The following is a 144,179-nucleotide window of genomic DNA, read 5'->3' as shown; positions in this document are numbered from 1 at the left end:
CAGAATCCAAGGCCATCAAATACAAGTGCAGTTTCATACCACTTTCAGCAGGGTGCAAGGCCACCAAATTCAGTGCAGTTTTATTCCACTTCAAGCAGGGTCCAAGGCCACCAAATTCAAATGCAGCTTCATACCATTTCATGCAGGGTGAAACCACCATAAAACCACACAAAACACCAAACTCACAGTTCAGTAGACATTCAGTGTGTTCAGTTGATTCACAGCTCAGTCATGACCTCTCCCTCCCCCATCATGCAGAGACTGAGCCACACCCACACTTCCGGGTTTTATAACCCCTCCCCCTCCCAACGGAAAAGGTGTGGCTTTCAGGGCGTGATTGACAGGAGAGAGATTCTCAACATTTTTTAAACACTAATAACACTTATTTTTCATTGATGGGAAGAATTCTCTGCACCTGCTCAGCGGCGGGGGGGACTGAGTAAGATGGCCAAAAATCACAGCCGTAAGTGTAGTTTTTTATCTAAAATCAATATACAGTGCAAACAGGAAGTAAGTGCATTTGCAGTAATGCCTTTTAACCAAGACAAAGCACCCAAGCCGCCATTTGCAGTAAGTAGTGCCTTTCATCCCTCTAGGGGCGCTGCACTGGCAGCAGCCTCTGCCTACAGCCTGTCTGTCATTTCTATCTTTTTTTAAATTTTCAGTTAGTCCAAAGTCTGTTTTGGGGGGGAACTTTTACTTTTCTATGTGGGAGAGTGGGGCAGGGTAAGGGGGAAACCGTCTCCCAGTCTCTTCCTGGCGGGGACGCGACTATTTCTCCGAGTCGCGTCCTCGCCCCCCCCCACCTCGCGGCCTACCAGCTGGATCGGAGCGGCCTTTCCTGCCGGGAACCAGGAACCGGACCGGGACTGCTACAGCGGCGGCGCAGCGCTGGAGTCACCGCGGAGCGGGCGATGCCTACCTGGGTCGCCGTTTGGAGCTCCGGAGTGCTGGGCCGTTGCTCCAACATTGTGGAGCTCTGGTGCGGAGAGCTTCCAACGCGGGCGGCGCTGAACAACATCGTGGAGTCCTGGGGCGCCTTGCAGAGGGCCTACAGCAGCAGTCTCCACCCGGCGCGGCCTGCGGACTTTGGAAGCTGCCGACTCCGGTAGGAGGGGGCCGACTCTGGTGTCCACGCCGCTGAGGACATCCCGCAGCCCCGACGTCGGACTTGTATCACCCCGGCGAGCGGTCCTGGATATCGGGCCGCCCGTAGCTGCAACTGCAGAGGGCTTGGGGAGGCCCTGACCACGAGGAACAGTGGAGGAAGAGACTGACTTTGGTGCCTTCCTACACAGCGGGAAACTTTGATTCTGTTGTGCGGGGATGTTTTATGTCAAATTCTATAGTGTGTTGTGTTCTTTATTTTTATTGTATGGCTGTATGGGAATTTCATTTCACTGTGCCATCTGGCACATGTGACAATTAAATGTATCTTGATCTTGATCTTGATCAACCTCAAGCGTTCTCCCGACGCCGGAGCACCATCACCCAGCGAGAACATCGGGCGCCGTGGCGGCAACTGTGGAGGCCTCAATAGGCCCGACTTTGGGTGGACAAGAGGATGGGGACTGGACTTTGTGCCTTCCCCCACAGTGGGAATCACTGTGGGGGGATGTTTTTGTGTTGAACTTCTTTTTGAATGCTATGTTGTATTTTTATTAGTGTGCTGCAAGGACATCAGAATTTCCCCTGAATAAGGGGATTAATAAAGTTTAATCTAATCTAAGCCAAAGCACCCAAGCCACCATTTGCAGTAAGGAGTTCCTTTCAACTTTAAATCAAAGCTCCCAAGCCATCATTTGCAGTAAGTTGTGCCTTTCAACTTCAAGCCAAAGCACCCAAGCCACCATTTGCAGTAAGTAGTGACTTTCAACTTCAAGCCAAAGCACCCAAGCCACCATTTGCAGTAAGTATTGCCTTTCAACTTCATGCCCCCATTTGCAGTAAGTAGTGCCATTCAACCTCAAGCCAAAGCACCCAAGCCACCATTTCAGTAAGAAGAGCCTTTCAACTTCAAGCCAAATTACCCACCACCATTTGCTGTAAGTAGTGCCTGACAACTTCAAGCCAAAGCACCCAAGCCACCATTTGCAGTAAGTAATGCCTTTCAACCTCAAGCCAAAGCAGCCAAGCCACCATTTGCAGTAAGTAGTGCCTTTCAACTTCAAACCAAAGCACCCAAGCCACCATTTGCAGTAAGTAATGCCTTTCAACTTCAAGCCAAAGCATCCAAGCCCCCATTTGCAGTAAGTAGTGCCTTTCAACTTCAAGCCAAAGCACCCAAGCCACCATTTGCAGTAAGTAGTGCCTTTCAAATTTATACCAAAGCTCCCAAGCCACCATTTGCAGTAAGTAGTGCCTTTCAACTTCAAGCCAAAGCACCCAAAACAACCATTTGCAGGCAGTGCCCTTTTACTTCAAAAAAACATATTTCATTTTCAAACCACATTAAGGGTACACACAGTTGTGTAGACATTTGTTCAGTGTCATTCAGAGCTCAGAGGGATGTGACCTTTGGCTTCATCCATCTTGCAGAGAATGAGTGAGGCACACCACTCCTGGTTTTATAGTCCCCCCCCCCTCCCTCCAGCAGGAGCAGCAGAGTGAATGGTGATTTTTTTTAAACTTCAAGCAAAACACCCAAGCCACCATTTGGAGTAAGTAGTGCCTTTCAACTTCAAGCCAAAGCTCCCAAGCCACCATTTGTGGTAAGTAGTGCCTTTCAACTTCAGGCCAAAACACCCAAGCCACCATTTGCAGTAAGTAGTGTATTTTGAACTTTAAACCAAAGCTCCCAAGCCACCATTTGCAGGAAATAGTGCATTTCAACTTCAAGCCAAAGCACCCAAGCCACCATTTGCAGTGAGTAGTGCCTTTCAACTTCATGCCACCATTTGCAGTAAGTATTGCCTTTCAACTTCAAGCCAAAGCATCCAAACAACCATTTGCATGCAGTGCCTTTTTACTTCAAACAAACGATATTTTCATTTTCAAACCACATTAAGGGTACTCACAGTTGTGTAGACATTTGTACAATGTTCTTCAGGGCTCAGAGAGACATGGCCCTTGGCTTCATCCATATTGCAGAGAGTGAGTGAGGCACACCACTTTCTGGTTTTATAGTCCCTCCCCCTCCCTCCAGCAGGGGCAGCAGAGAGAATGGTGATTTTTTAAAAAACATTAATATCTCTCTGATTTGTCATCGATGGGAAAAGTCCTCCGCACCCGTAAGGCGGAGGGGGGCTCTGGGGGAGGTGGCCAAAAATGACGGCCATAGGTGGCGGCGTTCTGTCGGAAATCGCAGCACAGTAGGCCAAACGCGGTCAAGATCAGAGATTTAGTAATATAGATTAAGGGTTAGGACACGCTAGAGGCAGGAAACATGTTCCCGATGTTGGGGGAGACCAGAACCAGGGACCACAGTTTAAGAATAAGGGGTAAGACATTTTGAACGGAGATGAGGAAACACTTTTTCACACAGAGAGTTGTGAGTCTGTGGAATTCTCTGCCTCAGAGGGCGGTGGAGGCCGGTTCTCTGGATACTTTCAAGAGAGAGCTTGATAGGCCTCTTAAAGATAGCGGAGTCAGGGGATATGGGGAGAAGGTAGGAATGAGGTACTGATTGTGGATGATCAGCTAGGATCACATTGAATGGCGGTGCTGTCACGAAGGGCCGAATGGCCTACTCCTGTACCTATGGTCTATTCCCTACAGCCATTCAGCTATTAAACACGACAGCCTCAAATAAGCTCTGAACCACAATAGACCCGAAAAGTCACCCATTCATTCTCTCCAGAGATGCTGCCTGTCCCGCTGAGTTACTCCAGCTTTTTGTGTCTATCTTTGGTTTAAACCAGCATCTGTGGTTTCTTCATACATATTAAGACTAAGCATGTTTGTGGAGAACTAGTCGTTGGTGATATTGGTTTCAATGCTGAGAACTCTCGCCGAGGTCTGTAACACCAGGCCGAGTAGACCAGCAAAGTACGACCATGCACCCTCTATTATTCCAAACCTTTACACCTCTATGCATTTTCATCTTCAGCTTCTATGGAAAAACTCCCAGGCTTTCTCCTTAACTAAACTCAATTGCCGGTGGCATCTTGCGATCACGCCTTCCTATAGTGAAACTTAAAAAAATATTGCCATAATCTAAATGATTGATTGAATTGAAAGCTACAACATGGAAACAGGCCCTTCGGCCCACCGAGTCCACTCTGACCATCCATCACCTCTTCACGTTAGTTCTATGTTACACCGCTCTCCACATTTGCATCCATTCCCTACACATTAGGGGCAATTATGCAGAGGAAAATTAATCTACAAACCCGCACGTCTTTGGGATATGGGAAGGAAATCGGAGCACCCAGAGAAAACCCACGCGGTCACTGGGAGAACATGCAAACTCCATACAGACAGCACCCGAGGTCAGGGTCGAACCCGGGTGTCTAGCGCAGAGAGGCAGGAAGTCTATCGCTGCATAGGCGTCTGCACAGTGTTCTTCCAACTCTTTTTCATGTGTTCTTTGCTCGACCTGGCCAACTTAATATAGTGGTCTCAAATGAGTTGAGTTGGGACAATGGGCAGAGTTGCTACCTTACAGCGCCAGAGACCCGGGTTCAATCCTGACTACGGGTGCTGTCTGTACGGAGTTTGTACCTTCTCCCCATGGCCTGCGTGGGGTAAATTGGCTTCTGTAAATTGTCCCACGTGTGTAGGTTAGTGCTAGTGTATGGGTGACATCTCGTCTGTGCCGACGTGGGGGACCGAAGGGCCAGTTTTCACGCTGTATCTCTAAATGGATCGGGTTATGGGAGACTCTAGGTGCTTGTAGATCAACCAGAATAGACTGTTCAATAAAGAATGGAAGGTTTGCAATCTCCTTAACTAAACGCCATTGCCGGCAGCAGCTACAGAGATGAATACCTGTCAGGTGTGATGTGTATGAAGCTAAAGGTCTTTAGACATCTGGTTGAAAGTACTAAACATTCTGTGGATGTCATCAAGCCACCCGCATGAAAGGTGTGACATTTAGGGATAAGGGGGAAATCTTTTAGGACCAAGATGAGAAAAACATTTTTCACACAGAGAGTGGTGAATGTCTGGAATTCTCTGCCACAGAAGGTAGTTGAGGCCAGTTGGATATATTTAAGAGGGAGTTAGATGTGGCCCTTGTGGCTAAATGGATCAGGGTGTATGGAGAGAAGGCCGGTACAGGATACTGAGTTGCATGATCAGCCATGATCATAATGAATGGCGGTGCAGGCTCGAAGGTCCGAATGGCCTACTCCTGCACCTAATTTCTATGTTTCTATGAGAATGCAGGGTGACTTAGACAGGTTGGGGGAGTGGGCAGATGCATGGCACATGAAGTTTAATACAGATAAATGTGAGGTTATCCACTTTGGTAGCAAAAACAGGAAGGCAGATTACTATCTAAATGGCGTCAAGTTGGGAAAAGGGGATCTGGCGGTCCTTGTACAGAACCAGGGTCCACAGTTTTAGAATAAAGGGGAGGTCGTTTAAGACAGATTTAAGAGACAGTTAGATAGAGCCCTAGGGGCTAGTGGAGTCAAGGGATATGGGGAGAAGGCAGGCACGGGTTATTGATAGGGGACGATCAGCCATGATCACAATGAATGGCGGTGCTGGCTCGAAGGGCCGAATTGCCTCCTCCTGCACCTATTTTCTATATCTATGTCTATGTCTACATCAGTCTATGAAAGTAAGCATGCAGGTACAGCAGAAAGAGAAGAAAGCGAATGGCATGTTGGCCTTTATAACAAGAGGAATCGAATATAGGAGCAAAGAGGTACTTCTGCAGTTGTACAGAGCCCTGGTGAGACCACACCTGGAGTATTGTGTGCAGTTTTGGTCCCCTAATTTGAGGAAGGATATCCTTGCTATTGAGGGAGTGCAGCATAGGTTTACAAGGTTAATTCCCGGGATGGCGGGACTGTCATATGCTGAGAGAATGGAGCAGCTGGGTTTGTACACACAAAAAATAATAGTCTATGTAATTCAGAGCTAATTTGAGGTTGTAGTGTTTAATAGCCGAATGACTGTAAGGAAGAGGCTGTTCCTGAACCTGGACGTTACAGTTTTCAGGTTCCTGTACCTTCTTCCTGATGGCAGGGGTGAAATGAGTGTGAGGCCAGGATGGTGTGGGTCTCTGATGAGGCAGCAATTCTGGTAAATCCCTTTGATGGTGGGGAGGTCTGAGCCGTTGATGGACTGGGCTGTGTTCACAACTTTCTGCAGTCTTCTTCACTACTGGGCACTCAAGTTGCCGAACCAGGCCATGATGCAACCAGTCAATATGTTCTCCACTGTACACCTGTAGAAGTTCAGGAGAATACTCTGACATTCCGAATCTCCATAATCTTCTCAGGAAGTAGAAGAGTTGATGTGCCTTCTTTATAATAGCATCAGTGTGCTGGGTCCAGGATAGATCTTCGGAAATATGCACGTCCAGGAATTAGAGGTTTTTGACTCTCTCCACCATTGTCCTGTCGATATAGACAGAATCGTGGGCCGGGCGTGTATCATGTGTATAGCAGGTATACCACTTACATAAAGGTTTTGCATAGTGCAAACTCTGTGCCAACCACTTTGAATTGATTTGCAAAAAGGATTGCAGGTCCTCTTCCTGGATTCCACAATAAGTTCTGAAGAATATTCAGCATGACGTGTAGCTGTTATATTGCCCGGAAACTAAACTGCAGGTCAGTATCTGCGCTCAAGGGAGTCACCTGCATCGATAACCTTTCCATCTATAATGACCTGGGCATCATGTCAATCCCTAAATGTCACACCTTTCATGCGGGTGGCTTGATGACATCCACAGAACATGTAATACTTCCAACCAGATGACTAAAGACATTTTGCTTCATACACATCACACCTGACAGGTATTCCTCTCTGTAGATGCCACCGGCAATGGCGTTTAGTTAAGGAGAGAGACTGGAGTTTTTCTATAAAAGCTGAAAATCTGTACAGATCTAATGTGCATTCCTAGGTATTTGCACTTACATTATTCGCCTTCGGCCAACTCTTGCGTCAAGGACCCGAATAGCCTCAAAATTAAAGGACATCCCAGCACCAGACCCTGAGGCACACCACTAGTCACGGGCCTTTATTCTGAAAAGCAACCTTCCACCATCACCCTCTGCTTCCTTCCATGGAGCTAATTTGCTATCCATTCAGCTGTCTCCCCTTGGATCCCACGAGATGTAATCTTCCAAAGCAGCCCATCGTGTGGCACCTTGTCGAATGCCTTACTGAAGTCCATGTACACAACATCTACAGATCTGCCTTCATCAACCTTTTTGCTCACGTCTTCAAATAAATCAATCAGATTTGCGAGACTCGACGTACCACGTACAAAACCATGCTGACTGTCTTTAATCAGCCCTTGCCCATCCAAATGCCAGTATATCGTATCCCTCAGAATATTCTTCAGTAATTTACCAACTACAGATGTTAAGCTCACCGGCCTATAGTTCCCAGCATTTTCCCTGCATCCCTTCTTGAAAAGTGGCACAACATTTTCCACCCTCCAATACGTCTGGCACCTCTCCTGTAATTAAGGACGACTCATAAATTTCAACCAGGGCTCCCGCAATTCTCTCTCTAGTTTCCTGCAATGTCCTCGGATATATCTGATCAGGCCCCGGAGATTTGTCTACCTTCAAACATGATAGTACCTTCAGTACATCCTCAGCGGTAACCTTGACTGCTCTCAATACAATACAATACAATACAATACAATATGGTTTTATTCGTCACATTGCACATAAAGTGCAAGTGAAATGAATTGGCCAGCAGCGGTACATTGATAAAGAACACACAAAACCACAATAAACATTTAACACAAACATCCACCACAGCATTCATCACTGTGGTGGAAGGCACAATATTTGGCCAGTCCTCCTCCATTTTCCCTCTGAACACAGCTGTCACATCCACCTTAACCAACAATGCAACTCCCCCTCCTCATCTCTCCTGAAGCTCCTCTACTCTCCTAAACTCATCTGCCTAACCCGTCAAGCCCCTTGCATTAAAATATGTGCAGTTTAAACCAACCCTCCTTGCTCGCTCGGTGGCTTTTTGCCTATTCTGTCCATTAACCTTTCCCACACCACCCTCCAAACCAACTTCTAGCCTCTCCTGTGCCTCTGTCCTGCACAAGATCCCACCCCCCTGCCAATCTAGTTTAGTTAATCCTTAACTAAACGCCATTGCCGGTGGCATCTAGAGAGGAATACCTGTCAGGTGCGATGTGTATGAAGCAAAATGTCTTTAGACATCTGGTTGAAAGTACTAAACGTTCTGTAGATGTTATCAAGCCACCCGCATGAAAGGCGTGACATTTAGGGATTGACATGATGCCCAGGTCATTATAGATAAAAGGTTATCGATGCAGGTAACTCTCTTCAGCACAAATACTGACCTGTAGTTTAGTTTGCGGGCAATATAACAGCTACACGTCATGCTGAATACACACACAGCTTCTTCATAATTTGCTATCAAATCCAGCTGAATATAGATGATAAATTCAGCTGCCATTTCATTGCAACTTTGAAATGGTTGGCACAGTTTTTGCACTATGCACCTGCTATCCACATGGTGTTCCTTTCAGACAACTAGTTTAGCCTAGTTTAGAGATGCAGCTCGGAAACAGGCCCTTCGCCCACCGTGCCCACGCCGACCAGCGACCACCTTGTACACTAGTGCCATCCTACACACTTGGGACAATTTACAATCTTTACCGAAGCCAGTTCACCTACAAACCTGTACGTCTTTAGAGCTTGGAAGGAAACCAGAGCACCCGGAGAAAACCCATACGGTCACGGGAAGAACGTACAAACTCCACACAGACAGCACCTGTAGTCTGGATTGAACGCGGGTCTCTGGCGCTGTGAGGGACCAGCTCTACCGCTGCACCACCGTGCCGCCACAAGTGAACACATACTCAGAAACGTATGCAAAGTGGTCATTTTATTTGCATTCGAAGACATTCATCACTCTGCAAGGACATATTTACATAGTTGTAGAACGCAAAGTTGCTGGGGCAACTCAGCAGGTCAGGCTGCACCTCTGGAGCTCACGGAAGGACGATGTTTCGTGTCGGGACGCTTCTTCACATTGATTGTAGTTGGGGGTGGGGGAAAAGGTGTTAAACGAGGTGTGAGCGGGTCAAAGCCTGACAAGTGAAAGTTGGATACAGGGATGGAGGGGAATGGTTTGATTTGGCAGAAGGCTGGACAAAGGCCAATGTGGATGAAATGGAAACAAAAAAATAACTAAAAGAGATAAAAGAAGGGGACAAAAGTATGTTGGTGAGAAGATTGAAAAAGCGATGAAATGTAGAGCCAAAGAGAGTGGCGTGGGTAACGGGGGGGGGTGACAATGGTGGGGGGGGGGGGTTGATAGTGGGAGAATGCATTTGTATAGGAGTCAGAAAAGGGGGGTAAAGAATGGGGTGGGTTATGAAACATAGAAAATAGGTGGAGGAAGCCATTCAGTAGGTGGAGGAGGCCATTCGGCCCTTTGAGCCAGCACCGGCATTCATTGTGATCATGGCTGATCGTCCCCAATCAATAACCCGTGCCTGCCTTCTCCCCATATCCCTTGATTCCACAAGCCCTTAGAGCTCTCTTAAATCCATCCAGTGACTTGACTTCCACTGCCCTCTGTGACAGGGAATTCCACAAATTCACAACTCTGGGTGAAAAATTTTTTTCTCACCGCAATCTTAAATGGCCTCCCCTTTATTCTAAGACTGTGACCCTGGTTCTGGACTCGCCCAACATTGTGAACATTTTTCCTGCATCTAGCTTGTCCAGTCCTTTTATAATTTTACTAGACCAAGTGCGGGGCGGGGGGGGGGGGAAGCATGCGGCATCACACACACTAACTACCCCCCCGCACACACGCTAACTACCCCCTTGATATTATATTAATATTATTAATTTGCTCATTTTACCCCATAATGGCCCTATCTACTGACGCATAGCCCCCAACTCGCAGGCGCTTTTAGAGAGGGAGGGGGGGGGGGTTGAGAGTGAGGGCAGAAAGAGAAGGGGCAGAGACAGAGAGAGAGGGGCAGAGACAGAGGGAAGGGCAAGGGAGAGGGAGAGGGGGTGGAGGGGAGGAGAGGGAGGGTGAGAAGGGAGGGGGAGAGGTGGTGGGAAGGGAGGGGAGGGGGAGAGGTGGGGGGAAGGGAGGGGGAGAGGTGGGGGGAAGGGAGGGGGAGAGGTGGGGGAATGGAGGGGAAGGGAGGGGGAGAGGGGGGGAGGGGACAGGGGAGGGGGTGAGAGGTGGGAGAAGAAGGGGGGGAGAAGGTGTGGTGGAGAAGGGGGGGCGAAGGGGGGAGTGGAGAAGGGGGGAGTGGAGATGGGGGGGTGGAGAAGGGGGGAGAGGGGAGGGAGAGAGTGGAGGGGGGAGGAGAGGGGGGCTTGTTACCAAACTGAACTCATTGTGGAATGAATCTATTAACGGAGCCACTCTGCTGCTGGATTCTAAGTTGTCCCTGCCTTCCCTCTGGAAGCCTCCTCATCCCCAGCTTATGCCGAGTTCCCAGAGCCCTGGTTAAACACGGGAGCTGCTCACGGTCAAGTCTGTGAAAGCGGCCCCATCAGAGACTGTGAGCAGCAGCAGGGTTCACTATAGGACCATTGCGCCTATTGTATCTGGTGGCTGCTCGTTCCCTCACCGCCCTTTACCTCGCCCGCCCGTCGCCTTAAAACAGGGCCAAGCGGGCGGGCGGGCGTGGTCCCGAGTCAGCCTGCGGGCCGCCAGCGAGGACGGCGAAAAGCAGCGGGGGGGACCAGCCGATCTGTGGCTTCGGCCAGCAGGACAGAGCCGGTCTGCGAGGGGGGGAGGTGGAGGAGAGCCGGGCGACAGCAGGCATTACGGTCGCATGGGGCATGCGATGAGGAGGTGGCCAGCGGCAGGCGAAAAAATGACTGAGTGGGGGCGGGGGTGAAGGATTTTATTAAAAATGTGTACATAAAAATGACTAAATTTAATGAGGAGTGGATTTGCGAATGTAAGTGTAAAATCGTTAGCTAAAGGGTAAAAATGTCAGCGTTTTTGCGTCTGGTTTTCACGGAGTAACGAATCAAAGGCAAAATCAAAATGACATACACCCACACACACACACACAGAGTTTTTAAAGTATATAGATAGATATGTTTCTATAAGATAACCCCTCATCCTTCTAAACTCCAGTGAATACAAGCCTCGTCTTTTCAATCTTTCCTCATATGACAGTCCCACCATCCCAAGGATCAATCTCGTGAACCTACGCTGCACTGCCTCAATCACAAGGATGTCCTTCCTCAAATTAGGAGACCAAAACTGTACGCAATACTCCAGATGTGGTCTTACCAGAGCCCTATACAACTGCAGAAGAACCTCTTTATTCCTTTACTGGAAATCCTCTTGTTATGAAGGACAACATTCCATAAGGTTTATGTAAAATGTATATAAAATTGGAGAATTCATTGTTCATACCACGAGGAGGTCCAGGACTGATAGGTCAGTATGGGTATGGGAAGGGGAGTTGAAATTGTTAGCAACCAGGAGTTCCAGCAAGTTTGACATGTTTATTTTTGTATTCCACATCGCCTATTAAATACACACATATTATTCTCTTAAATATTTTTCAGCACAGGTTTTGCAAATAATTCCACAGAGCATTCGTTCCAATATACAAGTAATACATTCCAATGCAGGCAAGATTTCTGATATATTCACAAGAAGACAAGAAGAACTGCTCCCCAAACACCACCCCACCCCCTTTCCTCCTATATCCCTCCCTCTGACTACATCTCACTCCTCTCCTCTCCCAATCTGAAGCCCATTTGTCTTTGTTTCATCTCTAGCCTTTGTCGATCCATCTGCCAATCAACCCACCCGCTCCTTCAACCTATATCCACCTATCACCTTTACACAAAAAGAGCTGGGGTAACTCAGGGGGTCGGGCAGCATCTCTGGAGGATATTGAGAGGTGACGTTTCGGATCTGACCCCTTCTTCAGACGACCCTTTCCACCAGAGATGTTATCTGACCCGCTGAGTTACTCCAGCACTTTGTCTATCTTTGGTATAATCCAGCATCTGCAGTTCCACCCACCGCTTGCCAGGCTTTGTCCTGCCCCCACCTCTTTTCCAGCTCCCCCCCCCACCCCCCCACCCTCTCTTCCCAACTTATTACAATAAGTCGCCTGTCCATTCCCTCCCTAGATACTGCCCGACCAGCTGACCGCTGAGTCCCGATACATTTCCAACCCCCACGGGCACGCCGTTAGGTCAACATATTTTCCTCATATATAACGGTAAATACAACAAAGATACAAAGATCATGCGTTTTACTGTCGCATTGGGCGTAGCTTCAAAATATCGTTTTAAAATATGCCAAATAAATATTGTGAAAGGGAACGGCAGAGTATTCCTGCAGCTAAGAGTTTTTTGTTACCAATGCACTGACAGTCTCTCTGTCCTCCCCAATCTGGGCTCATCCCACGTCTGGGTTTCACGCAGGTAAGGTACAGTTCTGGTGAGATTTTCTCTCTCTCCTTTCTCTGTCTGTTTGTCTGTTTGGTCTTAGACATGTCTCTTCTTTTTGCCCCGCTTCTTCTCCTGCACGGCTGGCGAGTGCTTGGTGTCACAGCAAGTGCCGCACAGCCAGTCCCAGTGGGAGAAGAAAGGGGCGAAGTGACAATTGGGTTTCTGGTGGTGGGCGTCGTGTGTGACCGTTCCTCCCCACAGCCCGAACGGGACGATGTTGTGCAGCGCCCAGGGGAAGTCGTAGCCGCTGTGGTCGTCCACCGAGATCCACACGTTGAAGACCATGAAGGTGAAGCCGGTTAGGTGGTGGCACTGTAGGATGAGCGGGTCGAGGGTGACCCAGAACCCCAGGCTGATCAGTTCCCAGGCGGACAGATACTGGGTGGACCAGGAGAAAGGGGCGTAGTACTCGTGGTGGATGGCGTGGAAAGTGGTGTAGAGCCATCTCACCTTGTGGTGCATCATGTGCCAGAAGTAGTATTGGAAGTCGAAGAGGATGGTGCAACCGAAGATGCCGACCAGGAACTCGGAGAGAAGCGGCGCCTCGTCTTGCAATGGGATGGGGGGGCGATAATACCACTGGCACACGGCGGCCGGGAAGACGAAGATAATGTGGTTGTACCCCGTGTGCCACAGGGTCTTGAGGATGTCCGCCCACGCTACGTGCTGCTCCGGGTGGATCTTGTACCTGTTGATGGCCGGGCATTTGGGCGCCAGCAAGTCCAGCGCCATGTAGAATGTGCACACCATGAAGTAGGTGGAGACGGAGATGAGCACGGGGAAGAGAGGCGAGCGGATGGTGTCCTGGTGGTGTCGGCGCAGGTAATCCCACATGGGCTGCAGTAAGGACTTGTCCCAGATCAACTGGGTGAAGTTGGCATCTTGGATCACCCGCACGTACGGGTCAAAGACTCGAGTGGCATCTATGGAAGACATCAGGGGCTGTCTTCTCTCTGCAGCGTTCCCCGGGCACAATCCTCTTAACGTCCTAAAAATGGGACGTGGAGGAGTTTTGGAGGAGTTGTTTTGACACTTTAAACGGTGGCTGGTTTGTCTCCCACCTTCTGCACTCGAGCCTTCGTGTCTTCCTGACAGATGGGCTTGAAGTTGGATCTGGAAGCGGAGGCTCGCTGGCAATCCTCTGGCTTTTATAGCGCTGTGTATGTATGTACCCAGTGCACTGTGCCAGAGTCTCCTCCTCTGGAAGACGCCCCAAAGCTCCGATTGGTCCTGAAAGGAGTCGAAAACCCCAAAGATCATACGGGGTGGGGAGTTAGTTTAATAAGCACAGTAAAAGTTGAACAAACAACTTGTGGGCCAACGCAAGTGTAACTCGAACGCAGAGCCTCAATGCTCACGAGTTTTTTTGGGGGGAACAACACCAAATTAACACTGACGAATATATGTTTAGCAGTGGAGAATATTGGAAAATTGTGCACAGTTCTTGTTTTGTACATATTTAAAAAAAAACCTGAATAAAGTTAATTTTGATTTAAAAAAAATACAATTGCCGGGGACAGTTCATGTAAGTGCAACCGATGCAGGTGGCCTGCCTGCCAGTTTCACACTCCACGTTTCCCGCAAGATCCCGCCTCGCCCTCTGCAGGGCCAACTGTTGCAAACAAGCCCTGTCGGGTCAGTTTCTGCGAAGTCTAACCTTTACTGGTCAGTTTCACCGAAGTCTAACCTTTACTGGTCAGTTTCACCGAAGTCTAAAAGCTACAACAAAAACAGCAAAAACGACTCGCTGCTCTTACAACAGGGCTGTTGGATCTAGGCTTCCTCTCCTTGCTCCGAACACGTTAACAGCACATGCATTGTCACGTAACTAAATAAAAAGTGGGCAGATTGAAGCCGAGCGGGAAGCCAACCAATTTCTGAAAATGAACTGAACTGGACTCGGAATTATTTTTTTTTAAAGTCTCCCAGCTTGCAAACTAGCTGCCACTTTTTATTACTGCTCTCCCCATAATCAGTTACACGGAGATCAATGCTCCTGTTAGGCAAAAGAAACAGAGTTGAAAAACCCCCAACACTCTGTAAAGTTAATGCGGGGTTAAGTTCTGTCACCTTTGCATTGCCAATCCATTGTGTGTCTATGGAGGGAGAGGACAATGTCTCTCACGTGGCAAGATGCGCCCTCTGGTGTTGAGTTGTGTTTCTCCAGCTGTAGACAATAACAAGGTGCTTTCCTCAAGTCAGGGGGGGGGGGGGGACCAGAGAAGGAGAAGAGCTTTTTTTAAAATATTAAAGTCACATCAAGCCAGCTTAAAAAAAAATCTCAGCTAGGGGAATCGAGAACCAGAGGACATTGGTTTAAGGTGAGGGGGGAAAGATTTAATAGGAACCTGAGGGGTAACTTTTTCACACAGAAAGTGGTGGGTGAATGGAACGAGTTGATGGAGGAGGTAGTTGAGCTGCCAAGGAGGTAGTTGAGGCAGGTACAATGGCAACGTTTAGGAAACATTTGGACAGGTACATGGATAGGACAGGTTTGGAGGGATATGGGTCAAATGCGGGCAGGTGGGACAAGTGTAGGCGGGACATGTTGGTCAGTGTGGGTAAGTGGGCCAAAGGGTCTGTTTCCACACTGTAATGCCCCTGTCCCACTTAGGAAACCTGAACGGAAACCTCTGGAGACTTTGCGCCCCACCCAAGGTTTCCGTGCGGTTCCCGGAGGTTGCAGGTGGTTGCCGGAGGTTGCAGGTAGTGGAAGCAGGTAGGGAGACTGACAAAAACCTCCGGGAACCTCCGGGAACCACACGGAAACCTTGGGTGGGGCGCAAAGTCTCCAGAGGTTTCTGTTCAGGTTTTCTAAGTGGGACAGGGGCATTAGACTATGACTATGACTTTGTAGTGTTGACATTTTTACACATCAATTTGTTTCTCATCTCTGCTTTAATAGCAACCAACACTGCAACTTTGCAAACAAAGCCAACTGTAGAATCATTGTCATCTAGTACGGAAACAGGCCCTTCGGCCCGATTACTCCATCCTGTGCAAACTATTCCCATTTGTCTGCATATGACCCATATCTCTCTAAACATTTCCTAGTCTTGAGCTTGTCCAAATGGCTTTTAAATGTTGTTATTGTCCTGTCAATTCCTCTGGCAGCTTGTTTCATACACAGTAGATACCAAACATTAGGCTCCCAGGATCCTATTAAATCTTTCCTCTCTCACTTTAAACCTATGTCTGCTCATTCTTGATTCACCAACCCAAGGCATTTACCCTACCTATCCCCCTCATGATTTTATATACCTCTATGAGATCACTCCAAGGAATAAGTTAACATATGATGAGCATTTGACGACACTTGGCCTATACTCTTTTAGAGTGAGGGAGGACCCCATTGAAACGTATAGAATAGTGAAAGGTTTGGATAGAGTGGATGTGAAGAGGATGCTTACACTAGTGGGAGAGTATAGGACCAGAGGTCATAGCCTCAGAATTAAATGATGTTCCTTTAGAAAGGAGATGAGGTAACATTTCTTTAGTCAGAGGGTGGCGAATCTGTGGAATTCTTTGCCACAGAAGGCTGTGGAGGCCAAGTCAATGGATATTTTTAAGATAGAGATAGATAGATTCCTGATTCATACGGGTGTCCATGGTTACGGTGAGAAGGCAGGAGAAAGGGGTTATGAGGGAGAGATAGATCAGCCATGATTGAATGGTGGAGTACACTTGATGGGCCGAATGGTCTAATTCTGATTCTATCACTTATGGCATGAGAAAAGTCCTAGTCTGCCCAACATCTCCCTGTAGCTCATGCCCTCGAGTTCTGGCAACTTCCTTATAAGTCATCTCTGCACTCTTTCCATTTGGCAGCACCTATCGTATAGCAGTGGCCAAAATTGAATATAATACTCCAAGTCTAACATTGGCAACAATGAAAGACCTAGGTTGAGTGGATGTGGAGAGGATGTTTCCAGTAGTAGGAAAGTATAGGACTAGAGGTCATAGCCTCAGAATAAAAGGATGTACCTTTAGAATGGAGGTGAGGAGAGATTTATTTAGCCAGATGGGGTGAGAAACTGTGGAGTTTATCAGTTATGGAGGCCAATTTTCTGGATATTTGTAAAGTGGCAAATGATAGGTTCTTGATTAGTAAGGGCATCAAAGGTTATGAGGAGTCGGCAGGAGCATGGGGTTGAGAGGGAAAAATAAATCAGCCATGATCAAAAGGCTGAGCAGACTCAATGGGCCGAATGGCCTAATTCTGCTCTTATGTCTAATATAGAAACATAGAAACATAGAAAATAGTTGCAGGAGGAGGCCATTCGGCCCTTCGAGCCAGCACCGCCATTCATTGTGATCATCGCTGATCGTCCCCAATCAATAACCCGTGCCTGCCTTCTCCCCATATCCCTTGATTCCACTAGCCCCTAGAGCTCTATCTAACTCTCTCTTCAATCCATCCAGTGACTTGGCCTCCACTGCCCTCTGTGGTAGGGAATTCCACAAATTCACAACACTCTGGGTGAAAAAGTTTTTTCTCACCTCAGTCTTAAATGGCCTCCCCTTCATTCTAATACTGTGGCCCCTGGTTCTGGACTCGCCCAACATTGGGAACATTTTTCCTGCATCTAGCTTGCCCAGTCCTTTTATAATTTTACTTCGGAGTCACGTGAGTGATTCCGTGAAGAACCCGCTCAGCACGCATGCGCGGCTTTACGTCCAGAGAGCAACAGCGGCACATCGGGAGTCAGGCGCTCCCGCCACGGAGGTGAAAGAATGGACTGTCAGGTAAGCTGACGTCGGGTTTTTCTTTCACAGGAAGCCTTCTGCTTTCAGGCAGAGAAGAAAGGCTCTAGAACAAACCTGTCCCCGCTCGACTCCACGGAGGAGCGTTCCATCTGGGATGGGGGGGGCAGCATCAAGGCGGTAGGACCGCTTACCCGGCGCTCCGCTATCCCGACACCGTGCCGAGCCCAGCCCGCTAGCGCCTGAGCAGCGGGCTGGAAGTTCCGCCACGGAAGAGGCGTCCGGCCGGTGGCTCCGACTTATCGGACGGGACGTCTTTCCACCTGCACGGGGGGAAAGACAGCCGCCTGAACAGACCTGCCCCCCGCTCGATTCCACGGAGGAGCGTTCCATCTCGCGGGGGCAGCAACAAGGCGGTAGGACCGCTTACCGGGCGGTCCGCTATACCCCGACACCGCGCCGAGCCCAGCCCGCTAGCGCCTGAGCAGTGGGCTGGATGTAAAGCCATGGAAGAGGCGTCCGGCCGGTGGCTCCGACTTATCGGACGGGGACGTCTCTCCACCCAGGCGGGGGAGAGACAGCCGCCTGAGCCGCATGGAGCGGCTCTTGGAGCAGGAGCTCCAGCGAGGTGTACCCCAGGAGGGGCGCTCTCGCAGAGGGGGGGTCAGGCACTCCCTCCACAATGCCTTGTGCACTGTCCATTGCTTCCTCCTTTCCAGAGGATAGCTTTGGTGACCAGGACTGGGCTGGTCAAGAACAGGGGCAATGGCTGAAGATCTCCGGAGTATGCAAGGGGTGCAGGAACAGGAAGAGCTGCTAGGTGTGGTGGACAGCTACGTGGAAACCCCACGTACAGGAGGCCGTTAAAAGCTTGACGTCAGCCATCACATCGTTTCTCCTCGTTCCATGGACAAATACGGAGATGACCACAACCTTCGTAAACAAGTCATAAGACCTGCCATAAATCCTACATTGCGGGGTTGTGCATACCCCAGCCACTGAGCCAGACCCACTGCTCTTTGGCAAAAACCTCACAAAGCATATGAAGGACATGCAAGAGGTTTTACAAAACTTTCGGCTCATGAGGGCAGGGCCGGGACGAGCAAACCAAAAAACAGTAATTCCTACGCAGCAGCACCCCATCGCGTCCATCAGTCAACGTCTACCATATGGGACTGATGAAAGCTCGGGGTCCGCATTCTATCACCGAAAGTCTTCTTTAGACCAGGGCCCAGAGCGGACCCCATGGAAAATGTGCCACCGCCCAACGTCACCGCCACGTCAGACGACGTGCAACACTCGTTGGACCGGCAGGAAACAGAAGAATACCCATAACCATGGAGGTAGGTGGGTCTGGTTCCTACCAGTATATAGAGTAATACTAACACATGGGAGTCTATCACGAGTGATCAGTACATACTCAATGGCATTAGTGAATACAAATACAATTCATACTAGAAAATTGCCACCAGGTCAACATTCACCCCAGAGGGTATTTTTTCCCCTCTCCGTTAAAGAAACAAGAGGGACAAGCTGAACTGGTGAGGATAATTACAAAGGGTATCATGGGAAAACCTGAACCCTTGCAATTCATATCAAATATATTCACTAAACCCAAAAAAGATGGTGGATGTCGCATCATCATTGACTTAACTTCACTAAATATGTTTGTTAAGTATATACATTTCAAAATGGAACCGGTTGTTACTGCCAAACAACTAAATTCCAAAGGATACTTCATGGCAAGCATTCATCTTAAAGATGTTTACTATTTAGTACCATTCACAAGGATCATCGCAGATACCTGAAATTTACCTGGATGGGGCAGCTATAGCAGTTTAAAGCGTTACCCAATGGGTTCACATCAGCCAAGAGTGTCACCAAGACACTAAAACCAGCTCTGGCAATATTCAGAAGACAAAAACATATTCTCATGGCATATCTTGATGATATCCTAAATGGTAGGCAAGACCATGAAATTGACTATGTTAGCTGTTCAGCTACCAAACAGTTATTCGAAACCCTGGGGTTGTCTTACATCCAGATATATCTAAGTTGAAGCCATCCACTATCATGGACTACTTGGGCTTCACAATTAATTCAGTCTACGTGACTGTAACATTGCCAAGAGACAAAATAGTTGAATTGGCACAATCATGCAACAATTTAATGGTCAACAAACTACCAACTACTCGACAAGTAACAGAGTAGTTGGAAAAATGGTTGCAGCATTTCCGGCTACATAATTCGGACCTTTGTACCAAAAACGACATACAGGTCATTATGATCGTTTCATGAAGTTACCCACTGAAGTAATATCAGAACTACAGTGGTGGGCAAAAAACGTTTGACATAGTTTCAGCCTATTATCATCACTAACCCTACGTCAGTTATCCAAACAGATGCCAGTGCTCAAGGCTGGGGAGCAACTGACTCTATATCCAGCACAAGTAGTAGATGGACTAACCCAGAATCATCGTTACCACTTACACTGGGCATTAATTATCTAGAGATGTTGGGTGACTTTTATGGTTTAAAAGCATATGCATAAATATGCATCACTTGCATGTACGGTTACAAATAGATAATACTACGGTGGTGGCCTACATTAACCATATGGGCGGCATAAAATCGGTATCATGCGACAAGTTGGTCAACACAATTTGGCAATGGTGTATCCAAAGACATATTTGGCTATCAGTAACTTACCTGCCAGGTAAGCTAAATACAGTGGCAGACACCAGGTCACGTAAATTTAATGACAACATCGAATGGATGTTAAAAACCCCCCAAAAAAATTCACAAAAGTTATCAAGCAATATGGCACGCCAGATATCAATTTATTTGCATCAAGGCTAAATCACCAGGTACCTATGTATGTCGCTTGGGAACCAGACCCTGAGGCAGCAGCGGTAGATGCGTTCGCGCTGGATTGGGGAAATTCTTCTTCTATGCATTTCCTCCCTTCTGCCTCATCAGTCAGGGACTACGCACAGTACAAATGGACTCTGCTTCAGGTATTTTGATAGTACCCGACTGGCCTACACAGCCATGGTTCCCAATACTCCATGACATGGTTGTTGAAACTCCGATGGTATTCCCCCGTGACCCAGAGTTATTAACAACCAGTGTCGGGCACAAGCCACCTGTGCCATGAAAAAATCAAACTCCTGGGTTGCAGATTCTGCACAAACCACTTCTGGGACTGGGATTATCATAACAAACCGTCGACACCATGTCAGCATCCCTCCGAACATCCACTAAAAAACAGCACTTGTCCAGCATCAAAAAATGGGAGAAGTACTGCTTGGATACAGGGACCACCTACTCAACCGCTACAGTTACCAACATACTGGAATTCCTGGCGAACCTTCACCACGATGAAGGACTCAGCTACAGAGCCATCAACACAGCTAGAAGTGCCCTGCCTGTCTATTTAAAACCAGCTCCAGGACAACAGGCCATGGGGTCCCACCAGCTGGTGGTCAAACTAATGAAGGGTATTTACAACTCTAACCCCCTAGACCAAGGTACACCCATATATGGGATGTCAGTGTGGTCCTGACATACCTCAGGGGATGGCCACCAGCCAGATCCCTCAACCTGGAACCATCTATGCTCGAAACACTCATGTTGATGGCACTTGTATCTGCACAGAGGGTCCAGTCACTACACCTATTGCGACTGGACACCATGCTCACAGCTCCAGACCAGATCTCCGCCGTTATCCAGGGAATGATCAAACAGAGCAGACAAGGAACACCTAATCCAGTCGTGGAATTCCGGGCTTACCCGCCAGCAACACGGTTATGTGCCATGACCCTATTATCCTACATAGACACAACCAAAATACTCGAGGGAGATGAAAAGCCTTGTGGGTCAGTCATAAAAAACCTTATGGTCGGGTGACGAGCCATTTCGAGATGGCTCAAGCAGGTGCTAAAAGCTGCTGGGATTAAAACTAACATGTACAAATTTCATTCCACCGGGGCAGCATCCACGTCGACGGCTAAAAGAATGGACGTGCCTATAAACCACATCCTGGCTACAGCAGGATGATCGGGGGAAAGACCGTTCAGAAATTTTATAATAAGCCGTTGGCAAAACCTGTTTTATTTGCAGGAAAGATTTTACAGACTGCAAATATTTAATTTAAGCCCAGGGGAGCAATTTAATTTCTTTGTTGTTATTGTTAAAAAATACCATTGTGTTTTTCTACAAACAGAATCATTGGTTGGTTACGATAACACACTTCCTCCCTCAAAGACTTCGGCAGTGATGTAGTAATAACTGTTACACGGTTTGAAATCACAGAGCTTTGAAATCTTCACGGAATCACTCACGTGACTCCGAAGTAAATTAGTAAGATTAAACAAGAACTTACCAGTTTGAAGTTTGATCTGTATTTTATGAGGAGTTACGATGAGGGATTACGTGCCCTCCGCTCCCACCCTCAATAATATGGGTCAAATTCATAAACTGATGTCTCCTTATCTTTACTCTGTTTACTTCAATAACTGTGTCTATCTGTGATTCCACACCGCTGCTTTGAAGTATGCCGCGCATGCGTGCTGAGCGGGTTCTTCACGGAATCCCTCATCGTAACTCCTCATAAAATACAGATCAAACTTCAAACTGGTAAGTTCTCGTTTAATCTTACTATTTTATATGTTTCTATAAGATCCCCCTCATCCTTCTAAACTCCAGTGAATACAAGCCTAATATTTTCAATCTTTCCTCGTATGACAGTCCCGCCATCCCAGGGATCAATCTCGTGAACCTACGCTGCACTGCCTCAATCACAAGGATTTCCTTGCTGAAATTAGGAGACCAAAACTGGACACAGTACTCCAGATGTGGTCTCACCAGAACCCTATACAACTGCAGAAGAACCTCTTTACTCCTATACTGAAATCCTCTTGTTATGAAGGCCAACATTCCATTAGCTTTCTTCACTGCCTGCTGTAACTGTAAACCAACTTTCAGTGACCGGTGTACAAGGACACCCAGGTCTTGCTGCACCCCCCCCCCTGCCCTTACCTAACCCAACCCCATTGAGATAATAATCTGCCCCCAGTTTTTTTGTTTTTTTTTTTCATTTTTTTTTTTTTATTTTTTTTTTTTTTTTTTTTTAATTTATTTATTAGAAGTAGACATATTATACAATGTAGTTACATATTATAGTAGAAAAAAAACTTTTCATATACATCAGTCATACATTATTAAAATTTTCCATTATCAATTACTTCTGCTTCTAGTATTTTTATTTTTTATAGAAAGCGAGAAAAAGAGAGGGTAGAAAGTTACAAATAAAAAAGAAAGCAAAAAAAAAAAAAAAAAAAACACAACAGAAAAACAAGGGAGGTGGAATGGGTTACCTGTCATACATCAATGGAGATAGGTTCGTAGGTTATAAAGTATAGAGTATAGTTTTTCATCTGTTCCTGAGTTCAAGTTTCTATCTGCCCCCTGTTTTTGCCGCCAAATCCTATGATGTTATGAATTCAACTTCTATACTCAATGCCCTGACTGATGAATGCCAGCATGCCAAAAGCCTTCCTCACCACTCTGTCTTTCTGTGACACCATTTACAGAGAACATTGTACTTATGCTGAAGGCAGACACAAAATGTTGGAGTAACTCAGCGGGACAGGCAGCGTCTCTGGAGAGAAGGAATGGGTGACGTTTCAGGTCGAGACCCTTCTTCAGACTGTTTCTTTCCTACACAATGTACTTATGCTTCTAGGTTCCTGTGTTCCACAACATTCCGGGGCCCTAGCATTCCCTGTGAAGATCTTCGGTCATACGATACGATACAAATACGATACGATACGATAGAACTTTATTTATCCCAGAAGAGAAATTAATTAATTTCATAAAAAACACAAAATACATGAAACATGAAAATAAAGTGACGAGTGGTAAGGCTTAGGGGATGTGCAAAGATTGAGAAGGTGGGTGGGGGGATCAGTCTCAGTCTCAGTCTACCCCATGACAGAAGGCGGAGGGGTTGTACAGTTTGATAGCCACAGGGAAGAAGGATCTCCTGTGGCGTTCTGTGCTGCATCTCGGTGGAACCAGTCTGTTGCTGAAGGTGCTCCTCAGGTTGACCAGTGTGTCATGGAGGGGGTGAGCTGTATTGTCCAGGATGCTCTGCAGTTTGAGGAGTATCATCCCCTCCAAGACCCCCTCACCATGAATCCAGGATGGAGCCAGCCTTCCTGATGAGTTTGTTGATCCTATTGGCGTCCGCGGCCTTTGCCCTTCTGCCCCACCACATGAAAACTTTTGCAGATGGCAGGAGGCGGAGTTATATCTGAAGTCCGGGGTGTAGATGGTAAACAGGAAGGGAGAGAGGACCGTCCCCTGTGGGGCCCCTGTGTTGGTCACCACCATGACCGAGACACGGTTCTGTAGCCTGACATATTGTGGTCGTCCAGTCAGGTAGTTGGTGATCCAGGACACCAGTGGAGCATCCACCCACATCTTCCTCAGTCTGCTCTCTAGTAGTGCAGGCCGGACCATGTTAAAATCACTGGAGAAGTCAAAAGACGTGACGTAAGTGATAGAATAGATTAGAATGCCTTTTATTGTCATTCAAACAAACAAAGGTTTGAATGAAATTTCATTCCCTGCAGTCATAACAGCAAAAAAAAAAAACACACACTTAACACAGTTTCACACAAACATCCATCACAGTGAATCTCCAAACACCTCCTCACGGTGATGGAAGGCAAAAGTCTTATCTCTTCCCTGTTCTTCTCCCGCGGTCAGGCAGTCAAACTGCTGCGTCAAGGTGATTGAGGCTCTTGATGTTAAAGCCCCCGGCGGGCGATGGTAAGTCCCGCGGCTGATTAAGCAGTACAGGGCGATGAAAAGCCCTGCGACGGGCCGATTCAAACCCCGCGATTCAGGGCGGGTGAAGTTGCCGTTGCAGGAGCTCCCGAAAATCGGTCTCCTACCAGGGACCTGCGAGCTCCCGATGTTAACGTCCACAGGGCTTGCGGCCGAAGCCTCCGAAGCTCCAAAGTCGGGTCGCAGCCACAGCACCACCACAGCCTCTGAAGTCAGTCAGCTGACGGTAAGTCCACAGGCTCTGCGACCAGAGCCATAAGATCGATTCTAGTTGGAATCCAGGGGCCAGCACCACGATGTTAGGCCCCTGCGAAATGGAGACACGACAAGGAAAAGGTCGCGTCTGCATTCAAGGAAGAGATTTAAAAGTTTCCTCCACCCCCCACATATACACAACTAAAATAAAACAAAAAACATACACCTAACAAGACAAAAAAGAAGACAAAAAGAAAAAAGACAAACGGACTGCAGGAGCAGAATTCGGCCATTCGACCCATCAAGTCTACTCTGCCATTCAATCATGGCTGATCTATCTTGGTTCTTGGTTCTTGGTTCTTGGGTCCTCCAAAATATTCCAACTGGAATTTAAACTGGAGGTGGTGAAGGGAGGGATTAAGCCAGAAAGGGCATAAAGAACACACAGACATTTAGACAGAACATAGAATTTAACATAAAACATCCCCACACAGCAGAATCAGAGTTCCCCACTGTGTGGGAAGGCACCAAAGTCAGTCTCTTCCTCCACTGTTCCTCGTGGTCAGTCTCTCCCTCCTAACCCCATTCTACCTTTGTTTGGACTTCCTAAATGGCAACATCTCACACTTAGTTGACTTAACTCCATTTGCCATTCATCCACCCACATTCCCAGCTGATCAAGACCCCACTGAAATTCTTGATAACCTGCAACTTTACTGTCACCTGCAAACTTACTCACCTCGGCCACAACACAAAGTGCTGAAATAATTCACCGGCTCAGGCAGCATCTGTGGAGGGAATGAATAGGTGATGATTTGAGTTGGGGCTCTACTTCGTAATGACTGTATTAAGGGTAAGAAATCTGGAAAAGAGCAATGGGGTATGGAACAAAGTATGGCGAGTGATAGGTGGATACAGGTGAGGGTGGGTTGACAGGCAGATGAGTGGAGTAATTGACAAAGGCTAAAGATGAAAAGAAGACAAAGAGATATTAGATAAGGAGGGAACCTCCAGTGTAAATTCCATTTGGAATATTTTGGAGGACCAAGAAACCAAGAACCAAGAACCAAGGGAAGAGCTGTGAAATGTAAAGCCAGAGGGAGGGATATAGGTTAAGGGGACAGGGAGGTGGGAAAGGTGGGGCAGGATAGAGAGAGAAATACGTTCACACTGGGCTAAGGGGAACATAGGAAAGAGAGATCGGGAGGGCATTGTTACAAAATCGAGCATTCAATGCTTATACCGTTGTGCTGTAAGTTCCCCCTTACTACAATCAGGCTGAAGGGACCCAACCCAAAAGGTTGCCTATCTATGGGGTGATTTCACGAAAGGTCACTGGAGCGTAGATCCTCACCCACGTGACCGCAAAATTTAACTGGGGTACAAGCGTCACTTCCGGCACATGTTAGTGATGCTGAAAACACGCACTTTCACACCCGTTAAAAACCGCGAAAACGGCCCGTCTGTGAGCTGTAAATTACTGTGCCAGTCGGGGTGACCGTGAGGCACAGCTACCTAACTTTACAGTCCAGAAGAAAGATAAAAACTAAGGTAAATTCAAGAGGGAGCTGAAGGTGCAAAAACAGCGGAAGTGGTTAGCGGACATTTGCCGTGGAGATATAAAGATCGAAAATATCGGGAATTATCGCGTTTGCTCGCTGCATTTCATCAAAAGTAAGGCATTATTGACGTTTTATCTTTATTCATTTGTTATATGAAAAGTTTTAAAAGTTAGAAATCTGTCAGTAAAATTGCAAAATCGCCCATGGTTCTCAGGTGGGTTTTAACATGCAAAATGAAAATGCTTCTGAAGCTCCATTTACCATTTAAATAATCGTAAACTATCAATGCGTTTTGAAATACATTTTACTCAGATGCAAGCTAAGGAATGGGATAATTGTCAGCTGTTAATTAGACAAAATCAGGACATTTTATTATTTGCCAAAATATATTTCTCAATGTTTCTTGTTTAAAGCCTGTACAATCACCCAAACTACTTATTTATTTATCATCTAATAACAGACAAGCCTGCGGCATGGAATGATGTCAACAATCCTGATTGGGCACCCACTGTGAGCATTGAGAAATATATTTTGGCAAACAATAAAATGTCCAAATTTTGTCCCAATAACAGCTGACAATTATCCCATTCCTTAGCTTGCATCTCCCCCAGCTTCATTTACATGTGGGATCAGGAGCGCACCCGGAACAAAAGTGTGGGTAAGAACGGCAACAGTGTCTTGGATTTCGTTGAAGCCGGGAAGGCGACGGAGACCTGGGGAAGAAGCCTCTGGAAGCTCCATTTTTAACGACGGGAAGGATTGGCATTTCCTATCTTATCAGGAGACTGCTTCTGTTGCTTGCCAAGAAAGCCTTCACAAGACTATTTAACTGCTGGAAAAGAGTGGAGGTGCAGCAACTGCAGAAAGACTGCTTGGATTATAAAGTACTGATACTTTGTGTGTTGTGCCACGCCCTAAAGATGGCGGCCCCTCAGAGTTATGCAGCTGTCGCACGGTCGGCAGTCTCGGAGACTGAGGGTCACGAGTTGATGGGGCGCACATATGGTATAAAAATGTACATGCAGAGCAACCTGCCCTTCAAAGCCTTTCTAGATGCGCTGGGTGAGACTGTTGGCAAGAAAGCCATAGTCTCGGGCGCGGTGGTCAGTGGGAAGGTTGTTGTTCTACTAAAGACTGAGCAGGCGGTGGCTCTGGCTCTGGAAAGGGGGGTAACAGCAGGCGGGAATTTCGAGGCGGTGGACCCATGGGGGGGTCCCGTTTTGCCGGTCATTCTGTCCAACGTTCCCACTTTTGTTCCGGTTGCGCTCCTGATCCCACATGTAAGGAAGCTGGGGGAGGTGCGGTCAGGGCTCACCAAACTGTTGTACAGGTTTGACGATCCTGAGATGCAACATATATATACGTTCAAGCGTTGCGTGTATATATAGTTGGCACAGGGGACGGACACGGAGGGGAGTTTTAAGGTGGAGGTGGATGATTTCTCCTATCGCGTGTTCTGGAACGCGGGCCAAGTGCGTTGTCACGCTTGCAAAAAGGTGGGGCATTTTCGCAGGAATTGTCCCTGGACCCGGGCTGTCAGTTCCACTACGATGGCCCGGGAAAGCACTACTGGCCCATCTGGGGCTGCTGGTTTTACCACGGTGGCCCGTGAAGGCATTACTCCCCTACCCCCAACCCCTATCCCCCCACCACCCCCATGTCCAGTACCTGTGGCGGTGGATGCCGGAGAAGTGCGTGGGGTGGATGGGGAGGTTTGGGAGCAACAGCGGGGGGAAAACGTCAAGAAAAAGAAGAAACATCTCCAGGCGGGTCCCCTAGAAGATGATCACCTCCAAGCGGGACTCCTGGCAACAGATAATTTTGTGCTTGCCTCAGAGATAGATGGTAGTGCGGAGGTAGAGGCTTCTGCAATGGAGCTCACCGTACCACCTCACGCCAGTGGTTGGAAGAGGAGGAGGCATGGGTCCTCCGATACAGAGAAGGGCCCTGAAGGTCAGGGGCAACCTGAAGGGGAGCCTTCCTCTCCTGTTGAGGTGGAGAACCCAGGGCATGCTTTCCATGAGGGGGAGGATGCCTCTGTAGGTCAGGGACCACCTGAGAGTGGTGATATATTACTCTTGGGGGCTGTTCCCCCAGAGAACGCGTCTGCTAGCTTAGTGGATGACCAGGGGCAGCCTGAAGGGGAGGATTTGGGTGATGGGATGGGTCCCCAACATGAGCTCCCTGTTGAGGCTGCAAGCCCAGTTGAGGGGTGTGATGCCCCACTGGTTGAGGGAGCAGGGGAGACTCCAGTAACATCGGGCCCCTGAGGGCCACAGTGAGGTGATTCACCTGGTGGAGGGGGACGGGGACTCTCTGGGTGACGGTGCAGGGGCGGGCACCCTGGGTGAGGAGGAGGGTAAGATCGTTCCGGATCGTGTCCTTCGGTCGGACTCCAGACAGGCCCGCTTACAGCAAGGCCCGGGGACTTGGTCCGACTTCACTGTTCCCAATCCGGTTACAGAGGGCGGTGGGAGCGTGCAGGAGACTGGCCAATTATCAGATAGCTTGCCGCAGTCAGAGGCACCGGTACCTGCCCCTGTCACTGATCCTGGGGGTGGGATGGTGACAGAGGAGGGACTGTGTGATGTGGCTGAAATGCCCACCTCACAGGGAGGGGTGAGCGAGGCGGCTGAGAGTAGTAACCTTCCACACTCGGGCTCGGACATTGAATGCGAGGAGGAGGGGTACGCGGAGTCCATCGACAGTGAGTTGACGGACTGCTCCACCCGCGGCCCTGTGTCTCGACTTGTCGAAGTCTGGGAACTTCGGAAGTTCTTAAAAGGCACTAGAGGGAGTAGGAACAAGGTGGATTTGGCTGTCGACCGTTGGTCGGATCTGAGTGCGCCTATGCAGTCCATTCATGCCATCCTTCAGAAGAAGGGGAATGAGGCGGGGCTAATAAGAAATGAGAGGCGCCAGTTCCAAGAGCTTTTTAAGGCCCTAAAGAGAGGGCAGAAGGTTAGGGGCGGCTCCAATCCTTCACCGGGGGCGGGTAAAAGATCTAGTGTACTTTCAAAATGAAGCTCACTATAGCCAGCCTGAATATCAATGGGGGCAGGGGGTCTCTCCGTAGGTTTCACCATCTCTCAGTGCTCAGGGACGGGAGGTATGCGGTGAGCTTCCTGCAGGAAACACACACTGTGGCTAGTGATGAACCCACCTGGCTCCTGGAGTGGGAAGGGGGGGTCTACATGAGTCATCTCAGCTCCAATTCGAGTGGAGTGGCCTTCCTGTTGGCCCCGTCTTTCCAGCCAGAGATCCTCGAAGTGCAGGACATTGTACCAGGCCGTTTGCTGTATCTGGCCGTGCGCTTGGATGGCGTGCCATTACACTTCATTAATGTGTACGCCCCCAAGATCGGCGTAATGCAGACGCGCTTAACAAGGGAAGTGACCACGTTGTTGAATACTATCGACCGTGGGGAGTGTGTTTTCCTTGGGGGAGATTTTAATTGTGCCCTCGAGGCAAGAGATCGCACTGGCATTCAGCGTGACCCGGGTGCAGTAAAGACTTTAAGGGAGATGGTGGACTCTTTTGAGCTGGTAGATGCTTGGCGGAATTTCCATCCCGACTCTAACGCCTTCTCGTACAGGTTTGAGGGTGGTGGTTCCCGTATTGATCATTTATACGTGTCCAAGGCCTATGTCTCCTGTGTTTCGGCGGCCTCCATGCAGCCGGCACCGTGCTCGGACCATTGCCTGGTGCGAGTGGATTTTATCCCAATGCGCACATGGGCTGGGTCTGCGTACTGGCATTTTAACAGCCAGCTGTTGGAGGATCGCCGATTCCAGGATTCATTCAGGCAGTTCTAGGCGAAGTGGAGAGAGAGGCAGGGGCATTTCCTTTCCCTAAGGCAGTGGTGGGACGTGGGGAAGGCCTACGTCCGTCTGTTTTGCCAGGACTACGCGAGGGGGTCGACTAAGAGGCGAGACTCTGAGATCGGACGGCTTGAGAGAGAGTTGCTCGACTCGGGGGCACGTCTGGATCAGACTGGTGGGGCTTTGTGTGAGTGGGAGGAGTACCAGGAGAAAAAGGGAGCACTGAGTGACTTGCAGCTTAGGAGGTCCCGGGGTGCGTATGTGAGGTCGCGAGTCCAGATGTTGCACGATCTGGACCGCGCCTCCCCCTTTTTCTTTTCTCTGGAGAAGGGGCGAGGAGCCCGCAGGCAGCTTGTTGAGCTGCTTGCGGATGATGGCTCCTCTGTCACAGATCCAGAGAGCATTGGTGCCTCGGTTGGGTCTTTCTACAAGACTCTGTTCCCGGCAGGCACATCGAGTGGGGAGGCACAAGAGGTCCTGTGGGAGGGCTTACCTGCTGTGTGCAATGATGTGGCTGAACACCTGGATGATCCCCTAACTCTGGAGGAGTTGACTGGTGCCCTGCACCAGCTCAAGGGGGGCAAGTCTCCAGGGCTAGATGGGCTGACTGTGGAGTACCTTAGAGCCTTCTGGGATGTCCTGGGGGGTGACTATATGAAGGTCCTGGGGGAGAGCCTGGCGACTGGGGAGATGCCCTTCTCGTGGCGCAAGGCAGTTGTTGTCCTGCTGCTCAAGAAGGGCGATCTCCGCCTTTTGAAGAACTGGTCTCTCTCCTCAGCACGGACTATAAAGTTTTTGCCCGGGCATTGGCGAATCGCCTGGGTCCCGTGCTGTCCCAGGTGATCCACCCTGACCAATCGTACACAGTCCCGGGCCGGTCCATCCAGGACAATGTTCATCTAGTCCGGGACCTGATCTATCTGACCCAGGGGGCTGGTCTGTCAGTCGCCTTTCTCTCCCTCGACCAGGAGAAGGCGTTCGACAGGGTGGAGCACGACTACCTTCTGGGGACTCTGCAGGCGTTCGGATTTGGACCACACTTTGTGGCCAGGGTTCGACTTTTATACACTGCTGCAGAATGCCTTGTTAAGGTCAACGGCTCTTTGTTGGCCCCCATTCCCTTTGAGAGGGGGGTTCGTCAGGGATGTCCCATGTCCGGCCAGCTGTACTCCATCTGTGCTGAGCCTTTCCTGTGCCTTCTCCGGAGGCGGTTGACAGGCCTGGCTTTACCGGGGCCGGGGTGGAGGTGGTCCTCTCGGCCTACGCCGATGATGTCATTCTGATGTTCACCGACCCTGTTGACCTGCGGAGGATGCGTGAGTGCCAGCAGGTTTTCTCGGCTGCTTCCTCCGCCAAGATCAACTGGGGGAAGTGTTCTGGTCTCTTGGTGGGTGGGTGGCAGGTGGACTCCCTGCCGGAGGAGATGGCAGGTTTTGCGTGGAATACCACGCACCTCCTCTATCTGGGGGTCTACCTGAGTCCCGATGAGGGGGGGTGGCCGGCGAACTGGCAGGAGCTGGAGGCGATGGTGATCGCCCGGCTGGGACGTTGGTCAGGCCTACTTGGTGTGCTCTCTTACCGGGGCAGGGCTGTAGTTATAAACCAGCTGGTGGCCTCTCTGCTGTGGTACCGGATGGCCACTATGGTCCCGTCCTCTTATTTTATAACCATGTTACAGAGGAGATTGGTCAACTTCTTCTGGGGTGAGAGGAACCACTGGGTCTCTGCTGGGGTTCCGAGTCTCCCGTTGGCGGAGGGTGGTCAGGCGCTGGTCTGTATTCGTACCCAGGTGGCAGCTCTCCGACTCAGGACCCTGCGGAGGTACATCTACTCGGACTACCCTCCTAAATGGCACGTGCTGGCGACTTATTTTTTCCGCCAGGGGCGCTGCCTTCAGGAGGGCTCACGGCTCCCAGTAGCGGGCATGAGTCGACGCGCTAGGCGGGATAGGCGGGAGTTGCCTGGCTTTTACCGTGACCTCCTGAAGGCCAGGAATTTGGTCACCTTCAGCCAGGGCCCTGCTCCTCAGGGGGAGGGGGGTGTCGTGGCTGTGATGGTGGGTGTTGAGGAGAGGCGTGTGCATGGAGCGATTCCGGACGAGCTCAGTCGGAATTGTTCGTAGGGCCCACGGCCCGGGTCCCTCCCCGAGAGCCGGCCCCATGCAACATGAGCCGCCTTTCCGAGATGCCCAGCGTACCGTTCTGTGACGCGGAGAGGCGCGTACTGTACAGGCTGCTCTTGCACACTCTCCACTTCCTCGCCCTCGTCTTCCGTCCAGACACACCCTGGCGGTCCGTGTTACCACCTGACGAGGGGAGCGGTCCCCAGTGGAGGTCTCTCTACAAGGGAGTCCTCCCCCTTTACATCGGGGACCCGGGGTGGAGAGTGTTGCACAAAGCCGTGGCCTGTAATAGGTACTTGAGCCGGTTCACGGACTCTTCCCCTGCTTGTCATTTCTGCGGTGAGGAAGAGACCGTGTTCCATGTGTACATAGAGTGTGAGAGGTTGCAGCCACTGTTCGAGTATCTGAAAGGGCTGCTCCTCAAGTTTTGGCTACATTTTAGTCAAACGCTATTAATTTATGGGCACCCGATACAGAGGGGGGATGGATGGGAGGGAGGAGTGGTCTCCCTGTCGGTCTGCTCCTGGGCCTGGCCAAGATGGCCGTTCGCGGGTCCAGGCAGCGGGCAGTCGATGGTCACACGGGGTTACGTCCGAGCTCGCGTGTCCCTAGAAAAGGAACACGCGGTGTCCATGGGGACTGTGGAGGTCTTCTGTGAACGCTGGTCACCACAGGAGGTTGAGTATATTATAGATAAAAATGTTAATATTTTAATTTGATAATTTTGTTTAAGTGTTTTTTAAATTGCTTGAGCTTTTTCCGGGTCTACGTCCGTGCCCGCCTGTCCCTGGAGAGGGAACATGCGGCATCCATGGGGACTTTGGAGGCCTTCCGTGAATGCTGGTCGCCGTTGGAGGTCGAGTGTTTTGTTGATAAAGTTGACGTTATATTAATTTGATGATCGTTTGTTTGTAAACTGTCAACATAGGCAGTCTTTGATTGTGTTAATACTCTATGGTTATTTTTATTTTTTGAATAAAAGTAGTTTCATAAATTTTTTTTTTTTAAAAGGCACACCGCTCGTTACAGCCCTCCAGACCAAAGAACAACATTCCACCACCACCTTCTGCTTCCTCCCACCAGGCGATTATGCATCCAATTAGTTAGCTTCCCATGACACAGGTAATTTAAACTTTCAATACATTCTATCATGCAAAACCTTGTCAAGGTTTGATGGCTCTGGAACCTGTACTCACTGGAGTTTAGACTTTACTTTAGAGATACAGCGTGGAAACAGACCCTTCGGCCCCTCGAGTCCATGCCGACTTGCAATCGCCCCTAGCATTAGCAAACCTAACAAACCCTGGCAATCGTACACGAGCACTACCTTACACGCTAATGACAATTTACAATTCACAGAAGCCAATTAACTTACAAACCTGCACGTCTTTGGAATGTGGGAGGAAGCCGGAGCACTGGAGAAAACCCATGTGGTCACAGGGAGAATGTGCAAACTTCAGACAGACAGCGCCCATAGTCAGGATCGAACCCGGGTCTCTACTGCTGTAAGGCAGCAACTCTATCACTGTAAGGCACAATGTTAGCCACCCACCTGTCTTATGGCACCTCACCCCGTGGCCAATGACGCATGTATCTCAAGCAGGGCTCCTGCAAATGTCTTTTCTAGGTTCTTGGTAAAACCTGATCAGCCCCCATAGATTTATCTACCTTAATATGTTTGAAGATATCAGCATCTCCTTTACTGCAATGTGGAATATCACCAAGATATCCTCATTAACATTCACCAGTGCAAACTCCTCCCATTCCTATGTTCCCCTTAGCCCAGTGTGCACGTATTTCCCTCTCTTTCCTGGCCCACCTTTCCCACCTTATGTCCCCTTAACCTATATCCCTCCCTCTGGCTTTACATTTCACACCTCCTTATCTAATATCTCTTTGCCTTCTTTTCAACTCTAGCCTTTGTCAATTACACCACTCATCTGCCTATCAACCCTCCCTCACCTGTATCCACCTATCACTTGCCACACTTCCATGAGTTCCATACCCATTGCACTTTTCCAGCTTTCTTCCCATTAATACAGTCATTACGAAGTAGAGTCCCAACTCAAATCATCACCTATTCATTCCCTCCACAGATGCTCCCAATGTTCCCGATGTTGGGGGAGGTCAGAACCAGGGGCCACAGTTTAAGAATAAGGAGTAAGCCATTTAGAACAGAGCCGAGGAAACACTTTTTCTCACAGAGAGTGGTGAGTCTGTGGAATTCTCTGCCTCAGAGGGCAGCGGAGGCAGGTTCTCTGGATGCTTTCAAGGGAGAGCAAGATGGGGCTCTTAAAAATAGCAGAGTCAGGGAATATGGGAAGGGCAGGAACGGGGTACTGATTGGGGATGATCAGCCATGATCACATTGAATGGCAGTGCTGGCTCGAAGGCCCGAATGGCCTAGTCCTGCACCTATTGTCTATTGTCTATTGTCTATTGTCTATTGTCTATTTCTCATGGCTCCACGCATAGATGTTTGCCTAGCGACTTTGTTTTCCTTAATATACTTATAGCATCTATGTTAATCTTCTATGCTAAAGCTAAGTCATGCTCCTTTTTGTCTCTCTGATTTTCTTCTTACATATGTTCCTGCATCCCCTATACTCATCCGGAGAGTCACCTGTTCCCAACTGCTTGTATCTGACCTCTGACTCCATTATTTTCTGAGCATAACCTCAATATCTCTTTTCATCTAGGGCTCTCTACTCCTGCCAGCCTTGCCCTTCATTCTAACAGGGAAAAGCAGACTTTGAACACTTGCTATCTCATTTTTAAAAGCCTTCCACTTCTCCAACATCTCTTTGCCCGCAAACAACCCACACTAATCAACTTTTACAAGTTCCAGTCTAATACTGTCAAAAATCACCTTGCCCCAATTTACAATTACAACTTGTGGACCAGTTCTATGTGGACCTCTTCCCTATGTGGACCTCTTCCCTGTGTATTTCATTGTGGACCTCTTCCCTATGTATTTCAAAAAATTCCTGAACACATTTAACAAATTCCACCCCATTTAAGGCCTTGGCACAATTACAGTTTTAGCCTATAATGGGAAAATTAAAATGTCTGAAGAAAGGTCCCGACCCGAAATGACATTTATCCATGTTCTCCAGAGATACTGCCTGGCCCACTGAGTCACTCCAGCACTTTGAACATTCAAACTGGGTTGGTATAATTTTGGGTTGGTGGGAAGAAATGGGAGCATCTGGAGGAAAACCCCAGAATCAAGGTGACAATCCCCCAAAGTCTACACCAGAAGTTGGGTTGCTGGACTTGTCAAGCAGCAACCCACTGCTGCCACCCACTGTTCATCATGGGGATCGCACAGCAGCCCAGTTTAAACAGACTCCAAACGACTCGCATACCAGACGTTTTGAACATGTTTTGGTCCACCTGAGGCCTCATCAGTCACTTCATTGCCTACAGAACTGCATTGAAAGCAAAGCTCTATCTAGCAAGAAAAGCATGTACTTAAGTTTCTTTCAAAGTGCTTCCATTGCTGCTTATGTTTAAGAAAGGACTGCAGATGCGGGAAAAATCAAAGGTAGACAAAAATGCTGGAGAAACTCAGCGGGTGAGGCAGCATCTAGGGAGCGAAGGAATAGGTGACATTTCGGGTCGAGACCTTTCTCCAGACCCGAAACGTCACCTATTCCTTCGCTTCATAGATGCTGCCTCACCCGCTGAGTTTCTCCAGCATTTTTTGTCTACCTTCCATTGCTGCTTATATTCAGTTCAGTTCAAAGATTTTTTCCCCACTAAGTAAAGATTTTTCAGTGGGAGAAAATTTCTTATGGAGAGAAAAGGAGACACAGATGCCGGAAACTTGCATAGAAGACAAAATGCTGGAGTAACTCAGCGGGTCAGGCAGCATCTCTGGAGGATATGGATATGGATAGGCGATGTTTTGTGTTGGAATCTTCCTTTGTGTTTATTTCTAATCCATTTATGGATGAGGGCATGACAAACAAAGTCAGTAATACCTCCCCTGTTCATCAATATTCCTACTTGCCCTACTATGAATGCCCTACGTCTATTTGACTTTCCCAAATACATCACCCTCGTTGGAATTAATTCCATCTACAAATGTTGTACCCAACTTTCCAGGTGATCCTTTGACAACCTACACTATCTTTGACAACCTGACCATACACTACCAATGTATGGGGGTACATTGAAAGGCAACTAGATTTAACTATATTACTGTGTTGGATAGAACTGAAGGTGCTGGTTTAAATCGAAGATAGACACAAAATGCTGGAGTAACTCAGCGGGACAGGCAGCATCTCTGGCGAGAAGGAATGGGTGACGTTTCGGGTCGAGACCTTTCTTCAGACTAATTGTGTACCCTGTTATTACAAAATAGACGTACAATCAATAAAAACCCGTAAATGGTACTAAAAGTCCTTTCTGCTGGAGAAACCTGTGTTAGATTATGAAAGATTGGAAGGAGTTCCATTCCAAAGGAAATTCGGTCGTTTCAGGACATATGACAATTAAACACTCTTGACTTGACTCTTAATGGGCCTGTCCCACTTAGGATATTTTTAGGCAACTGCGGCGACTGTCATAGTCGTAGTGGGTCACCGACAAACCGGCGACTGGAACCCCCCTTCGACATAAAATTTGAAATAGAATCATTTACTTTAACAATAACAAAAAAACGAAGTCAGCTCCGGCGACAACCTACGTCACCTGGCAACAACCTACGTTAACCTGGCGGCCACTATGACAGCACCTACGTCAGGAGAAGCCAAGCTACACTCATTGGCGTCAAACCCACTATCACCGACTGTCCTCGAAAAATTTTCAACGTTGAAAATCCAGCGGCGACCAGAAAGACACTATGACTCTTTGAGCGACTGAGGAGACTACTCACGACCATACAGGCGACAGCCTAGTCGCCTGTAGTCGCCTAAAAAATCGCCTAAGTGGGACAGGCCCATAACTCTAGAGCATGTTTGTTGCATTCAATTATAAAATGCCATTCTTGGGCACCAGAGGGAGCTATGACAACATAAATGACTATATTTTGAACTGAGCAAAGTATCTATAAGTTCGTAGAAGTATCTTCTTTCCACATCTTTCTTACAAAACATATCCTCCTCTTTATATGTCAAAGATTCCACGGCTGAATTGTGCAGTAGAATCGTGCAGGAGCAAAAGCTAATTGAGTCATTCAAGGATAAAGGAGGACAGTTATGCCTGTAGCCAAAGGATGTAAGTGAGGTACTAAATGGATACATAGAGGATAATGAGATCTGTGTGGAGAATAGTAGAATGCGAGGGCAGTTTGAGATTAAGGGGAGAAGTTGTTGGGTTTCTTGAAGGTGGACAAATCCCCAGGGTCTGATGGGATCTATCCCAGGTTATTAAATAGACAATAAACAATAGGTGCAGGAGTAGGCCATTCGGCCCTTTGAGCCAGCACCGCCATTCAATGTGATCATGGCTGATCATCCACAATCAGTACCCTGTTCCTGCCTTCTCCCCATATCTCTTGACTCCACTATCTTTAAGAGCTCTATCTAACTCTCTCTTGAAAGCATCCAGAGAACTGACCTCCACCTGAGGCAGAGAATTCCACAGACTCACAACTCTCTGTGTGAAAAAGTATTTCCTCATCTCTGTTCTAAAAGGTTTACGCCTTATTCTTAAACTGTGGCCCCCGGTTCTGGACTCCGCCAACATCGGGAGCATGTTTCCTGCCTCTAGCGTGTCCAAGCCCTTAATAATTTTATATGTTTCAATAAAATGCCCTCTCGTCCTTCTAAATTACAAGCCCAGCCGCTCCATTCTATCAACATAAGACAGTCCTGCCATCCTGGGAATTAACCTTGTGAACCTATTCTGCACTCCCTCAATAGCAAAAATGTCCTTCCTCAAATTTGGAGACAAAAACTGCACAAAATACTCAAGGTGTGGTCTCACTAGGGCCCTGTACAGCTGCAGAATGACCTCTTTGTTCCTATACTCAACTCCTCTTGTTATAAAGGCCAACATGCCATTCGCTTTCTTCACTGCCTGCTGTACCTGCATGCTTCGAGGCAAGACGGGATATAGCAGGTGTCTTGACAAAGATCTTCTTTGCCAGAGACAAGATCCCAGAAGACGGGACAGTGCCCAATATTGTTCCTTTGTCTAAGAAGGGGAGTAGAGATAATGCAGGAACATATAGGCCGGTGAGTATAGGTCATTGGTAAGGAAACCACCTCAGAGGATTCTTCAGGATATGATTAACTGCCACTTGGAAGATAATGGGACAATTTGGAACAATTAGCCTGGCTTTCTCTACAACAGATCATGTCTTACTAAATTGACTGAGATTTTTGAGGAGATTGATAGATTGAGCAGATTGATAAAGGTAAAGTAGTGAATGTTGTCTCTTTTGGATTTAGGTGAGGCATTTGATGAAGTCCCTCATGGTAGGCTGATCCAGAAGATTAAGATGCATGGGTTTCACCGTGACATGGTAGAATTGGGTCAGAATTGCCTTACTCATAGAAAACGAAGAGTTGTGGTGGAAGGATGTTCTCTAATTGGAAATGTGTGAATAGTGGAGTTCCTCGGGGAACTGTGCTGGAACCTCAGTTGTTTGTGATATATGGAAACAACTCAGATATAAATGTCGACGGTTTGGATAGTAAGTTTGCAGTAGACACAACATTTGGTGGAGTTGCATAGAGTGAAGAAGGCTGTCAAACGAAGCTGGATATAGAAAAGTTACAAATATGGGTGGAGAAATGACAGAGCGAGTTTAATCTGAGCAAATTGATGTGTTGTGCGTGGCCCCTTGGGCAAGAGTGACCATAATATGGTTGAGTTCTTCATTAGGATGGAGAGTGACAGTGTTAATTCAGAAACAAGGGTCCTGAAATTAAAGAAAGGTGACTTTGAGGGTATGAGACGTGAATTGGCCAAGATAGACCGTCAATTGATTCTTAAAGGGTTGACGGTGGTTATGCAATGGAAGGCATTTAAAGACTGCATGGATGAACTACAACAATTGTTCATCCCAGTTTGGCAAAATAATAAATCAGGGAAGGCAGTGCATCCGTGGATAACAAGGGAAATCAGGGATAGTATCAAAACAAAAGATGAAGCGTACAAATTAGCCAATAAAAGCAGCCTACCAGAGGACTGGGAGAAATTCAGAGTCCAGCAGAGGACAAAAGGCTTAATTAGGAAAGGGAAAATAGATTATGAAAGAAAACTGGCAGGGAACATAAAAACTGACTGCAAAAGTTTTTATAGATATGTGAAGAGGAAAAGATTAGTTAAAACAAATGTAGGTCAAATTGGCAAATTGATCATGGGGAGCAAGGACATGGCAGACCAATTGAATAAGTACTTTGGTTCTGTCTTCACTAAGGAAGACATAAATAATCTGCCGGAAATAGCAAGGGACCAGGGGTTAAATGAGATGGAGGAACTGAGTGAAATCCAGGTTAGCCGGGAAGTGGTGTTAGGTAAATTGAATGGATTAAAGGCCGATAAATCCCCAGGGCCAGATAAGTTGCATCCCAGAGTTTCTGCGGCTACTTCCCAGGAAGTAGCCGCAGAAATAGTGGATGGATTAGTGATAATTTTTCAAAACTCTTTAGATTCTGGAGTAGTTCCTGAGGACTGGAGGGTAGTTAATGTAACCCCACTTTTTAAAAAGGGAGGGAGTGAGAAAACAGGGAATTACAGACCAGTTAGTCTAATATCAGTGGTGGGGAAAATTCTGGAGTCAGTTATTAAAGATGGGATAGCAGCACATTTGGAAAGTGGTGAATTCATTGGACAAAGTCGGCATGGATTTATGAAAGGTAAATCATGTCTGACGAATCTTATAGAATTTTTCGAGAATGTAACTAGTAGAGTGGATAAGGGAGAACCAGTGGATATGTTATATCTGGACTTTCGGAAGGCTTTCGACAAGATCCCACATAAAAGATTAGTATGCAAACTTAAAGCACACGGTATTGGGGGTTCAGTATTGATGTGGATAGAGAACTGGCTGGCAGTCAGGAAGCAAAGAGTAGGAGTAAACGTGTCCTTTTCAGAATGGCAGGCGGTGACTAGTGGGGTACCGCAAGGCACAGTGCTGGGACCCCAGCTATTTACAATATATATTAATGATCTGGATGAGGGGATTGAATGCAACATTTCCAAGTTTGCGGATGACACGAAGCTGGGGGGCAGTGTTAGCTAGGAGGCTGCAAGGTGACTTGGATAGGCTGGGTGAGTGGGCAAATGCATGGCAGATGCAGTATAATGTGGATAAATGTGAGGTTATCCATTTTGGTGGCAAAAACAGGAAAGTAGACAGATAGATAGATAGATAGATAGATAGATAGATAGATAGATAGATAGATAGATAGATAGATAGATAGATAGATAGATAGATAGATAGATAGATAGATAGATAGATAGATAGATAGATAGATAGATAGATAGATAGATAGATAGATAGATAGATAGATAGATAGATAGATAGATAGATAGATAGATATGCCTTTATTGTCATTCAGACCGAAGTCTGAACGAAATTGCAGCAGTCATACATATAATACAATAAAAACAACAATAAACACATATTAACATCCACCACAGTGAGTCCACCCAGCATCTTCTCACTGTGATGGAGGCAAAAGTCTTAGGTCTGCAGTCTCTTCCCTCCTCTTCTCCCTCTGCGCTGAGGCGATACCCCCCGGGCGATGGCACAAACAGTCCCGCGGCTCAAACACCGCGGCCCGGGGTGGTCGAAGCTGCCGCCCACCAGTCCTGCAGACGCAGCCGCTGGCCCGCGGCTGAACCCCGGACTCAGGCCACCACCGCCAGAACACCGTCCCAGCCACCCTCACGTGAGTACCGTGCCGTCTTCAACCTCGGGCTGGGCCGCCCCCGACATGGGCGCCGTACCTCCCCCGGGCCGGGCCGCCCCGACATGGGCGTCGCTTCTTCCCCCGGCCGGGCCGCCCCGACATGGGCGTCGCTTCTCGAATGGTGGCCGATTAGGAAAAGGGGAGATGCAACGAGACCTAGGTACACCAGTCATTGAAAGTAGGCATGCAGGTGCAGCAGGCAGTGAAGAAAGCGAATGGTATGTTAGCATTCATAGCAAAAGGATTTGAGTATAAGAGCAGGGAGGTTCTACTGCAGTTGTACAGGGTCTTTGTGAGACCACACCTGGAGTATTGCATACAGTTTTGGTCTCCTAATCTGAGGAAAGACATTCTTGCCATAGAGGGAGTACAGAGAAGGTTCACCAGACTGATTCCTGGGATGGCAGGACTTTCATATGAAGAAAGACTGGATAGACTCGGCTTGTACTCGCTAGAATTTAGAAGATTGAGGGGGGATCTTATAGAAACTTACAAAATTCTTAAGGGGTTGGACAGGCTAGATGCAGGAAGATTATTCCCGATGTTGGGGAAGTCCAGAACTAGGGGTCACAGTTTAAGGATAAGAGGGAAGTCTTTAAGGACCGAGATGAGAAAATCATTTTTTACACAGAGAGTAGTGAATCTGTGGAATTCTCTGCCACAGAAGGTAGTTGAGGCCAGTTCATTGGCAATATTTAAGAGGGAGTTAGATGTGGCCCTTGTGGCTAAAGGGATCAGGGGGTATGGAGAGAAATGCAGGCTCGAAGGGCCGAATGGCCTAATCCTGCACCTATTTTCTATGTTTCTGTGTTTCTAAATGTGAAGTGTTGCACTTTGGGACATTGAAGATCATAAACAGCATTGATGTACACAGAGGGATTGGGGTGCAAGTCCATAGCTCTACGAAAATGGCAACACAAGTAGGCAGAGTGGTAATGAAAGCTTATGGTATGCTAGCCTTCATTGGTCATGGCATTGAGTATAAAACACAGGGATAGACATAAAATGCTCAGTGGGTCAGGCAGCATCTCTGGAGGAAAGGAATAGGTGTTGTTTCGGGTCAGAACCCTTCTTCAGACATTTCAGACGTTGGGTTGTAGCTTTATATAAATGTGGTGAGGTTGCATTTGGAGTGTTGTGCGCCCCATTATAGGACATTGGAGAAGGTGCAGAAGATGTTTACTACAATACTGGATTCAAGAGTATTGGTTATAAAGAGAGGGTGGATAAACTTGGATCGTTTTCTCTGAAACATCAGAGATTGTGGGGAGACTTGATAAAAGAATATCGAATTACAAGAGGCGTAGATAGCACAGACAGTCGTAACTTTCACCCCACAATGGACATGTCAAAGGCAAGGGATGGGTCAAGTCAGAGGTGGAAAATTGAAAGGAGATGTGGTGGAGGCAGATATGATAATGACCTTTAGGATACTTTTAGATAGACACATGGATATGCCGGGAATGGAGGGATATGGATCACGTGCTGGCAGAGGAGATCAAATTATCTAACTTCAGGTAGCCCTGACATTCCATCTTTCTCTCTGTCCCTCCCCCACCTAAGTCACACCAGCTTCTAGTTTTCACCCAACAAGCAGCTAACAATGGACTGGTTCCTTTAACATAGATATCTTTCATTCACTGTTCTCTAAATTATCGTTTATATCTCTCGTTTCCCTTATCTCTAACCAGTCTGAAGAAGGGTCTCGACCCGAAACGTCACCCATTCCTTCTCTCCAGAGATGCTGCCTGTCCCGCTGAGTTACTACAGCATTTTGTGTCTACCTTCAGTTTAACTTGGCAGCGTATTCGACACCCGCATTATGGGCTGAAGAACCTGTACCTGGGCTATACTGTTCTATGAGTGTGAAAGAACATGGCAGATGGAATAGAACATAGAAAAACGTGGGTTTGTCCATGTTAGTGCACAAAACAAACAAAAAGAGTGAAGTATTCTTAAAATGATGCCAGCCTGGGAAATGTTGCAGTTCAAATGGATCTGGGGTACTGGTACAGAAATCACCTCTGCAAGTGAGCAATTAGGAGGGCAAACGCTACATTGATTTTTATTGCGGAAGCATTTGAGTCCAGGATATCGGGTGACTTCTCCACAGTTCAGTCACAGATATGGGTGGAGAAATGGTAAATGATAGATGGAGTTTAATACGAGCAAGTGTGATGTGTCGTACTTTGGGATGTCAAATATAAGGAAAAAGTGTCCAGTTAATGGAAATATCCTTAGCAGCATGGGGCAGCACGGTGGCGCAGGAGTAGAGTCACTGCCTTACAATAGACAATAGACAATAGACAATAGGTGCAGGAGTAGACCTTTCGGCCCTTCGAGCTCTTACAGTGCCAGAGACCCGGGATCGATTCTGACCATGGGTGCTGTCTGTACGGAGTTTGTACATTCTCCCCATGACCGCGTGGGTTTTCTCTTGCAGCTCCAACTTCGCCCACATTCCAAAGACGTACAAATTTGTAGGTTAATTGGCTTACATAAAAATTGTAAATTGTGCCTAGTGTGTAGTATAGTGCTAGTGTACGGGGATCATTGGTCGCATGGACTCAGTGGGCCAAAGGGCCTTTTTCCCTGCTGTATCTCTAAACTAAGCTAAACTACACTAAACATGTACAGAAGGATATTGTGGTCCAAATCCATAGCTCCCTTCTTCTTCTTCTTGCGTATGGCGTGCACAGCCTAATGTTGTAGGACAACTTGTTCTGTTTGATTGTGCACGCCGGGATGATTGCATTCGTCGAAGCAGGGCGGACCACGTGAAGGTTGCAATCTCCCACCCCCATTGCTCCCTGAAAGTAGTTAGAGAGGTAAAGAAGGCATATGGTGCATTTGCCTTCATTGGTCAGGGCATTGAGTTTAAGAGTCAGGAAGTCATGTTGCCGTTTGATAAAATCTTGCTTAAGGGCCTGTCCCACTTGCGCGACCTTTACAGGCGGCTGCCGGCAACCGTGATAGGTCGCCAAAATGTTCAACATGTTGAAAAATCAGCGGTGACCAGAAAGACTCTACGACTGTTTGGAGACCTCTCACAACCACAGGAGAACTCTCACGATCATACAGGCGACCCCTGGCGACATGTCGCGGGTGACCTCTCACGACCGTAGGAGACCTCTCATGATCATGCAGCCTGTATGGTCATGAGAGGTCTCCAGAGTCTTTCTGGTCGCCGCTGAATTTCCAACATGTTGAAAATGTCGGCGACCTGTCACAGGTTAATTCCCAGGATGGCGGGACTGTCATATGCTGAGAGAATGGAGCAGCTGGGCTTGTACATTCTGGAGTTTAGAAGGATGAGAGGTGGTCTTATTGAAACATCTAAGATTGTTAAGGGCTTGGACACGCTAGAGGCAGGAATCATGTTCCCGATGTTGGGGGAGTCCAGAACCAGGGGCCACAGTTTAAGAATAAGGTGGAAGCCATTTAGAACGGAGACGAGCAAACACTTTTTCTCACAGAGAGTTGTGAGTCTGTTGAATTTTCTGCCTCAGAGGGTGGTGGAGGCCGGTTCTCTGGATGCTTTCAAGAGAGAGCTAGATAGGGCTCTTAAAGATAGCGGAGTCAGGGGATATGGGGAGAAGGCAGGAACGGGCTACTGATTGGGGATGATCAGCCATGATCACATTGAATGTCGGTGCTGGCTCGAGGGGCCGAATGGCCTACTCCTGCACCTATTATCTATTGTCTATTGCCTATTGAAAGTGGGACAGGCCCTTTAGGCTGCTCCCAGAGTATTGTGTGCTTCTCTGATGACCCCATTATATGAAGGATATGAAGACTTTTGAGAGAGTGCAGAAGAGGTTTACCAGTATGCTTCCTGGATTGGATGCTATCAGTTTGAATTGTTTTCACTGGAGCATCAGTGAGGAGAGCTGATGGAAGTTTATAAAATTAAGGGAGGCAGAGATAAGTGGAGACAGTTAGAATATTTTTCAAAGATGAAAGGGCGTAGCTTTGAAGTAAGATGGGCAAAGTTTAAATAGGGAGGTTTTTACACAGGCAGGGCAGGTTTTTACACAGTGGCTGCCTAGAACGTGGTGCCAGAGGTGGTGGTGGAAGCAGATATACGATAGTGGTATTTAAGGCAGACTTTTAGATAAGCACATGGATGTGCAGGGAATGGAGGGATATGGATCATGTGCAGGAGTAGACATGAAGGGCAAGTTGTTCTGATCTTGGTCCCAATTCTTAAAGCCTGATAGAAATATAATATAAAAGGGAAAATGGAATTTCCGGTGTACATGCAGAAATTGTTCTGACTGTTTTATTTGCATTTTGCATTGAAGGTTGGAATATTATTTTATGCTTCCCATTCCTCTAAACTCTGGGCAATACAGGACAACGTTGGCTGTGATCTTATAAGCAACAGATCAAAGATGTGCAGTCAGTAAACTTGGCCCTTTCCATCTCGTTTTGAATCCGCCCTCCACTTGTCAAAGATGCCAAGGAGATGACCCATGTTGGTCACCTCCTGTGATTGGCATCTCCTCAGAAGGCTTGCACCACCAGACAAGGTGTTAATGATCGCACAAGTGCAGTCTTCACAACAGTAAAGGAGGTTGCCCAAATATATCCCGGCTTCAAGAAAGCAAGACAAATCCAGTTTAGACAATGATGCCAGAATCTCCAAGTCCTTTGTCTTTGACATGGAAATATATCACACTCTTCTTCATCATCATTGGGTCAAACTCCCCACCAAACTGCATCAACACCTTCACTAGGGCAATCAAGGAAAGCAATTAATTGTTGGTCTTACCTGAAATATCAACATCATGTTTATGAATTAAAACACATTGCAATAATGCTCTAAATATCTTCCCATATCAACCTTTCTTTCTGAATAGAATTAAAGTTTCTTGGGTTGAACTGATCTGTATTAGGACATAACCCCAAGCCCTTAACCCCTAGATTGCTAAGGTCGAAACAAGGAATTGCGGATGCTGGTTTACACAAAAAGACACAAAGTGCTGGAGTAACTACACGGGTCAGGCAGCATTTCAGGAGCAATTGGACAGGTGATGTTTTCAATCGGGACCCTTCTTCAAGAATCTGAAGAAGGGTCCCGACCTGAAACTTCATCTATCCATGTTCTCAAGAGATGATGTCTGACTGGCTGAGTTATTCTAGTGCTTTGTGTCCCTAGATTCCTCATGTGGTTTTGGTAAAAACACTATGTTACAGCACCCTAGTGTAAAAGGACTGACAGGGATGAACAAATACAAACACATAAGTTCATAAGTTCATAAATTGTAGGAACAGGATTAGGCCATTCGTCTCATCGAGTCTACTCCACCATCCAATCATGGCTGATTTATCATTCCCTCTCAACCCCATCCCGTTGTCCTTCCTTCTCCCCATTCTACCCGAAACGTCACCCATTCCTTCTCCTCAGAGATACTGCCTGTCCCGCTGAGTTACTCCAGCTTTTTGCACAGTGCATTCAGAAAGTATTCAGACCCCTTCACTTTTTCCACATTTTGTTACGTTACAGCCTTATTCTAAACTGGATTAAATTATTTTGTTTTTATCATCAACCTACACACAATACCCCAGAGTGAAGATGCGAAAACAGGTGTTAAGACATTTTTGCAGTAATTAAAAAGAACTAACTGAAATATCACATTTACATAAGTATTCAGACCCTTTGCTATTGACACTCAAAATTGAACTTAGGATCATCCTGTTTCCATTGATTATCTTGAGATGTTTCTACAACTTGATTGTGATATTTCAGTTATTTACTTTTAATTAGTTAGCAAACATTTCTAAACACCTGTTTTCGCTTTTTTTATTATGGGGTATTGTGTGTAGATTGATGATAAAAAAAAAAAGAATTTAATCCATTTTAGAATAAGGCTGTAACGTAACAAAATGTGGAGAAAGTGAAGGGGTCTGAATACTTTAGCTTTGAATCTATCTTTAAGAAAAAAAATAGGTACATGGATAGGACAGGTTTAGAGGAATAGGAGCCAAATGCAGGCATGTGGGACTAGTGTAGATGGGATGTGTTGGTCGGTGTGGGCAAGTTGGGCCAAAGGGCCTGTTTCCACACTGTATCACTCTATGACCCTATGACTATAACATAATGACTTGGGTGGCTCTGGTATGGTGGAGGTGAGAATTATGGGCAAGGATTCAGGGGACAATATTGGTTTCCCAAGAAGTTGGCAATCTCAGGAAACTGATCAGCTGGTGGCATCAGTGAAATATTAATAGTTTCTCTCTTCACAGATGCTGCCAGACCTGCTGATTCTGCCCAAAGTTCCTCTTTCTTTACGTGCTGTTGACAGCCATTGGGCTGACGAGGCAATCAAATGGTTTACCGAGTGAGAGGACATGAAATGAAGTTGTGTCCGGAGAAGATGAGAAGGTGCAGCTTATTTTACAGTAAGAGCTAGATTCATTATTAGAATACTGAAGTGGATAAAGGATGTTGCAATAGTTGACCTATTGGGGGAAACTTTTAAAATCTTTTCCCTGTACGGAGGACCCGACTTTTCCCCCGGCGTGTCTCCGTTGTCATTGGGGCCGAGCACCGTGGAGCGGCCTCCAACCGGAACGACCTGGGGCTCCAGTCGCGGAGCCTGCGGACTGGTCGAGTTCGGAGCGTGGGGAGCGATGGTGGCGCGCTGCTGCGGCCCGACCCTGGAGATTCGGAGGCTCCAGCCGCCGGCCCGGTGGACGGTGACACCGGGAGCCCGCGGGTCCCTGGTGGGAGACCGCTTTTCATGGGTTTCTGCAACGGCGACTTCTCCCGCCCGAGTTGCGGGGTTGAAAATGACCTAGAACGTGGCCTTGCATCGCCCGGCGTGGCTTTAATGGCCGCGGGACTTACTTATCATCGCCCGCCGGGGGCTTTGACTCTGACATCGGGAGGAGAATGGGGATGGCAGGGGAGAGATAAGACTTTGCCTTCCATCACAGCGATGAGGAGATTCGCTGTGATGGATGTTTGTGTAAATTGTGTTGTGTCTTGGTTCTTCTACTTGTTTGTATGACTGCAGAAACCAAATTTCGTTTGAACCTCAATGAGGTTCAAATGACAACAAATAAATTGTATCATTGTATCAATTGTATTAGCACAAAATCAGTGCAATTATGCGGCACGGTGACGCAGCGGTAGAGTTGCCGCCTTACAGCGCTTGCAGTGCCGGAGACCCGGGTTCCATCCCGACTACGGGTGCTGCCTGCACGGAATTTTGGACGTTCTCCCTGTGACCACGTGGGTTTTCTCTGAGATCATCAGTTTCCTCCCACACTCTAAAGACGTACAGGTTTGTAGGGGTTTAATTGGCTTGGTATAAGTATAAATTGTCCCCAGTGTGTGTAGAAAGACACTGTTAGTGTGCGGGGATCTCTGGTCGGTGTGGACTCGGTGCAAACGCTGTTAGGCAGCAATACTACCGCTGTGCCACCGAGTCCACACTGACCAGAGATACCCGCACATTACCAGTGTCTTTCTACACACACTGGGGACAATTTATACTTATGCCAAGCCAATTAAACCCCTACAAACCTGTACGTCTTTGGAGTGTGGGAGGAAACTGAAGATCTCAGAGAAAACCCACTTGGTCACGGGGAGAATGTACAAAATTCCGTGCAGGCAGCACCCGTGGTCGGGATCGAACCCGGGTCTCTGTTTCCGCGCTGTATCTCTAAACTAAATTAAAACTAAACGAAAATCAATCAAATTGCATGTTTTGTAATGCAGTTTAATTTTGAAATGTACACTGCCACTTTTCCCATTTCAACGGTGATTGTAACTGCTCGTTCAATTAGCAAGGCTCTCCAGTCCTCATCGTTGCCAGTGATCTCGGTGCTGTGAGCACTTCATGCCAACTGGTATAGCTGCATCCATGTGCTAAGATTCTGCATCTGGGCAGACTCATGGAGAGTGGTCACTTAAGGGCCTGTCCCACGAGCATGCGACTGCATGCGGCAAGCGCGACCTAACGTGGTCGCTTGAGCCGTACGGCCTCGCGGGGCCGGTCCCACTTCGATCGCCGGAGCCGTATGGAGTTGTGCGGAGCTGGTCCCGACATCGCGCGGGGCTCCGAAAAACTGACACTGTCCAAAAATTTCGCGCGGCAACGGCCTGCCGACCCGCAGCCGCATGGAGGCCGTACGCACCGCCTTGACGGGCGTGCGCAGCGTCTCGACGCCGTAAGTCACGCGCGAACTTCGCTCGAACTTCACGTCAACTTCGTACGGGATCACTTGACCTCCGCACGGCCCCCTGCGCGGCCCCCGCTACCGGTTTGGTCGCGCTTGCCGCATGCAGTCGCATGCTGGTGGGTCAGGCCCTTTAGGCAACACACTAAAAGACCAGCTGTGTGCAATTCTTTATCCAAAGCTGCCGACTCCTGTTGGGCTTTCTGTAATCACCTCTGTGCACACTGCCATAAACCGGCTCCCATTCCCACAATGTTGAAGTCCCCGTCCTGTTTAAGTGTCCCTATCTTCGCGCGTCACAGTGGTGCAGCGGTAGAATTGCTGCCTTACAGCGCCAGAGACCCGGGTTCGATCCTGACTACGGGCGCTCACTGTGAGGAGTTTGTACGTTCTTCCCGTGACCGCACGGGTTTTCTTCGGGCGATCCGGTTTCCTCCCACACTCCAAAGACATGAAGTTTTGTAAGTTAATTAGCTTCTGTAAATTGTAAATTGTCCCTAGTGTGTCGGACAGTGTTAGTGTACGGAGTGATCGCTAGTCAGCGCGGACTCGGTGGGCCAAGGGACCTGTTTTCATGCTGTAAAGTCTAGGCTAAAGTAAATCTATTTCTATATCTGCCTCCAATACCATAATCTTCATGCTTTCATCAGGACCACTGTGTATCCCTGATGCACATCAGTGGCTACTGAGTGGTATAAATGTGCTAGTCTCTGGAATGTCCTTGCTTCTTCCTTTACAATGTCTCCAATGACTCTTACAAGCATAAACTGACACGCCATCGAAAGCATACTGTTGGGGTGCATCGCAGCTTGGTTTGGGGACAACTTCTTTCCCGCTGTTATCAGACTTCTGAACAGTCCTTTCACGAGATGGGGTGCAGTCCAATCCACCTCTACCTCATTACGGACATTGGACTATGTCAGTGGAACCGATGCGCTACAATACTGAGAGCTAAACTCTGCACTCTGCATCTGCCCCTTGGCTGTCTATTGAACTGAGTTTGACAATTGAATTTTTGTATCGTGTTATCTGATATGATTTTATAGCAGGCAGAAGAAAGCTTTTCACTGTACCACAGCACACGTAACAATAATAATCCGAAACCTAAACCAAAACTGGATCTTAAAAGCCCCTTATTTGTTTAATAGTTATACAGCGTGGAAACAGGCCATCTAGTCCAACTTGCTCATGCCAACAAAGATGCCCCATCTACACTAGTCCCACCTGCCCATATCTCTCTAAACATTTCCTATACCTGTACCCGGCCAAATGACTTTTAGATGTCGTTACTGTCTCAACATTTATGAAAAATTCAGCCAGGTATATGGATAGGACAGGTTTAGAGGAATATGGGACAAATGCAGGCAGGTGGGACCAGTGTAGATGGGCAAGTTGGGCCGAAGGGCCTGTTTCCATGCTGTAAGGCTGTGTAATATTGTGTTCAGTTCAGGGCACCATGTTATAGGAAAGATATTGTCAAACTTGAAAGGGTTCAGAAATGATTTACGAGAATGTTGCCAGGACTAGAGAATGTGAGCTATCGGGAGAGGTTGAGTAGGCTGGGTCTCTATTCCATGGAGTGTGCGAGGATGAGGGGAGATCTGATAGAGGTGTACAAAATCACGAGAGGAATAGATCGGGTAGATGCACAGAGTCTTTTACCCAGAGTAGGGGAATCGAGGACCAGAGGACACAGGTTCAAGGTGAAGGGGAAAAGATTCAATAAGAATCCGGGGGCTAACTTTTTCACACAAAGGGTGGTGGGTGTATGGAAAAAGCTGCCAGAGGAGGTAGTTGTGGCTGGGACTATCCCATTGTTTAAGAAACAATTGGACAGGTACATGGATAGGACAAGTTTGGAGCGTTATGGACCAAGTGCAGGCAAGTGGGACTAGGGTAGCTGGGACATGTTGGCTGGTGTGGGCGAGTTGGGCCGAAGGGCCTGTTTCCACAATGTATTAATCTATGACTCTATGACTCTAAATCTATAAATTCTTTTTTAGGCCTCTCTTTAACAGTTTAATCTTCCAACCAATTTTGTTATGGTCCAACTAATGTTTTGGACATTCACCCATGAAGCACCCTCGGACGTTTGAGTGTGCTGGAGGAGCTCTCGAACAGCAAGTTTCTGCATTGCCCACACACACACGTCAAGTTGTGCCTGGGAGAGCTTTGGAGCGGAAACAGGAGCAGTGCTTAATTAACAGGCTATTTTGGAATACATGATATCTCTGAACGTATATCCGTGTCCCAGAGCGGGACAGAAAGGAAGGAAAAAGAACACCCAACAAGGGGATTAATACACCTGGTGCAAGGAGCCAGGCGGAACAATAACAAACGCTGATGATGCCATCGCATTCAACTGCGGATAAAAGTAGTGGGGCTTCTTAACGTAGGAATCATTTGATGACGGATCGTCCCGAAAAGATAAACTATTGGTATTAACGAAAATGGGGATCGGTTTTCCAAATTAGTTTCAGGGGTGCTTTATAAGATTCCATTTCTACAAAGGAGGGCCACGTTTCTGCTGGAGTACAGATTTTTTCACTTGGGCTGCACAAGAGACAGGAAACAATTGTCAGTGACCCTCATGGGTGAGTGAGTGAGCACTTAACTCAGTGCCTTGGGAGGGCTGTTGTTCTTGTTTCTGCATCCCACCGGCCGAACTCTTTAAAAAGAATCTTATTATTGGCTGATCGGATAGGTGTGTTTCAAATGATATTTCAGCTATAAATTCTGCCGAGAATTACCAGCCAAGTCCATTGCTTCTCACCAGCTCGATTCTTCTTGTCCTTCCTACCGAAGGTAATCACGCCCTTGTTTAGTCTACTGGTTTGTTCATCTGTTCTCATCTTGTTTATTGTATTTAAGTTTTTTTGGGGGGGATGAGGAGATAATGTTTTGGTAGAAGTTACTGATTGAGCGATAGTGTCTGTTTTCGCGTGTGTTGTCACTGCTGGTGTATATTGTGTGTATATTGTGGGACTGTGGGTGATATTCTGTGGCCACGTTTTGGATTATACCCGGAGATAATGGGATACCGTTTGTGACAACCAGCTTGTGTGTAAATAGCACTTAGCTGGATCATTTTACGCCTTCATCCTTTTTGTTTGAGAGTGCGTAGAGAGAGAGAGAGAGAGAGGGAGAGAGAGAGAGAGTACTTAGCTCTGCATTTTGGCTTGCTCCTCAGATCTCTGAAACCATGCCATCCCAGTTGGAAGGTGCGATGGACACACTGATCCAGGTCTTCCACAACTACTCGGGCAAAGAGGGAGACATGTACAAACTCAACAAGGGCGAACTCAAGGACCTCCTGCACCACGAGCTTGAGCACTTCCTGGCGGTAAGCGCAGCCTGCAACCTGGCGGATGGGCGGGGGGGAGATGCGGATTGAAGACCACACAACTATCGGCCTCTTCCCTTCTGTTCTCACTGTGGCTCTTCCACCCGGAATGTTAACTCCGTTTCTCCGTCCACAGGCACTGCCCGACTTGCTGGGTATTTCCAGCATTTTGAATGCTTTCATTCAACTTTCCTTACTCTCGTTCTTACTTTCTCTAGTACCGTTATAGAAACATAGAAACATAGAAACATAGGTGCAGGAGTAGGCCATTCGGCCCTTCGAGCCTGCACCGCCATTCAATATGATCATAGCTGATCATCCAACTCAGTATCCTGTACCTGCCTTCTCTCCATACCCCCTGATCCCTTTAGCCACAAGGGCCACATCTAACTCCCTCTTAAATATAGCCAATGAACTGGCCTCAACTACCTTCTGCGGCAGAGAGTTCCAGAGATTCACCACTCTCTGTGTGAAAAATGTTTTCCTCATCTCGGTCCTAAAAGATTTCCTCTTAATCCTTAAACTGTGACCCCTTGTTCTGGACTTCCCCAACATCGGGAACAATCTTCCTGCATCTAGCCTGTCCAACCCCTTAAGAATTTTGTAAGTTTCTATAAGATCCCCCCTCAATCTTCTAAATTCTAGCGAGTACAAACCGAGTCTATCCAGTCTTTCTTCATAAGTTATACTGCTTATCCTTTTTTTTTAACCATCTGACTTTGATGGGGAAAATTATTTGAGTTGAGCAGTCTTCAGAGCCAAAAGATGTTCCAAACCCTTGGGTGTCATTGTTGGGAAACTGGGTGGCAATACTCTACGCTAGACAAAAATGCTGGAGAAACTCAGCGGGTGAGGCAGCATCTATGGAGCGAAGGAAATAGACAACGTTTCCGACCGACGCCCTTCTTCAGACTGATGTGAGGGAAAAGAAAATTCTATGCCTTTTGAAGGCGTTTCCTTACACATTTCCCCTCAGATGAAGTTTAGTTTAATTTATTGTACAGGAAAGAACTGCAGATGCTGGTTTACACCGAAGATAGACACAAAATGCTGGATTAACTCAGTGGGACAGGCAGTCTGAGGAAGGGTCTTGACCCGAAACATCACTCTCCAGGGATGCTGCCTGTTCTGCTGAGTTACTCCACCATTTTGTGTCTATCGTTAGTTTGGTTTATTATCATCCTCTGTACGGAGACAAGTGAAAAGCCTTTGTTTGTGTACTATCCAGTCAGACTATACCTGACTATAGCATAGATGTAGAAACAAATAATCGCAGATGCTGGCTTATATCAAGATAGATACTAAGTGCTAAAGTAACTCAGCGGGTCAGGCAGCATCTCTGGAGAAAAAGGATGGTCGATACCATGGGTCGGGACCCTTCTTCAGACTGTCTGGGGATCCAAAACGCGATGCTGCCTGACCCGTTGAGTTACTTCAACACGTCGTGTCTGTCTGTCTTATACGTGACTACAATCAATCCGTCCACAGTGTACGGATAAAGATAAAAGGTAAAGGGTACAGCGTTTAGAGCAAAGATATAACACTGAAATCCACACCAGGACTTAGGTAGGATAATTAGAGGGAAGCTGTTGCCAGGAATTCATCAGGGAACAGATTTAACATTTTGGTCTGAAGATTAACGATGGGTTAAGGAAAATAACTTTGGGCAGAATGTAGTCATGATTTGCAGTTTACTGTCGATAGAGGTAGTGGGAATGGAATCAATTGGGGGCTGTCAGAAGAGAACAAGGTGAGCACTTCAATCCAAAAACATTTGCAAGTCAGTGGGGGGGAAAAGCAGGCGGAAGTCTGAAGAAGTGTCTCGACCCGAAACATCACCCGTTCCTTCTCTCCAAAGATGCTGCCGGTCCCACTGAGTTACTCTAGCATTTTGTGTCTATCTTCGGAGAATGGGACAGATGGAGAATTTTTCTAGGAGCTGGCACAGAGTTGACAGGGATGAATGAAGGACACAAAGTGCTGGAGTAACTCAGCAGGGCCCGGCAGCACCTCTGAAGAACATGGATAGGCGACGTTTCGATTTGGGATCCTTCTTCAGAGGAAGGTTTCCAACCCAAAACGCTTCCTATCCATGTCCTCCAGATTTGCTGCCTGATCCCTCAGTTACTCCAGCACATTGTGCACATTTCTTTTTGTAAATCAGCTCCTGCCGTTCCTTGTTTCTGCTGATCGAGTGAATTACAATCTTTGATGACAATTCTTTGATGAACTATGGTTCCATGCGCAAAATGTATTATAGAATCACAAACATGGACCCTTCAGCCCATCATAGTTGTGCTGGCTCTTTAAAAGAGTTGCCCATTCAGCTGTTCTTTCCCTCTAGCCTAGGGAATATGTATTTTTTAAATTATGTAGCCAATTCATTTTTGTATATTGCCATTGAATCTGCCCCTCTTATATTTGCAAACAGTGTGCCTTCTGAAGGATTCTTCCATAAACTGGGATACAGTCCTGGTTTTCCAACCTACCTCATTGCAGACATTGGACATTTGCTCTGGAACCTATAAACACTGCAATGCTGAGAAACTATATTCTGCACTCCACTATTTTTCTCTTCCTTGCGTATTTGTGTTTGCCTTGATTGTATTCTTGTGCGGCATTATCTTATTGATTGGATAACAATACAATACAATACAATACAATATTTATTCCATGTCATTTGAACCTCAGTGAGGCTCAAACGAAACTCCGTTTCCACAGCCATACAAACAAAGACAATATCCTACAGACATACACACAATTCCATTTACACAAACATCCATCACAGTGAATCTCCTCCTCACTGTGATGGAAGGTAAAGTCTTTTCTCTCCCCTGCACCATTTCTCTCCCGATGTCGAAGCCTCAGGCGGGCGATGGTAAGTCCCACGGCCATTTTAGGCCGCGCCGGGTGATGTACTGCCCCGCTCCAGGCCCAAAAGTCACAAAGTTGGAGCCCCCGGCGGGCGCTGGGATGTTCCGCGGCCATAGAAGCCGCGCCGGGCGATGTACGGCCCCGCTACGGCTCGTTCCAACCCCGCAACACGGGCGGGAGAAGTTGCGTTGCGGGAGCTCCGAAAAGCGGTCTCCCACCCGGACCCGTGAGCTCCCGATATCCCGACAGTCCACCGGTCTGCAGCTGGAGCCTCCGAGCTCCGGCGTCGGGGCACAGCAGCGAGCCACCACCGCTCCCCACGCTCCGAGGCCAGCCAGCCCCACAATGGCGAGTCCGCAGCTCCGCAGGCTCCGCGACTGGAGCCCCAGGTCGTCCTGGTTGGAGGCCGCTCCACGGTGCTAGGCCCCAACGACAATGGAGACCCGACAGGGAAAAGGTCGGGTCTCCCGTGCAGGGAAGAGATTTTTTTAAGTTTCCCCCTCCCCCCGCCCCCCACATATACACAGTTAAAAACAGTATTAAAAAACACAACAACTACATTAACTAGACAAAGAAAAAGACAGACAGGCTGTAGAGGCCGCTGCCACGTGAGTCGCGCCGTCGCGAAACATGCAAATAAATGCTTTTCTCTGCACCTCGGTACACGTGACAATAATATACCTAAACTTAAGTCTTCTGAATTATATTATGGACATGGCTTCTTGCAGGACAGCCAAGCTAGATTTTCTTCTCAATAACTGCCCTATCTATATTTGTTTTCTTAGCCCCAGCCTGAGGGCTTTTAACAATGGATTATGTTTCCACCGTCCCTACAGACAGTGCATTTGCAAATGCTGACTACTCTTTGTGCAAAAGTTTTTTCTTCAATCCTTCTTATATCTTTTCACCAAAATTGACCACACACACACACACAATCCTTGCTACTATGTTGTATGATTGTACAATTATTGGAAGGAACTGCAGTTGCTAGTTTAAACCAATGGTAGACATAAAAAGTTGTAGTAACTCAGCGGGACAGACAGCCAGAGATGTTGTATGATTGTATAAATTAATTTAAGAAAATCCAGGTAAATTATAGAATTATAGAAAGATATGGAAGCATTTGATGAAAGTGAAATGAGAGAAAACTCAAAATGGTGCATAATGTTTGGTATGAAAATGATATGTTCCTGAGATGCAAACTATTAAACAATTCTATGCAATTTTCAACTGTAGAGGATAATGATTTGTCCTGACACATGTTAGCAGCCTCTACCCTACCGAAAAATGTTCATGAAGTGACTTTGTTGCCAATGGGAGAAAGTTTAAAAAAAACAAGCAATCTAATCTTAAATGGCCATTGGCTTTTATTTACAGAAAGCTAATGGAATGTTGACCTTCATAACAAGAGGATTTCAGTATAGGAGTAGAGAGGTTCTTCTGCAGTTGTTTAGGGCTCTGCTAAGACCACATCTGGAGTATTGTGTCCAGTTTTGGTCTCCTAATTTGAGGATGGACATCCTTGTGATTGAGGCAGTGCAGCATAGGTTCACGAGATTGATCCCTGGGATGGCGGGACTGTCATATGAGGAAAGATTTAAAAGACAAGGCTTGTATTCACTGGAGTTTAGAAGGATGAGGGGGATCTTACAGAAACATATAAAATTATAAAAGGACTGGACAAGCTAGATTCAGGAAAAATGTTCCCAATGTTGGGCGAGTCCAGAACCAGGGGCCACAGTCTTAGAATAAAGGGGAGGCGATTTAAGACTGAGGTGAGAAAATACTTTTTCACCCAGAGAGTTATGAATTTGTGGAATTCCCTGCCACAGATTGCAGTGGAGGCCAAATCACTGGATGGACTTAAGAAAGAGTTAGATAGAGCTCTAGGGGCTAGTGGAATCAAGGGATATGGGGAGAAGGCAGGCATGGGTTATTGATTGGGGACGATCAGCCATGATCACAATGAACGGCGGTGCTGGCTCGAAGGGCCAAATGGCCTCCTCCTGCACCTGTTTTCTATGTTTCTATGGTTAAAAATTGGTTGCATGTATGGTTCAAGAGCCATGAAAGAGGGTTGTGGATCAAGTGCTGGGAGGTGGATAGCTCTTTTTTTGATAGCATAGATGCAATCTTACCGTATCAAAAAATGGTCCATGGTTCTACTATTGTATTAAGGTCCTAAGGACATAAGTGATAGGAACAGAATTCAGCCCATCAATTCTACTCGGCTATTCAATCAAGACTGATCTATCTCCTCCTCCTAACCCCATTTTCCTGCCTTCTCCCCATAACCCCTGAATTAAGAATGTTATCTCCATCTCTATGCAGTGGTGCACAATGGTGTGGCACGGTGGCGCAGTGGTTGACCTGCTGCCTGACAGCGCTTAAAGCACCAGAGACCTGTGTTCGATCCCAACTATGGATGACAGCACGTATGGAGTTTGTACGTTATTCCCGTGATCACGTGGGTTTTCCCCGAAATCTTTGGTTTCCTCCCACTTTCCAAAGATGTACAGGTTTGTAGGTTAATTGGCTTGGTAAATGTAAAATTGTCCCTAATGTGTGTAGGATAGTGTTAACATGCGGGGAGTGCCGAAGGGCCTGTTTCCACGCTGTATCTCCAAACTAAACTAAATGTAAGGATGGATTCCTACAGAGATTTAGAAGAATAGTAAGAATATAGAAGAAATGATTGACATTTGTTATTTGAACTGCTATCTGTTCTTAAAGTTGAAGGTGGATGTCAATACCGGGGGGGATGAAGCATTTTCCATCCCCCTGTGTAGGCATCAAGTATTCCTGAGTCAGGCACGGTAAAATCTATTGCAGCACAAGCCCCAGTAATCTCCTTTATCTCTTGCCTGAGATGAGTACGTTCTGCGACACCAGAATGCCACATTTTAAAATAAATTCCAACATGTCACAGTGAAATTCGTTGTTTTGCATTCCATACACAAAGTATGCAAAGAGTCGCTACGTAAAGGGCACCGACAAGGATAAAAAGTGTTCAATGTCGTTCCCAATGGTCCCTCTTTGTTTTATCGGTGGCCCTCCCAGGTTGGGTCCTTCTTCATTCTCGGTGGCCCCTCCATGCCGGGTCCCAGTCAGTGACATTGTTAGTAAATATTACTAATTAAATGACTCCTAAGATGGTGTGTATGTGTGTGTGTGTATATATATATATATATATATATATATATGTACACACACACACACACACACACACACACACACACACACACACACACACACACACACACACACACACACACACACACACACACACATATATATGTATACATACAAACATATATACGTATAGGTATATATACATATAAAGGTGTTATATGTATATATATATATATATACTCTAGCGATATATCAAATACACTTAAGAGTATTTTACAGAAATATAATTTATAACATATATAAAGACATGTTTTAGAGATATATCACGTACACTTCAGGTGTTATGTCTGATCTCTAAGAAGCTTCCGTTTCTAAAAAAATATTCATAATGGGTGCTGTTTTCAAAGAATGCAAACATTTTATAATAATATATAAAGGCATTTTATGAAGTTCTGTTGATGAACCGGTCAAGTCACACAAAATTAATTTATCCATTACACAAACCAACACTTCCCCTGCCCAAATTAAATTTAAAAAGCACACCTTTTGCAATAATATTGCATGCATCGCAAAGTTGTAATAGATTTTAATTAAATCAGGGATCTAAAGGTTTTGACCATACCCATAAAAACGTGTCCGTGATATTTTTGCTCTACCCAGGTCCTGTAATTTAAACAGGGGCGTCACGGTGGCGCAGCGGTGGAGTTGCTGCCTCACAGCGCCAGAGGCCCAGGTACGATCCTGACCACATGCGCTGTCTGTACGGAGTTTGTACGTTCTCCCCGTGACCTGCGTGGGTTTTCTCCGGTTTGTAGATCAATTGGCTTGGTTAATGTAAAAATTGGCCCTAGTGTGTGTAGGATGGTGTTAGTGTGCAGGGATCGCTGGTCGGCGTGGACACGGAGGGCCAAAGGGCCTGTTTCCGCACTGTATCTCTAAACTGAACTAAACTAAACATGTGTCATTTGCCCCAGTTCAGTGGACTACATCAGTGGACTATTCTGATATTCGGGGGAGCATAGATTAGTTTAGAGAAACAGTTTAGAGATAAACAGGCTCTTCGGCCCACAGGATCCGTGCCAACCAGCGATCCCCGCACATTAACACTATCCTACACCCACTAGGGACAATTTTTACATTTACCAAGCCAATTAACCCGCAAACCTGTACGTCTTTGGAGTGTGGGAGGAAACCGAAGATCTCGCCGAAAACCCACGCCGGTCACGGTGAGAACGTACAAACTCTGTAAAGCAGCAACTCTACCGCTGCACCACCATGACCGCCCAGATTGTTGCATTAAAATAATACAGGCGACCAGGAATCCCGTAACTCAAACCACACACCTTATCCCTTGCCCTGACCAAAACTTCAAGGTTGACAAAAATGCTGGAGTAACTCAGCGGGTGAGGCAGCATCCACGGAGCGAAGGAACGAAGAAGGGTCTCGACCCGATACGTCACCTATTTCCTTCGCTCCATAGATGCTGCCTCACCCGCTGAGTTTCTCCAGCATTTTTGTCTACCTTCCATTGTCCAGCATCTGCAGTTCCTTCTTAAACAAAACTTCAAGGTTTGTCACTATGCATCGCAGCCTGTTCTAAGCATCTCTCCATCATTCCAAATTCCACTATTAAGAGCATAGAGAGTCCAGAACAATATCTTATGACAATAGACAATAGGTGCAGGAGTAGGCCATTCGGCCCTTCGAGCCAGCACCGCCATTCACTGGGATCATGGCTGATCATCCACAATCAGTATCCCGTTCCTGCCTTCTCCCCATATCCCTTGACTCCGCTATCTTTAAGCGCTCTACCTAACTCTCTCTTGAAGCATCCAGAGAATTGGCCTCCACTGCCTTCTGAGGCAGTTATTTCTGCTATTAGCTAAAAATAAATGTGTAATGGGATATTATCCTCCACATTGCTCATACCTGCAGACAGTTAAACAAGGCATCATCTAATCCACCACTGGGGACAGCACTGAGATTGTTGTGGATTGTCGACATTATTAATGTATTCACTATGAAGCTCATTATTGTCATTTTGTATGGAGAAAGGCTGAGGAGTAGCAGGGGTAATGGGGGGAGGATGGAATAGAAATAAAAGGTGTGATATTGTTACTGACTTCAGAGCCACTTGCAATTAAGGTCAGAGTTATCAACAGAAGCAATATTATTGGGGGTCAGGCAAGTAGGAAAAATAATAGGCATTCAGACACAACCTTGCCGAACAAAATCTACCAGTCGCAATTTTGAAATTGGCAGCCAACATAATCAAAGGCTTGTCCCACCCCAGTCATTCCCTCTTCCCACTGCTATTGAGCAGAAGATACACATGCTTTAAGATATGCACCACTAATAGTGGACAGAACCACCAGACTCAGGAACAGCTTCATCCCATCTGATATCAGGTTTCTGAATGGTCCTTCCATAGAGCCCATTCTCCTCTACCTCATTATAGACATTGAACTGAAGTGCCGCAATGCTGAGAACTATATTCTGCATCTTTCCCTTCACTCCATCTATTGTATGATTGTCATGAGCTTGGCATGATTGTCCATATTTATTTAGCATTGTATGATTTGATTGCAAAATGAGGCTTTTCACTGTATCCACAAGACAATAATAAATGTAAATTAAACCTAAACTTGAGATGTTAAACCAAAGTCTCATCTTCTTTCAAAGATGGACTTCCAAGAACCTCAAAACTATTTCAAAAAAGAGCAGATGAGCAAAATTCCCTTTGTCCATTGCAATTATACAGCTAAACCTAAATCAAAACCTAACAATGATGCAGGAAGATTGTTTTTGCTATAACTTAAGTAAATAGGACCTTCATTAGAAGTGGAATTTTATATCAAGGCAGGGGTTTCAGCACCTAAGTTACAGAGAAAGGTTGAACAAGATAGGTCTTTATTCTTTGGAGCGCAGAAGGTTAAGGGGGGACTTGATAGAGGTCTTTAAAATGATGAGAGCGATAGACAGTTGACCTGGATAAGCTTTTTCCCTTGAGAGTAGGGAAGATTCAAACAAGAGGACATGATTTGAGAATTAAGGGACAAAAGTTTAGGGGTAACGTGAGGGGGAACTTCTTTACTCAGAGAGTGGTAGCTGTGTGGGATGAGCTTCCAGTGGAAGTGGTGGAGGCAGGTTCGATTTTATCAATTAAAAATAAATTGGATAGGTATATGGACGGGAAAGGAATGGAGGGTTATGGTCTGAGTGCAGGTAGATGGGACTAGGTGAGAGTAAGTGTTCGGCACGGACTACAAGGGCCGAGATGGCCTGTTTCCGTGCTGTCATTGTTATATGGTTATATGGGGATGTGTTGGTCACAATGAAAAAGGAAATGATTACTTTTGCATAAGTAATTGAACCTCGATAATTGATAATTGTGGTCTACCAGAGTGGCGCAGCGGTAGAGTTGCTGCCTTACAGCGCCAGAGACCCGGATTTGATCCTGACTACCAGTGCTGTCTGTACAGAGTTGTACGTTCTCCCCGTGACCGTATGGGTTTTCTCCGGTTTCCTCCCAAAGGCATCAGTAAAGATTGTAAATTGTCACCTAGTGTGTCGGATAGTGGTAGTGTACAGGGATCGCTGGTTGGTGCGGACTCAGTGGGCTGAAGGGCCTGTTTCCGTGCTGTATCTCTAAACTAAACTAAATTACTACAGTCTTTACAATGTAGCATCCGAGGGCAGGTTACAATAGGCTATATCATCCTCGATCTAACATGCTTTTGTGCCACTCTTACCTGAGCCACACTGCAGAATGGAACGTGCTGGAAATTACCATATGACCGCGTGGGTTTCTTTCGGGCGCTCCGGTTTTCTCTCATGATTTTATACACCTCTGTAAGATCACCCCTCATCCTCCTATGCTCCAAGGAGCCCCAGCCTATTCAACCACTCTCTATAGCTCAGACACTCTAGTCCTGGCAACAGCCTCGTAAATCTTCTCTGTACCCTTACCAACTTGAGAACATCTTTACTATAACATGGTGCCCAGAACTGAACACAATGCTCTAAATGCGGCCTCACCAATGTCCTATACACCTGCAACATGACCTCCCAACTTCTATACTCAATATACTCTGGCAGATGAAGGCCAATGTGTCAAAAGCCTTTTTGACCAACCGATCCACCTGTGACTCCACCTGCAAGGAACCACTCACCTGCACTCCTAGATCTGTCTGCTCTACAACACTACCCAGAGGCCTGCCACTTAATGTGTAGGTGCTGACCATGATAGACTTACCAAAATGCAACACCTCACATTTCTCCGTAATATTACCTGGCCAAATGATTTTTATAGATTGCGATTGTACCTCCTTGTAATAATGTTTTAATTGATCCGGATAAATCAGTGCATTTATAAAATGAACTATTTATTAGTTCCCCAAAAAGTTTTTCTTATATTTAGTTCTCATTAGAAGAAGGGTTCAGACCTGAAGTGTCACCCATTTCTCTCCTGAGATGCTGCCTGTCCTGCTGAGTTACTCCAGCACTTTGTGTCTATCTTCGGTGTAAACCAGCATCTGCAGTTCCTTCCTGTTTCCAACCTTGGATTTATCTTCAGTTACAAAGTTGTGCATATGGTATTGGTACGATACTGTTACATGTAAAAAAAAAAGGAAAGCTTTAAGCTTTACAACTAGAGGTAAACATAGAAACATAGAAACATAAAAATAGGTGCAGGAGGAGGCCATTCAGCCCTTCGTCAGCACTGCCATTCATTGTGATCATGGCTGATCGTCCCCTATCAATAACCCGTGCCTGCCTTCTCCCCATATCCCTTGACTCCACTAGCACCTAGAGCTCTATCTAACTATCTCTTAAATCCATCCAGTGATTTGGCCTCCACTGCCCTCTGTGGCAGGGAATTCCATAAATTCGCAACTCAAAAACTGAAAAAGTTTTTTCTCACCTCAGTCTTAGAAAAAACTTTTTCACCCAGAGAGTTGTGAATTTATGGAATAAAGCATGAGTTGATTGTTCTGCTGCCTATCGGGGTGAATCAGACTCTCCTGTTGTTGTCCAGGTTTTATCGTACCAGGCGATTGCCAAAATCCTCTGGTGGATGCATAACCGGAGAGAAAGATATTGCCCCATGGGTTCTTCCAAACTTCCAACTTTAGCCTTATATATGTTATGTCATTGGGTTGTGGAGTCATACAGTGTGGAAACAGGCCCTTCAGCCCAACTAGCCCAAGCCATGTCCCACATGCCCACATTTGGCCCATATCTCTCCATACCTGTCCTATCCATGCACCTGTCTAAATGTTTCTTAAACATAGGGATAAGTACCTGCCTCAACTACTCCCTCCGGCAGCTTGTTCCATAAACCCACCATCCTTTGTGTAAAAAAGTTACCTCTCAGGTTTCCATTGTCTTTGCCCCTCCTCACCTTATACTAACGTCCTCTGGCTCTTGATTCCCCTGCTCTGAGCAAAAGACTCACCTGATGTTTAGCTAATCAATTCCTCTCAGGATTTTGTACACTTCTATAAGATCTCCCCTCATCCCCCTGCGCTCCAAAAAATAAAGTCCCAGCCTGCTCAACCTCTCCCCATAGCTCAGGCCCTCGAGTCCTGGCAACATCCTCGTAAATCTTTTCTGCACCCTTTCAAGCTTGACAACATCTTTCCTATACCAGAACTGAACACAATACTCTAAATGTGGCCTCACCAACCTCTTATACATCTGCAACATGACCTCCCAACTTATATACTCGATACTCTGACTGACAATGGCCAAGGTGCCAAAAATGGAGGCCAATATGTCTGAAAATTGAGATAACGTCAACGGGAAATGTAACTCTGTGCTGTATAAATAGGTTCTCGATATGGAAAATTAGCTGATTCACATGCCTTTCAAAGAGAAATAGAAACTAACTAATCTTCAAAAGATTTTTATTTGTTGGTGATGCTGCAATCCGAAACAAAAACAAAAATTGCTTTAAACCCTCAGCAATGTCAGGCAACCTTTACAGAAAGAGAAGCAAAGTTAATATTTTAAGTCGAGGATCCTGCAACAGAACCATTCAGAACCAGAAGCTGATAAAGTTCTTAAAGTTCCTTTGGAAGGAGATGAGGAGAAATTTATTTAGTCAGAGGGTGGTGAATCTGTGGAGTTCTTTGCACAGAAGGCCGTGGAGATCAAGTCAATGGATAATTTTAAGGCAGAAATAGATAGATTCTTAGGTACACAAAAAAGCTGGAGAAACTCAGCGGGTGCAGCAGCATCTATGGAGGGCTGAAACCCTTCTGAAGAAGGGTTTCAGCCCGAAACGTTGCCTATTTCCTTCGCTCCATAGATGCTGCTGCACCCGCTGAGTTTCTCCAGCTTTTTTGTGTACCTTCGATTTTCCAGCATCTGAATCTGCAGTTCCTTCTTAAACACAATAGATAGATTCTTGATTAGGGGTCAGGGGTAATGGGGAGAAGGCACGAGAATGGGGTTAGGAGGGAGAGATAGATCAGTCATGATTAAATGGCAGAGTAGACTTGATGGACCGAATGGCATAATTCTGCTCCTATCACTTATGACCTTATGAGTAACCAGTATACTCTCTTTTTCACACAAAGAGATGTGAGTGTGGAATTCTCTGTCTCAGAGAGCGGTGGAGGCAGGTTCTCTGGATACTTTCAAGAGAGAGCTAGATAGGGATCTTAAAGATAGCGGAGTCAGGGGATATGGGGAGAAGGCAGGAACGGAGTACTGATTGGGGACGATCAGCCATGATCACATTGAATAGTGGTGCTGGCTCGAAGGGCTGAATGGCCTACTCCTGCACCTATTGTCTATTGTCTAAACTTCATATAGTTGTGCAAAACTGATTTTCATCTTCACTTTCTGCTATTACTCAGTTAATTATTATCTTTGTACAAATATATAGATTAAAAGAACTAAAGTACTTTTGGCAGAATATATTCATTTTTCTAGGTCGTAAAGTCTCCATTGTTCCAAATAGTGACATCTATAAATCTGGGCTTGATAGCAGATGAAGACAGGAGATTAGTGGGGCTGGTCTCCACCAATATGTTGCATTAATAAATGATTATGACCAAACAAAGACCACATTTTCCATATTTAAACAGTTGCCTGGTGCTGATTGCTTATCCCTTTCACAGGCAAGTTTAGTTTAGTTTAGAGATACAGCATGGAAACAGGCCCTTCGGCCCACTGAGCCCGCGCTGACCGTGGATCATCTGTTCACGCTCGTTCTATGTTATCCTACTTTCTCATTCACTCCCGACACATTGTACTGAGACCAATTAACCTACAAAGGAACTGCAGATGCCGGTTTAAACCAAGATAGACACAAAAGCCTCAGACTGAAGGAGGGTCTCGACCCAAAACAGCACCTAGTCCTTCTCTCCAGAGATGCTATCTGACCCGCTGCGTTACTCCAGCTTTTTGTGTCCACCTTCGACCTACAAACCTGCACGTCTTTGGCAGGTGGGAGGAAGATGTACCACCCGGAGGATTCCCCCACAGTTACGGGGAGAATGTGTGATTGAACCCGGGTCTCTGGCTCTGTGAGGCAGCGGTTCTGCCAGCTGGGCCACAGTTTACTGCAGGGTGTGTGTAGGTTTGCAGGATGGCAACAAGATGATAAAGTTAGTCGAGCGGCTGCCTCACAGCTCCAGCGACCCAGGTTCAACCGTGACCTCTGCATTCATTTGGATGGAGTTTACTCATTCTCCCTGTGGCCGCACGGATTTTACCCTCTCCTTACACAGATCAAAGAACTTTATGTTGGTGGATTAATTGCCCACTGTAGGTTGCTGCCAGTGCGTGGGTAAGTGGTGGGATATGGGGAGAGTTGAAGGGAATGTGGTGAGTATATATGGAGAGAATATAGAGAGAGTAACATGGGTTTAGCATAGGGTGACACGAAGCTGGGGGGCAGTGTTAGCTGTGAGGAGGATGCTAGGAGACTGCAAGGTGACTTGGATAGGTTGGGTGAGTGGGAAAATGCATGGCAGATGCAGTATAATGTGGATAAACATGAGGTTATCCACTTTGGTGGCAAAAACAGGAAAGCAGACTGTTATCTGAATGGTGGCCGATTAGGAAAAGGGGAGATGCAACGAGACCTGGGTGCCATGGTACACCAGTCATTGAAAGTAGGCATGCAGGTGCAGCAGGCAGTGAAGAAAGCGAATGGTATGTTAGCATTCATAGCAAAAGGATTTGAGTATAGGAGCAGGGAGGTTCTACTGCAGTTGTACACGGTCTTGGTGAGACCACACCTGGAGTATTGCGTACAGTTTTGGTCTCCTAATCTGAGGAAATACATTCTTGCCATAGAGGGAGTACAGAGAAGGTTCACCAGACTGATTCCTGGGATGTCAGGACTTTCATATGAAGAAAGACTGGATAGACTCGGCTTGTACTCGCTGGAATTTAGAAGATTGAGGGGGGATCTTATAGAAACTTACCAAATTCTTAAGGGGTTGGACAGGCTAGATGCGGGAAGATTGGTCCCGATGTTGGGGAAGTCCAGAACAAGGGGTCACAGTTTAAGGATAAGGGGGAAGTCTTTTAGGACCAAGATGAGAAAAACATTTTTCGCACAGAGAGTGGTGGTGAATCACTGGAATTCTCTGCCATAGAAGGTAGTTGAGGCCAGTTCATTGGCTATATTTAAGAGGGAGTTAGATGTGGCCCTTGTGGCTAAAGGGATCAGGGGGTATGGAGAGAAGGCAGGTACAGGATACTGAGTTGGATGATCAGCCATGATCATATTGAATGGCGGTGCAGGCTCGAAGGGCCGAATGACCTACTCCTGCACCTATTTTCTATGTTTCTATGTTTCTATGATTGGTGTGAATGGGTGCTTGATGATCAGTGCGGACTCAGTGGGTGGAAGAGTTCGTTTCTGTGTTGGGTGACTCAGTGACACAGATTTCAAGGTACTACCCTCTCAAGCCGCTTTCACCCCTGAAATTTCACCTGTGAAAGAAATGGCTACAATTGAAAGCTAATGTGTGTTCTGATTTCCAAGCGGATGTTAATTTCTGTAATGTTTTCCAATGCTTTAAAAAATTAGAGTACCCAAACAAATGAACTCAAACACAAGAGCCGGTGGCAACATGGTGCAACAATAGAGTTGCTGCCTTATGGTGCCAGAGGCCCGGGTTCGATCCTAACGAAGAGTGCTGTCTGTACGGAGTTTGTACGTTCTCCCCGTGACGGTGTGGGTTTTTTCCCACTCCGGTTTCCGGCGCTCCAGTTTCCTCCCACACTCCAAAGACATACAGGCTTGTAGGTTAATGGGCTTTGATAAAAATTGTACATTGTCCCAAGTGTGTAGCATAGTACTAGTGTACGGGGATCGCTGGTCGGTGGGCCGAATGGCCCGTTTCCACTCTATATCTCTTACAACTAAACTAAAATATGTTAATTTGCAAACAGAAATATATTACTACACACACTTACCATAATTGCATGCAGCAACACAATATTCATGTAGGAAGCAGAGACTCGTTATAAAATCTGCCCTCATCTCTAACCAGAGGTAAGTGGTGTGCGATTAGGTAAATAAAGAGTAGCCTAATGTAACTACTTTAAATGAATAGCTTCTCCAGATGAGTCAATATGAGCAAAAAAGAAAAACTGTGACGTGGTATTGCACTAGAGGGTCAAACATAAACATTAACCTGCCAATTCATTTATTTATATGCTACCCAGTATATTACACATTTAAAGCAACTTTTATCCTCGGAAACTGCATATTCCCGTTGGTTTTTCATGGCAGATAGAGGCTTAATCTCCAGTTCCATCTCCAGCTCCAGCTCCAGCTCCATCTCCAACTCTAGCTCCAGCTCCATCTCCAACTCTAGCTCTAGCTCCATCTCCATCTCTAGCTCCAACTCTAGCTGCATTTCCAGCTCTAGCTCCATCTGTGTGAATGGCTATATTCTATTATTCCAACAGAATGATTTATCGTGTTTAGACCGAGAAGGGTTTAATGTCCTCAATATTTGAATGGGTGAAGAATTCTGCAGCACCCTCTCTTGCTTCATCCCCTCTGTGATTCCTCCTGCTCTCCAGCTCCACGACCACGTTTTCTATGCACCTTTTCATACCTCTAGATTCCCCTCCCCTGACTCTCAGTCTGAAGAAGGGTCTCGACCCAAAACGTCACCTATTCCTTTTTTTCCAGAGATGCTATCTGGCCAGTTGAGTTACTCCAGCTTTTTGTGTCTATCTTAGGTGAAGGAGGGTCTGGTTTCAGTTCTATATGTTCTTTAACAAAAAAGAGAATTTTACTGGAAATAAAATTCTGAAATGCAATCATTGCAAAAAATAAATTAACATGTATAAAAGCATGTGCCCGGAGATTTTGGTGCATTCCTTAATATACGCCGTTAGAGTGGTTGGACATTCAGGTTACCATAAAGCCCGTAGATTACTGTATCTCAGATTGGGGGGGATGTTTGGATTGGATTGAATTCCTTTATTGTCATTCAGACCTTTTGGTCTGAATGGAATTTTGTTGCCTGCAGTCATACATATAATAAAAAATAACGAAACACACAATAAACACAAATTAACATCCACCACAGTGAGTTCACCAGGCCCCCCTCACTGTGATGGAGGCAAAAGTCTCTGTCTTTTCCCTCCTTGTTCTCCCTCTGCGCTGAGGCGATCGATCCAGGCTTCATGTTGTTGTTAGGTTTAGTTTAGTTTAGTTTAGTTTAGAGATACAGAGTGGAAACAGGCCCTTCGGCCCACCCAGTCCATACTGACCAGCGATCCCCGCACATTAACACTATCCTGTACACACTCGGGGCAATTTACAATTATACCAAGCCAATCCTGTACATCTTTGGAGTGTGGGAGGAAACCGGAGCACCCGGAGAAAACCAATGCCGGACACGGGGAGAATGTATGAACAATGTACAGACAGCACCCGCAGGCAGGATCGAACCCAAGTCTCTGGCACCGTAAGACAGCAACTCTACCGCTGCTCCACCGTGCCGCCCAAGTTGTAGTTTGATTAGTTGACATAAATGACTCATTCTCAATGATGTGCTGCCATTCTGAGCAGAACCAAAGGGTGGGGCTGTTCAATATCTGTCCCCTCTAGAATGAATTGATTTATTTACGTCCCAGTGTGACAAGTTCTCTCTCTGTCTGTTGCTCCATGATATTAAGGTTGCATCCATCAAATGTACTTGAATGAAATGTACAACATTCTTAAAGGACTTGACATTGGATGATGTCTATCTAAGACCATTGCAAGTGAGTGGGATGATCTATCTCCATGGTGGACCTCGTTGCTATTGAATGGTGAAGCAGATGCAATGGGCCAATGCTGTTCTCCCGCCTCTATTTCATTTTTTCCTTGTATAAATAATCTGAAAAATGTTTCGCAAGTTGCTGGTCGATTCTGGCTAGGGGAATATATTTCAAATAATTCATCGAGGTAGCAAAGTGTGGGAAAATAGTACTGAGGGATCCAAGTAAACCTCATCAACGTACAGAGTACAGAAAGGAAATTTAGTGCTTTGTAATATAATGTCAAGACAAAACAAAAACTCTCCCTCAATGTCAGAATGGCAAATGAGCTAGTTATTGACTACTTTAGTGACTAATGACTAAGTTATTGACTTAGTCACAATTTTGTTACAATGGCTAAGTTGGTTTGCATGGCCCATATAATGGTATATGGTATATGGACACACTGATCTGTTCTGTAGTCAATGCCTACTATGTTCTGTTGTGCTGAAGCAAAGCAGGAATTTCATTGTCCTATCAGGGACACATGACAATAAACTCACTTGAACTTGAACTTAAACTCAATCAGCATCAATGGTGCCGAAGTGGAAATGGTTGAGATCTTCAAGTTCCTAGGCGTAAATATCACCAACAAACTGTGCTGGTCCATCCACATAGTCACTAGGCCACAAAACCACCTCATTAAAATAAGGAAATTCGACATGACTCTAACAACTCTTACCAACTTCAACAGATGTACTGTAGACAGCGTATTATTTGGTTGCATCACAGCTTGGTTTGGGAACAGCTCTGCTCAAGAGTTGTGGCTGCAGCCCAGTCCATCACACGGAAGTCCCCACCATCGACTCCATCCACACCACACTGCATCAGCAAAGCAGCCGAGAACCTTTTGTCACCCTGTGCATTCGCACTTCTCCCCTCTCCCATTAGGCAGGAGGTACAAGGGTTTGAAACTACATACCACCAGATTCAGGAACACCTTTTTCCCCATTGTTCTCAAACTACTGAAAGGTCCTCCCATAATCCAGGATGTAATCCCAAACTTCCAACCTTGTTCGTTGTGAGCATAGGATTTTTTTTTGCTCTGTAATTGTGTGCAGGTTTAGTCTAGTTTAGTTTAGTTTAGTTTAGTTTAGTTTAGTTTAGTTTAGTTTAGTTTAGTTTAGTTTAGTTTAGTTTAGTTTAGTTTAGTTTAGTTTAGTTTAGTTTAGTTTAGTTTAGTTTAGTTTAGTTTAGTTTAGTTTAGTTTAGTTTAGTTTAGTTTAGTTGTCGCATGCACAGGGGCACAGTGAAAAGCTTTTTTGTAGTGTGCTGGCCAGTCAGTGGAAAGACTGATCAAGATGTCCACAGTGTACAGATACAAGATAAAAGGAATAACATTTAGTGCAAAATATAGGCCAGTAAAGTTCAATTAAAGATAGTCTGAGGGTCTCCAATGAGGTCGATGGTAGGTCAGGACCGCTCTCTAGTTGGTGAAAGGATGGTTCAGTTACCAGCTGGGAAGAAACTGTCAAAACTACAAAGCTATAATGCTATATTCTACACTCTAGTATTTTTCTCTTTACACTACCTATAGCATCTGTGTCAGGTTTGATTGTACACTTATGTAGTATGATTTTATTTGACCGGGTAGCATGCAAACAAAATCTTTCCACTGTAAGTTGATATGCACAATGATGATAAACCAATATCAATAGCAACACCAACCTACTTCATGGTCATTTTTTATTCCAGGTATTAGGGAGGACCCAGAAGACAAAAGTTTAAACTAGCAAATGTATTCACACCATTAGTAAACTGTAACTAGCAAACTATTCACAGTTTATTATCAACAAAATTATCTTTAAAAGTCTAAAGTAAAGTTTAGAGAAATGTCAGCAGCTGGAAGAAATATACCTGCACATAATTCGAATTTCTATCATGGTTTCATACACCTCTATAAGATCACCCCTCATCCTCGTGCGCTCCAAGGAGTAAAGTCCCAGCCTGCTCAACCTCACCCTAGAACAAAGTCTTGAGGGTAGTAGATCGGGTAGACGCACGGTCTTTTACCCAGAGTGGCGCAGCGCTAGAGTTGCTGCCTTACAGCGAATACAGCGCTGGAGACCCGGTTTCGATCCTGACGACGGGTGCTGTCTGTACGGAGTTTGTACGTTCTCCCCCTGACCTGCGTGGGTTTTCTCTGAGATCTTCGGTTCCCCCCCCCCCCACACTCCAAAGACAGGTATGTAGGTTAATTGGCTTGGTAAATATAAAGAAAAATTGTCCCTAGTGGGTATAGGATGTGTTAATGGTGGGACGAAAGGGCCTGTTTCCGCGCTGTATCTCTAAACTAAGTAGGGGAATCAGGAGAGAACATAGGTTTAAGGTGAGGGAGGAAAGATTTAAAAGGAACCTGAGGGGCAATCTTTTTACACAAATGGTGGTGTGTATATGGAACGAGTTGGAACAGAGGAGGTAGATTATATTTATGTATAGTAAGATCTGATATGACTAGATAGAAGCTAAACAAAGTTTTCCAATGCACCTCGGTCCTCAAGTCCTGGCAACATTTTAAAGGGCCTGTCCCACTTTCATGACCTAATTCACGACCTTTTTTACTCGTGGACATTTTTTATCATGCTAGAAAAAACGCCCCGACCTAATTCATGCCACGAGTACCTACGACTAGCATCACAGCCTGCTACGACCTACCCACGACCTCCTACGACCTCGTGACGACCATGCTGCGAGTATGATTCAAGGGCAAACTCGGCAGAGGTCGTGAATTAGGTGGTGAAAGTGGGACAGGCCCTTAATTCAGTGGTATTTTAATAATGTAACATTAAACTAAATATCTCATCATCTTCCTCTTTTTTTTCTTTTCAGGCCCAGAAGGACCCATCACTAGTGGACAATATCATGAAAGATCTCGACTCCAACAGAGACAACGAGGTGGACTTCAATGAATTTGTTATCTTAGTTGCTGCTCTGACTGTTGCCTGCAATGAATTCTTTCAGGAGACAATGAGAAAAAAGGAAAAAGCCAAATAGAACTCAATATATATACTAACCGGGCATCCTAGAGAAGACCGTGCTAAAAATGATCAAACCTGCTTGTCAATTTGCCTATTGAGAATCGCTGTAACTTCTATGTGTGTATTTTGTAAGTAAGCGTGTGTAATTTGCTTGGAATGCAATAAAATGTTCACATGATGTACAAATGCTTTGTAAAATATTATTTCCCACAGTATGTTGTCACAAGTTCACAAGTTATAGGAGTAGAATTAGGCCATCGAGTGTGCAGTGTTGGTCTCCAAATTTGAGGAAGGACATTCTTGCTATTGAGGTTAATGCAGCGTAGGTTCACCAGGTTAATTCCCGGGATGGCAGGACTGTCATATGTTTATAGAATGGAGCGGCTGGGCTTGTATACTCTGGAATTTAGAAGGATGAAGGGGTTCTTATAGAAACATATAAGATTACTAGACCAAGTGCAGACCCGTTGGGTCTGTTCCCCCAACGTGTGGTTGTGGTGGTGGGGGGGGAGGAGGCACGCAGCGTCACACACACTAACTAACCCCCCCCCCCGCACTCACGCTAATTACCCCCTTGATATTATATTAATATTATTAATTTGCTCCTTTTACCCCATAACCACCCTATCTACTGACGCATAGCCCCCAACGCATTCATATCTACCGAGGGGCGGGGGGCGGGCGGGGGTAGAGAGTGAGGGCAGAGAGAGAAGGGGTAGAGACAGAGAGAGAGACAGAGATACAGAGAGAGGGGCAAGAGGGAGAGGGGGGTGGAGAGGAGGATAAGAGGGAGGGTGGGTGAGGGGGGAAAGGTGGGGGAGGAGGGGAGGAGAGAGTGAGGGGGAGAGAGAGGGGGTGCTGAGAGGGGGGGGGAGGTGGGGAGCAGGGAGGGGGAGGGAGGGTGGAGGTAGGGGTGTGTGGAGGGGAGGGGGTTTAGGGGAGGAATGGTGGGGGAGGGGGGAGAGGAATGGTGGGGGAGGGGGGGGAGAAAGAGGGGGAGAGGAGAGGGGGGAGAGGGGAGCGAGGAGAGGGGGGGGGCGAGGAGAGGGGGGGAGAGGAGAGGGGGGGAGAGGAGAGGGGGGGAGAGGAGAGGAGGGGGGAGAGGAGAGGGGGGGGGAGAGGAGAGAGGAAATGGGGGGGGGAGAGGAAAGGGGGGAGAACCTAAAAAAACATTTTAGAACCTAAAAAGACACATTCTACAAGCATTGTAGAACCAAAAGAGACACTTTTTGCAAACATTTTAGAACCAATAAACACTTTTTGCAAACATTTGAGAACCAATAGACACATTCTGCAAGCGTTTTAGAACCACTAAGGCCACTTACATTTGAGTAGACACGTGTTCAGTGTTATTCACAGCTCAGAGAAACGTGACCCTCTGCCTTCCTCCACTTGCAGACACTGATTGAGGCACACCACTTCCTGGTTTTATAGTCCCTCCCCCCTGCCACCAGCAGGGGCAGCAGAGAGAATGGGGAATTTTGTAAAATCATTAATATCTCTGTCATATTTCATCGACGGGAAAGATCCTCGGCACACATACGGCGGAGGGAGGCTCTGAGCGAGGTGGCCAAAAATGACGGTCGTAGGTGGCGGCGTTGTCTCGGAAATCGCAGCACAGATGGACAAAGCCGGTCAAGAACAGACTTTTAGTAATATAGATTAAGGGTTTGGACATGCTAGGGGCAGGAAACATGTTCCCGATGTTGGGGGAGTCCAGAACCCGGGGCCACAGCTTAAGAATAAGAGGTAAGCCAATTAGAACGGAGGTGAGGAAAAACATTTTCATACATAGAGTAGTGAATCTGTGGAATTCTCTGCCTCAGAAGGCAGTGGAGGCCAATTCTCTGGAGGCTTTCAAGAGAGAGTTAGATATAGCTGTTAAAGATAGCGAAGTCAAGAGACATGGGGTGAAGGCAGAAACGGGGTACTGATTGTGGATAATCAGCCATGATCACAGTGAATGGAATTGCTGGCTCGAAGGGCCGAATGGCCTACTCCTGCACCTATTGTCTATTGAATCCAGTCCGAAATTCAATCATGGCTGATCTCTGCCTCCCATTTTCCTGCCTTCTCCCCATAACCCTTGACTCCTGTTCTAATCTATCTCTGTCTTTAAAATATCCACTGACTTGGCCTCTACAGCCCTCTGTGTTGAATAATGCAATGAGTTCCATAGATTAACTACCCTCTGATTAAAGAAGTTCCTCCTCACCTCCTTTCTAAAAGTGCGCCCTTTAATTCTGAGGCCATGACCTCTGGTCCTAGACTCTTCCACCAGTGGAAACATCCTTTCCACATCCACTCTATGCCTTTTATTATTCTCCAAGTTTCAATGAGGTCCCCCCTCAACCTTCGAAACTCCAGCGAGTGGAGACCCAGTGCTGTCAAACGCTCATCTTATACTAACCCACTCATTCCTAGAATTATTTTTGTAAACCTCCTCTGGACCTTCTCCAGAACCAGCACATCCGTTCTTCAGATATGGGGCCCAAATCTGCTCACAGTACTCCAAATGCGGCCTGACCAGTGTCTTAGCGAGCCTCAGCATTACATCACTACGCTGTCAATGAACATGCCCTTGTTAAGTTCCTTCTACATCACTATTTCTCTACTCTGTAGCCGGGTTGCATGATCGGACATGCTTTGAAATATATTGCAGTGGTCAGAATGAGTCAGCGGATTTTAATGCAGTTTTCAGTTTATTTGCACAAGAAATGTAACAAATAGGCTCGGAAATAGACTATTTTGCCCCTTTATCTGCTCCACCATTCACAGATGCTGAGGTCAAAGGAAGATACTTCCTATCTTGGTCAACAATAAAAATTGATCCTGAGTATGTAGAACAGGTCCCGACTCAGTGTACATTGAAATTAAATGATTACAATTTAAGCTGAACTAGTTTTCCATCTTGTGTGCCAAGATAAAAAATTCCAGGTTTTAGAGTTTAGGGGCTGTCCCACTTGGGAGACCTAATTGGTGAGTTTAGAAGAGTTTGAAAAAATGTCATGTTGAAGACCTCCTTCGACTATGTAGAAGACCTCCTTCGACCTCCTTCAACTATGTTGTGTTATGAATGTGTTTATAGTTTGTTTGGTTGTTTGGTTGTTTGACTTTTGCACAAAAGTCCGCGAGCATTGTCACTTTCATTTCACTGCACATCTCGTATGTGTATGTGACAAATAAACTTGACTTGACTTGACTTGACTTGACTTGACTTGTTGAAGACCAGCTTCGACTAATTACGACTAGCTACGACTAACTTTGGGAAAATTGGACACCGAATAGTGGAGAGTGAAGACGGCCTCCTTCGACTATGATGAGGACTATCTATGACTACCTTCGACTACCCTCGATTACGTAGGACTAACATGCCTAACAAACCTATGAATAAAAAAAGTATTGATTTTTCCCATGGCGACCTTATTTTCCTCGCAGGCATTTGTCAACATGTTGAAAAATACGCCGCGACCTAACTGAGGCCTCGAGTACACGGGCACTACTCCCGAGCATGAAGGAGAGTTACAAAGACCTCCTACGACCTAGTGTCGACCATGCTGCGAGTATGAGTCGAGGGCAAACTTGCCAGAACTCGCGGATTAGGTCGCCCAAGTGGGACCGGTCCTTTATGACGTTAAATGCACAGATTAAGCCAATATTTATGGAAGAATAGTACAAGCTGGCATAGGCATTGAGCATCACATGCAATAACACTATTTGAATCTTGACATTAGAAGATAGTTTGTAAGTTTCCTTTTATTTCTACTGGATTGAGATTCGCAGTACACAATATAATTGTTCGGTGTTCCTGATGTGTCCTCCTTTACATTGGCGAGCCCAAGTATCGAATGTTTCGTCTAACAGTAATGCTTAACGCCTAGGCCTGCTAGATCTCTTGTTAACCATTTTAACTCCTCTTCCCATTCCCATACTGACTATTTTGTTTTGGGCCTCCACCAATGCCAGAGTGCGGCCACATGCAGAGTCGAGGTACAACACCTCTTATTCTGCTTGGGTAGCCTACAACCCAACAGAATGAATATTGAATTCTCCAACTTTATGTAACAACCCTCTCAATTCCCATTCCCCCTTCCCTCCACTCTTCACTCGGAAGCACACTGATTTCTCCCACTATCCCGTCCCCCACCCCCCTGTCCACTTCCACCCATATCCTTTCCTCTAGCTTCACAATTCACTCTTCTCTCGTTATCAGACCTCCTTTCGTCTTCTTTTCATCTCTGGTCTTTGTCCACCCATCTGCCGATCAAACCTCTCTACACGTATACATAAGTTCATAAGTGATAGGAGCAGAATTAGGCCATTCGGCCCATCATATCTACTCCGCCATTCAATCATGGCTGATCTATCTTTCCCTCTCAACCCCATTCTCCTGCCTTCTCCCCATAACCCCTGACACCCTTACTAATCAAGAATCTATCTATCTCTGGCTTAAAAATATCAATTGGCTTGGCCTCCACAGCCTTCTATCCACATACCACTTGTTCTTGGGATGGGAGAAGAGCTCTATATCATGGCGAGCCTGGAATTTGTTGAGGAGTGGACATAGGCATTTTCTTTGAAGAAGGGCTCTTAAACAAGGGCTAGATATGAGGTGAAGGCAGAAACAGGGGTACTGATTGGGGATGATCAGCCATGATCACATTGAATCGAAGGGCCGAATGGCCTACTCCTGCACCTATTGTCTATTGTCTAAGGATCCTCACCTGGATTGTCACTGATTGGTCTGAAGGGTCCGGACTAGAAACTACAAGGGATGCTACCTGACTCGTTGAGTTACTCCAGCATTTTGTGTCTTTTCACATATCACAGGCCAGGTTTTGTCCAGCCCCCACCACTTTTCTGAGCTTTCTTCCCCCTACTACAATTAGTCTGAAGAAGGGTCCCTACCTAAAACATCATCTATCCATGTCTTCATGGGAAGCTGCCTGAACCGCTGTCTTAAGGGGTTGGACAGGCTAGATGCAGGAAGATTGTTCCCGATGTTGGGGAAGTCCAGAACTAGGGGTCACAGTTTATGGATAAGGGGGAAATCCTTTAGGACCGAGATGAGAAAAACATTTTTCACACAGAGAGTGGTGAATCTCTGGAACTTTCTGCCACAGAAGGTAGTTGAGGCCAGTTCATTGGCTATATTTAAGAGGGAGTTAGATGTGGCCCTTGTGGCTAAAGGGATCAGGGGGTATGGAGAGAAGGCAGGTACGGGATATTGAGTTGGATGATCAGCCATGATCATGTTGAATGGCGGTGCAGACTCGAAGGGCCGAATGGCCTACTCCTGCACCTAATTTCTATGTTTCTGTGTTTTGTGACTTTCCGTAGTGGTAAATATTTATCGAAATAAACATCACAACCCAATGGTATGAGCATCAAATTTTCCAATTTTATTGAACCACATTCCCTCCTCCCCCTTCTTCCGACACCTCTCTCTCCCCCCACCTCCCCCCCCCCCTTTATACCCTGTGCACGAGCTGGACTCACACCAATGTCTCCCCTTCTGCCTACATTCCTTCCTCTAGCTTCACAAATCACAACTCTTCAATCCTTCTGCCTTCTCTTCTCCGGCCTTTGTCCAACCATCTACCTATCAAAACCCCCTTCACCTGCCAGGCTTCAACTTGCCCCCTCCTCGCTTCCCACTTTCTTCCCCCCCCCCCTCCCCCTACAATCAGTCTGAAGAAGAGCCCATAACCTCACCATGTTCTCCAGGGATACCGTCTGACCCGCTGAGTTACTCCAGCACTTTATGTCTTTTTTGGAAAAAAGCATCTGCAGTGCCGTGTTTTAATATTATTCCTTACAAACAAATCATTTCTAATTTCTGATTTATTTCTAAAATCTTTCTTTCTAATTCTGTCCCTTTCCACATTTCATTGAGAAAGGCTTCAACTTCTCACGAATGGTTTCTTCATCAGAATAGATCTATTTCCATCTTGATGGCAAATGCTAAGGCTTTACATCCTGGCGTTCCATTGTTCCATTCCTTATCTCAAAATTACAGACACATGAACCTTGCCACTCCAGCAAACTCTTAAACCATGATATCAGTTGCATTGTTCCCTGTCGGATAAAATATCCTGGGAATAAACCCTTCCATTAAGTAAAATGACCTTAATCACATCGGATCAAACCAAGAACTAAACCCACACAATCTATTTACAAATTGTACTGTCTTGCCTCATGTAGATGATATCCCAGTCCATGATTAATGTCCATAAAGTTGATAATCGTAAGACCTTAAAGCCCCTGTCCCACTGTACGAGGTATTTCAAGAGTTCTCCCGTGTTTCCCCTGATTCGAACTCAGACAATGTCCGTAGCGGGTCCGTAGGAGCTCGTGGATGTCTCGTAGCGGCTCGCACGAGTAACAATTATTTTTATCACGAGTATTTTTTTACTCGTGGCCAATTTTTTGCAGGGATGAAAAAATGTCACCAGTTTACCGGATTTTCCGGGAACCTACCGGTAGCATTACGAGCCGCCACGAGACAGCCACGAACTCCTACGGACCCGCTAAGGACATTCTCCGAGTTCGAATCAGGGGAAAACTCGGGAGAACTCTTGAATTACCTCGTACAGTGGGACAAGCCCTTAAGTAATGAAATGAATGATTGCTTGGACTGTTTTTCTCTGCTGTTGACAGATTGAACTATCTAGTCCGTGGCAGAGCCTCTTTTTCGTTTATGAATAGCACCTGTGAAGAGATGACTTAAATGGAGATAAAAATGTTATCTGACAAATAGTATCTCTAAGAATGTAGTGCACAGTCAGCATTACTTTGCCATTTCAGAATGCCTAATTCAAGGCTAAGAGCTATATCGCATGGAAGGAGGCCCTTCGACCCAACTTGTTCATGCTGGCCATGCGGGTGGCATGGTAGCAAGGCAGTAGAGTTGCTGCAGTAAAACGCTTACAGCGTCAGAGACTCGGGTTCGATCCCGACTACGGGTGCTGTCTGTACGGAGTTTGCATGTTCTCCCCGTGACTGCGTGGGCTTTCTCTGAGATCTCTGGTTTCCTCCCACACTCCAAAGACGTACAGGTTTGTAGGTTAATTAGCTGGGTATAAGTGTAAAATTGTCCCTACTGTATGTAGCATAGTGTTAATGTGTGGAGAAGGTCCTGTTTCTGCGCTGTATCTCTAAACTAAATAAAACTAAACTGACCAAATTGGCATACTGGACCAGTCCTCTATTTGCCTGCACGTGGCCCATAATCCTAAACCTTCCTATCCATATATCTGTCCCAATGCCTTTTGAAAGTCGGAATTACATCCATTTGCATGGCCTCCAGTAAGGTTCCACCTTCATCCCCGTCACCCTCCCCTCACTTCGCTCTTTTCTTTCTCTCTTCTGTCTGCCTTCATGTCTGCCTCCCAAATTCATCTCCCCTACCTGGCTTCAACCTTCACCCCTCTCTAATCCACCAGTCACTTTTGGTCGAACAAAAAGCGCTGGAGTAACTCCACTGGAGAAATGGATAGGCAGCATTTCATGTCGGGACCCTTCTTCAGACTCATTCAGGCCTTGGTTCGGTTTCACCACTCCTTGTCTTCTTTACACTGCCTATCTTCCCTCTCCACTCTCATTCCTGATACATGGTTTCAACCCAAAGTGTTAATCATGTCTTTCAATCCCCAGATACTGCTCGACCCACTGAGTTGCTCCAAGGATTGTGTGTTGCTTCAGATTCCAGCAACTGCAGTCCTTTCTGCAATCATGACAATTGAAAGTAAGCATGCAGGTGCAACAGGCAGTGAAGAAAGCCAATTGGCCTTCAAAGCACAGTCAGCATTACATTGAGAGCAAAGAGGCCCTTCTGCAGTTGTACTGGGCCCTAGTGAGACTACACCTGGAGTATTGTGGGCAGTTTTGGTCCCCTAATTTGAGGAAGGACATTCTTGCTATTGAGGGAGTGCAGCGTAGGTTTACAAGGTTAATTCCCGGGATGGCGGGACTGTCATATGCTGAGAGAATGGAGCGGCTGGGCTTGTACACTCTGGAGTTTAGAAGGGTGAGAGGGGATCTTATTGAAACATATAAGATTATTGAGGGTTTGGACACGCTAGAGGCAGGAAACATGTTCTCGATGTTGGGGGAGTCCAGTCCAGTCAGCATGGATTTGTGCCTGGAAGGTCATGTTTGACTAATCTTCTTGAATTTTTTGAAGAGGTTACTAGGGAAATTGACGAGGGTAAAGCAGTGGATGTTGTCTATATGGACTTTAGTAAGGCCTTTGACAAGGTTCCTCATGGAAGGTTGGTTAAGAAGGTTCAACTGTTGGGTATAAATGCAGGAGTAGCAAGGTGGATTCAACAGTGGCTGAATGGGAGATGCCAGAGGGTAATGGTGGATGGTTGTTTGTCGGGTTGGAGGCAGGTGACTAGTGAGGTGCCTCAGGGATCTGTGTTGGGCCCTTTGTTGTTTGTCATGTACCTCAATGATCTGGATGAAGGTGTGGTAAATTGGATTAGTAAGTATGCAGATGATACCAAGATAGTTGTGGATAATGAAGAGGATTTCCAAAGTCTACAGAGTGATTTAGGCCATTTGGAAGAATGGGCTGAAAGATGGCAGATGGAGTTTAATGTTGATAAATGTGAGGTGCTACACCTTGGCAGGACAAATCAAAATAGGACGTACATGGTAAATGGTAGGGAATTGAAGAATACAGTTGAACAGAGGGATCTGGGAATAACCGTGCATAGTTCCTTGAAGGTGGAATCTCATATAGATAGGGTGGTAAAGAAAGCTTTTGGTATGCTAGCCTTTATAAATCAGAGCATTGAGTATAGAAGCTGGGATGTAATGTTAAAATTGTACAAGGCATTGGTGAGACCAAATCTGGAGTATGGTGTATAATTTTGGTCGCCCAATAATAGGAAGGATGTCAATAAAATAGAGAGAGTACAGAGGAGTCTGGGTTTCAACAACTAAGTTACAGAGAAAGGTTGAATAAGTTAGGTCTTTATTCTCTGGAGCGCAGAAGGTTAAGGGGGGACTTGATAGAGGTCTTTAAAATGATGAGAGGGATAGACAGAGTTGATGTGGACCAGCTTTTCCCTTTGAGAATAGGGAAGGTTCAAACAAGAGGACATGACTTCAGAATTAAGGGACAGAAGTTTAGGGGTAACATGAGGGGAACTTCTTTACTCAGAGAGTGGTAGCGGTGTGGAATGAGCTTCCAGTGGAAGTGGTGGAGGCAGGTTCGTTGGTATCATTTAAAAATAAATTGGATAGGCATATGGATGAGAAGGGAATGGAGGGTTATGGTATGAGTGCAGGCAGGTGGGATTAAGGGAAAAAAGTTGTTCGGCACGGACTCGTAGGGCTGAGATGGCCTGTTTCCGTGCTGTAATTGTTATATGGTTATATGGTTATATGGAACCGGAGGGCACAGTTTAAGAATAAGGAGTAAGCCATTTAGAACGGAGATGAGGAAACACTTTTTCACACAGAGAGTTGTGAGTCTGTGGAATTCTCTGCCACAGAGGGCGGTGGAGGCCGGTTCTCTGGATACTTTCAAAAAAAGAGCTGGATAGGGCTCTTAAAGATAGCGGAGTCAGGGGATATGTGGAGAAGGCAGGAACGGGGTACTGATTGGGAATGATCAGCCATGATCACAGTGAATGGCGGTGTTGGCTCGAAGGGCCGAATGGCCTACTCCTGCACCTATTGTCTATTGTCTAGCTGTCCCCACTGTAAATTACTTAATACTGCAGCTTTATCGGACCAGTTGGTAAAAACACCCAATATTGACAACCAGCGGTAGTTTAGTTTCGAAATACAGCATGGAAATGGGCCATTTGTCCTACTGAGTCCGCGCTGACCAGCGTTCCCCGCACGCTCGCACTATCCTACACAATAGGGACTATTTATAATTATACCAAGCCAATTATCCAACAAAAACTGTAAGTCCTTAGAGTGTTGAAGGAAACCAGAGATCTCGGAGAAAACCCATGCAGGCCACGGGGAGAACGTACAAATTCCGTACAAGCCAATCACCTGTAGAAACCTGGTTGTCTGGCGCTGTAAGGCAACAACTCAACCCACTGTGCCACCCTGAGTAGTTGCTGAATTTAAAATGATTTTATAACCAATATAATTTGAAGAACTGCCATAAATAGGCACAAAATGCTGGATTAACTCAGTGGGTCAGGCAGCATCCCTGGAGAATATGGCCAAACATTTGAGTCAAGTGCAAAAAGTACACTTTTCTATCGAGTCGATATGCACCCAAATATGCTTTGTTTCCTATGCCTGGAAACAAGGCAATAAGGAAACAGCTAAGCCTGGAAACAAGGCAATGGCATTACAGTTAAGTAACAATTCACTGGAGTTTAGAAGGATGAGGGGGATCTTATAGAAACATATAAAATTATAAAAGGACTGGACAAGCTAGATGCGGGAACATCTTTCCCAATGTTGGGCGAGTCCAGAACCAGGGGCCACAGTCTTAGAATAAAGGGGAGGTCATTTAAGACTGAGGTCATAAAAAAACTTTTTCTCCCAGAGAGTTGTGAATTTATGGAATTCCCTGCCACAGAGGGCAGTGGAGGCCAAGTCACTGGATGGATTTAAGAGAGAGTTAGATAGAGCTCTAGGGGCTAGCGGAATCAAGGGATATGGGGAGAAGGCAGGCACGGGTTATTGATAATAATAATAATAATAATGTCTTTATTTATATAGCACATTTTTAGTCAACTTGCATTGACCCCAAAGTGCTTCACATAATTACATCCACACACACAGGCAAAGGTGGGTGAAGTGTCTTGCCCAAGGACACACACAGGCAAAGGTGGGTGAAGTGTCTTGCCCAAAGACACAACGACAGTATGCACTCCAAGCGGGATTCGAACCAGCTACCTTCCGGTTGCCAGCCGAACACTTAGCCCATTGTGCCATCTGTCGTCCCTGATAGGGGACGATCAGCCATGATCACAATGAATGGTGGTGCTGGCTCGAAGGGCCGAATGGCCTCCTCCTGCACCTATTTTCTATTATAGTATATTTAACCTAAAACATAATTTAAACAATTAGTAAAATTGTTCTAGCTAAATGGCATGTAATGCAAACCAATTAATTTTATGATTCAATCTAGTACGTCAACAAGAGTGTTAAATGCGTGTAGGAATAATAATTTTATTTCTTTAGTCATCAAAACACCCATCGGGTATTTTCAGGTGGCATTGACGATGGATAATATCCACCTCCGAGGCATTGGAGTCCACTTATCCATGCGTTGGTTCCAATTGATCTATGATGTAACTGAGAAAAGCATAGTTACTACTCAGTGTGCCATTTTAACGGTAATTTCCAAGCAAACAGAACGCCAAATAATTATACCTGCGTGTCTTTAACTCTTATGGGCCAACAATAAAGAATGTCATATTTAAATAAAGGGGCTGATTCACCCTCTACAAAAAGCATCTTTCAATGATAATAGTCATGAATCACCATACTCATTCATGTTACAATTAGTATAGGGAGGCGCCTAAAGGACAAATTTAAAATATTCATATTATGGTAAAAAAATACTTTAAAATTTACCGTAAATATTAACTGCAACAGAAACAGGAATATGTCCTATCACAATATTTCAGTGGCACAGTGGTACAGCGGTAGAGTTGCTGCCTATAGGACCTGTCCCACGAGCATGCGACTGCATGCGCAAGCGCGATCAAACCAGAAACGGGGGCCGCGCGGAGGTCGAGTGATCCCGTACGAGTTGACGTGAAGTTCGAGCGAAGTCCGCTGGAAGTTTGCGCTAGGCGTACAGTGTCAAAACGCTGCGTACGGTGTCAAGAGGCTGCGTACGGCGTCAAGACGCTGCGCACGCCCATCAAGGCGGTGCGTACGGCCTTAATGCGGCTGCGGACCAGCAGGCCAATGCCGCGCGGAATTTTTGGACAGTGCCAGTTTTTCGGAGCCCCGCGCGATGTCGGGACCAGCTCCGCACAACTCCATACGGCTCCGGCGATCGAAACGGGACCGGCCCCGCGAGGTCGTACGGCTCAAGCGAACATGTTAGGTCGCACTTGCCGCATGCAGTCACATGCTCGTGGGACAGGCTCTTTTCAGTGCTATGTTCGATCCTCACTAGGAGCGCTGTCCGTACGGAATTTGTACCTTCTCCCCGTGACTGCATGGGTTTTCCTCAGGTGCTGCGGTTTCCTCCCACGCTCCAAAGATGTGCAGGTTTACAGTTTAATTGGCTACGGTAGAAATTGCAAATTATCCCTCGTGTGTAGGATAGTGCTGGTGTGCATCGATCGCTGGTCAGCGCGGACCTGGTGGACCGGAGAACTTGTTTCCGTGCTCCATCTCCAAACTGAACTAAATTAAACTAAATATTAATCTGGGAATATGAAGTTCAAGCAGAAAGCTAGGCAAGTTTACTGAAGCACAATATATCATTCAAACCAAGATTAGAATAATTTTAGAAACATAGAAACCTACGAGCCAGCACCACCATTCAAAGTGATCATGCCTGATCATCCAAAATCAGTACCCTGTTCCTGCTTTTTCCCCATATCCCTTGATTCCGTTAGCCCAAAGAGCTATATCTAACTCTCTCTTTAAAACATCCAGTGAATTGGCCTCCACTGCATTCTGTGGCAGAGAATTCCACAGATTCACAACTCTCTGGGTGAAAAAGTTTTTCCTCATCTCAGTCCTAAATGGCCTACCCCTTATTCTTAAACTATGACCTTTATTTTGTCTTTCAAGAGATTTGAACTAAGTACACGGGCAAATAGAAAATATCTTTCAGCGCATAGGAAATAGATTATTGAATTAAAATCAGACAATGTGGGCATAGCAGGAATTTTGTTCCATTACATTAAATCCAATTCATCCCAATGGGTTTATAGTAACTCTCTGATGGATACATGCATTTCTCAAGGGAGAAAATGTCTGCAACAAGCTGTTGAAAGTGTCGTAATCATCAGAAACAGGTTCTGACTAAGTTTCACTCAAACAACTCAGTAGAGTTTAGTTTAGTTTGGAGATACAATGTGGAAACAGGCCCTTCGGCCCACCGTGTCCGTACCGACCAGCAATCCCTGTACACTAACACTATCCTACACACACTAGCGACAATTTAATTTTTTTTAAATTCCAAGCCAATTAACCTACAAACCTGTATGTCATTGGGGTGTGGGAGGACACTGAAGATCCCGGAGAAAACACACGCAGGACACGGGGAGAACGTACAAACTCCATACAGACAGCACCAGCAGTCAGGATCGAACCTGGATCTCTGGCGCTGTAATGCAGTAGCTCTACCGCTACACCACCATGCCACCATCTATTATGTTTGATCATTCTATTCTGGAAGTCTTGCTCATTAAAACCTTGCAGACACCATCTTCTTCTTCTTCTTTCGTATGGCGAGCACAGCCTAAAGTTGTTGGACAACTTGTTCTATTTGATCTTCCGTTTGTGCACGTCGAGTTGATTGCATTAGTCGAAACAGGGTGAAGGTTGCAATCTTCCACCCCTGCAGACACCATGTGCATGTGCCATTCTAAAAAGTGGGCAACACAGTTGCGTAGTGGCAGAGCTACTGCTTTACAGCACCAGAGACCTAGGTTCAATCCTGCAGGGTGACTTGGATAGGTTGGGTGAGTGGGCAGATGCATGGCAGATGCAGTGTAATGTGGATGAATGTGAGGTTATCCATTTGGTGGCAAGGACAGGAAGACAGGTTATTATCTGAATGGTGTCAGATTAGGAAAGGAGAGACCTGGGTGTGCTTGTACATCAGTCACTGAAAGTAAGCATGCAGATACAGCAGGCGGTGAAGAAAGCAAATGGCATGTTGGCCTTCATTGTGAGAGGATTTGAGTTTAGTGGTAAGGAGGCCCTACTGAGGTTGTACAGGGCCCTGGTGAGACCACTCCTGGAGTATTGTGTGTAAGTATTGAAACAGACCCTTCGGCCCACCGGGTCCACGCCGACCAGTGATCACCAATATACTAGTTCTATTCTACAATTTACAGTAGCCAATTAACCTACAAACCTGCACGTCTTTGGAGTGTGGAAGGAAACCCGAGTAACCCGGAGAAAACCCACGCGGTCACAGGGAGAACGAGCAAATTCCATACAGACATCAGGATTACCGGAATGATGCCTGGATTAGGGGATATTAACTTTTGGGAGAGGTGGGACATATTTTGATTGTTTTCTCTGGAATAGTGGGAGCTTGTGGGGAGGCATGATAAAAAATATATAAAATGACGAGAGGCACAGATAGAGTAGACAGCCAGTGTCTTTTTTTACCAGGATGGAAAATTTGAGAGTCCCCACCCGAAACGCCACCCAATCCATGTTCTCTAGGGACAGATGTCCAAGAACATATTTACATGGTTGCGGAACACAAAGTCCTGGAGTAACGTCTGAAGAAGGGTTTCGGCCCGAAACGTCGCCTATTTCCTTCGCTCCATAGATGCTGCTGCACCCGCTGAGTTTCCCCAGCAATTTTGTGTACCCTGGAGTAACTCGGCGGGTCAGGCAGCATCTTTGGAGAACATGGATAGGTGACGTTTCGGGAGTGTCCCCGCTTATCCATGCCTTCCGACAGATGCTGCCTGACCCGCTGAGTTAATCAGGCACTTGTGTCCGTTTTCACCACTTAAGAGGCTTCTTTGTTATAACGAGGACGGTTTTCAGGACACAGTGATAAAGACACAAAATGCTGGAGTAGCTCAGCGGGCCAGGCAGCATCTCACAGGAGAGAGGGAATGGGTGACGTTTCGGGTCGAGACCCTTCTTCAGACTGGACAGAAACAATGTTTTATGGCTCCGAATGTCAAAAGCTTCTCGAGTGAATATCTGTTCATGTTTCAGTGTTAATAACAATGCGAGTGTGTGTTGTGTCAGTTTCACCTAACCTAGGGGGGCGGGGGGAGATGGGATCGCTGTTGCTCGCAGCGACCGACATCTACCCACGACACGCTTTATAGACAGCGTCCAGCGCAGTATAAAAGCGGGGAGGCTTCAATCATGTTCTCCACCACTCCGGACTGACTGCGAGCCGCTGACAACACGGAGACAGAAAGAAAGATGCCTCCTGCTTTGAAGGTTCCGCTGCTAATCGCGCTGCTGTGGATGAGGGTTCTCCAGGGACAAGGCAGATACATCGAGGTGAGACCTCCATCAGTCAGCGCCTTCACACCGGCTCCCCCGTCCATTCATCTGCTCATCCCGCCACACATATGTCTTTGTTAGTCCTTGTTTTATTTCCGTGGTTACATTTTTCAACCTGTTACGATATGTTTCTCTTATTTTTCATTCCGCAAACTGATTTACAGTATTTATTCAAGTCAAGTCAAGAGAGTTTATTGTCATGTGTCCCAGATAGGACAATGAAATTCTTGCTTGCTGCAACACAACAGAATATTGTAGGCATAAATACAGATCAGATCAGTGTGTCCATATACCATAGAATATATATAAATAAATAAGATAAAGTGCAATAGGTTGTTATAGTTCAGAGATTGTTTGAAGTTGTGTTTAATAGTCTGATGGCTGTGGGGAAGCAGCTGTTCCTGAACCTGGATGTTGCAGATTTCAGGCTCCTGTACCTTCTACCTAATGGCAGCGGAGAGATGAGTGTGTGGCCAGGATGATGTGGGTCCTTGATGATGCTGGCAGCCTTTTTGAGGCAGCGACTGTGATAGATCCCCTCGATGGTAGGGAGGTCAGAGCCGATGATGGACTGGGCAGCGTTTACAACTTTTTGCAGCCTTTTCCGCTCCTGGACGCGCAGGTTGCCGAACCAAGCCACGATGCAACCGGTCAGCATACTCTCTACTGTGCACCTGTAGAAGTTCGAGAGAGTCCTTCTTGACATACCGACTCTCCGTAATCTTCTCAGGAAGTAGAGGCGCTGATGTGCTTTCTTTATGATTGCATCAGTGTTCTGGGACCAGGAGAGATCTTCGGAAATGTGCACGGCGAGGAATTTGAAGTTCTTGACCCTTTCCACCACTGTTAATATAAACGGGACCGTGGGTCCCCATCTTACCCTTCCGAAGTCCACAATCAGTTCCTTGGTTTTGCTGGTGTTGAGAGCCAGGTTATTGTGCTGGCACCATTTGGTCAATCGGTCGATCTCACTTCAATACTCTGACTCGTCCCTATCAGTGATACGTCCCACAACAGTGGTATCGTTGGCGAACTTGATAATGGAGTTCGCACTATGTCTGGCTAGGCAGTCATGAGTATAGAGTGAGTACAGCAGGGGGCTGAGCTCGCAGCCTTGAGATGCTCCAGTGCTGATTGTTATTCAAGGATGACACATTTCCACCAATACGGACAGACTGTGGTCTGTGAATAAGGAAGTCGAGGATCCAATTGCAGAGATTTTCCATCGGCAGCTGATGAATTGATTATTATAACTTTAACAGGCTCTCCAACTGAACCCATGACTCAGTTTCCCCAGCCGGCTTTGTTTTGTTTGTGGACAGGCACAAAGTGCTGGAGTAACTCAACGGGTCAGGCAACGTCTCTGGAGAGAAGGAATAGGTGACGTTTCGGGTCGAGACCCTTCTTCAGACTGAGAGTCGGGGGAGAGGGAAACTAGAGGTATGAAAAGGTACCGAACAAATCAGAGCCGGCACCGATGACCCAGGAAAAATGGAGCACAATGCGTTTAGTGTAAGATAAAACCAGTAAAGTCAGATTCAAGATGGTCTCAGGGTCTCCAGATGGTCTCAGGGTCTCCAGTGAGGTAGATAGTAGCTCAGGACTGCTTTGTAGTTGTTGGTAGGATGATTCAGTTGTCTGATAACAGCTGGGAAGAAACTGTCCCTGAAGGAGGTATGGGCCAAACGCGGGCAGGTGGGACTAGTGTAGACGAGGCATCTTGGTTGGCATGGGCAAGTTGGGCCGAAGGGTCCGTCTCCATGCAGTATCACTCTATGACTCGATAACTCTATGTCTATTAATGCTTTTACCGCCGTTCATAATAAATAGCTAGTCTTTTTAAGGGTTTCTCAAATGTTTGATATTTAACATCATGTCCAATATTTTAAAGCAAAATGGCATAAACGATGACCCGTTTGGGCTTCTAAGTTCGGAGATGAAACGAGAGTTTCCGCAAGGGAACATTTACAGTCAAAGTTTGAGTAAGTACTGTGGGATTGGGTGAGTGAGTGTGGCCTTGTTGTTTGTGAATGGAAGCTGTACTAGTAGACACATTCTGCTTATATTCCATTTATAACTCAATGGTCTGAACACTGAATTCTCCAATTTTAGGTAAGTACACCCCCCCACCCCCCCCACCGCCCCCCCCCCCCCCCATTCCATGTTTCCAACTTGGATCTATTCCTCCCACCTACGTTCCTTCCTCTAGCTTCACAATTCGAAACTCTTCAATCCTTTTGTCTCACACCTTGTGTCTTTTTAGCTCTGGCCTTCATCCAACCATCTGCCTGTGAACCCTCCCGACCCCCCCCCCCCCCCCCACCCCCCCGACTGTATTGACCAATTCCTGCCCTTTCTTTCTTCCAGCTTTCTTTCCCGCACCTTTACCCCCCTCCCGCCCCCTCCCGCCCCTCCTTCCATTCCCACCCCACAATCAGTCTAAAGAATCCCGACCCGAAACATCTATCCATGTTCTCCAGAGATGCTGCCAGACCCGCCTGGAGCCACTGCAGCAGTTTGTGCATTTGGCTGGAGGTCTGAAACGTCGTCGCCCATTGCCTCCGCAGATGCTGCCTGACACGCTGAGTTCCTCCAGCACTTCGTATTCGGATCAAGGCTCCGACGTCTGCAGTTCTCTTGTGCCTCCTTTCTTGTTAACGATTGGTGGCAGAACTAGTGTAACTGGACTCACACATTCTGTCATAGAGGGTCATAGCGTCATACAGCATGAAAACAGGCCCTTCGGCCCAACTTGCCCACACCGGCCAGCTTGTCCCAGCTGCACTAGTCCCCCACCTGCCCGCGTTTGGTCCATAACCCACCAAACCTTTCCAATCCATGTACCTGTCTAATTGTTTCTTAAATGCTGGGATAGTCCCTGCCTCAACAACCTCGTCTGGCAGCTTGTTCCATACACCCACCACCCTTTGTTTGAAAATATTACCCCTCATATTCCTATTAAATCTTTTCCCCTTTACCATAAACCTATGGAAATAGTCATTGAGTGATATAGCATGGAAACAGGCCCTTCAGCCCAACATGCCCACCCCGGCCCATCCAGGCTAGTCCCACCTGCGTGTCTTTGACCCATATCACTCTAAACCTGGCCTATCCATGTACCCTATCCTGTCCATCCACCCCTGCTCAGCTCAAACCCAGCTGCCCACAGAATCCAAAGCTGTGATCCGCAAATTGATTTCGGCGATGCTCAAACCATGTTTAATCTTGGAGCAGATAACAACTCGGCTCAGAATATAGGAACGAGGAACTGACTACAGATTGCAAAAAGAGACACAGAGTGTTGAAGTAACTCAATGGGTCAGGCAGCATCTCCGGAGAAAAAGGATGGGTGACATTTCGGGATGGAACCCTTCTTCAGACCGAAGGGTGGAGCCCATAATGGTCCATTGATGGCTGGAGAAGAGGTGATAAAGAGGATGTGAACATGGGAACTACTAGGATGACTCGGGTGGGGCAGTGGGGAGGGAGGGAGGGAATGTGGGAGTTACTCGTGATCTATGATAGTCACGGATTCAGCGTGCCACAGGGCCTGTTTCCACGCTGTACGTCTAAACTAAACTGATTCCTTCTGTCCACAGAATGTGTGGACATGTTGATGGTCGAAGGACAGTTCTCATTCAGGGCAGATGGACCACAGCTCAATTGTGCCGTCTTCTTAATGGTCGATCCCGATGAGGTCATCTCTTTGGAGTACAATAATGTCAACATAGATTGTCAGGCTGGAGACTTCCTTAAGGTATGGACAAATAAGCTTACTATTTGAGATATATCATTTTTAATGGCTACCATTGCCTAAGTTCATAAGTTCATAAGGAGCAGAATTAGGCCATCACGTCAACTCTACCATTCAATCACGACCAATCCATCTTTCTCTCTCAACCCCATTCTCCTGCCTTCACCCCACAACCCCTGACACCCTTACTAATCAAGAATCAAATATGTATTAATTGACTCCTTATCGACGAAAGATGAATTTAATTAGTTTAGTTTAGAGATACAGTGTGGAAACAGGCCCTTCGGCCCACCGATTCGCACCGACCAGCGATCCCCGTGCATTAAAACTACCCTGCACACACTAAGGACAATTTTACATTCATACCAAGCCAATTGACCAACAAACTAGTACGTCTTTGGAGTGTGGTAGGAAACCAAAGATCTCGGAGAAAACCCACGCATGTCATAGGGAGAATGTACTAACTCTGTACAGACAAGCACCTGTAGTCAGGATCGAACTAAGGTCTCTGGCGCTGTAAGGCAGTAGCTCTACCGCTACGCCACCGTGCCACCATCTTTTATGTTTAATAATTCTATTCTCACCTCATCAGCTGAAGTTCTTTGTCTCATTTTCTTTCCGATTCAAATGACAATCCCATAATATTCCATCGTTAGAGTTACCTCCAGGTAATTGTTTACTATTTCCCATTATTATAGAAATTCTCCACCCCTATATTTAATTTTCTTTCAAAATCTTGTTCCATGAAAAATCAAAGTAAGACAAAATAAAAAATGATGGGCCAAACACAGGCAGGTGGGACCAGAGTCAATGGGACATGTTGGTCGCTTGTGGGCAAATCAAGCTTGAAGTTGTGGGCAGGTTTAGAATCCAAACCTGCTTTTCTTATTAATGCCTTACTATTTTATTAATATTACATGTTAGAAATAAATGTGAAGTAGTTATTCCTCTTTCACATGCTGCCAACTGGTTGTGCTTGATGTATATCTGCTTAATTCAAATATCTAGTGTTTGTGTTAGTATGGTTTATTGTTGTCATGGGCCTTTTACTTTGTACTATGCACAGTTTGATTATATTCATGTGTAGCGTTTTGTTTGACTGGATAGCACGCAAATAAAACCCAAACACTGTATCCTTGTACACGTGACAATAATTAATTAAACTAAACTAAACTAAGATACAGTGAAACGCTTTTGTTTGTAAATTAAATCAGATAATATTATACATGAGTAGAATCATTCCTTACACAGCTGTCAGATCAAAGGGAAAAATTCCAGGGTGCAGAATACTGTATCTTGAGTTTTTTTAAATTAATGTTGCCTCTTCCTATTAGCTGAAAAGGGTGCAGAGAAGCCCAGAGTAGTTCAAGTTCAAGTTCAAGTGAGTTCAAGTTCAAGTGAGTTTATTGTCATGTGTCCCTGTATAGGACAATGAAATTCTTGCTTTGCTTAAGCACACAGAAAATAGTAGGCATTTACTACAAAACAGATAAATGTGTCCATATACCATGATATAAATATATACACACATGAATAAATAAACTGATAGTGCAAATAACAGAAAGTGGTTGGTAATAATCAGAGTTTTGTCCGAGCCAGGTTTAATAGCTCGGAGTAGAGGATATTTTTTGCCCAGAGTAGGGGAATCAAAAACCAGAGGGTACACAAAAATGCTGGAGAAACTCAGCGGGTGCAGCAGCATCTATGGAGCGAAGGAGATAGGCAACGTTTCGGGCCGAAACCCGTCTTCAGCCCGAAACGTTGCCTATCTCCTTCGCTCCATAGACGCTGCTGCACCCGCTGAGTTTCTCCAGCATTTTTGTCTACCTTCTATTTTCCAGCATCTGCAGTTCCTTCTTAAACAAGAACCAGAGGGCATCGGTTTAAGGTGAGGGGGGAAAAGATTTCATAGGAGTCTGAAGGGTAATTTTTTCACACAATGAGTGGTGGGTGTGTGAAACAAGCTGTTGGGGCAGGTATTATCGCAAAGTTTGAGAAACACTTAGAGACAGGTACATGGATAGGACAGGTTTAGAGGGATGTGGGCCAAACGGACTAGTGTAGAGGGGACATGTTGGCCGGTGTGGGCATGTTGGGCCGAAGGGCCTGTTTCCAGCCTGCATGACTCTCTGACACTTTTTTATGAGAGACTTTGTAATAATTCGTGGTTGCTGAAGAGAGTACGGCTGTTCCGCCTTTAGAATCCAACCCTGTTTATCTTATGTCAACCTCATCTACTGCATCCGTTATTCAAGATGTGGACTCTTACACATCGGCGAGACCAAACGCAGACTGGGCGATCGTTTTGTGGAACACCTTCACTCGGCTCGCCTGAACCAACCTGATCTCCTGGTTGCTGGACACTTTAATTCTCCTTCCCATTCCTACACAGACCTTTCTGTCCTCGGTCTCCTCCATTGTCAGAGTGCAGAGACACACAACTTGGAGGAACAGCATCTCATATTTCACTTGGGCAGCTTACAGCCCAGTGGTATGAATATTGATTTATCTCACTTCAGGTAGCCTCGGCATTCCCTCTCTCACTATCCCTCCCCCACCCAAGTCGCACTAGCTTCTCACTTTCACCCTCCAAACAGCTTACAATTCCTGTTTCCTTTATCATTGTTACTTTTTTGCGTATCTTTCATATCATAGAAACATAGAAAATAGGTGCAGGAGTAGGCCATTCGGCCCTTCGAGCCTGCATCGCCATTCAATATGATCATGGCTGATCATCCAACTCAGTATCCTGTACCTGCCTTCTCTCCATACCCCCTGATCCCTTTAGCCACAAGGGCCACATCTAACTCCCTCTTAAATATAGCCAATGAACTGGCCTCAACTACCTTATGTGGCAGAGAGTTCCAGAGATTCACCACTCTCTGTGTGAAAAATGTTTTTCTCATCTCGGTCCTAAAAGATTTCCCCCTTATCCTTAAACTGTGACCCCTTGTCCTGGACTTCCCCAACATCGGGAACAATCTTCCTGCATCTAGCCTGTCCAACCCCTTAAGAATTTTGTAAGTTTCTATAAGATCCCCCCTCATTCTTCTAAATTCTAGCGAGTACAAGCCGAGTCTATCCAGCCTTTCTTCATATGAAAGTCCTGACATCCCTGGAATCAGTCATTTCATTCATTGTTCTTTATCTCTCCACATCACCGTATATCTCTAGTTTCCCTTATCCCTAGCCAGTCTGAAGAAGGGTTGCGACCCGGAAAACGTCACCCATTCCTTCTCTCCAGAGATGCGGCCTGTCCCGTTGAGTTACTCCAGCTTTTTGCGTTTATCCTGCTTTTATTAATGCCTTTATATATTATTTATACCATTGAGAACTTTTATCAGCAGTCAAGCCGGCAGGAGCAAGATTCTGACAAAGCAGTAATAATGGTTTGGTTATATTTGTCCACATCAGGCTGGTGTAACTGACATGGAGAGAAAACTGGAACGGATGGTGTTGGTGTTGCATGTATTACCCTTCCCTCTTTTGTCAATAGAAATTGCAGGTCTGAAAGGTGCTGCTGAAAGATAACGAGGGGAAGACAAATGGAAGTACACTGATTTGAAGAAAAGGGATACTGAATGAGGCTGACAGACAAAAAATGCAGCAAAGATTGATTTAAGCACCTCTCTCTCGCTCTGTCTCTCTCGCTCTCTCTATCTTATAACCATATAACCATATAACAATTACTGCACGGAAACAGGCCATCTCGGCCCTTCTAGTCCGTGCCGAACACGTATTCTCCCCTAGTCCCATACACCTGTGCTCAGACCATAACCCTCCATTCCTTTCGCGTCCATATAACTATCCAATTTATTTTTAAATGATAAAAACGATCCTGCCTCCACCACCTTCACTGGAAGCTCATTCCACACAGCTACCACTCTCTGAGTAAAGAAGTTCCCCCCTCATGTTACCCCTAAACTTCTGTCCCTTAATTCTCAAGTCATGTCCTCTTGTTTGAATCTTCCCTACTCTCAGTGGAAAAAGCTTATCCATGTCAACTCTGTCTATCCCTCTCATCATTTTAAAGACCTCTATCAAGTCCCCCCTTAACCTTCTGCACTCCAAAGAATAAAGACCTAACTTGTTCAACCTTTCTCTGTAACTTAATTGCTGACTAAGTTACAGAGAAAGGTTGAACAAGTTAGGGCTTTATCTTGCTCTCACTCTCTCTCTCGCTCTCTCTCTCGCTCTCACGCTCTCTTTCTCGCTCTCACTCTCCCGCTCTCACTCTCTCTCTCTCCCTCTCTCTCTCTCCTTCTCTCTCCCTCTCTCTCCCTCCCCCACTCTCCCTCTCTCTCCCTTCTCGCCCTCTTCCTCCCTCTCTCTCCCTCCCTCTCTCTCCTCTCTCTCTCCCTCTCTCTCCCTCACTCTCTCTCTCTCTTGCTCGCTCTAGCGCTCTCTCTCTTTTCTCTCTCTCTCCATTGCCTTTTCTCCAACAATCTATGAGAAAAGGAGAGTGATGGACTAGGAATGGGGAAACTGGTGATTATCAGAAACAACACAAACTGTAAAACCTATAGAACAACATAGACACTCTTGCAATAGATATTACAAATAGATCAGGTGGATGAATTCATGCATCATGAGCTTTGCATTACAGTATTTGTTGTTTCTGAATGCACTTTTAAACAGCAAATATTAGAAATTAAGTAAAGCCTGTTCCACATAACGGAAACAAAAGTGAAGTAGTTATTCCTCTTTACATGCTGCTAACTGGTTGTGCTTGCTGTAAATTTAATTTTTTTAAATTTAAATATCTTGTGTTTGTATTATGCTTTATTGTTGTCTTGGACACTATCTTTTACTTTGTCTTTGTTCTGTGGATGGCTTGATTGCATTCATGTATGGTCTGAAGAAGGGCCTCGACCTGAAATGTCACTCGCTTCTTCTCTCCAGAAATGCTGCCTGTCCCACTGAGTTACTCCAGCTTTTTGTGTCCATCTTTAGTCTTTTTCTTGACTGGATAGCAAGCAAATAAAACCCGATCACTGTATCTTGGTACACGTGACAATAAATAACTAAACTAAACTAAACCAAGATACAGTGAAAAGCTTTTGTTTGCAATTAAATCGGATAATATTATACATGTGTAGAATCACTCCTTACAGAACTGTCAGAGCAAAGAAAAGAAAACCCAGGGTGCAGAATACAGTATCTTGAGTTTTTAAATTAAATTTGCCTCTTCCTATTAGCTGGAAAGGGTGCAGAGAGGATTTACGAGGATGTTGCCAGGACTCAAGGACCTGAGCTGTAGAGAGAGGTTGAGTAGGCTGAGTAGGCTGGGACTCTCTTAGAAACATAGAAACGTAGAAAATAGGTGCAGGAGTAGGCCATTCGGCCATTCGAGCCTGCACCGCCATTCAATATGATCATGGCTGATCATCCAACTCAGTATCCTGTACCTGCCTTCTCTCCATACCCCCCGATACCTTTAGCCACAAGGGCCACATCTAACTCCCTCTTAAATATAGCCAATGAACTGGCCTCAACTACCTTCTGTGGCAGAGAATTCCAGAGATTCACCACTCTGTGTGTGAAAAATGTTTTTCTCATCTCGGTCCTAAATGATTTCCCCCTTATCCTTAAACTGTGACCCCTTGTTCTGGACTTCCCCAACATCGGGAACAATCTTCCTGCATCTAGCCTGTCCAACCCCTTAAGAATTTTGTACGTTTCTATAAGATCCCCCCCTCAATCTTCCAAATTCTAGTGAGTACAAGCCGAGTCTATCCAGTCTTTCTTCATATGAAAGTCCTGACATCCCAGGAATCAGTCTGGTGAACCTTCTCTGTACTCCCTCTATGGCAAGAATGTCTTTCCTCAGATTAGGAGACCAAAACTGCACGCAATACTCCAGGTGTCGTCTCACCAAGACCCTGTACAACTGCAGTAGAACCTCCCTGCTCCTATACTCAAATACTTTTGCTCTGAATGCTAACATACCATTCGATTTCTTCGCTGCCTGCTGCATCTGCATGCCTACTTTCAATGACAGGTGTACCATGACACCCAGGTCTCGTTGCATCTCCCCTTTTCCTAATCGGCCACCATTCAGATAATAGTCTACTATTTTTTCCTTGGAGTGCAGGACGATGAGGGCTGATCTTATAGAGGTGTACAACACCATGAGAGGAATAGATCAGGTAGATGCACAGAGTCTCTTGCCCAGAGGACATACCCTCAAGATTTAATAGGAACCTGAGGGGTAACTTTTTCACACAACGGTTATGGAACAAGCTGCCGGAGGAGGTAGCTGAGGCGGGTCGCAACCTTTAAGAAACATTTGGACAGGTACATGGATAGGACAGGTTTAGTGGGATGTGGGACAAACGTAGGCAGGTGGGACTAGTGTAGATGGGACATGTTGGTTGTTGTGAGCAAGTTGGGCCGAAGGGCCTGTTTCCATGCTGTATTATTCTATAACTCTATGTGAGAATAATAAACTAAACTAAACTAAACAAAGACACGGTGAAAAGCTTTTGTTTGCAATTAAATTAGATAATACTATACATGAAAACAACCATGGCGTACAGAGGAAAGAGAAAACTACCAAGGTGCAGAATACAGTATCTGAGTTTTTAAATTAATTTTGCCCAATCTTATTAGTTTATTTCTGCTATTTTCTTCCTGACATTTCCTGCATTGCAACAGTGATGGGGTAACTAAGAGCCCTAATGCCCCTGTCCCACTAAGGAAGCCTGAACAGAAACCTCTGGAGACTTTGCGCCCCACCCAAGGTTTCCGTGCAGTTCCCGGAGGTTGCAGGTGGTTGCCGGAGGTTGCAGGTAGTGGAAAGCAGGTAGGGAGACTGACAAAAACCTTCGGGAACCGCACGGAAACCTTGGGTGTGGCGCAAGGTCTCCAGAGGTTTCCGTTCAGGTTTCCTAAGTGGGACGGGGGCATAAGGATGGAAACGTTCTTCCTCTGCGCTTCTAAATCACATCACCATCCTGGCCACACACTCATCTCCCTGTTACCTTCAGGTAGAAGGTACAGGAGCCTGAAGACTGCAACAACCAGGTTCAGGAATAGCTACTTCCCCACAGCCATCAGGCTATTAAACCTGGCTCGGACAAAACTCTGATTATTAATAACCCATTTTCTGTTATTTGCACTTTATCAGTTTATTTATTCATGTGTGTATATATTTATATTATGGTATATGGACACACTGATCTGTTTTGTAGTCAATGCCTACTATGTTCTGTGTGCTGAAGCAAAGCAAGAATTTCATTGTCCTATCAGGGACACATGACACTAAACTCACTTGAACTTGAACTTGAACTTTGATGCCTAGGTCTTTGATGGGTGGATATTGAAGGGGAATGTGTTCCCAAGCCCCATGGATCATGCTCTTCCCATCTCGGAACGCTATGTTGATTTTTGTGAAGGCAGCAACTTGAACACAGCCATCAGTTCGAAACAAAATGTTGCAATGATCCTTTTTCAAATCCACACGGCTGGAAATGGATTTTCCTTAACAATCAGGCACTCGATCAATCCTTTCCGTAAGTATAACAAGCAATTACGTCCAAGGCCTATGCTTGCATGATTTTTATTCTGTTTTGATTTTTTTTTGTTGGTCGTAGTATACCACCATGGTGTCTTTGAGGAGTTTAGTTTAGTTTAGAGATACAGCGCGGAAACAGGCCCTTCAGCCCACCGAGTCCGTGCCGGACAGCGATCCCCGCGCAGTAACACTATCCTACACACACTAAAGACTATTTACATTTATACCAAGCCAATTAACCTGCAAACCTGTACGTCTTTGGAGTGTGGGAGGAAACCGAAGATCTCGGAGAAAACCCACGCGTCACGAGGAGAGCGTACAAACTCCGTACAGACAGCACCCGTAGTCAGGATCGAACCCGTGTCTCTGGCGCTGTAAATGCTGTTGAGCAGCAACTCTAGCATTGCACCAAAGTTAAATTCAAAGTTGTCTCCTAAATTTGAAAAGCTTTTGTTGCGTGCTAACCAGTCAGTGGAAAGACAATGCATGATGATAACCGAGAGCGATTGCAATGCATGCTTGCAGATCCAATTCTGTGGCCTGCACACGCAGGGCCGCCTGGCTTGGGAACCATCGTGGCGCCGCTGGAAGGCTCTTCATGATAAGCTGAGCTTCTCTTCTCATCTGTAAACCACCGTAATGACTACCTGTACCATGCAATCTTAACTCTAATTACTGTTTCACAGTATCTGTGCATGTGTGTGGTGGGGGGAAGAGTGGGAAAGGAGGAGTTAAATGTTATTACCAATGACTGGTCAGCAATTCTTCTTCTTTCGTGTGGCGTGCACAGCCTAAAGTTGTTGGACAACTTGTTCTATTTCATCTTCCGTTTGTGCACGTCGAGTTGATTGCATTAGTCAAAACAGGGCGGTCCACGTGAAGGTTGCAATCTTCCACCCCACTGGTCAGCAATGGCTCGACAATAGAAGTTTAAGAGGCTGAATACCTTGGTCGATTCAGTTTTCGGATGGCACGGTGGTGCAGCTGGTAGAGCCGCTGCCTCACAGCATCAGAGACCCGAGTTTGATCCTGATCTTGGATGCTGTCTGTGTAGAGTTTGCACGTTCTCCCTGTGACTGTGTTGGTTTCCTCTGAGTGCTCTGGCTTCCTCCCACATCCTAAAGAAGGGCAGGTTTGTCGGTTGTTTGGCCTCTGTAAATTGCCTCTGGTGTGGAATCAAAAGTTGGATGACATAGAACAATGTGATTGGGTGATCGATGGTCGGCATGGGCTTGATGGGCCGAAAGGCCTGTTTTCATGCTGTACCTTTGAATTTATTCAAAGGTAAATTCCATCTTTATCTCATCTGACTTTTTACAAGATGACAATTGGAATGCTGGGTGACTTGTCTGGAGGATATTTTAAAGCGGAGATCGATAGGTTCTTGATTGGTAAGAGCATCAAAGGTTATGGGGAGAAGGCAGGAGAATGGGGGTGAGAGGGAAAAATAGATCAGCCATGATCAAATGGTGGAGCAGGCTTGATGGGCCAAATGGCTTAATTCTGCTTCTATGTCTTATGGCCTTATGGAGTAATATGTTAATCTTGCACCCTTCTTGGTCTATATAAGATTCTCAAATACAGCAACTTTGCAAATACAGCACAGTGGCGCAGCAGTAGAGTTGCTGCCTTACAGCGCCAGAGACCCAGGTTCGATCCTGACTACGGGTGCATTCCATATAGAGTTTTTACATTCTCGCTGTGATGTACAGGTTTGTAGTTTAATTGGCTTCAGTGAAAAAATAAAGTGAGTTTTCCACAGTGTGTGCGTCGTGTGATTGCTGGTTGTCGCAGACTCAGCGGGCTGAAGGGCTCGTTTGCGTGCAGTAACTCTAAAATCTAAAGTCTAAACTTATAGATCAATCACTGTATTCTGAAATGGCTCAGGAAGCTGCTCATTGGCCTCAAGGCCAATAAAAGTTGGCCTCCATTTACTAGACGATAGAGGTTTAAGAAGTTGAATACCATGGTCGATTCCTGCATTAAGGGCCTGTCCCACCAGCGTGCGACTGCATGTGGCGAGCGTGAGCAAACGTGGTGGCTTGAGGCGTACGGCCTCGCGGGGCTGGTCCCACTTCCAACCGCGGAGCCGTATGGAGCTGGTCCCGACATCATACTCACCAATCAGTTGGGCAGGAGGTGGGCCGAATGAATTTGGACGTCACACGGCGTCGTGCAGTTACGTCATCACGCAATGGCACGGCGGGCGGTGACATCGCGCAACGCCACGCGTTAGGCATACGGCGTCCAGACGCTGTGTACGGCGTCAAGACGCTGTGTACGCCGGTCGAGGCAGTGCGTACGGCCTCAATACGGCTGCGGGCCGACAGGCCGGTGCCGCGCGGGATTTTTGGACGGTGTCAGTTTTTCGGAGCCCCGCGCGATGTCCGGACCAGCCCCGCACAACTCCATACGGCTCCGGCGATCGAAGTGGGACCGGCCCCGCGAGGCCTTACGGCTCAAGCCACCACGTTAGGTCGCGCTCGACGCATGCAGTCGCATGCTGGTGGAACAGGCCCTTAACACACACACTTAAATCTAAGATAGGACCTGTCAATGACTCGTGAGAAAAGTCCGTCGCCAGATGTAATGACAGCAGCCATCTTCAGTTCTGTACTCCAGGATTACCCATTGCCCACATACCAATCATAAAACCTAACTTGCATTTGTAACCCTATAATGTGTGAAAATATGTTGGACTCTAGATTTGAGAGATACAGCAGGGAAACAGGGCCTTCGGTCCACCGAGTCTGTGCCAACCAGCGATCATCCCGTACACTAGCACTATGGTACACACTTGGGATAATGTTATGGAGCCAATTAACCTACAAACCTGTACATCGTTGGAGTGTGGGAGAAAACTAGAGCACCCGAAGGAAACCCACATGGTCACAGGGAGAGCGTGCAAACACCGTACTGACAGCAGGATTGAACTCGGGCCTCTGGAGCTGTAGGGCAGCTCTATCCGTGCGCCACTGTGCTGCCCCAAATGTTTGAGGGAAGAAATAATAATTTTTTGTGAATATTTCACACATAAAAAGGCAAACATGTAAAAATGAGAGATGGCTTTGTTTCATTGAATAAATATGACACCTCACTATGAAAAATTGTAGCAGCAAGATTCTAGTCATATGTCATAAATCAACTGAAAGGCATTATTTGATTAATATCACTTGTGCAGACAACCATTGGAGCTGTAAAAATATCCCCACATGTAATGTTTGATCATTCTAAATCCATTAGATTCTGATAATGCATGGCGTTTATGCAGATTAAATTATGAAATCAGATCACCGGAATGCAATTAATCAAAGTTTCTACAAACATGTGATATAATATTTTGCAGCAAAGATGCTAAAGTTTGAATGCTTAAAGAAAATTCAGAAAATGGTCAAATGAACCGTAACATTTGTTTATAATGTTTGCATTTTAGCAAATCTTCCCCTTGGTTTTTCCACGTTAGTTGTTGCCCCGGTTGCAATATTTACTCAGTCTCGCTGAGTTATCCAAGTGAGAATGTTTGAACAGAATGGAGGGTCATAATCTAGGCTGAAATAGTGGTGCAGGAGTGAGGGAGGTGCTGCATTGTAAGGGGTGCTATCCTTCTTGAAACCTGCTCATTTGGGTGGATCACTCTCACATGGACCCAGTAGTCGCTCATCTGGCCAAAGAGATTGCTGTCGCCATTCTACGTATGATTTAACAGCCTGTGTCTGCTACCTTGCAACAGTGACAAAATTGTCATAAGGTCATATGTGTTCGGAGTAGAATGAGGCCATTCGGCCCATAGAAACATAGAAATTAGGTGCAGGAGTAGGCCATTCGGCCCTTCGAGCCTGCACCGCCATTCAATATGATCATGGCCATCAAGTCTACTCCGCCATTCAATCATGGCTGATCTATCTCTCCCTCCTAACCCCATTCTCCTGCCTTCTCCCCGTAACCTCTGACACCTGTACTAATCAAGAATCTATCTTTCTCTGCCTTAAAAATATCCACTGATTTGGCCTCCACAGCTTTCTGTGGCAAAGAATTCCACAGATTCACCACCCTCTGACTAAAGAAATTTATCCACATCTATATTGTCAAATTTCGCCTCATCTAAAAATGTCAACTGAGTGGGTAGCATTTTGGGATGTTGTATGATATAAAAAAAACATTGCAAGAGCATTCTTCCATTTAAAAATATTTAAATAATTATAATTCAAATACAGACTGGCGGGAAGAATTTAAAAATTTGGTTCCCATTAATGGGGTATAGAACAGGCACCAAGTACAACACTAGATCAATGGGGCCAGTTCTGAGACATCCTATTATCAACTCCAAACTTCAGTGAAGGCAGCTCCCTTATGGAGCTTTAACATCCTGATTGATCATTCTAAATCTATTACGTCTAGGTTTATTAATATCATCTGTACCAAAGTACAGTGGAAAGCTTTGTTTTGCATTCTATCAATACAGGTCAGATATAACATTTATTTATACAATCAGGTCAAACTCAAGTACAATAGATGGAGCAAAGGGGAAGATGCAGAATGTGGTATATAGTTCTCAGCATGGAGGCGCATCCGTTCCAAAGTCCAATGTCCGCAATTGGGGTACAATATACAATACAATACAATATTTATTCAATGTAATTTAAACTTCAGTGAGGCTCAAACAAAACTCTGTTTCTACAGCCATACAAACAAATCAATTCCTACAAGACACACAAACAATTCAATTCACACAAACATTCATCACAGTGAATCTCCTCCTCACTGTGATGGAAGGCAAAGTCTTTCCCGTGCAGGGAAGTGATTTTAAAAGTCCCGCCCCCCACATGTACAGTTAAAAACAGTATTTTTTTTAAATGACAACTACATTTAGCTAGACCAAACATTTTTTTAAAAGACAGACAGGCTGTAGGGGCCGCTGCAACGTGAGTCGCGCCGCCTACCGGTAGAGGTGAATCGGAGTGCACCGTAGCCTATGGAAGGACCGTTCAGAAGCCTGATAACAGAGGGAAAGAGTAGTTTGTAGGAAGGAACTGCAGATGCTGGTTTAAACGGAAGATAGACACAAAAAGCTGAAGTAACACAGCGGGACAGGCGGCATCTCTGGAGAGAATGAATGGGTGACGTTTTGGGTCAAGTCAGGCAGTCTGAAGAAGGTTCTCGGCCCAAAACATCACCCATTCCTTCTCTCCAGAGATGCTGCCTGTCCAGCTGAGTTACTCCAGCTTTTTGTGTGCAACTGAGGGAAAGAAGTTGTTCCTGAGTGGTGGTGCACGCTTTCAATCTTTTGTATCTTGCTCAGAATAGAAGCAGGGAGAAGAAGGAATAACCGGGGTGGAACATTAGATTCTGGTAGTAAACATGGCTTTCTAACCATATAACCATATAACCATATAACAATTACAGCACGGAAACAGGCCATCTCGGCCCTTCTAGTCTGTGCCGAACCCTTACTCTCACCTAGTCCCATCTACCTGCACTCAGACCATAACCCTCCATTCCTTTCCCATCCATATACCTATCCAATTTATTTTTAAATGATAAAATCGAACCTGCCTCCACCACTTCCACTGGAAGCTCATTCCACACAGCTACCACTCTCTGAGTAAAGAAGTTCCCCCTCATGTTACCCCTAAACTTTTGTCCCTTAATTCTCAAATCATGTCTTCTTGTTTGAATCTTCCCTACTCTCAGTGGGAAAAGCTTATCCACGTCAACTCTGTCTATCCCTCTCATAATTTTAAAGACCTCTATCAAGTCCCCCCTTAACCTTCCGCGCTCCAAAGAATAAAAACCTAACTTGTTCAACCTACATGGATACATTTTGGAAATTAGTTCACCAGAACAAAGCAGGTGGATCAAAACTGATGCCTCCTGTTGACTGAACTGATGAAGAATCCTGGGCCAGTGACAATTCACCGTTACTATACAGATGAATCTCACAACCTGCTAATAGTCGAGGCTCTTGCTATGACTGCATGCTTCCAGTGCTGCATTAAGCCGGAATTTGACAAACAGCCAGGATTATTTTTAAGCCCATGATGATCTCTGATCTGGAAATGACTAGTGTTTAAATCTTCATAATGCCACCTGAAGGCCAAGTCTTATTACTATAACAATAATGTCTGTATGTAAAATAACCATGTGGTCTAGTAGTAAAATATAGTCTTTCAGTTATGTACCATCTGTTTGAGTTAAAACATCTTTTACAGTTTAACGTGCGATGCCTTTAAATCATTATACTTCCATTTATCAATTTTGAATGTAAAGCTGAAAAAATATATTATGAGAATTTTTTTATCCTTTCTTCAAACCGAAGCAATAATGTTATTCGGGCTCTTGTTTGTTGATCTTCAAAGCTTGCAACATGATTTCCAAGAATCCTGAAGGAAGATTCACAATGGTCATTCCTCATCGGCAGAGTAACTGCAGCTTTTCCATGATTTACCCAACGGAGGTCAGAATCTCGAATGTGACTCTGGGACACACCAATGATGTGACGGTAAATATTATTCACAAAGCACCGCCAGTCCGGTTGAAATGTCATATTATTTAGCATATGAGAAATTAGCATATAGATTATTATTTTTTAATTAATAAAGACACTGCTGGATTCTTCAAAATCAGATGAATCATGCCCCTCAGTGTATTTTAACGATTAGAGCAAACACATGAAAAAAATTAAAGAGGGGTTTAGTCATAAGGTCATAAGGGATAGGAGTAGAATGAGGCCCATCAAGTCTACTCCACCATTCAATCATGGCCGATCTATCCCTCCCTCCTAACCCCATTCACCTGCCTTTTCCCCATAACCTCTGACGCTTGTACTAAAGAATTTTCTCCTCCTCCCCTTCCTATACGAACGTCCTTTAATTCTGAGGCTACAGCCTCTCCCATTAGTGGAAACATCCTCTCCACATCCACTCTATCCAAGCCTTTCAATATTCTGTATGTTTCAATGTGGACCCTCCTCATTCTTCTAAACTCCAACAAGTACAAGCCCAGTGCCAACAAATGCTCATCACAGGTTAAGCTACTCATTCCTGGGTTTAGTCGAGTTTAGTTTAGTTTAGTTTAGAGATATCACATGGAAACAGGCCCTTGGGCCTACCGAGTCCACGCCGACCATCGATCACCCGTACACACTAGTTTTATGTCATCGTATTTTCGTATCCACTCCCTACACATTAAGTACAATTTTACACAGGGCAATTAACTTACAATGTTGCCTGTCTTTGGGATGGGGGAGCGAAAAGGAGCGCCCGGAAGGAACCTACGTGGTCGCAGATAGAACATGCAGACAGCACCCAAGGTCAGGATTGAACCCAGCTCTCTGGGCAGAGGCTCTGACAGGCCAACAGGTTTATAAAACAGTCTAAAGAAGGGTTTCACAGTCCCGTTGTCAGGATCGAACCGGGATCTCCGGGGCTGTGAGGCCGCCTATCTACTGCTGTGCCACCCTTCGCCCCCCCCTCCCCCGAGTTGAAGTCTGAATCACAGTTCACAGTTCGTGACGCTGCAAAGTCAAAAGCAGCTTCACGTTTGTTTAAGCCGTGTTGCATGACTGGAAGAACAGAGAGAGCACTTGTGAGGCAGAGGGTGGAGATGTGAAGATTCTTTCCCTGTTCCCCGAGGAGGGTCACACCTCAATGTTCAGAAAATTGAACATGAACCCCCTGCAGAAATGTCGCAAATCTTCTGACAGATTTGACATTTGGGATCTTGTTTCCGAGTTATATCCTGTGGGCTTTGATGTGAAGCTTGTCTTGCATAATTCACGACAGCCTCACCTGAAGAAGCTGACATGTTTCTCGAACCAACAAGATGTAAGTATTAGCCAACATACGTCAGCTAGACTTCATAGTATCAGTTATAAGACCATAAGGCCATAAGACATGGGAGTAAAATAGTAAGATTAAACGAGAACTTACCAGTTTGAAGTTTGATCTGTATTTTATGAGGAGTTACGATGAGGGATTACGTGAAGAACCCGCTCAGTGCGCAGGCGCGGCATACTTCCAAGCAGCGGTGTGGAATCACAGATAGACACAGTTATTTGAAGTAAACATAGTAAAGATAAGGAGACATCAATTTATTAGTTTGATCCATATAATGAGGGTGGGAGCGGAGGGCACGTAATCCCTCATCGTAACTCCTCATAAAATACAGATCAAACTTCAAACTGGTAAGTTCTCGTTTAATCTTACTATTTTACTTCGGAGTCACGTGAGTGACTACGTGAAGACTTCAAAGCTCTGTGATTTCAAACCGTGTAACAGTTCATACTTCACTCGCTGCCGAAGTCATTCGAGGGAGGAAGTATGTTATCGTAATCAACCATGAATCTGTTTGTAAAAACAATAATGGTGTTATTAACAACAACAAGACCAATTGCTCCCCCGGGCTTAAATTATATATTTTTTGCAGATTCTTTTTCTGCAAACGATACAGGTTCTGTCAGTGGTTTGTTATAAAAGTTTGGAACGTATACTCCCTAGACCACCCTGCAGTAGCCAGGATGTGGTCCATAGGCTCGTCCATCCTCTTAGTTACTGACGTGGAAGCTGTTCTGGTGGAATAAGATTTTATACACGTTAGTATTTACTCCAGCAACTCCCAGTACCTGCTTGAGCCACTAGAGATAGTTTAGCTCGTCACCCGACCATGAGGTTTCCTGTGGCTGACCCATAAGGCTTTTTCCTCTCCCTCGGTATTCCTTATTGTGTCGATCTCTAAGTGGGTCATGACACATAAAACGTGGTTCAGGTGGGTATGCCCGGAATTTCATGACTGGACCTGATGTTCCTGGTCTGTTCTGTTTGGCCAACCCTTGAATGGGCATGTGACACTATCTGGTGTTATAACCATGTTGTCCCATCGCAGTAGATGGGAGAGCTGGCTCTTTGTGTTGATGTAAGGCCACCAGCATGTCCATCTTCAGGGTAGGCTGTTCCAGGGTGAGTGACCTGTCTGGTGATCATCCCCTAAGGTATGTCAGGATTTCACTGACATCCCAATTTGGGTGTACCTATTTCTGGGGAATGGATTGATATACCTCTCCTGTATCTGATCACCAGTGAGCGGTACCCAAGTTGAGTAGGCTAACAGAACATGTCCTTCATTGTGGTGAAGACCTGCCAGGAGCTCCAGTACAGTTTTTTGTTATAGTTGAATGTGTAATTCCTGTTTTGGAAACAGTGTACCATTTCTTGATGCTCCTCAGGTATGTTCCCTAGGATATGCGACGGAATGCTGTCATCAGGTTGATAGTGCTCCTGATCCAAGCACAGCAATGGTCTTCCCAATTCTGCAATTCTTTTAATGACCATGTCGAGGATCACTGGGAACCATGCTTGTGGACTTGGTCCACTGTAATTTGCGTAGTACCCGACTGATGAAGCCGTAGTACCTATTGAAGAGGTAGAAGGAAAGGAAAACATAGAGATTAGGTTCCCCCCACACCTCAATACGCGGGAATGTCTCCATTGCCGCTGCCTTGAGATTGGTTTCATGTAAGTTAGTACGTGGTGATTTAATTGGATATAAGGAATCGATATCTGGTGTCCATATTGCTTAGTGATTTCAGCAAATATTTTTGGTTTAAATGTATGTTTACAGTATTTAGCTCACCTGATAGGTGAGTTACTGATGGTCAAACATGTTTGACGACATACGGTTTCCAATTGTTAATAAATTGTCCCCTAATATCGATGTTCTCCGCCCAAGTGGTTTGGTATATGCCACCACTGATGTTGTTATCTTATAAACGAACATGCAAATTTGGTGGATTACTGAGCAAATGCTTCACTAGAATTAAGTAAGTTAATATATAACATGTTTAAGTCAATTCATATTGGCATTAAGTATTACAAGCTCAGTAACACATCAGGACACATAAGATGTTACTCAAAACAGGTGGAAGTGTACAACCATAATCCTTCCTGCCGATAAATTCCATGATAACACTACAGATTAATCCATTTGCCCCCATATTACAGGTATGGAGATAGTTTTGAACACTAGTATCTCAGCTCATAGGAAAGGTACAAAGTTCAGTAGCTGGTAATGCTGCTATATCCCAATTACTTTGCCACGTAGTTGATTGGTGGTTAATGCACCATGACTGATAGTCTTAATGAATACCAGATAACAACGTTGTGGATGGTCAACGTAAATATCTGGATATATATTTTGTGCACCGTTCCCAGAGGCACTGCAATACTGGGTCGATGTGTGGAGTGGACGGAGCAAGCCCCTATTCCATCTCCCTGTTCCAAAATTCAATTTAATATATGGTCCCTAGATAAGGGACGTATCAGATTATTAAACTGATAAGAACAGATACTACACTTGATCTTAGCCAAAAGGCCGAGAAGCGATGCAGCTAAAGCTGTATCCAAGGATAGTTTGTCGTTAATATATAGACATGCCATGACGGAATGTTTCTAAGTGTCAGGGCTAGTTGATTCTGGATAACTTTGACTTAAATGCCGCAACGCTCATCATGGTTACTCCATCCAGGTAATTGCGGTATATCCGAAACTTATATGAGAAGGTACTGAATAGTGTGCATCTTCAAGGTCGATGTCTACCATAAAGTATCCTTGGATCCATGGTAGTAGTTACAAATCCCATGAATGGGTATACCTGGTGAAATACTCAAGTGGTTTATCAACGATGGTGCGACATTCACCATCGTGGGAGGGTAGACCACTTGGGGTGCTTGCTGAATTGGTGGCAAGATATTAATTCTATTCCCCTTGTATTTATTTTTTGGTATATAACTACCAAGAGTGATAGCTTCCTAACCAGGCGTGATTCATCCACCCCTTGTTAGTACAACCCTTAACCTTTATGTGATGGTAGGAACCATACTTATCTGTCTTCATTGTTGTTTTCTTCGGTTTCTGGTTCCTTGTTCTTGTAGGGACGATGTTTGTTGGGGGGTGGCACATTTTCCCCTGGGGCCTGCTCTGGGCCGTGGCCTAAAATGCTACAGGTTTGGCATGCAGGCCCCGAGCTTTCACCAGTACCATGAGGTAGACGCCCCTGGTGGACACGTAGAGGTACTGCTGTCTGGTTTAGTGTGGTGCTCATTCCAGACTCTGCCCTCTTGTGCCGAATAGTTTGAACACTTCGTCCAGTTTTTTAGGACTGGTTTGGTAAGTGCCAGGTAGCAGGATCTGTGCTTATGAGGTCGGCGTTCTCATAGTCCTGTTAATTTCATAGATTGAGGGCAGGTTTGTGAGTTCATTTCAGAAGTTATGAGGTATACCGTTGAACAGTAGGGTCAGGTGTTTTGCCATACTACCCTGCCCTTCTGGAATGAGCAGGTGGACATGATAGCCGACGTCAGGGTACCAAATGCATTTTTAAAATATTTAGGTTAAACGCGCTGCTCAATGTATCCCCCAATAATGGCGGGCACTTTGAGTAAATGCAATTTAGGGGAGGCGTGATAAAACCAACGCCTCATGGCTACCTGTCTTGGAGAGGTTTTTTGGAAAAGACAGGTAGTAAGCTGGCCATCAGTTGAGACTGAAAAGCCATCTCGCTAGTGGTGGAGCCACATAGCGGCCACACCCAGCAGCTCTTCCTGATCCTGTACCTCAAGCATACTCCCGATATTGTTCAGCCAGTGACCCCTCTTCATGACCAGCCCAGCCACTGGTCACCCCAAAGCTAACCACACTAAGGAGGAAGCGATGGGCAGTGCCTAGGCACTGTGGAGGGTATGCCTGAACCCTCCAGCGAGACTGCCCCTCACGTAGCGTGTCTCGCAGGAGCTCCTGCTCCAGGAGCCGCTCCAGCGGCTCAGGCGGCTGTCTCTCTCCCTGCGGGTGGAGAGACGTCCCCTCCGACAAGTCGGAAGCCACCGGCCGGATGCCTCTTCGGATGGCTGAACATCCAGCCCGCAGCTCAGGCACTAGCGGGACTGGCTTCGGCGCGGTGTGGGGATAGCGGTGCGCCCGGTTAAATGTTCCTACCGCCTTCTTCTGGAGCTTTTGTAGCAATGTTACAAAATTTTGAGATTTTAAAAATCAAGTCTGTAATTTATCCCATCAGATAAAGCATAAAAATAAGTTTAATTTGACACCTAATTCACTTTCATATCTCAAGTATTTAAAAAGTTATGGCCATTTTCATACTGGGAAATGAGCATCTTGTTCCCTATTGATTTTCTATGGACATAACAAAAAAGCTATGATCGTGAACAGTCAAAAGCCCATAACTTTCTTAAAAATTAAGAGAACTGAATGAAATTTTCAGTTATCATAGATTGAAGCATTCTGAAACAAATATAAAATAATCTTACTTGGATGACCTGAAATTAAAGCATATAATTAGTTAGTTACCTAATTGTAGCTAATTTCAGACTTCAATTACTAGATCTAAACATCTATCCATTTCTTAATAAATGATTAACATTTTTAAATAGCCTAAATGTCCAAATAATATTCACAAATAATTCACAATAAAACATGATTTTTAAATCTCATTTACATTAATTTATAGGCCAAATGGAAGGAATTTAGTGTTCAATTGCTGCAAATTAAAGTCCATTTTAAATCAGCTTTCCAGTGGGTCCCTGTGGAACGCGCTGGTTTAGAACGTTCACATTGCGGTAGATTTGTGCCCCAAATGCCGAGAAAAATACTGCGGGATATAATGGGGCCAAATTGAGCTACTCGCAATATTAAACTTTGTATAAAGGGTTCTTTAAAAGCCCTTTTTAATGTAAAAATATACAACCTAACTTCTGTGGTTTGCTTTATGAGACCCTGCGGTTGCTGGCTGTCGCGGGTTTAAAGATTGATTTTTAAACTACTATAACTATTATTCAAGGCCTTTAAAACTAATAATAGCTTTTGCGACGGGGTCTTCCAGCGATTTTTCGTTAATAATTAACTAGGCTGAACATTTTCGATTGGAACAGCTTAGAGAAAATCGCGTTTTAAACCCGCCCCCTCTAAACGGCGCCAAAATCGCGCACACCCTCAGCAGCAGATCTTCAACGACGCTTCAGGTAGGCTTTGCAACATACCTAGCTTTTGTGCCTTGTAGTAGCGAGAGCGCCCCTCAAGCAGCGCGTCTCGCAGGCACCTGCACCGAGAGCCGCTCCAGCGGCTCAGGCGGCTCTCTCTCCCCCCGTGCGGGTGGAGAGACGTCCCGTCCCAAATCGGGAACACCTGCCGGATGCCTCTTCGGGTGGCTATACATCCAGCCCGCTAGCGGGCTGGGCTTGGCACGGTGTCGGGGAATAGAGGAACACCGGGTCGCTCCTACCGCCTGTTGCTGCCCCCCTTCCCCCCGACGGGAAACGTTCCTCCTCGAACGGGGGACAGTTTTGTTCCAGAGCCTTTTTCTCTGCCTGTAAAACACAAGCAGAAAAAGGGGCTCCCCTGTAAAAGAAACCCGACCTCAGGATACTCACCTGACGGTCCGTTTCTCTGTTGCGGGAGTGCCTAGCTCCCGCTGCCGCTGTTGCACTGCTGGCGTAATGCCGCGCCTGCGCACTGAGCGGGTTCTTCACGTAGTCACTCACGTGACTCCGAAGTAAAATTAGGCCATTCAGCCCATCGAGTCTACTCAAGTCAAGTCAAGTTTATTCGTCACATAGACATACAAGATGTGCAGTGAAATGAAAAGTGGCAATGCTCGCGGACTTTGTGCAAAAAACAAACAAACAAACAAACTACAAACAGAATGGACCAGAAACACATATTATATATTTGTGCGAGGAAAATGAAGGAAAAAAACAGCAATTTTAAAAATACACCACACAACAGTAAAAAGGTTCAGTAAAGTTAGTCGCTGGTGAGATAGGAGTTTACAGTCCTAATGGCCTCTGGGAAGAAACTCCTTCTCAACCTCTCCGTTCTCACCGCATGGCAACGGAGGCGTTTGCCTGACCGTAGCAGCTGGAACAGTCCGTTGCAGGGGAGGAAGGGGTCTCCCATGATCTTGTTGGCTCTGGAGTTGCACTTTCTGATGTATAGTTCCTGCAGGGGGGGCGAGTGTAGTTCCCATAGTGCGTTTGGCCGAACGCACTACTCTCTGCAGAGCCTTCTTGTCCTGGGCAGAGCAGTTCCCAAACCAAATCGTGATATTTCCGGACAAGATGCTTTCCACAGCTGCTGAGTAGAAGCACGGGAGGATCCTCAGAGACACTCTGAATTTCCTCAATTGCCTGAGGTGGTAAAGGCGCTGCCTTGCCTTACTCACCAGTGCTGCAGCATGTGATGTCCATGTCATATCCTCAGAGATGTGGACTCCTAGGTATTTAAAGCAGCTCACCCTATCTACAGTATCCCCATTTATCTTCAATGGTGTGTACGTCCTCGGATGATGTGCCCTCCTAAAGTCCACGATCAGCTCCTTCGTTTTTTTGATGTTCAAGAGGAGGCTGTTGTCCTGACACCAGAGTGCCAGATCAGCCACCTCCTCCCGGTAGGCCTACTCATCGTTATCTGAGATCAGGCCCACCACCACAGTGTCGTCAGCAAACTTGATTATTGAGCCATTCAATCATGGCTGATCTATTTTTCCCTCTCAACCCCATTCTGCTGTCGTCTCCCCATAATCTGTGACACCTTACTAATAAAGAGCATATAAATTCTGCTTTAAAAATGCCCATTGACTTGGCCTCCACAGCTTCTGTGGCAATGAATACAACATTCACTCCCTTTGGCTAAAGAAATTACCCCTCTTCCATTCTAAAGGTATGTTCTTTTATTCTGAGGTTTGTGCCCCCTGGTTCTAGACTCTTTCATTACTGGTAATATCCCTTCCATTTCCACTCTATTCAAGCCTTTCATTATCAGGTAGGTTTCAATGCAATCCCCTCTCTTCCTGCAAGTGCAGGACCAGAGCCATCAAATGCTCCCTATTCGTTAACCCAATCATCCCTGTGATCATTCTCGTAATCTTCCTCTGAACCCTCTTCAATACCAGCAAATTCTTTCTCAGATAAGGAGCCCAAAACGGCTCACTACAATATTCTAAATGTGGCCTCACCAGTGCCTTATAAAGCCTCAACCTTCCATCCTTGCTTTTATATTCTAGTCCCCTGGAAATGAATGTTAGCATTGCATTTGCCTTCCTTACCACTGCCTCAATCTGCAAATTAACCTTTTGGGAATTCCTCACCAGCATTCCCAAGTCCCCTTGCATCGCCGATTTCCAAATCTTCTCCCCATTTAGAAATTAGTCTATGCCTTTATTTCTTCCACTAAAGTGCATGACCGTACACTTTGCTATGCTCACCACTTTAGCATTACATTTACCACTTCTCTGCTCATTCTCCCAACTTGTCCAAGTCCTTCTGAAGACTCCACGTTTCCTCAACACTCCAACCCCTCCACCTATCTTCATATCATGCAAAACATGGCCTCAAAGTCTTCAATTCCATCATCCAGATCATTAACATATAATGTAAAAAGTAGCAGACCCAACACCGACCACTGGTCACCGGCCACCAACCAGTAATGGCCCCCTTTATTCCCACTGTTTGCCTTCTGCTAGTTAGCCAATCTTCTGCCCTTGCTAGTAGCTTACCTGTAATACCATGGGCACCAATCTTGTTTAGTAGCCTCACGTGTGGCACCTAATGAAATACTTAGTAACTTTGTCGCGCCCTTTATGTGGTAACTCTTTGCATACCTTGCATATGCAAGACAAAGAATCTCACTGTGACATGTCACATGTGACAATAAATTATCATTCATTCATCATTCATTCATTATCAAAAGGCTTTCTGAAAATTAAGCCAGACTTATCAAGAGCCAGCAACATTATGGGGGACCCCTTCCACCCCAGCAACAGACTGTTCCAGCTGCTATGGTCAGGCAATTTTGTGTTGTGTCTTTTTTAAATTGCTTGGTTTTTTTTCTTCTCACCAATATGTAATTACTGATCCTGTTCTATTCTGTTTTGTAGTTTTTTGCACATTCCACAGGCATTGCCACTTTTCATTTCACTGCACATCTCGTATGCGTATTTGACAAATAAACTTGACTTGGCTTGACTGACTTGCCAATGCCTTCTGGGCCGCTTGGCTCTTGGGTGCACTATTTTGTTCTGTTTTCTGTTATATCTGTTGTGGAATATTGCAACTGGAAAAGCTTCATGGATTTCACTGTGCATTTCCTTTTAGATACCCGTTAAGAACTGTGGTGGAGCAACTGATTTTGTGCAGCTTTTGGGAGGAAATACATTGGACCCCAGCAGGATGCTTCCAATGGGCGAAATTTGCCATCCGTTCAGTGGATCAGGTCAGACAAGTTCATTCTATAAATCCAACAGGGGCGGCACGGTGGCGCAGCAGGAGAGTTGCTACAGTGCCAGTGACCTGGGTTCGATCTCGACTACTGGTGCTGCGTGTACGGAGTTTGTACGTTCTCCCTGTGACCACGTGGGTTTTCTCCTGGTGCTCCGGTTTCCTCCCACCGTCCAAAGACATCCAGGTTTGTAGGCTAATTGGCTTGGAAAAATTGTAAATTGTCCCCAGTGTGTGTAGGATAGTGGTAAAGTGCGGGGTGATCGGTGGTCAGCGTGGACTCGATGGGCCGAAAGGCCTGTTTCCACGCTGTATCTTTAAACTAAACTAAAAAAGTTCATAGATGGAGAGGGAGGAAGACACTAAGTGCTGGAGTAACTCAGTGGTGGAGTTTCCACCTTCTCCCTGTGACAGAGAAACAGAGAAAACAGGTGCAAGAGTAGGCCATTCGGCCCTTCGAGCCAGCACCGCCATTCAATATAATCATGGCTGATCATCCAAAATCAGTACCCCGTTCCTGCTTTTTCCCCATATCCCTTAATTCCGCTGGCCCTAAGAGGTAAATCTAACTCTCTCTTGAAAACATACTGTGAATTAGTCTCCACTGCCTTCTGTGGCAGAGAATTCCACAGATTCATAACTCTCCGGCTGGATGTTTTTTTCCTCATCTCGGTCCTAAATGTCCTACTGATTATTCTTAAACTGTGACCACTGGTTCTGGACTTCTCCAACATTGGGAACATTTTTCCTGCATCCAGCCTGCCCAATCCCTTAAGAATTTTATATGTTTCTATAAGATGCCCTCTCATCCTTCTAAATCCCAGTGAATACAAGCCCAGTCAACCCATTATTTCATCATATGTCAGTCCCACCATTCCGGGAATTACCTGGTGAACCTACGCTGCATTCCCTCAATAGCAAGAATGTCCTTCCTCAAATTAGGAGACTAAAGCTGCACACAGGGCCCTGCACAACTGCAGTAGGATCTCCTTGCTCCTATACTCAAATCCTCTCGCTATGAAGGCCAACATGCCATTAGCTTTCTTCGCTGCCTGATGTACTGGCATGCTTACTTTCAGTGACTGATATACAAGCTTACCCAGGTCTTGTTGCACCTCCCTATTTCCTAATCTGACACCATTCAGATAATAATCTGCTTTCTTTTTCTTGCCACCAAAGTGGATAAACTCACATTTATCCACATTATACTGCATCTGCCATGCACCTGCCCACTCACCCAAGCTATCCACATCACCCTGTAGCATCGCAACTCACACTGGCACCCAGCTTTGTGTCATCCGCAAACTTGGAGATGTTACATTTAATTCCCTCGTCTATATCATTCATATCTACTATAAATTGCAGTATAATGTGGATAAATGTGAGGTTATCCACTTTGGTGGCAAAAACAGGAAAGTAGACTATTATCTAAATGGTGGCCGATTAGGAAAAGGAGAGATGCAACGAGACCTGGGTGTCATGGTACACCAGTCATTGAAAGTAGGCATGCAGGTGCAGCAGGCAGTGAAGAAAACGAATGGTATGTTGGCATTCATAGCAAGAGGATTTGAGTATAGGAGCAGGGAGGTTCTACTGCAGTTGTACAGGGTCTTGGTGAGACCACACCTGGAGTATTGCGTACCGTTTTGGTCTCCAAATCTGAGGAAGGACATTATTGCCATAGAGGGAGTACAGAGAAGGTTCACCAGACTGATTCCTGGGATGTCAGGACTTTCATATGAAGAAAGACTGGATAGACTCGGCTTGTACTCGCTAGAATTTAGGAGATTGAGGTGGGATCTTATAGAAACTTACAAAATTCTTAAGGGGTTGGACAGGCTAGATGCAGGAAGATTGTTCCCGATGTTGGGGAAGTCCAGGACAAGGGGTCACAGTTTAAGGATAAGGGGGAAATCCTTTAAGACCGAGATGAGAAAAACATTTTTCACACAGAGAGTGGTGAATCTCTGGAACTCTCTGCCACAGAGGGTAGTTGAGGCCAGTTCATTGGCTATATTTAAGAGGGAGTTAGATGGGGCCCTTGTGGCTAAAGGGATCAGGGGGTATGGAGAGAAGGCAGGTACAGGATACTGAGTTGGATGATCAGCCATGATCATATTGAATGGCGGTGCAGGCTCGAAGGGCCGAATGGCCTACTCCTGCATCTATTTTCTATGTATCTATGTATCTAAATAACAAGGGTCCCAGTACTGAGCCTTGCAGCACCCTACTAGTCACTGCCTGCCATTCTGAGAAGGACCCGTTAATTCCTACTCTTTGGTTCCTGTCTGCCAACCAGTCCGCTATCCATGTCGATGCCCTACCCCCAGTACCATGTGCTCTCATTTTGCACACTAACCAATATCATGTGTTGTAATTGTGCACGCTAAATTGACCGCATGGGTTTTCTCTGGGTGCTTCAGTTTCCTTCCACATTCCAAAGACTTGCAGGTTTGTAGATAATTGGGTTCTGTAAATTATCCCTAGTGTGTAGAATAGAATTAGTGTACGGGTGATCGTTGGTGGGCGCTGACACGGTGGTGGAGTCCTTTGAGGAAGCACGGAGTCTTCAAAAGGACTTGGACAGGTTGTGACCACGTGCAAACCCCGTACAGACAGCACCCGTAGTCAGGATTGAACCCGGGTCTCTGGCGCTGTGAGGCAGCAACTCGACCGCTGAGCCACCGTGCCTCCCTTAAGTTACTAACGCAACACTTCAGCAATATATGAGTGTCGGAGCTAGATTATTAGAACTGTAGTTATTGTTTCGAACTGCAGGTTCTGTTTACGCAAAAGGGCACAAAGTGCTGGAATATCTTAGCGGGTCAGGCAGCATCTCTGGAGAACATGGACAGGTGACGTTTTTAGTCTTGACCATAAACATCACCTATCCATGTTTTCCAGAGATACTGTTTGACCTGCTGAGCGACTTCAGCAATTTGTATGGGGGGCTTTTATTGTTTGGTCTGCCGTCCGATTCTTTCAAATCTGTCCACACTTCCATTACCTTGACATGCCTGTTCAACGTCCTTTCATTGAATTACATTTAACAATGGGAATATAGGGAGAGGGTGGGAGGAGGGGGTTGAGAGGGAAAGGTAGATCAGCCGTGATTGAATGGTGGGATGGACTTGATGGGCCAAATGGCCTAATTCTGCTGCTAGATATGATGAACGTCGGAACAATCTTTCTCTGCAGCACCGATGAAGATCAGCTGTGAGAACACCGTGGTGCGCATCGTTTCCAGCGGCAGACAGACAAATCGTCTGACCTTCGAGTATCGGCAGCTGGAACACCATGAATTGGAGAAACAGTGTAAATAAAGATAATGAACAGCAATGCCCTTATTGCCTATCCCTGCTGCAAACAGTGGACATTCTTGTTTTCTTTCAATGATTATAAACTCGGTAATATGGTGAAACAAGGAACTGGCGATGCTGGTTTATCAAAAAAAGACACAAAGTGCTGGAGTAACTCAGCAATGCGGGTAGCATTCCTGGAGTACAGGGATAGGTGACGTTTCTGGTCGGGACCCTTCTTCAGACTGGGCGGATTTGGCGGAGAATAAAGTTGAGGTCCATTGCAGTTCTTACAGCGTGGAAACGGGCCCTTCAGCCCAACTTGTCCACACTGACCAACATGTCCCTTCTACACTAGTCCCACCTGCCTGCGTTTGGCCCATATCCCTCTATACCCGTCCTATCCACGTAACCTGTCTAAATGTTTCTTAAACGTTGCGATAGTACCTGTCTCAACTACTCCTCCGGAAGCTTGTTCCATACACCCGCCATCCAGGTCTGGTCTGGGTGAGTAAAGGGCCTGTCCCACGAGCATGTGACCTGCATGCAGCAAGCGCGACCTTACCAGAAGCGGGGGCCGCGCGGAGGTCGCACGGAGGTCGAGTGATCCCCGTACAGGGCCGGTCCCACCAGCATACGCCTGCATACGGCAAGCACGACCAAACCGGAAGCGGGGGCCGCGCGGAGGTCGAGTGAGTGACATGAAGTTTGAGCGAAGTCCGCGGGAAGTTCACGCGTGACGTACTGCGTCAAGATGCTGTGTCCGGCGTCAAGATGCTGTGTACGCCCATCGAGGCGGTGCGTACGGTGTCGAGGCGGCTGCGGGCCGTCAGGCCGTTGCCGCGCGGAATATTTGAACACGGTCAGTTTTTCAGAGCCCCGCGCGATGTCGGGACCAGCTCCGCACAACTCCATACGGCTCCGGCAATCGAAGTGGGACCGGCCCCGCGAGGCCGTACGGCTCAAGCGACCACGTTAGGTCACGCTTGCCGCATGGAGTCGCATGCTCGTGGGACAGGCCCTTAAGGCCCAGAGGTGCGGGAGAGACAGAGCGACGGTCTGCAGGTAACGGCGCAAGGAGGAGAGTGTAGAATGCAGGGTATGGATTGAGTGGACGTACCTGAAATCATGGTTTGGCACAAAGTGGCCAGATACAGACTAGATACAGAGCTGGAAGCCATGTGACACAAGATGGCGGCGCAGACAAGTGCTAAGGAAACACACATGGCTGTAGTAGCGAGTCCAGGTCAGAACTTGGACATAAAACTGGAGAGCAGCAGGGATCACAGAGGGGGAGCAGTGAGAGAGGGTCTCACAGAACTCCCTTTGGAGAGAGAGCTTCACCGTAGGCACACCTTGAGGAGATTTCATAGTGGAGCAGTAAAATGGCGGCACAAGGAACTGTAGACACAACGTACTGGAGTGGGTCAGGCAGCATCTCTGGAGAAAATGGGTAGATGACAGTCGGGTCGGGACCCTTCTTCAGATTGTAACATGGTGGGCAGTGATAAAGAAGCTGGATGGAAGAAATATCTGATTTTACACAGAGTTCAAAGATTCAGTCGTTGGTCAGCCAAAACTAGATGCATCAATTTCCTCAAGAATTAAACATACATGAACATTTTAAAAGTGAACAAAACACAAAGTGCTGGAGTAACTCAGCAAGTCAGGCAGCATAGCACACAGAACACTGAACAATACAGTACAGGCCCTTCGGCCCACAATCTCTGTACTCAAAACGATGCTGTTGCAGATGCAATTGAATGTGGATAAATGTGAAGTCATCCATTTTGGTGGCAAAAACAAGAAGGCAGATTATTAACTGAATGGTGTCAAGTTGGAAAAAAGGGAAGTACAAAGAGATCTGCAGGTCCTTGTTTATCAGTCACTGTAAGTAAGCATGCAGGTACAGCAGGCAGTGAAGAAAGTTAATGGCATGTTAGCCTTCATAACAAGAGGAGTTGAGTATAGGAGCAAAGAGGTCCTTTTGCAGTTGTACAGGGCCCTCGTGAGACCACACCTGGAGTATTGTGTGCAGTTTTGGTCTCCAAATTTGAGGAAGGACATTCATGTTATTGAGGGAGTGCAGCGTAGGTTCACGAGGTTAATAACCGGGATGGTGGGACTGTCATATGTTGATAGAATGGAGCGGCTGGGCTTGTATACTCTGGAATTTAGAAGGATGAGAGGAAATCTAATTGAAACATATAAAATTATTAAGGGTTTGGACGCGCTAGAGGCAGGAAACATGTTCCTGATGTTGGGGGAGTCCAGAACCAAGGGCCACAGTTTAAGAATAAGGAGTAGGCCATTTAGAACGGAGATGAGGAAACACTTTTTCACCCAGAGAGTTGTGAATTTGTGGAATTCTGTGCCTCAGAAGGCAGTAGAGGCCAATTCTCTGGATGCTTTCAAGAGCGAGTTAGATGGTGCTCTTAAAGATAGTGGAGTCAGTGGATATGGTGAGAAGGCAGGAACGGGGTACTGAATGTGGGTGATCAGCCACGATCACAGTGAATGGCGATGGTGGCTCGAAGGGCCGAATGGCCTACTCCTGCACCTAGTGTGTATTGATGCCAAGACAGACTCTTATCTGCCTGGACATAATCGATATCCATTCATTCCCTGCATATCAATGTATCTGTCCTCTGCTGAGGGAATGTTAGGCAATGTTTCTGGACAGGGCCCTTCTTCAGATTGATGGTTGTAGGAGGAAGAACTGCACCTCCTCATTCTTGACTTCACCTCCTCCCAACCTGCCTCATGCAAGAATGCCGTCCCTCACTCTCAATTTCTTCATCTCTGCCGCATCCGCTACCAAGATGAGGCTTTCCACTCAAGGACATCCGAGATGTCTTAATTTTTCAGCAAATATGGTTTCTCCCCTACTGTTGTGGATAGATCCCTTACCCATGTCCCACAGTTCTGCTCTTGCTCATGTTCTGACCCAATTTTAAAAGTGAGACACTTATACACCTGGATTGGCCTGGATAGAGTGAATGTGGGGAGAATGTTTCCATTAGTGGGAGAGTCAAAGACCAGAGGCCATAGTATCAGAATAAAAGGATGTACCTGCAGGAAGGAGATTGAGAAGATTATATTTAGTCAGAGGGTGGTGAATCTGTGGGATTCATTGCCACAGACGGCTGTGGGGGCCGTCAATGGATATTTTTAAGGCTGAGATTGACAGGTTCTTGTTAGTTAATTGCGTCAGGGGTTATGGGGCAAAGGCAGGAGAATAGGGTTGAGAGGGAAAGATAGATCAGCTATGATTGAATGACATAGTAGACTTGATGGGCTGAATGTCATTATTCTGCTGCTAGAACTAATGACAGCAAAAACCAAAAGGGAGTTTGGTCCTGATGTATTGATGCAGCATTTCTATTTAGAGGTTTCACCAACCTTAAGCACGCTTGGCAGCTCTCAGTGGAGATACAATACATCGCAGATGATGGAAACTGGAGCAAAAGGTAAAGTGCTAGAAAAACCTATCTGGTCAAACAGCATCTGCGGAGGCAAAGGGATGGTCGATGTTTCATGTTCTAGACCCTTCATCAGGACTAAGGGTGTAGGGTGGTACAGCAGTACTGTCTGTACGATGTTTGTACGTTCTCCCCGTGGGTTTTCTCCGAGATTCTCCCATACTCCAAAGACGTGGAGGGTTTGTAGGTTAATTGGCTTGGTATAAATAATGGATGGGATTTATATAGCGCCTTTCTAATACTCAAGGCGCTTTACATCGCATTATTCATTCACTCCTCAGTCACACTCGGTGGTGGTAAGCTACTTCTGTAGCCACAGCTGCCCTGGGGCAGACTGACGGAAGCGTGGCTGCCAATCTGCGCCTATGGCCTCTCCGACCACCACCAATCACTCACACACATTCACACACATTCACACACAGGCAAAGGTGGGTGAAGTGTCTTGCCCAAGGACACAACGACAGTATGCACTCCAAGCGGGATTCGAACCGGCTACCTTCCGGTTGCCAGCCGAACACTTAGCCCATTGTGCCATCTGTCGTCCCATGTAATATGTAAATGTAAATTGCGACTGGTGCGTGTAGGGTGTGTAGGGTCCTGGAATTGCCGGTGGGTGCGGCCGGAGGGCCTGTTTCCGTGCAGTATCACTAAAGTAAACAAAATAACCTAGAGTAAAGATACAGTAACTGGTACAAGTGAGAGAGAAGGGTGAGACGGAGGCTGTAGATGAGTTCTAAATCAATCCTCCTTAATATAGTGTAAAGTCAAAATATCTATCTAAGTCAAAAAATCTATCAAAATATCTGATTCTTTACAGCACCATCTGTGGGAAGAGAAACTGTTTAGTTTAGTTTAGTTTATTGTCACGTGGTACAGTGAAAAGCTTTTGTTGTCTGCTATCCAGTCAACGGAAAGATAATACATGATCACACTCAAACTGTCCACCGTGTGCAGATACATAATAAGGAGAATAACGTTTAGCGCAAGATAAAGTCCAGTAAATGCATAGATACATAGACAATAGGTGCAGGAGGAGGCCATTCGGCCCTTCGAGCCAGCGTTGCCATTCAATGTGATCATGGCTGATCACCCACAATCAGTACCCTGCTTTCTCCCCATGCCCCTTGATTCCGCTAGCCCTAAGAGCTCTATCTAACTCTCTTTTGAATGCATCCAGTGAATCAGCCTCCGCTGCCTTCTGAGGAAGAGAGTTCCACAAATTCACAACTCTCTGTGTGAAATTTTTTTCCCTCATCTCAGTTCTAAATGGCCTGCCCCTAATTCTTAACCTGTGGCCACTGGTTCTGGACTCCCTCAACATCGGGAACATGTTTGATTAAAAGTCTGATTAAAAGATAGTCCGAGCGTCTTTAATGAGGTAGATGGTAGCTCAGGACGGCTCTCTAGTTGTTGGTAGCTGACCACAGAGTTCATGTTTCCTCAGGCAAACTCAGTTAATGTTTCCAGTTGAAGATCCTGAGGACTCTAGTTATTCCAGAAATCAATCCAGTGAACCTTTGTTGCTCTCCATTCATTGCAAGTATCCCATTTATTAAGTTGGCCCAACAACCCTGCACACAGTGTAATCTCACCAGGTGACCCTACTGATGTGTTCAAATCCAATGACTATCATATTCTCTGGATTGTTTGATGATCTTTCAACCTTGCTGTCAATGAGAGTCATGCAAGGCATTTGATGAAGCGCTTCTCTCTTGAATGCGCTTAGAAGACTGAGGGGGGATCTTATAGAAACTTACAAAATTCTTAAGGGGTTGGACAGGCTAGATGCAGGAAGATTGTTCCCGATGTTGGGGAAGTCCAGAACAAGGGGTCACAGTTTAAGGATAAGGGGGAAATCTTTTAGGACCGAGATGAGAAAAACATTTTTCACACAGAGAGTGGTGAATCTGTGGAATTCTCTGCCACAGAAGGTAGTTGAGGCCAGTTCATTGGCTATATTTAAGAGGGAGTTAGATGTGGCCCTTGTGGCTAAAGGGATCAGGGGGTATGGAGAGAAGGCAGGTACAGGATACTGAGTTGGATGATCAGCCATGATCATATTGAATGGCGGTGCAGGCTCGAAGGGCCGAATGGCCTACTCCTGCACCTATTTTCTATGTTTCTATGTTTCCTGGCTGAATAGTGGCAGTGTGTAGAAGTTGTGTGATGTGGGTGTCAGGCATACAGTGGGACTAAGTACAATATCAGACATCTATTTAGTCCATCACACAGATCAGACTCCCCACCACTGAGTCTAAATACCTGCCTCAGAAAAGCAGCCAACATCATCAAAGACCTGTCCCGCCTCGATCATACTTCTTCTCCCTGCTCTCCTTGGGCAAAAGGTACAAAAGCATGAAAGCGCGCACCACCAGACTCACACACTTGAAGCAGATCTAAAAGATGACAGGTGTAGACCAGTTTCTTCTCCTCTGTGATCAACCTTTTGGAACGGTGCTTCCATAAACATAGAAACATAGAAAATAGGTGCTGGAGTAGGCCATTCGGCCCTTCGAGCCTGCACCGCCATTGGCTGATCATCCAAATCAATATCCCATACCTGCCTTCTCTCCATACCCCCTGATCCCTTTAGCTACAAGGGCCACATCTAACTCCCTCTTAAATATAGCCAATGAACTGGCCTCAACTACCTTCTGTGGCAGAGAATTCCACAGATTCACCACTCTCTGTGTGAAAAATGTTTTCCTCATCTCGGTCCTAAAAGACTTCCCCCTTATCCTTAAACTGTGTCCCCTTGTTCTGGACTTCCCCAACATCGGGAATAATCTTCCTGCATCTAGCCTGTCCAACAACTTAAGAATTTTGTAAGTTTCTATAAGATCCCCTCTCAATCTTCTAAATTCTAGCGTGTACAAGCCGAACTAGGGTACTATTCGATTCACCTCTCCCCCATTGCGGACAAAGGACTTTGTCTATGAAACTGAGACGCTACAACGCTGAGAACAATATTCGGCATCTTCTTTATGCTCTACCTATTGTACTTGAGTTTGAATTGATTGCAATAATGTATAGTATTACCTGATTTGAGTGGATAGTATGCAAAATAAAGCTTTTCACAAAAGCTTGGCTCACATGACAATAATAAACCTAAACGTAAACCTGATCAAGTTTGTTGGTGGGTGAGTGTATGATGAGGTGAGAATCCCTTTGATTCGTTCAGTTTCTCTTTCCACAGATGGTGCTGTAAATGAGACTCGATATAGGGTCACAGTGTCATAGGCTCACATGGAAACAACCCTTTAGCCCGACTCGTCCATGCCGATCAAGATGCAGCCTCGTTTTGAGTAGTGCAGGCCAATTCAACTAGTGATAGCCAGTCATGAAATGATCCCCCATCTGTGGCGATAAGTCGGATGCGAGGACTAAGGGCCGGTTGGAGCGTGAACCGGGGTAACGCCTCCAACGCATCCTGCAAGGTCAGCTGCAGAAGGCGCCCTCAGGATACAAAGATGGCCGGGCGAGGAGAGGGACGTTGGTTCACGGGAACTGCTCCAGCAGACCGAGCACGCAGGCTGAACGGACTTTGGACTGGAAATGGTGCCAAAACATGGCGGTGCCTGCATGTGTAATATATGCAAAAATAACCTCACTGTGCAGTTACATACGAGACAAATAAAACATCATTGAACATTGAACCATTTAAGTAAAAGAAAAACATGGTCCGCATTGGTAATAGATAAGAAGTCCAAATTGGATACTTTTCCTGAACCAGGTGAAAGAGGCACAGGTTAATCACATACCAAATTTCACCGAAGATAGACACAAAAAGATGGAGTAACTCAGCGGGACCGGCAGCATCTCTGGAGAGAAGGAATGGGTGATGTTTCGGGTCGAGACCCTTCTTCGGACAGAGAGTCATGGGAGAGGGAGCCAGAGATATGGAAGGATAAGGTGTGAAAACACAGATCAAAGGGGGTGATGTTTATCAAGATACCTGTATATTTTTGGGCATGTCAACTTAGCTTTTCTACCAAGGGAACAACGGACTAAACCGTCAAGCAGGAACTGTGGAGAAGATCTTAGGGGTTTGGAGATCCAACAGGATACAATAGTATTTTGGCTTAACCAGAGGCTTTGGCACAATGGCCGGAGACTGGAATCCACCCATTGGATCCCAATTGTATCCAAAAGAAGTTAGTTGTGGACCAGTGCTATTTGGCTACTGCCTTTTGATGGGGCAACATTGCTCACTTGGTAGCTCATGGCCCAGAGAGAGATTATTTAATCCTACACGGAGAGGAAAGGTTTAGAGGAATATGGACCGAAAGCAGGCAAATGAGACTAGCTTAGATGGGTCATCTAAAAAGAAATTGAATAATACAAAATACAATAAAAATCCAATTATTCATAGTACAATTAGAATTTGGAAACAAATAAAATCCGGAAGTGGCGGCGCTGGAAACGGCTGCGGCTCGCCTGCAGTCCGTTTGTCTTTTACTTTTTTGTGTTGTTTTTTTTCGTTTTGTCTAGTTACGTTTTTGTTTTTTAGGTTGTGTATATGTGGGGTGGGGGGGGGGGGGTGGGGGTGAAACGGGGCTTGTTGACTCTCCCTTCGGGGGAATACGACCTTTTTGTCGTATCCCCCTTCTCTGCCTCCGTCTACGCTGAGGCCTAATGGCGGAGCTGGCGACCTCGGGACTCTGGAGGCAGCTGACAGGACTCGCCCTGAGCTCGCTCCCGTGAGGGTGGCCCAGCCCGGGGCTGGAACTGCGCTCTCGTGAGAGCGGCCTGGCGAGGGGCTGAGAGACTCTCCCGTGAGAGCCCAGCCCAAGGGAGAACGGCACTCCCGTCGGAGTGGCCCAGCCCGAGGGAGAACGGCACTCCCGTCGGAGTGGCCCAGCCCAAGGGAGAACGGTACTCACATGAGGGCGATCCGGCTCGGGGCTGGAACGGTGCTCCGGTGGCTGGGACGGCGTTCTGGCGGCAGTGACCTGAGTCCGGGGTTCAGCCGCGGGCCAGCGGCTGCGTGTGCTGGACTGGAGGGCAGCAGCTTCGACCACCCCCGGGCCGCGGTGTTTGAACCGGCCCGTTTGCGGGGTTCGGTGAGCCGCGGGACTGTTTGTACCATCGCCCGGTGGGGAATCGCCTCAGGGCAGAGGGAGAAGAGGAGGGAAGAGACAGTAACCCTAAGATTTTTGCCTCCACCACAGTGATGAGGTGCTTGGAGGATACACTGTGGTGGTATTAATTTGTGTTTATTGTTGTTTATTATTGTATGATTGTATGTATGACTGCAGGCACGAAATTTCGTTCAGACCGTAAGGTCTGAATGACAATAAAGGTATTCAATTCAATTCAATTCAATTAACCTTAAAATTAAGAAACCTATCACTTCATTCTCCAATAGTTAATAATCCGTCATTTAAACCATCTATTATAGATAAATCGTTTACATACTGGGAAAGAATAGGAATTAAAACGTTTGGAGACATGTACGAAAATGTAAATTCTTTATCATTCCAACAACTACAACTTAAATACAATTTGAGAAATAATCAATATTTTAAATATTTTCAAATCAGTGACTATTTGAAAAAATATACACAAGAATATCATAATTTGTCTCAACTGTATTGCGTACAGTTTTGGTCTCCTAATCTGAGGAAAGACATTCTTGCCATAGAGGGAGTACAGAGAAGGTTCACCAGACTGATTCCTGGGATGTCAGGACTTTCATATGAAGAAAGACTGGATAGACTCGGCTTGTACACGCTGGAATTCAGAAGATTGAGGGGGGATTTTATAGAAACTTACAAAATACTTAAGGGGTTGGACAGGCTAGATGCAGGAAGATTATTCCCGATGTTGGGGAAGTCCAGAACTAGGGGTCACAGTTTAATGATAAGAGGGAAGTATTTTACGACCGAGATGAGAAAATCATTTTTTACACAGAGAGTGGTGAATCTGTGGAATTCTCTGCCACAGAAGGTAGTTGAGGCCAGTCCATTAGCTATATTTAAGAGGGAGTTAGATGTGGCACTTGTGGCTAAAGGGATCAGGGGGTATGGAGAGAAGGCAGGGATTGGATACTGAGTTGGATGATCAGCCATGATCATATCGAATGGCGGTGCAGGCTCGAAGGGCCGAATGGCCTACTCCTGCACCTATTTTCTATGTTTCTATGTTTCTATGTCTCCAGACCTATTAGACGAAGCAATGAATATAAAGGCGGAATCAACTAATTTAATATCATACTTGTATAATACCATCCTGAATATAGAAATACCATCATCTGATAGAATTAGAAGAGATTGGGAACAAGAACTGGCTATAAAAATTTCGAAAGAGAGGTGGGATAAACACTTGTTATATGTGCACAAACGCTCGATTAATGTAAGACATATTCTAATCCAATTTAAAACTTATATACATAGACTATATTACTCAAAACTAAAATGTAAACTTTTTCCAAATGTCTCCCCCATCTGTGATAAATGTCTATCTCAAGAAGCAACTATAGCACACTCCTTTGTTTTTTGTATAAAAATCCAAAAATTTTGGAATTAAATCTTTGAAATCTTTACAAAATTATTTAAAATAAAACTGAAACCGAACGCAGAATTAATTATTTTTGGAACATTGGAAGCCAGCTATGAGCTGACTTCGTTCCAAAAGAGCTTTCTTAATTACGGCTTAATAACGGCAAAAAAACTTATACTTAAATTCTGGAAAAACGCTCCCACACCAACGATAAAAATGTGGATTTCAAATATGTCCGAAATGTTACACCTGGAAGACATGAGATTCCTCCTAGCAGGCAAAGCAGACCATTTCCAAAAGATTTGGTCTCCATTTATCGACTTATTACAAGTGTAGGGTGCAACATAACTTTGAAAATAAATGGTTTCAGGACCTGGTGAGGGGTGTGTAAAGATACGAAGTAGGTATATCCCTTTTATCTTATTTTACTTTCTTATATCTTTTGTTCTCTATTTTTCTCCCTTTTTTTTCTTTGATTTTCTTTTTATCGCCTCTTCAGGTTTTACGTTTCTACGGATCTCTCTCGATCACTCTTTCACGCACTTACTATCCTATCTAACTCTCTCTACTTTCCTTCTTTTTAAAGTTTAAAATAAGAAGTGGTACAGGAAATGTATTATGTTATTTTTGGGTTATATCGCTGTAATGTACATTACTTCTAATAAATATATATATATTTTTTTTTTAATTAAAAAAAAATACAGTTAATGTTTCAGATTGAAAACCCTTCATCAGAACTGGGAATGAGAGGCAAGTTCACTATGTTGCAGGGTGGAAGATAGATGAATAGAGCAAAAAACATTACCGATAGGGTGAAGACAGACTAGCCTCGGAGATCAGTTGTAGAGGTAACCCAGTTGATGAGTTAATGAGGATAGTGGAAGGAGGAAATGAACAAAAGAGATGTGAGACTTTTCTCCCAGGTCAGTCTGTGAAAACAGAGAAAGGAAATACATTAGGTGGATGACATGCAACAGAAGTGGCCATGCATTCATGTTAGGATATAGACAGAACGTTAAACATATCTCTTTCCACAGATGCTGCGTGGCCTGACCCGGTGAATGTCTCCAGCAATCTCTGTTTCTCCTTCAGATTTCTAGCTCCTCTTTTTGTTAGATTTTTATTAGTTACTTTGAATTGTGCAGTTTTGACAAAAGAGGGGAAATCTTGGTGAGTTTTTTACACCAGCTGCCATTTTTTGGTTCGACAAATTATCAACTATAAACCTTTGCAAAATGAAAGCCAAACCAGGAATGAGACCGCACCATTATATCCTTCAGTCGATATGTCTGTTACTTTTATTGATAACGTTATTGATCGATGTTATTATGTCGTGGATTTGACCATTTTTTTAATGTCTCGCGCAGCTATTATATTAAATGATGGCATATATTTTAACCCAGAAACTGTGGAAAAGGCAAAGACATATGTCCAAAATAGATTGATTCTTCATTTTGTATGTCTATAACTGCAAAATGATGTTCAATAATTTCTAAAGAGATAACAGATACCAGCAGTAAAATATTCCTCAGTTAATGATACGAAAAAAAAATTCAAATGCACTTGTGACAAAGAGATATCAAGCATTGCTCCAACAATCAATAACAATGTTCTATTTTCGATGGAGGTAATTAACTTTAATCACATCCTCACAATCCATTTGGCAATGTCCCCATTGTCACTACGTGTGAAGCTTTTGATGAATGCAGTCACTTGGATAGAAGTATTTTGTCAATGAAAATGTTTTTCATCAAATGATGTAGAAAGGATCCTTGCAATGCGATTAAAATTCAAATTAATATCCTTTCCTCTTGATCAGGACTAAGATGATATAATCTTTTTGAGAAAATTAATGCTGTGTGGCAGCCTCGCCTGCAGCTGTTTGTTTTTCATCCTTCTTTAATTTTTTTTATGTGGGGGATGGGGGGGGGGGGGGGGGGGGGGGGGAAAACGTTTTTTCCAGTCCCTACCTGGGCGAGTATGCGTCCTTCCTCCGAGCCGCGTCTTCGCCCACTCCTCATGGCCTACCATTTGGATTGGTGCTGCCTTTCCTACTGGAGACCAGCCAGAGCTTCGAGCTGCAGCTTCAGCACTGAGGTACCATCGCGGAGTGGGGTGATGCCTTGTGGAGCTTCGGAGTGCTGTGTGGCCTGGTAGGCTGGCAGCTCAGCCAATCAGGCCAGTCAATCAGGGCTGGCAGCTCAGTCACTTAGGGCTGGTGGGCTGGTGGGCTGGCAGCTCACTTACTCAGGGCTGGTGGGCTGGCAGTTCAGTCACTCAGGGCTGGTAATTCATTCACTCACGGCTGGTGGGCTGGCAGTTGACTGACTCATGGCTGTTGGGCTGGCAGTTGATTCACGGCTGGTGGGCTGTCAGATGATTGACTCACGGCTGGTGGGCTGGCAGTTGATTGACTCACGGCTGGTGGGCTGGCAGTTGATTGACTCACGGCTGGTGGGCTGGCAGTTCACTCACGTGTATTCCTTGAAATTCTAGTGCAGGCCACCAAATTCAAATGCAATGCCATACCATTTCAAGCAGAGTGCAGGCCACCAAATTCAAATGCAATGCCATACTATTTCAAGCAGGGTGCAGGCCTCCAAATTCAAATGCAATGCCATACCATTTCAAGCAGAGTGCAGGCCATCAAATTCAAATGCAATGTCATACCATCTGGGCTTTATACACCTGGCCCCCCTGGAAGGGGCGTTACCTTCATCATGGTGATTGACTGGCGAGAGGATTAATCAGCTGATCTCAAGATTTTTAAAAAAACATTCATAACTTTTTTATTTTTCACCGATCGGAAAAATCCTTGGGACTGCCTCAACGGAGGAGGACTGTAAGTAAGATGGCAAAAAATCATAGCGATATATGGTAGCGGTTTTTCTAAAATCAATATACAGCGCAGACAGGAAGTGGCCAAGATGAAACTTTTAGTCATATAGATATGGGTATGTTGTGAGTATGTGTATATATACACACACTGAGCTTTTATTTTTCTCTCATTTGTCATATCATACTTTGTTTGCATATTCTGTTGTTCTGCAGCAAATAAGAAATTCATTGTTCTGTCTGGGACATATGACAATAAAACACTCTTGACTATTGACTCGTGACTCTTGTTCCATGTTGTATCCAAGCAGTATCATCGAGCTTTGTGCAAATCTTGCAATTACAAGAACATAACTACTTGTTTCGAAAGAATAAACAGCACAATGGCGCAGCGGTAGAGTTGCTGCCTTATCGCACCAAAGACCTGGGTTTGATTCTAACTCTGGGTGCTGGCTGTATGAAGTTTGTACATTCTCCCTGTGAACACATGGGTTTTCTCCGGGTGCTCCAGTTTCCACTCACATTTCGAACAGGCCCAAGGGCCAGTTCCCATGCAGTATCTCTAAACTAAACTACAAGGAAAAGCACCAAGCACCTTGGGACTTAAATAGTCAACATGCATTGATCAATGCTTTTCCGTCACATAAGTACTTTAACCATTAGTTGGTTTCCGCTATTAGATCCATTTCTATATCAAATATAACATAGATAATGGACAAGTTGGTGCTTGTAAACAGGAGATGAATTAATGAAGGAGAACTCAGGAGGGAAAAATGCGGCTTTGTGCTTTCTTCCACCCCATCTGGTTAATGGCATTGTCGTTATCAGGAACACTCTCCAAGGGACTAGCGTAAATACCGCAATCGGTATTAAACACAATAACTAGAGCAGTCTGCTCTCTTAACCTTTCGCACTGGTCTGATGTGAAAGCATAAATTCCGTGAGTCATTCCTCATATGTGCGATATTTCTTCAGTTCAGTGGCAAGGTACCCTGCAGTTCAAGTAATTTGTATATACTTTGGGCATGAATAATTTATTTCAATATATGAATTGTAACAAGTGCATCTATGTGCAGGCCAATTCAATTAATGAACCATCCTCAACCTAATAAAACATAACAAGCAAAAAAAAACAAAATGCTGGGGGAACTCAGTAGGTCAAGCAGAATCTGTGTAGGAAAAATGGATGGTCAACTGTTTTTTTAAGAATTCCAGATTCCAGCATCTCTTGTGACAGCATGTCAAAGTGCTTGGGAAAGGTGGGCACGTCACATTACAGTGGTTTCAGAGGCTGGAGTGGCAAAAGCAAGACAACTAAACAAGTAGATTCTTAAGAGGCCTTTGAGAGTGGGGAAAGGCTGAGAAAAAGTGTTTTTGAATCTAGGATGTGATGAGCATTGGATCCACTTGTAAAGTGGTGGAAGGACAGATGGTTCATAGGTTACTGGGTAGAGAGATGAAGAGGACAAGGGTAATAAAGGCACAGTGACGCAGCTGGTAGAGCTACACCCTCGCAACGCCAGAGACCTGCGTTCGATATTGACCCTGGATGATGTCTGTGTGGAGTTTGCATGTTCTCCCTGTGACAGCCTGGGTTTCCTTTGGGTGCCAGGGTTTCCTCCCGCATCCCAAAGACACACAGATTTGTAGGTTATTTGTCCTCTGTAAATTGCCTCTTAGTGTGTAGGGAGTAGATGCATAAGTGGGATAACATAGAACTAGTGTGAACGGGTGATCGATGGTCAACATGGACTGGGTGTGCCAAAGGGCTTGTTTCCATGCTGTATCTCTGAACTAAACTAAACTAAACCAGGCTAAACTAAACTAAACTAAACTAAAGAGTTAATGGCTGATGCTACTAGTTTTTAAGTCAATGCACAAAGTAATGGGAACACATTGCCCATCTGTATGTGTATGTATTACTAAAACTCTCATCTTCTTTGTTTGTTTGTTTGTATGCATGCGCGTGAGATCCCAAAACCCCGCCAAAATGGTACACGATAGCGCTACAATTTTTGGCCCACCTTACTCACAGGATGTAAATGAAACAAGTTTTGTTCAGATTGATGGTATACGTATTTTACAAGGTATTGACATTTTAAACTTTACAAAAATCGCTTTTCAAACCACTTTTCCACTTGCCCTGCCCGCCAGCTGCGATCGACATCACAATGACGTAACAATGGGATCCCAAAACTCATATGCAAAAAAAATCACAGTAATCAAAAAACTCAGTTTTAATCAAATTCTTCCGTTTTCATCAACAGCTAGCATTGTGTTCAGGTTATTTTGAAGAAAAAACACGATTTTCATAGAGAATTTAATTTAAAAAAAAATATTTTCATTGTGTTGGCTGGGATAGAAGGGGTGAAGAGTGGGGGAGCAGGGGGATAGTGGGAAAGGAGAGGGGTAGGGAGGGAGAAGGAGGGGTAAGTGGGGGAAGTGACGAGGGAGAGTGGAGGAGGGGGGATAGAGGTAGAGGAGGGGGGGAGTTGGGAGGTAGGGACTGAAGGTAGGGATAAGGAGAGGGAGGGAGAGGTGAGGTGAGGGAGTGGGTGGGGGAGGGGAGGGGAGGAGGAGAGAAAAGAAGAGGAAGGGCGAAGAGGAGGGGAAGGAGTGCTGGGGGATGGCGAGGTAATGGAGGAGGGGAGGGGGAAGAGAGAGGAGGGAGGGGGCGAGGGAAGAAAGCAGAGGATAATGGAGGAGGGGAATTAGGAACTGAAGAGGGAGAATGAGATGCATTCACATTGATCTTATTTTTTACATGCATTTTAAGCTTTAAAAACATCAGCCGTGCTTGCGCAGTTGGGAGCTATAGGTGAGTGGTGGAATATTGCGTTATTGTTTAACAACACTCAAATGGTAAAAATTTCCTTTCAGAATTATTGCACAAAATGTGAACTTATTGGTAGTATTCCACACAGAAATACTCATTAACAAATTGCTGATATTTTCTAAGCATGAGACCTCTAACAGATTAAATATCTGCTGACATATTAAAACATAGGGTAGAGTGCGATAAGAATAGGAGAGAGTGCCAAGAGGTCTCAGATATACCATAGTCTGAAATGATAAACCAGGTCTGACTGGTAATTACAGAGATATTCCTACACTCTCTGCCACATGGAAAGCTATCACAAGCATCTTCCTCACTTCCCTTCTCCCAGAGTGCAGGTATTGTCCATTAAGTGATGAAATGGTCTTTACTATGTGACAAATGCTGACAACAAGTAGAGGATCTACAATAACTGTGTATTTATTGATCTCTTAGAAGCCTTCAACCCATCAACCATGAGGGATTATGGAAAATCCTTCTCAAATTCAGCTGTCCACAAAAAATAGTTTCCAGTCGATCTCGGCTACACAATATCATAGAAGCCATGATCCTCAATAATGGTTTCACTGTAAAGCCAATCCTCGTCCTCATTGAGGTCAAGTGAGGCAATGTCGCTGCAGCAACCATTTTGGCAACCGGCTACTCATCTTCAACAACTTTCCTGCCAGTCGAGGGTATCTACAGGACATGGAGGATGCTCCGACCTTTGAAAGGTGAACACTTTAGAAACAGCTTTCACAATTTCTGTCCAATCAAACCTTTTATTTCAGGTGAGATAGTGCAGTTTTGAGTAATTATGAGGCATATGAAAATACTGCCACTAAGCATGGATCAACTACGGAAGAATTCATTCTAATATGGGTCTCTGACCCATATCATCCCACAATAGTCATCGATTTACAGTGTTCAGTTAATACCTTTGTTTAGACATCGAGCGCAAAGTTACATCAAGTCAAGTCAAGTCAAGTTGACTCCTTCACCAAAATATATAGGATTGGCCTGATACCAAACATCCCCTCTCCTCACCACCTGCACCGTACCGCACCACCATCCAGTGGAGTATGCAAGATCCATGACCAAACCTGCAGAATTACATCATTTGCTTTAGAGATATAGCATGGTTCATCATCCAATCTTCAGCTCAAAACCTTCTGGACAAACTTTTTTAGAATAATATCGAGTGTTGTCAACACTCAATTGGATCCCGATTTAAAACTAATAATACTAGGAATATCAGAACAAAGCCTAACACTCACAACAACCCAAAGAAACTTTATCGACTATAGTATAATAACTGGGAAAAAATGTATATTAAAATTAATGGAAAAGTCCTATAACCCCCACAATTAAAATGTGGAATGTGGAAATGACGGAGACCTTACATTTGGAAAGCATCAGACTTGTCTTAATGGACAAACAAGAACTTTTTATCAGAAATATGGTCTCCATTCATTGACTACTTGAAGGGGCAGGCTGGCTCGGCACGGGAACCTGACTGAAACTCAAATTAAGTATTAGATGAAAAGTTTACTTTATAATTTACAAACTTATCTCCAATGTTGTATTTTATAGTAAATTATTCCATTCTTCTTTATCATGCTTTTCCCTTTTTTTTAAATTTCTCTTTCTTATTTTCTATCTATATTTAAAAAAAATACTAGAAGCAGAGTTAATATCAATCGATAATATTAGTAATGTAGGAATGATATACATGAAATGTTTTTAATATGATATGTACCTGCCTCTAATAAAAAGGTTATTTAAAAAAAAACAAACAATCTTCAGCTCATCAAGTCCATGCTGACCATTGATCACCCATTCACACTAGTGCTGTGACATCCCAGTTTCTCATCTGTTCCTGACACAATGGTCAATGGTTAATTGGTCTTTATTCTCACAAGTACCAAGGTGTAGGGAAATTATTTTTTGCATACAATTCAGTAAATTACTACTGTACCTAAACGCAATCCCCGATTAAGTACAAGGTGTGTAGATATAGCCCACTGAGACTGCATACAAAAGTCGCCAGGTTTGGCCATTTTCAAAGTCAGGGAACACTAGGAGAAATTTAGAGACCGACTAACCTACAAACCAGCATGTCTTTGGGATGTGGGAAGAAACCAGAGAGCCTACATGGTGACAGGGAGAATGTGCAGACTCCTTGCAAACCATCTTTCAATCGTAGGAGATAGGACACCAGTATAACCTTCAGTCACCAGAGAAATAGAGCATTTGAAGACCAAGACTTCAAATTTAGCATCAGGCCCATTGCCCCTTAAAGCAGCAGTGATTCCTGTCCTCCATAATGCTTCAGAGTTATGGACAACTCACTGCTAACATTTATTTAGAGAGGACTAGAATATAAACATCAGGGATTTAACACAGAGCCTTTAGACTAGACAACATTGTGAGTATTATGAGCAGTTTGGTTCCCATATCTGAGGAAGGATGTGCTAGCGTTGGAATAGAGCCCAGCGGAGGTCTATGAGAATGATCCCAGGAATGAATGGGTTAACATATAATGAGCGTTTGACGGCACTGGGCCTGTACTCGCTGGAGTTTAGAAGGATGAGTGGGAACTCAATAAAACTTACCGAATTGTGAAAGGGTTGGATAGAGTGGATGTGGAGAGGATGTCTCCACTAGTGGGAGAGTCTAGGTCCAGAGGCCATAGCCTCAGAACAAAAGGACGTACCTTTAGAAAGGAGATGAGGAGACATTTCTTTAATCAGAGGGTGGTGAATCTGTGGAAATCATTGCCACAGACGGCTGTGGAGGCCAAGTCAACGGATATTTTTTAAGGCGGAGATTGATTAGTACGGGTGTCAAGGGTTATAGGGAGAAGGCAGAAGAATGGGGTTGAGAGGGAAAGATAGATCAGCCATGATTGAATTGTATAGCAGATTTGATGGGCCAAATGGCCCAATTCTGCTTCTATAACGTATGAACATATGAAAAACTGGAGAAATGCTGGCAGCGCCGTGCCCGCAAAGTGGAGAAGGTGCAGACCCAACGGAACTGCCGAAGATAAAAAATTGCTAATTTTTTCAGTTCTTCCATGAATCTTTCATATCAGCTTAAATTCTCCTGTGCACTTAAGAGCTTCGTATCAAATTAATGAATGTTAAAGTCAGTGTAATTATTATAATTTCCCAATTTACTCTAACCGTGGGCTGTTTAGGTGGCTCATTAAGCCGCTTCATGGTAGTTAACAAATGATTGCTTCAAGCAAATCACTTCAATATTCTGCATGGTCGTTCTGAAAAAAAACCTGCAAAGTGAATTTTTGGGGAGGCTTTCTGTGCTTGTTTTAGCACTTATTTTTGACTCAATTTTCATAAGTAAACTTAAGAATGTTGATGATCTAAGAACCTAGATCTTTCCAGGACTAGAGGATCTGAGCCAAAGGGAAAGGTTGACTCTATTCCTTGGAGCGCAGGAAGATGAGGGGTGACCTTATAGAGGTGTACAGAGGTGTAATCATGAGAGGAATTGAACGGGTAGATGCACAGAGTCTCTAGCCCAGAGTAGGTGATTTGAGGACCAGAGGACGTAGCCTTAAGGTGAAGGGGAAAAGATCTAATAGGAATCTGAGGGGTAACTTTTTCACACAAAGGGTGGTGGGTGTATGGAACTAGCTGCCAGAGGAGCTAGTGAGGCAGGGACTATCATAACAGTTAGTAAGGTACATGGATAGGACATGTTTAGATAGGTATGGGTCTGGTGGGAGTAGTGTAGTTGGGACATGATGGCCGGTGTGGACAAGTTGGGTTGAAGGGCCTGTTTCCGTGCTGTATTACTCCATGACTCTAAGAAAGCTTCTCCTCCAATGTACAGTCATATCTCATCTACAAGTCCTTCATTTCCTTTTTATCCCCCTTAACTCCCCTCCCCCTTTCCCATTCTACCAATATCTCTTCCTCTCGTTTAACATTTCACTTATTTTTTCTCTCGTTCTCTGACACTCCATTGTCACTTATTCCACCCATCTGCCAATTGAACCCCCTTCCCCCCCCCTAATCTGTATCCACCCATCATTTGCCAGACTGTGCCCCGCCCCCACCTCATCTTCCAGCTTTCTTCCCCAATTCTTGCTACAATTAGTCTGAAGAAGGGTCCCAACCTGAAACCTCGCCTGCCCATTCCTGGATAAACATGGAGCCACTGAGGGAATATGGTCCTGCAACATGTATTTAGGGAAATAGATAATAGATTTAAAACACAAAGTTCTGGAATATGTCAGTGGTTCAGGGGGCATCTGTGGAGGAAATATATAGGTTGGGACCCTTCACATCTGAAACGTCATCTGTCCATTCCCTCCACAGATGCTGCCTGACCCACCGAGTTCTTCCAGAACTTTGTGTTTTAGACAATAGACTATAGGTGCAGGAAAGAGTAGGCCATTCGGCCCTTCGAGCCAGCACCGCCGTTCAATGTGATCATGGTTGATCATCCCCAATCAGTACCCCGTTCCTGCCTTCTCCCCATAATCCCCTGACTCCGCTATCTTTAAGAGCCCTGTCTAGCTCTCTCTTGAAAGTATCCAGAGAACCTGCCCCCACCACCCTCTGAGGCAGAGAATTCCACAGACTCACAACTCACTGAAAAGATAGTTTTGCTCAAGATTCCAGAATCTTCAATTCTTTAGTTTAATTTTGTTTAGAGTTTAGAGACACAGTGCGGAAACAGGCCCGTTGGCCCACCGAGTCCACGCCGACCAGCGATCTCCGCACGCTAATACTATCCTACACACACTGGGGACAATTTACAATGATACCAAGCCAATTAGCCTACAAACCTGCACGTCTTTGGAGTGGGGGAGAAGATTGGAGATCCTGGAGGAAACCCACGCAGATCACTGGGAGAATGTACAAACTCCGTACAGACAAGCACCCATGGTCTGGATCACACCCGGGTCTCTGGTGCTGTAACTCCACCGCTGTGACACCGTGACACCCAAATTCTCATGCAATTCTTTGTGTCTCTTACAGACACACGGTCGCGGGGTAAAGGCAGGTTGTACATTTCCAGTCCCAGCTGGGATGCTGAGGGAAGAGATAGGCAGCGGAGAATACCTTCACAGTTGTGCGGTCCCGCACTTCCTCCCTAAGGGTCAGCTGTCCTCAGAGAGTTGCCTGGCACAACATGCTTATGTCCCCAGTGGGAGGATCTTTGACTCAAATATTGATAGTAATGTTTGAGAAGCATTTAGACAGACACAGGAACAGGTAGGGACCAGAGAGGCATGGACCATGGGCAAGCAGCTGGGATTAGTTCATTCGGTAGCACTGCGGTTGGTGTGGACATGGTGCGGCATTGCTCTGTGTTCTGTGTTCAAACATAAACGCCATTTTCACGTAGTTTGCATTCCCCAGAAAAGCTATGGTCATTTGGAGCACAGACTGATCACTTTGATTGTGTGTGAGCAAGCTCAAGTCAGCTCTTTCAGGAAGGGAATTCTAAAGCCTGATAACCCATTTAGAAAATAATATCACTGGTATATCCCTTTTCTTTTCTGTTCTGTTTCTTCTTTTCTCTTTTTTTTTCTTCTTTTCTCACTTTTTTTTTTTGGTTAAAAAAAAAAAAATTTCCTTTTTTTTGCTCTTCATTTCTGGGCTTATCTTTTTTCTACATCTCTATGGGCTCTTTCTCTATCCACAAACTACCAATTGTTAACTTTTGGGGCCTATCTTCCTTTCTTCTTTTCGGCTATTATTTTTATATTGTTAAATTTAAAAAAAGAAGTTGTACATGAAATGTATTATGTTATATAGCATGGTTTATACGACTGTACATTACTTCTAATAAAAAATAATTTAAAAAAAATAAAAATAATAATAATAATAATAATATCACTTCATTAGTGTATTAAATGAGTTATGCGTTTTATGTGTAGGAAGGAACTGCAGAAGCTGGTTTTACACCAAAGATAGACACGAAATGCTGGAGTAACTCAGCCGGACAGGCAGCATCAATAGGGAGAAGGAATGGGTGATGTTTTGGGTTGAGGCACTTCTTCAGACATCTTTTATGTGATCTTCTCCACATCCACCCTTCAAGTTGTAAAGTCCAATCTTCGCTTGCTTTGCTGAACTCCAATGGGTATAGATTTATGCCCCTGTCCCACTTAGGAAACCTGATCGGAAACCTCTGGAGACTTTGCGCCCCACCCAAGGTTTCCGTGCGGTTCCCGGAGGTTGCAGGTGGTTGCCGGAGGTTGCAGGTAGTGGAAGCACGTAGGGAGACTGACAAAAACCTCCAGGAACCTCCGGGAACCGCACGGAAACCTTGGGTGGGGCGCAAAATCTCCAGAGGTTTCCGTTCAGGTTTCCTAAGTGGGACAGGGGCAATATATATGGCTGTCCAATCTCTCCTCATGAGTTAACTCTCCATTTCAGATATCGATCTAGTAAACCTTGCTAAACTGTTTCCAATGCCATAACATTCTTCTTTAAATAAGGAGACCAGGATATTATACACCTTCCAGATGTGGTCTCACCAGTCCCGATATGAATATCTTGAGCTGCCTTTGGAAATTTCCCAAAGTAAGCAGTGCCCCATTAAATAGCACCTGCATGACACAACAGCATTTTGTGCTGTTTTCGTTTTGACTGTAGAATGCCGGTTGATTTCGGAACCTATGTGTAGGAAGGAACTGCAGATGCTGGTTTAAACTGAAGATAGACACAGGAAGCTGGAGAAATTCAACAGGACAGGCAGCATCTCTGGAGAGAAGGAATGGGTGATGTTTCGGGGCGAGACCCTTCTTCAGACAGGCATTAACCTATGGCGCAAGAGTTTGAAGCGTGCAATGCACAATGACTGACATTATTTGGTACACACATGATGGTGGACATATGTTGGACGCACCAACATGGTTTATGGCTGGAAGTGCCCAAATGATACATGGTTTCACACAGAAATAATGGCCAATGTGATTTACTCCAGGTAAAATCAATTTTGAATAGCAAATCAAAATTGAATCATAAATGATCTTGAAAAGAAATGAGCATTTGGTGATTCATATTCTAAGCATCAATGTTTGTTAAAATTATGCCAATTATCTGTGCTTGGTTGTGTTCACATATAGTCTTTTATTTCACTGGTTAGCACACAAACAAAAGCCTTTCACTGCACCACAGTATATGTGACAATAATAACCTAAACTAAACTAGAAGCTATTGGGAATAACTATTGGACTTGAAACAGTCGATTAGTGCTTCGCACAAAATGACAGAAGTAAACAGAATTCCTATAACACGGCAAACATCACAGGTAAAGACTTGTTCATTATCATGCAGTAACAAATAAGAACATTAAACATATTGGAGTTAAACTACATTACAGCGTTTAATCTAACGAGGTAACTAACAAAACGAAAGACGGAAGGAAAAAGAGGGTAAGAAGCAATATTTAGACGTTGGACGTTAGAGATAAAGGGCCTGTCCCACTTTCACGACCTAATTCACGGCCTTTTTTGCTCGTGGACATTTTTCATCAAGTTGAAAAAACGCCCCGACCTACTTGATGCCACGAGTGCCAACGACTAGCATCACGGCCTGCTACGATCTACCTACGACCTCCTACAACCTCGTGACGACCGCACTGCGAGTATGAATCAGGGGCAAACTCGGCAGAGGTCGTGAATTAGGTCGTGAAAGTGGGACAGGCCCTTTGGTTCACCGAGTCCATACACTAACACACACAGTCATACCCTAACATTATCCTACACACTAGGGAGAATGGACAATTTTACAGAAGCCAATGAACGTACAAACTGTGTACAGACAGCACCCCTTTAGTCAGGATCAAACCTGGATCTCTGGTGCTGTAAGTCAGCAACTCTACCGTGGAGACAATGAGATTTGGATCTTTTCTTTTCCGCCTTTGAATATCCCAAAGCACTTCAGAGTCAATAACGTATGTTTGAAGTACAGTCGCTGGAGTAATGTAGTAAGTAATTAAATGCTCATCAGGGCCCGCCCTTACTGGTCATCAGTGACCAACCCTTTCTTAGGGATTCAAGGAATAATCCATGCATGTCGCATCTTCCTTCAAAGCAATGCTGCATTTGCCTTTGAAAATAGTTGACAGTAAAGGACCTGCCCCACTTGGGCGTCATTTGCGCGTCATTTACGCGACACCATTTACACGTCACGACGTGGGCATGGTGCGCATTTCGCACGCATGGTGCGTGGTGACGTAGGCAGTGACGTGCGGTCGCGAGCGGCGCCCCAGGATTTTGGGATGTACCAAATCTTTGCGCGCCATCTGCGTGCGCGCAAATGATGTCCAAGTCGGACAGGCCCTTAAGTGAACTTACAGTACATGAATCAGTATTTTGCCCCTATACAGAGTGAGCGTGGAGAGGATGTTTCCACTAGTGGAACCAGAGGGCACAGCCTCAGAATAAAAGGATGTACCTTTAGAAAGGAGCTGAGGAGGAGTTTCTTTAGTCAGAAGGTGGTGAACCTGTGGAAGTCATTGCCACAGACGGCTGTGGAGGACAAGCCATTTAGTTCAAGTTCAAGTTCACATTTATTGTCACATGCACCAATTGCTACAATGAAATTTGAGTTACCACACAGCCATATAAATAAAAATAATACAATACACAATTGAATTTACATAAACATCCACCACAGCGGAATCAACATTTCTCACTGTGATGGAAAGCAATAAACTTCAGTCATCTTCCTCTTTGTTCACCCGAGGTCGGGGCCTAGAACCCTCCGCAGTCGCCGCTACGGATGGTCCGATGTACAGGCCCTCTCGCCGGGATGATCGAAACTCCGGCGTCGGAAGGGATCAGAACACACTCTGCGTCTTGGAGTTTCCGAAAAGGCCGCTTCTTACTGGAGACCATAGCTTCCGGAGTCCACAGGCCGAGCTGGGCGGAGCTCCAACACTGACGATCCTCGGAAAAAGATCCCAGGCCTCGGCGATGTTAAAGTCAGCGCCGCACCCGCAGCTAGAAGCTCCGCACGCCGCAGCTCCACGATGTTAAAGTCAGCAGGCCTCGCTGGACGGAGATCCAATACTGGCGACCCTCGACAAGGATCCCAGGCTCCGCGATGGTAATTCAGGGCTGCACCTGCTGCTGAAGCTCTGGGCCGGTCTCCGGTCGGAAAGGCCGCGCCAATCCAGTTGGTAGGCCGCGAGGGGGGCGAAGATGCGACACGGAGAAAAGACGCATCTCCGTCCAGGTAAGTGACTGAAAAGTGGTGTTCCCCCCCCCCCCATTCCCCCACACCACCCCCAGCATAAGACAAACTGAGAAACATTAAAACATACATTTAGACGCACTAAAAATAACAAAAAAGACAAAAGGACTGACGAGCTGCTGACGAGGCAGCCACTGTGGTGGCGCCACCCGATGGTGGTTAAGGTGGAGATTGATAGATGACTTGATTGGTAAGGATGTCAAGGGTTTGGGGGAGAAGGCAGGAGAATGGGGTTGAGAGGGAAAGATAGATCAGCCATGATTGAACGGCGGAGTAGCCTCGATAAGCCAAATCACATAATTCTGCTTCTATGACATGAATTTATGAACTTATATATCTACCTCTGCCATAAAGAATCTGCTTCTACTAGTCTTTGAGGGAAAGAACTACAAAGTCTGATAACCCACCAAGAGAATATAATGTAACTTCATCTGTGTATTAAATTAGTTGAACTTTGTTTATGTGATCTTCTCCACATCCATCTTTCAAGTTATAAGTTCCAAATTTATCTAATTTTTCGCAACTCCAATGTATAGATGTTTAGGCTGTCGAACCTCTCCTCGTGTATTAAGTCCCCATTTCAGGTATTGTCTGAACTGTTCCCAATGCCACACCATTTTTCTTTCAATAAGGAGACCAGGATATTGTACACAATATTCCAGATGTGGCCTCACCAGTCCCTATATAACTACTTTTGGATTCCCCTTAACAACAAATATCACTCTGTTCACTTTCCTAATTACGTGATATAGAAGCAAGGAACTGCAAGTGCTGG

General features: G+C 45.6%; 3 protein-coding genes and 1 non-coding gene across 4 annotated transcripts; 2 read left to right on the top strand and 2 right to left on the bottom strand.

Annotated features, from left to right (window-relative positions):
- Positions 1 to 12,475: 12,475 nt before the first annotated feature.
- On the bottom strand, positions 12,476 to 13,717 carry LOC116971448 (cholesterol 25-hydroxylase-like protein 2). Its single transcript, XM_033018616.1, has one exon. The coding sequence runs from the start codon at positions 13,512 to 13,514 to the stop codon at positions 12,615 to 12,617; it is 900 nt and encodes a 299-aa protein (XP_032874507.1). The 5' UTR covers positions 13,515 to 13,717; the 3' UTR covers positions 12,476 to 12,614.
- Positions 13,718 to 52,051: 38,334 nt separating this feature from the next.
- s100z (S100 calcium binding protein Z) lies at positions 52,052 to 72,549 on the top strand. Its single transcript, XM_033017209.1, has 2 exons — positions 52,052 to 52,243; positions 72,368 to 72,549. The coding sequence occupies exons 1-2, from the start codon at positions 52,103 to 52,105 to the stop codon at positions 72,530 to 72,532; spliced, it is 306 nt and encodes a 101-aa protein (XP_032873100.1). The 5' UTR covers positions 52,052 to 52,102; the 3' UTR covers positions 72,533 to 72,549.
- Positions 72,550 to 87,488: 14,939 nt separating this feature from the next.
- LOC116971446 (corticotropin releasing hormone binding protein) lies at positions 87,489 to 118,566 on the top strand. Its single transcript, XM_033018615.1, has 7 exons — positions 87,489 to 87,678; positions 89,573 to 89,663; positions 91,281 to 91,438; positions 98,739 to 98,949; positions 105,308 to 105,450; positions 115,105 to 115,222; positions 118,426 to 118,566. Exons 1-7 carry the CDS (start codon positions 87,598 to 87,600, stop codon positions 118,548 to 118,550), a joined length of 927 nt encoding a protein of 308 aa, XP_032874506.1. The 5' UTR covers positions 87,489 to 87,597; the 3' UTR covers positions 118,551 to 118,566.
- Positions 109,137 to 109,328, bottom strand: LOC116971636. The gene has a single exon (XR_004411531.1). It is a non-coding gene; the product is annotated as a U2 spliceosomal RNA (small nuclear RNA).
- Positions 118,567 to 144,179: the final 25,613 nt, after the last annotated feature.

Source organism: Amblyraja radiata, chromosome 3, assembly GCF_010909765.2.
Source record: "Amblyraja radiata isolate CabotCenter1 chromosome 3, sAmbRad1.1.pri, whole genome shotgun sequence".
In the NCBI taxonomy this organism is placed as follows: domain Eukaryota; kingdom Metazoa; phylum Chordata; class Chondrichthyes; order Rajiformes; family Rajidae; genus Amblyraja; species Amblyraja radiata.
The sequence above is the reverse complement of the archived record's forward strand: the minus strand, read 5'-3'. Positions and strand labels throughout refer to the sequence as shown.

Bases quoted from the DNA above. Each gene is read 5' to 3' on its own strand.
- LOC116971448 (XM_033018616.1), bottom strand. From the start codon at position 13,514: ATGTCTTCCATAGATGCCACTCGAGTCTTTGACCCGTACGTGCGGGTG.
- LOC116971446 (XM_033018615.1), top strand. From the start codon at position 87,598: ATGCCTCCTGCTTTGAAGGTTCCGCTGCTAATCGCGCTGCTGTGGATG. The intron at 89,664-91,280 runs GTAAGTACTGTG...TTCTGTCCACAG, and splicing joins CATTTACAGTCAAAGTTTGA to AATGTGTGGACATGTTGATG. The intron at 105,451-115,104 runs GTAAATATTATT...ATTTCCTTTTAG, and splicing joins GACACACCAATGATGTGACG to ATACCCGTTAAGAACTGTGG.
- s100z (XM_033017209.1), top strand. From the start codon at position 52,103: ATGCCATCCCAGTTGGAAGGTGCGATGGACACACTGATCCAGGTCTTC. The intron at 52,244-72,367 runs GTAAGCGCAGCC...TTTTCTTTTCAG, and splicing joins AGCTTGAGCACTTCCTGGCG to GCCCAGAAGGACCCATCACT.